Source organism: Colossoma macropomum, unplaced genomic scaffold (genome assembly GCF_904425465.1).
Source record: "Colossoma macropomum unplaced genomic scaffold, Colossoma_macropomum, whole genome shotgun sequence".
Taxonomy (NCBI): domain Eukaryota; kingdom Metazoa; phylum Chordata; class Actinopteri; order Characiformes; family Serrasalmidae; genus Colossoma; species Colossoma macropomum.
The window spans coordinates 39,491,272-39,634,599 of record NW_023494793.1 but is presented as its reverse complement, the minus strand read 5'-3'; the positions used below and the strand labels follow the sequence as shown (position 1 = coordinate 39,634,599).

At 40.2% G+C, this 143,328-nt stretch overlaps 4 protein-coding genes across 4 annotated transcripts; all 4 read left to right on the top strand.

Annotated features, from left to right (window-relative positions):
* The first annotated feature begins 1,101 nt into the window (after positions 1–1,101).
* Positions 1,102–20,482, top strand: mknk2b (MAPK interacting serine/threonine kinase 2b). The gene is made up of 14 exons (XM_036579522.1): positions 1,102–1,228; positions 2,577–2,757; positions 3,052–3,142; positions 3,544–3,645; positions 4,334–4,431; positions 7,857–7,936; positions 8,362–8,435; positions 9,047–9,151; positions 9,563–9,618; positions 9,821–9,916; positions 16,432–16,626; positions 16,778–16,942; positions 17,247–17,287; positions 17,424–20,482. Exons 2-14 carry the CDS (start codon positions 2,707–2,709, stop codon positions 17,698–17,700), a joined length of 1,431 nt encoding a protein of 476 aa, XP_036435415.1. The 5' UTR covers positions 1,102–1,228; positions 2,577–2,706; the 3' UTR covers positions 17,701–20,482.
* Positions 20,483–28,603: 8,121 nt separating this feature from the next.
* Positions 28,604–52,231, top strand: rexo1 (REX1, RNA exonuclease 1 homolog). Its single transcript, XM_036579521.1, is given in 17 exon segments — positions 28,604–28,910; positions 32,062–33,884; positions 36,330–36,431; positions 37,157–37,379; positions 37,684–37,841; positions 38,861–38,998; positions 40,549–40,672; positions 40,758–40,883; positions 41,281–41,418; positions 42,842–42,955; positions 44,060–44,133; positions 45,685–45,705; positions 45,707–45,796; positions 45,887–46,002; positions 47,636–47,774; positions 47,880–48,000; positions 49,940–52,231. Coding segments are annotated over 17 exon segments (3,741 nt in total). The 5' UTR covers positions 28,604–28,765; the 3' UTR covers positions 50,029–52,231.
* A 15,789-nt stretch (positions 52,232–68,020) lies between these two features.
* zgc:101100 (uncharacterized protein LOC445169 homolog) lies at positions 68,021–70,967 on the top strand. Its single transcript, XM_036578085.1, has 3 exons — positions 68,021–68,183; positions 69,570–69,745; positions 70,503–70,967. The coding sequence occupies exons 1-3, from the start codon at positions 68,021–68,023 to the stop codon at positions 70,965–70,967; spliced, it is 804 nt and encodes a 267-aa protein (XP_036433978.1).
* A 2,316-nt stretch (positions 70,968–73,283) lies between these two features.
* Positions 73,284–137,879, top strand: csnk1g2b (casein kinase 1, gamma 2b). Its single transcript, XM_036579520.1, has 11 exons — positions 73,284–73,444; positions 81,405–82,225; positions 105,167–105,236; positions 119,433–119,581; positions 123,176–123,410; positions 124,540–124,625; positions 126,618–126,702; positions 128,024–128,172; positions 128,662–128,742; positions 134,787–134,893; positions 136,723–137,879. The coding sequence occupies exons 2-11, from the start codon at positions 82,004–82,006 to the stop codon at positions 136,775–136,777; spliced, it is 1,239 nt and encodes a 412-aa protein (XP_036435413.1). The 5' UTR covers positions 73,284–73,444; positions 81,405–82,003; the 3' UTR covers positions 136,778–137,879.
* The last annotated feature ends 5,449 nt before the right edge of the window (positions 137,880–143,328 follow it).

Here is a 143,328-nt window from a genome sequence, read left to right as displayed (position 1 = left end):
TTACAGCAGTGGTGATAGGAACCAGGGGTCACTTATGTCTATAACATAAATATAACCATTTTATTTATTGTCCAAAACCACCAGTGAACTTACTCTAGCTGTTGTATATCATGATGATATGATAAAATAGTAGTAACACTGAAAAAATAGGATTTATTTGGGTTCTAGTTTGCTTTACAACACGTTCCTTGTACTTCTATGCTATGAGTGGATTAAAAATATATACATTTTAGCCCCAAAGCTAATGTCCAAACTATCATAAATAATTCCTCTGGCATCCAGCAATGTATTCATAACCAATTTGTATAATAACTTTGTTGAGGAACCTTTTCCAGGCATTAAACACTTTGGACGTCTGGTTCCTATCACCACCACTGTGAAAAATTCGGACTTGGTCAGTTTTTCCAGAGCGGAGCATTTCACACCAAACCACTCTGAAATCCTGTTTTCACATCTTAACCATTTAATTAGGCAGACATTTTGAGAAAGTGGTGGAATTGCCCTTTAAGAATGCACACTGACCATATTAACTATACAGAAGATGCTTTATGAAGTGATGTTCTTTATTTGTGATGGTATGTTTGCAGCTTAAAGCGCCGCTGAGTCATTTTTAACATGCTGATGTAGCTCTAACTACCAAGCCCTTGTCTCTGTATGCTGAAATCGTGTGTAAGATATGTGGGTGCCGTTTGAATGACCAGGCCACATAGTTTCTCTCTGCTTAGTCATTAGGCTTTCTGGTGGCGGTGGTTGGGATATTACAGCGCCTTGCATCATGCAGGATGTAGCCATATGCAGCCTGTAATAAAAGGCAGCTGCTACAGTTTCAGCGAGTTTAAACGGTTCGGATTGAGGTGGTTTTGAAATACTTTCGGTCGTTCATCATTTTAGAAGTCGTGGTATCCACCACTGTTTTCTTTCTGATCTTCTAGAAAAGACACAAAGCATATCAAATCCGCCCTGCACGGGATACGTCAGACCACCACGTGACACTCTCTCTCTCTCTCTCTCTCTCTCTCTCTCTCTGTTTACAGTGATAGGGGGCGGGGCTAACCGAAAAGGGGCCGGTGAGCTTATAAAAGGCTGAGGGTCTATGTGAGTTCCCTACCTTCCACCACATCAGCCCCAACAGCCCACGACCAACATCTGCTGCTTTCCGAAGCAGAGAGGGGTCAAACAACGGCGTCCAGACTGGAGCTTTAAAACGAAAAACACCGCCAACGACGGGGTGAGTCGAGCTTGTGGTGCTTACATTGCTTTACAGTCAAGATATGGGCTTTTTAGCATGTTAGCAAGCTTAGCTGTTTTGCTGCGAATGAGATTCAGAAACGAATGGTTAGCTGCTTATTCGAATTTTCCAGTCCACCTTAAATGGTGCAGCAGTTCCATTCTGGCGCCTGAGGCGCCAGAATGGAACTGCTGCACCATTTAAGGTGGACTGGGAAATTCAAATAGGATGGAATGGGAAATAAGCAAAAAAACGACTCAGGACTCATGTAAACAGTCTGTTTTGTGTTTGTGCTTGTCTGCTTAGCTGTCTAATTCGTATAGCTAACGGTAGTTCGCATTGAAGCACAGTGGCTAACGTGAACACGTTGTTGTTGGTTGTCTGGCTCTTGGTGCAGCCATCTGGCGACCTGTCTAAAATCAGTGTCTTTCATTCCTTCTCCACATTTCAGTCTCTTTCCTGCTCGAACACACCCAGTATAACCTCAGAGATGGTTTGGGAATGAGCTGATGAGTTCAATCAAATAGAGAATCACTGCTGTAGATGGTTTGCTGCTGCTGCTGTTTGTCATTGTTCTCCTACATCAGTAAACTCTATAGTCATCTGCCATATTAGTGCCTGTACGTTGGATGAAAATGAGTAATAATGTTATTTCATGGTCAAAGCTAATATGATGTGCTGTAGAGACTAAGTTAGCTCGGCCAAACGGGGTACATGCTGGGTTATTCTTGGCCGCAGTTTAACTTGGCTGGCATGTTGGGGCAGAGCCAGAAGCCTACTGCTTGTACGTGCTTTTATTCATGGCTCTGACTGCTCAGTTCTCAGTTGTTGTGGTGTAGCTATAAACCCCCTGCTGACGTAGAAGTGTTATGCACATGTGCCTAGTTGCAGGTTAGTCATTAGTGTATGTATATATGTGAGTATACATACGTACAAGGCAGTTATGTATGTATAAATGTATTATGTATGTTTGTATGTGCTGTGCAAACCTCTTAGGCACCTAAGCACATTATTTAAAACCATTTATCTCAGCTATAAGAAGGATGTTGCATGTAAAATCACTATGTTATTAGAATCAGGGCAAATAAACATAAATACAGTACAAAATAAGGATTTTCAAAAAGATTTAGTTGATATCTTGAGCTGGATTATGTGTATTAGACTTCTAGGGTAATAAGTAAGCATATAATAATTGTAAGAAGTATATAAATACAAATACTTACAGCCCTTTATTTGTTGTTTCTTTTCAATACCTAGCTTGACTAACCACTCCTTCATTAAATTTAATTAGGTGTGAAATTAATTGCTGGTGACTTCTGTTCTTCTAACTGTATTTTCTTCTTTACAGGTTTCCCGTTCGAAGCACACAGTCACCAGACGTCAATTAGCTAAGTGAAGTTAATCACTGAAGCTAAAAGACCACCGTTGTTGCCACCAGCCACCAATCCAAAAAAGGTCACTGATTCAGGAAAAGAAAAATGGTGCAAAACAAGATTGCCGCTGTAACCGGATTTCACCGCTCTTTCAAGGTGTGTTGTCACACACTTCCTCTGAAGTTGGTGATGCTGCAGGCTGTCATAGACTTGTTGCCCTGACAGACGTGCCACAATACATGCTGACTACAAGTGGAGTCACAGGGCATTTATACATCAGTCATTATTGACTACTGAGCGGATAGTAACCAACATAAACAATGGATAAACGTGTACACAAGTTGCAGATTCACCTGGGACCTCTGAGATGATTACTAAACATACAGTGACCTTGTGCACTGCTTTTGGCTTGGAGTTTGCCTAAAATGTTTACATTTCTTTTTTATGTAGGGCCAGAATCCTTTTGAATCAGAAGAATTCAGCAAAACTGGATCCCACCTTCTTGACCCTGCCTTCAATTTTGATTGTTCTAACCGCCCCGGTGAGTATTAGGTTTCATGGACGTCATGTATCTTAATTTTTGTCTTCAAGCTGGAGCCCTATTTTCATGACATTGTAAACCCATGTTTACGTAGTGCTCTGGCTCTTGTTGAGGTTGTTTTGCTTGAGGCTGATGAGCCGCTTCTAAAACCACCTACACGCAGTAACTATCATTTTGGGAAGGCTGTGGAGTTACAGCTGTGATGTGGGATAAACCCACACCGCTGCTGTTTACAGTAAAGCGTCAGAACCTCTTGACCTGCTTTTGGTCCACTTGCCTCATTGCCCGTGCTTTTTATAGTTAAGCCTGTGTCTTCCATCTGCCTGTGTTTATAGCTTGTCCCAAAGGATCAGCATCTTAATGTCTTTTTTTTCGTACTGTCTTTCTGTTCTAATTTGTAGACATGCCATCCAGCCAGCCAATCGACATACCCGACGCCAAGAAAAGAAATAAGAAGAAAAAGAGGTGCCGGGCAACAGACAGCTTCTCAGGGCGGTTTGAGGGTGAGTAATATGTGAAGGCCTGTATGTGCATCTCCACGGCAGTCATGGCAATATATCATCAGTACTGGTATACTGGGATATTGGTTTTGTTCAGAATTCCTAAAAATAAAATAAATAGTCTAAAAATGTGCTGTGCGTCAGGTTAATGTGTACAATTAGAAACTTTATTAATGTTAACTTATTATGGAAAATCAAATTGCCCTTGCTTTTTAGAAATGTGTTTAATGCATAATGTAAAACAACCTTTTAGAATTTGTTGTTTTTGTGATGTCATGAAAAGCTCATTTACATATATTCGCATATTCTGCCTACAGTGGTGTATCCGTTCTGCCACGCCCATTGACACTGATGTTATAAGGGGTGCTTCACCCTGGATTGCTTTTTGAATGGGGCTCAGTAACAAACATGGGCTCTTATAATTCTAAGCAATAAAGAGAGATAATGTAAAAATAAAAAATATGTCTAATTTTGGTACCTAAAACTGTGAAAATGTGATAAGTGGACCTCAGGTGAAAATGGGCCCAGTGATATTGAATTTTATTAATATTCTCTAGCACTACAATCTATAGCTGTGTTAAGGTAATAGATGGCAATATCAGCCGAGTTGTCTCATTATTCACAATCATAGTCATGCAGCACAGCTTTAGAGGTCTATAGTAATGTCACATTTGTTTTTCCTTCTTTTCAGATGTATATAAGCTGCAGGATGAGGTGCTGGGGGAGGGAGCCTATGCAAAAGTCCAAACTTGCATCAGCCAGATCACCCATAAAGAATATGCTGTAAAGGTAAGACTCACTTCCTCCCTTCTAAGTTGGGTTGTAAATCAGATTCTAATATCTTGATGAGATTATTGCTTAGAAGTACATTATTTGTAGTATCTTTCAACACAACAGCTCCCTGAACAATTAAAAGTGAGGTTCCAGTGTTTGTGCTGAATGAGACAAGCCTGTTTGCACACGTGCTGTTTCTTGGAACAGGTATTGAGAGCAAGAGTCAAAGACTTGTGACTGCACTTGTTTTGCGCCAGTGGCATGTGCATGGCTGTTATGATTGGTATGGATTGATGTTATGATGTTACATTTCAGAAGGATGTGGGTGGTGAGCTCAGTGTTTTGAGTTTGCGTGTGACCGAGTCAAAGTTGCATACAGTTGGGCATGTTTCAGATTTTTTTTACTTGTTTATTTGAGCCGGCATACCACATAACTAGATTTGATAAGTTAGCTATTGACTTTTTTAATACAGCAGTGTTTAAAGACGACAAATGGAACAGCATGTTTTTGTGATGTCATAACCGACTCATTTGCATATATACCTATTCAACCTACAGCAGTTTAGCTTAGTTCATTCGAGCTGAAATTGCAAGGAATGTTCCAGATCCAGTGCTTTTTGAATTGATGCAAAATATAGGGCAGCCAATCAGAGCAGAGCTTATTTACATATATCAGTCTTATAGGCACTGTAACGAAAACAGCCTGTTTAATTTTTAGGGATATAGAAATGTTGGAAAATGCATATTGGTGCATAAAATCACACATCATAAATGGACCTCAAATGAAAAACTAAAATCTGAGTAAAACATGGCATAAAGGCCCTTTAAGTTCAGTTAAAGATTATCTTAGATCCCCTATCGGCGCTAAGCTATGAATTGTTGTGGTGGTGTTGTTGTACAGACGTTCAATGCTGGCTCAGCAGAGAAACTTCCCCCTGTTGTTTTTGTTGGACCATCCTTAAAGGCAGCCAATCGGAGCGCTCAACTGTTGCAGCCTCCCCTACTCTTCACTATCATTGGCCAGCAGATCGTCCGGTGGCGGGAACACGGTGTTCTGGCATGTACAGACAAGTGCAGAAAGGGGGGTTGGCCTAAGGTTGTGACCCGTAACGTTTACGCATTTTCCCCTTTTTTTCGCTTCTTGCGCAGATGTAAGGTGTGGCTTGGACAGTAAACGTTATTTGCTTGAGGCAAGTTGCCTCGTGAACATGCTTTTGAGGAAGTTGAGCGTTGTGAAATGCTGTGGGTGTTTTGATTTTAGGGGCACGTGTGCGTGGGTACGGAATGTGCTGTAGCAGCACTATTTCTTTTCTGTTCGCCTATAGAACCCAGCTGACTGAAACGCTATACAGTTATTTATCACTCGTGAAAAATGTAGTGGAAAAGACTGAAGTGGTGAAGGATTTGTACTTTACTTGAGTAGTATTGAAATTGATGACTTGTACTTTTACTTTTAGAGAAGAAATCACATTTAATGCATTTTGTGTGTGTTTATTTAGACCTTTTGAAGAACTTGTTGCAGGTCTCAAGCAGTAATACATATAATGCAGTGGTTACGACAACGTCGCAAAATGTTTGCATGGCTGTTTTGTCATGGAGTTGGTTGGATATGGTTAAGATTAGGCAGATCAGCTTTTGCATAACAATAAAGTTCCTTTTATTGTTTAAAAATAGGATGTGCTTACTTTTAGCTGGTAAAACATTTTGTTTTTACTTTATTTTCCTAGTATTATTGCACTGTTCATATTTGCACAGTCTGTTGCTGCACTATTCATATTTGCACCAACAACAATTTACATATGTTGCTCTCACAGGACACACTACCTCATTGTACGCTCTCCACTCACTCAAGTTGATACTATAGACTAAATATTTGAGACCGTACTCCTATGTTTGATTGATTGTTATGACAGCACGCACACTATGTATAGTTTCTCCGCACTTTTGGAGCTGCACACACGTTTTCGCCACCAACTTGCAACACGCGGGCTTCTGTATTGTTGTTTATCTACAGAGGGGCTTTGCTCTCCCGAGGGGTGCTGGGCCGTTATCTGCAATAGGTCGTTTTGGGTGGGAAAGGGGCACGGTAGATTGAGACCAGATGTCTTGGACACCCCTCCCCCTCGCTGAAGGGTGGTGTCGAGAGGGTCGGTGTCGGTATCCCAGGCTGAACAAAAGGGAAGGCTGAATGAAAACAACCCCGCTAGCCAGCCTGCCTTAACCCCACCCCTCCCCCGCATACGTTCAGTGATTTTGGATACGGGCGTCGTGTTTACAAGCCTGGCTTAATTTACAGACTCACTGTCTGGCTCTATAGGGCCCTCCTGTCAAAGCTACTATGAAGATTTATGATGCTATCCCTCTCAGTGGACTGTAAAATTTGAACGCCCTCCATCTCAAACTTTACAGTCATACTTTCTACATCGCCTCCCCTTTCAGAATCATCTTAATCAGTTTATTCACAATAGATATGTATTAGGATTTTCTCAGAGCGTACAGCCTAAAGTTATGCATGCATGCATACAGACGCACTTTTATTCGTTTAGTTGATGCTGTTTTCTGAACTGTCTGAAGCCAAACTAGTACTGATCTGTGACATTAAAGACAAGAGCTGTATGTTTTTCCGTTTTTCTTTAAAGTTAGATTTTTGAAGATACAAGGTGTCTACATTGTGCAAAACGTACATGACTGTCCGTATGTACGTTTTGCACAATCCTTTTTTTGCTGCTCTGTCCGTGCAGTTTTCTTGATCTTGAAGTTGATGTATGCATTTACACAGAACTTTTTTCCGACCTGTAGCCGTTTTGCTGTGCTGGTATGAGTTTTCATGGAGAAAGGTTGCTTTTGAGAGCTTGCTGACTCAGCCGTGCTGTGGTTTGTTAGGGAATGCAGCGCTAGACCAGTCACTGGGCTCTAATCCTGGACCCACATTGTGCGCTGCTCTGCCCTAAAAAGCACCTCTAATCCAGCCAGCAGGAAAAGCCGCACGTCCAGCCCACAGCACGCGGTCAGGGGGTGAGGGGGGGCCCAGGAGAGCCATGCCATTCGGTGTCAACAGTCCATTTGGCTACCCATAGAGGACGGTGCTCTTCATAAACCCCCTCCCCTAGACTAAATTTAGCTTGTGCTGTTGTTGAGATTTTATTGCCGTGGGAGGTTGACATGAATGAACCACGTGAGGACCTTGTGTTTGTGCGACGTCTTGGGGCTCTTTAGACTGGAAAATAGGTTGAAGTATATTTAGATACGCAGGGCCTGCTTTTGCTGGTCTGAGAGAAGTGGGTTAAGCTCCTCTCCACCATAGTGGTCATTTGCAGACCCTTCCAAAGTAATTAGGGGGACTAGAGACTAAAAGTGCAAAGGCAATTATGCTGAGACTATTGTTGGTGGTCTTTGATCCTAACCTAAGATCCTTCCTCTTTCTCTCTCTCTCGTCTTAGATCATCGAGAAGAGGCCAGGACACAGCCGAGGTCGCGTATTCAGGGAGGTGGAGATGTTGTATCAGTGCCAGGGCCACAGGTAATAAATTCGTCAAAGTTGTCGCCAATTAAATTAAAAATATTCAATAATATAATGGATTTAATTCAGTTAGGCTTGTAGACTTCAGTAGAAGGACTAACCACAAATTTCAAAGCACAGCATCTTTTGGAAATTCATTCAAAAAGAAAGTTATTCAAAAATTGGCTTTGGCCTGTCATGGATGTTCTCTCCAGTAAAGTATGCGAGGGGGAAAAAGCTGGGAGAAATCAATCACTTGACTATGACGCTCGCCCTGACCCAGATAGATTCTAGCCCATGAAGACAAAGTGTCTGTGTAATGGTATAGGCAGCTACCCTATGCCTCTAGAAGCCATACTCATTCAATAGGAGACATCTCTGCTGCGTCTTTGTTTTGTCTACATCTGAAATTTAACACTTGGCTTCTGAACTCTGGCTTTCTTCAGAAACATTCTGGAGCTTGTGGAGTTTTTTGAGGAGGAGGAGAAGTTTTACCTGGTGTTCGAGAAGCTGAGAGGAGGTAAGTGGATCCTTTCAGCATTCTCTGGCCCTGTATTGCATTGTAACAAACTGCGTCACACTTGTTTATATCTGTTAGACATTTTTGACCCAGATTTTTCTGGTGCGAAGGGGGGAAAAAGTAAATCTGCATAATTTGGGGTATAAATAATGATTCAGTCACAGCCTTTAAAATTATGTGTTCAAGAATTATGAAATACTTGAAAGTTGCCAATATGTAATGGTAATGCAACTAATAAAACTAGAAAACTGGTGCTGTACGTCAGTGGATAAAACTGCTGTCGTCCACTTACTTGGCAGTCAAGGGTTCAATATCTCCACCCAGGCAAGCATTAGACTACACTATTGAGGTGCTCTGGGTAAAACTCCTAACGCTAACCTCTGTAACGTGATTCAATCGAAGGTTGCTATGTATAAGTGTCTGCCATATGCATAAATGTAAATGACGCTACGTAGCCTTGTGCGGATGAGGCCGCGCAGGTGGTCAGGTATTTCTGTACAGGCCTTACAAATCTGGTTACAGTAGTCTAGCTTGGAGCTTAATATAACTGGCCTTGTAAGTGGTGCTAACGTGCTTCTAATGTGTTTTGTTTTCTGCTTTTTCTCCCCCAGGCTCCGTCTTGACCCACATTCACAAAAGGAGACACTTCAGCGAACAGGAAGCTAGCATTGTGGTGCGGGACATCGCAAGCGCTCTGGACTTTTTGCACAACAAAGGTGAGAAGGGCTTTGAGAAAAGAAGTGTAGAGTCTTTCTGCTCCTCTCATGCCAAAGCTGGCCTCCTTATTGTTTTAGGAATTCTGTATAGGGGGAGGAGAGCTTGCTGGGGGTTGGTAAAGGGATATCGAAACGCTTCTTGATATTAGTTCGGCTTCTTACTGGAAAGATGCATCTCCAGAGTTCTAGGAAGAATAGTGAGGAGGCCAAGAGTCTCATGTTTTGTCTCCTGCCAGAAGGATAGTTGGATGATGGGCCGCTTGTCTATTCATAGCCGCTCCTGGCAGCAGACTGTGTTGGAAACAAACTTCTTTGCTCCCAGTGCCCCCTACGATCCCACCCGTAATCCCTTCTCATCCTGATGACCCTGGAGAATTAATGTATGACCCTGTATATGTTTGTGTCCTGCAGGCATGGCGCACAGAGACCTCAAGCCTGAAAACATCTTATGTGAACACGAGGACAGGGTAAGTCTTTGTGTGTCTCTTGTTTTTGTTTTTTGCATTTTATCTCTTCATAGAGAAGAATTACATAAACAGAAGATCAGAGTGCACTCCAGTGCTTGACATTGAGAGTTTGATAAATCATAAGCAAAGGTTCCACTCAAGCGTGTCTTCTTAACAAGAATATCAAGTAATTTGTGCTCTTCAAAACTTTTTTCCACCTCAGATTTCGCCTGTGAAGATCTGTGACTTTGACCTGGGCAGTGGGATCAAGCTAAACAATGACAGTTCTCCTATCTCCACACCAGAGCTCCTCACACCGGTAGGTGCACACACATGTGTGTGTATGAGTGCTTGAGTGTTGTCACGTATTTAACTCATTACTTTACAACTATTCACATTCCTAAGGCCTAGAATTAAGTGACTACATGAACAACAATGCAGAATGCTAATTATGTTGTAGGAATGAGCTGTGGAAGCCTGTGAATGTTTTAAGTTTGAACCCATGAGGGTTCCAGTTATGAGTTGTCTGTTATAGGTTATACATACATAATCTAAACCGCTTATCCTTCTGGGTCGCGGTGGGGTGCTGGAGCCTATCCCAGCTGTCATTGGGCGGAAGGCAGGATACACCCTGGACAGGTCGCCAGTCAATCGCAGGGCAGACAGACATACACAGTCACACACTCACTCACACCTAGGGGCAATTTAGCATGTCCAATCAGCCCGACTGCATGTTTTTGGACTGTGGGAGGAAACCGGAGTACCCAGAGGAAACCCACCCAGACACGGGGAGAACAGGGAAACTCCACACAGAAATGACCCTGGTCGCCCAGCCGGGAATCGAACCCAGGCCATTCTTGTTGTGAGGCGACAGCGCTACCCACTGCGCCACCGTGCTGCCCTATTATAGGTTATGAAATATATATTTTATTTGCATCCTGCAACACAACTGTTACCTGAACACATTAAACCCTAAAAAACCAATAACTTTGAAACACTGCTACCCAAATTATAGACTGAATGTAAATTATCCTTTTAACAAAAATGCATTTTACAGAACTTAATATAATGTATTAAGGACACTCTAATAGCATGTATGCTAGTTAATACACATTTTTTCTATTTCCTGGTACTACTAATACACATTTTGTGTATTTGCTATTAGACTCGCCGCCATTACTTTCAACCCTGTTATTCATTTAAGCCGCTATGAGCATAGAAATCTTGAAAAAATAAAATTGTTCTTGGGGAAAGACTATTGAAGTATTACTGTATATTAAGTGCAGTATTACAGTATCTTACAGTTTCTTAGATTCAATCTTGAAAATAAAGATTAATTGGTATGAGTTACAAGAACTAAATGGCACTCAGTCGCTGAATCACCTAAAAATAACACCAAGGAAATATTCTTAGTCCTATGGGTTGATTCATAAATAAAGCAGGATTAATAGGAAGGCTATGAGCGGTTAAGCCTGCTCTGTTGTTTCTGATGGCCACACAGATAAGCTGGCCATTTTTACAATGCCATTCCTTATCGAGGGCCCGGTCTGGTCATGCTATTGGACGATCCTGGGTGGTGTCAGCTTAATGGGTCACTCCCATTGGTAGAAAGAAGCAAATCAGTGAGGTCAAGGACCGGCTATGGGAAATTTTTGAACTAGGGAAAGCTCTGAGAGAGGCTGGGCTGTGCTAGTGTAAGTTATCAAAGCAGTTCACATCCCTTTCTGCTTTATCTGCATATCCTTCTGCTTTATCAGCCAACGGAGAGTGACTCATTGATAAGGTGTTATGTTTTGAACTTGAAAAAGGAACACTGTGCTGCCTTGAGAAATGCGAAGAGTTCAGCTGTTTGTCTGAGTTTTGTATAGGTTTAAAAGGCTGGTGCTGCCTCCCACATGGTTCTGAGTGCATTGAGACAGATGACAACAGGTGATGGCTGAGGGAAGGCGAGAGAGGAAGAGAGGTCGTGCAGACGGGGGTGGATGCTGTGTAAAGAAATGTTTGACTAGGGGCTTTTGGCGTAATTTGAGTTGGGCACGGCCCCTGCACCTCCAGACTATTTGTGGATAGAATGGCAAAGGGGTTTCTCATGTGTTTAGCCTATGCGGTGGAGGAAGGATGTCCCCCACTTTGTCCATTGTTGAGTGTCCGGGCCACAGGCTAGTTTTGTGTGGCTCCCAGAAGAAAGGCATCATATTATAGCTGGCTATAGGACTCACAATGGACACTGTGTCTTCTTAAAGGGGAAGTCCACAGATTTTTCAAAAATTTTGAATATATACTAAGAAATAAACAGTCATTCAGAGTGGTTTGAGGTGAAACTGAGGGGCATTGTAGAGAAACTTTGCAGTAGTAGTGATAGAAACTAGGGGTCAGAATGTCTACAGTGCAAATAGACCACTTTAATTTGTATCCAGAATTTTTTTGTAATGTTAATAACGATAATCTGAAAAAATAATTGTTCTTCGGGGAATATTCGGCCTCAGAATGTACCTCTCTGCTATGAATGGATTTTAAAGACATTTTAGGCTGAAACCTTCTCAAAACTATTGTAAAACAATACACTGCTTGATGGCTGAGACATTCATAAGTAGGCATTAAACTCTTCAGACGTCTGGTTTGTATCACCACCACTGTGAACAATTCTGACTCCTGTTTTCTCGAGAACAGAGCATTTTGCATCAAACCACCCTGAATGACTTTGTTTACTCCTTATCAATTTAGTTACGCAGGAATTTTGAAAAATCTGCAGACATCCCCTTTAAATGAGGACTGTGGGCCTGTCAGCAGCTGCAGGACAAAAACAAGACATGAAATATAAAGGTTGCTGCTTCTGCTGTTGTGTGCTGTGTCTGGATTTGTTTTCATAAGTAAGCCAATGCATATTTCTGTAGCAGTCATGTTGGCATTCAGACAAGGACGTACTTTATCAAACTTCCAGAAAAACACACAAAAATCCACCCAGGCTCAGAATTCTAGGAACACGTTGTGCAAACTGCACCTCTCAAGGCCCAAAGCAGAACCAGCAGTCAGACAGGGAATCAAAAAGTACTTCTGGCTTCTTGGAAGTGATTTTATTAGGAACTTCAGAACTCCGTTCCACTTTTCACCCCTCATGCCTCAGCCTGTCCCTTTCGCTCCTTCACTTTTTCACCGCACCCACCCCTTCCGAAGCCAGTTTCTTTGTTTTGCCTCTCTGGTGAAGAGTGGTAAAGAGGTGGGTGCGGAGAGAAGTCGACCCCCCCAGCGCCTAGCAACTGGCTTGTGATTGGCTGGCTCAGAGGGAGGGTAAGGTGGGGGAGGTTTGTGTGGGCATGGCTTGTGCTGAACTGTGGAACATGCGCTCTGCTTGTTTTGCTTAGGCAGAATCAATCTTATCAGATTCTCCGTGTCTCTCTCTGCACATCCAGATGCAAACGTTTAGTAGCCGCATGTTTTCTTTCCCCTCTACTCCCTTAAGACCGTACCATTTGCTTTACGCATGTGGGCTTGTGCTGTGAAGGAAATCTGAATCTTGCGCAGTGTAAATCTACACATTACATAAAAAGGCGAAAGATATTATGTACACATAAAAAATATGGAAGCAGTATGTACATTTGTATTAGAAGTGATAAGGTGCACCTGTGTTACTGATGAAAGAGAGTAGGGGTCCGTAAGAGCTTTGGTCTCGTCTACAGAGCTTCAAGGAACAGGTTTGATTTTCTGAGAAACGCAACCGCACAGCTTCCTGCATGCTGAGCACTGCATCGCCTCAGACTGTGCCTTTTACTTTTTCTCACACACATACACACACACACACACACACACACACACACACACACACACACACACACACACACCACAACTACACACAAACAAACAGCACAGGGGAATTCGGAGCTTTGCTTAAAGGTAACCTGCCAGCCCAGGAGGCTGATGCAAACCTCAGACATGAGCGAACACGAAACACTCGGTGCCAGCTGAGAAGCCACTTCCATGTCACATGGCCAGGAAAGCCCCGCATTTGCCCTGCCAGTAAGTCTGCATATGTCAGGTGACAGACTTGCGCTCTATCTGCCTATCTTTGCCGTGCAGCCCGACTGCCTGCGCGAGAGACACTGCCTGATGCAAGGCTTCACTAGTTTTACACCATCAGAGATGAAGTAGAGCCTGAAAGTGAAAATCTGCAGTGCAGGCTATCGTTCGCCCTCCCTCTGCCCCTTTTTTCACTCTTATCAAATGCAAGCAGAGATAGCCTCTGTGTCTCTGGGCTGTAGATTCCACAGCATGCACCAAGAAGCATGGTACAGAGTTGTTTGTTAATGACGGCGATGATGCTTGTTGAATACTCCTTACGGGAAATAAGACCTGGGAACTGAGGGACATGGGGAATTAAAAATAGGTTTGATAGAATTGAATATTAAGGGGTTTGAAACAATAAAGAACATAAAGGGGAAATAGAACCGAATGGATGCAGTTGAATCGATTGTTAAGGGAAGCAGATCAGAAGATCTTAAGGGAAATAGAACAATGTCAGTGGGAATAGACTTTTATCCTTTGTTTGATTGAGAAAATCTACTTCCATCTGCTGGTGCTGCTGGTGCAGAACACTTAATGGTGCGGTTTGTTCCATCAGCTGGAGCAGGTCGGAGGCTTTCTTTGTCAGGACGGTGTGGGGGTAGCTGTGAAGTTTTGACCCGAATGTGGTGGGTGTTGAGTGAAGGCTAGCAGAAGCAGGCTGTAGCAGAGGAGGAGGGGGCAGTTCGCAACAGCAGAGTCTTTGTCTGCAGCTCGCGGATTCCTGCACTGCGAAAGCGCATTACATAAGGACTCAGCGGGGCGGAGCGCGACGACAGCTGCCTTCAGGGAGACAAAAGAAACGAGCTGCCGAGCACAAACACGCCGCTAGCTTTGGCGCAGGGAAAAGGACGGTCCGCCTCAAAAGCAAAACCAAAACAAAATGCACATATGGCACGTTGAGCCTGCGGGGGTTCACAAAGAAGGGTAACTTTAGCCCAAACTCAGGACGGGCCCAGTAAGAATGTTCCTGATGTCACCTCCTGTTACAGAGACTTGACTTTGGGCTTAAGTTATTTGTGAAATACCCCCCACTGATATGCCCAAGAATACAACCTGCTTTTGTAGGATGTTGGCTTTATGGCTCAAGTTTGCTCAGTGTTACTGTAGGTTACAGCACTCATAAACCAGCAGTAGCTGTTAAGCTAATGAACTACTTTAAAAGCTTGCCCAAGGACTTTAACCTAGAAGTTCCCTTGGATCAACAGTCTCTTAAGGAAAAATGCCCCGAAAGTGGCAGTTTCATAACAGCAGCTTCAGCCTGCATTTCATAATTTCTGGTAGTTTATGTAGTGAAACGACTCTTTCTAATGAAAAACGCTGATAGAAAATCTCCTGTTAAAGGGAAATGGCCTCAAAGCTGTCCAGCTTGGAGGAATGTCTTTGTTCTCATGGCCTGCTGAACCCGCTCACTTTAGACTTTTCGGTTTGGGCTGTGTTTGTTGTGTTATACATGTTTGCGGGAGGGTGCGTATGTGTTTTGTTTATGTGCTGTGGGTGTGCGTTAGTGTTACGTAAGAAGCGCATTTTTTATTTTTTTTTCTTCCCTCTTCCTGGCCCACTCGATCCTCTTTTTCCCGTCCTGAGCGTTTGGCCTAGTTTCAGAGGCGGAGGTGGCTTGGGCTTGGCAGAAGACTGAGGTGAAAACATTCAGCTGAGCTTTCAAAACTTGTAGTGACTCACTTATCCTCAGTCACGTAATGACCGTTTCTGCACTTACTGCACCAGAACTGTTCAGAAATATTGAGAGCAGGAGAGATTAAAAGCAATATTTCTGCTAGCAGTGCGAAGGTCATGGCTGTATTTCGCGAAGAGCACACGTACGGTTTCAAGAAACTATATATCTTCTTTACTGTAAAGGCCCATATCCTACAGTTTTCTTATTTTATCCTTTCTACAAACTTATGTTTGTGTAGAATCATTCATAACAATTCATTTTACATGACCATTTTTTCCAAAATCTCTTTATGCCTTTGAATTAGACAAACTAGAAGTAGCATCTTCTCTGATTGGCTGATTGGCTTCACTGTATTGTGCCTCATTCAGAAAGCAGTCCAGGCCGAAACACTCTTTAGAACTTCAGTGTGAATGGGCGGAGCTAAACTGCTGTAGACTGAATAGGTATATGTAAATGAGTTGTTTTTCATGATGTCACAAAAACTGAATTCATAATGGGCTGCTTAGTTTTCATATATGAACTGGGGAGTGGACAGTACATTTTGATGCGCAGGCAATGTAAATGTCCTCATGATTGTGTAACGTTTGCGATTACATTAGTCACAAATCACAAATTAATGCAAATACAGGGCTAATTAGTTATTGGTTTTGCTTTATTAATGTCCACATGGCGTGATCCTGTTCGTGGCTTATCGCTAATCTCATTTCAGTGCAATTCTGCCATGTGACTCTCACACGGCCCGTCTAAGACCCACTCAGAGCTCTGCTCGAAGCACATGACATGCATCAGCCGACACAGGCTTAGAATCACACTGGCCTGCTTAGAAAACCGCACCTAGACAGTAGCTCCACACTGTTATACACCACCCCCATTCCCCTCGCCTTTGTATTGGCACAGCACTCCCTATCACACCCAGACATAACTGACAGTTCCTGGTTCTAGTCTTGTGATGCTGTTAACAGCCCAGGTGGCGACTGTTTGTTTTGTTCTCATTCAGTGACTCACTCTCTCACTTTCTCTTTCTGTTGCACTGAAAACAGTTTCCACCGAAATGCCGTGTGTCTGTAAATTCATCAGTCTATCTCTCTCTGTTTCTGCAGTGTGGTTCAGCTGAGTACATGGCGCCCGAAGTGGTGGAGGCGTTCAACGAGGAAGCCACCATCTACGATAAGCGCTGTGACCTGTGGAGCCTGGGGGTCATCCTGTACATCATGCTGAGTGGCTACCCTCCCTTCGTGGGCCGCTGTGGAAGCGACTGTGGTTGGGAGAACGGGGAGCCATGCCAAGCCTGCCAGGTACGACACCATCTACCAACCTCTAGCAGAAGCAGCACTGTGCATGTCAGCTGTCAGTAATAACTATTAGTACATAACTGTGTACCTGCATTGGAAACTGAGTAAGACTGCAAATAATAACCGAATTCTGCTTTTTCCTTCCTAATTTCAGAACATGCTGTTTGAGAGCATTCAGGAGGGCAAGTACGAGTTTCCCGAGAAGGAGTGGGCTCACATCTCCTCCGGTGCCAAAGACCTCATCTCCAAATTGCTGGTTCGGGATGCAAAGAACCGGCTCAGTGCCGCTCAGGTTCTGCAGCACCCATGGGTCCAAGGGGTAAGGAACTGGACTTGTTCTTGCTTTAACTTCCTAGGAAGTATTGTCAGGATAAGATATTGCATGGAAGTATTGACTATGATAATAATTACCTTCAATTTCTTCAAAAAAAAAAAAGCAATATTTTTCATGTACATATCTATTGATGCCGATACATTAACATTTTTAAAATGTAGAATTTGTAATCTCCCTGGATTAGCATGGTCATAAATGCATCATCCAATGCAACATCCATTAATGTAAGTGACTGACTGACTGAACCCAGATTTAAATGTGATATTTTTCCCCCCTCTCATTTCTTCAGGGTGCTCCTGACTCTATCCCCTCCTCCATCCTGCTTCAGAGGTGAGTTTTTGCTCATATTATTTATGCTACATTTTACAGATTAGCCAAGATTAATTATTGGGTTCAGAATTATTCTGTTTAAATGAATAGTGAGAGAACAGTTAATCTCATCCGCCTCTCTTTTCCTCATCCGTAGGAACAGTAGTGCCAAGGACCTGACGTTTTTCGCCGGGCAGGCGGTGGCCGTTAACCGCCAGCTTGCCCAGCAGGACGACCTTGAAGAGCAGAAGAAGGAGGAGGAGGCCCCTCAGGTGGTGACGGTGGGCGCTTGCTCCATGCGCCTCTCGCCTCCTTCCACCTCCAAACTGGCTAAACGGCGGCAGAGGAGCAGCCTCCTGAAGGGGGCACCAGTCTCAGCCGCAGAACTCAGCCAGCTCCTCGCTCCGCTGGTTATCATTGGGGACTGCGCCTGAGAGGAGGGGTTATCTGGTGATGGACAGTTGACATCTTCGTCTGTGTGAAGGAAAGAAAGTCTCTGCTGCAAGTGTCCCTCCCCTTCTCTCATAGAAAAGGGATACCTCATTCAAAAAAAAACAGTGGGAATGTGATCAAGCCTCCTGGCGCCCATTGGCTTTCATCGCTAGTCATCGATCTTGTTGATCTTTTTGGGTGAATTATTCCTGTATTAAACATCTCAAACCCAGTCGCTCTCCTTTATCTCCCCTCTGGGTCCCCCCCAGCACTTTACCCAGCAGCCTGGCATGAGGGGGCGCCACTGGGTTTAGGACAGGGCATACATAGGGTTGGGTCAAACCATCTGTTTTAATTTAAGGCAGAGTATTTTGAAGCCAGCCAGCTCAAACACCAAAGGACTACAACACCCACAATCCCCTTCTCTCCATCCAACCCTCCCCCAGCTTCCTATCTTGTGCTGCTTCCACATCACAACTGGATCCACTGTGAATAATTTCTCAATGAGAAGACATTGTTTCGTTTCAGGAATGTTTCTGCCTGTACGTGTGTGTGTATGTGAGCAGATGCCCCATCGTCAGTAGGTTCATGCACACTTATGCAACTCCTGATGAAGGTAAATCAGGTCAGGCGTGACTTCAGTGGAGCTCTCAGTGCCTCACCCCCTCACCATTAGTGTCATTGTTCAAAGCCTCTGAATTCCGTCATCAGCGGATAATCCTCTATCCAAACCAGACCATTAGGAGCCATATAATACAGGATTGGCCATCAGTACCAAAACAATAAATGCACTTCGCCTTTTTTCAGGGCTAGAGTGCTTGTAAACATTGGTCATTTCTGAAAGTGCACTTTCATAAGCGAGCCCCCCATTACTGGGTCATCTGCTTGAGGTTTTATGGTTTCAGCTCCTCAAACGTATCTTCTAGTTGGGATGTTTGGGGGAAAAAATCCAATTAAAATTCCAATTTGCGAATCCACCATAACATGACTGACACAGCAGTTAAACTATACAGTACAAAAGCCTTCATGCCATGCTGACACATTTGAACAGTGGTTAAGATCAGTATGAGCGAAAATGCCTTTCACTTTATTAAACGCACACCAGGAGGGGGTTATCATGTGGTTATGCAAGCACAGGTCTGTCAGTGTGACTATATGAACTCCAGCTGGTTACGGAATAAGGCTTTTATTATGAAATGTTCTCTCTCTCTTTGAAGGAGGGAGGGGCTTGACTACTTCAGTTTGGTACTGATGCCACAGTTCAATGGTACAGTTCTTAGAAAACCATTGCCTTGTGGCCACTGCCAAATAAGTCAGCATTTAACCCGTTAAGCGATCCTTTTATAAAGTAATTTAAAAGTAAGAAAAAAAAATGGAAAAGCATTCCAGGAAAAAAAATTCTATAAAAAAAAAGTCTTCCAAGGAAATGTAGCTGTGTACGTGTGTGAAAAGTTCTTTTTAAAGTTTACTTTTGTGTGTAACTCCAATTGAAACTGTGCCACACTGATGTTTTAAGCTTTGTTAAGCTTTCATTATTACTATTATAATAATAATTATTATTATTATTATTATTTTGTATCTTTAAGCAGGTGCTGTTCAAATGTTCAGGTGCAACGCCTGATGTTTTTTTTAAGGCTCTTTTAAGTATTCATGTTGATGTATTGTGTAAGTTGGGAGTGTGAAAGTGTGAAAGAGGGGAAAGAAGTACGATTTTCTCTTTTTTTTATTATTATTATAATTTTTTTTAAACAGTTGAAGTGAGAAAGAGGCCCACAAAGGCAATTTTCGTTTTTTTTTCCAGTGTATTTGTGTTGGAAATGTATTTTCTCAGAAAGAATTGGTGACCCAGAACAGAGGCAAGGTTGTCAGAAAGTGAGCACATCTTTTGAGTCTAGATTGTGAACTTTTTTTTTTTATTATTATTATTCTTATCTAGATTGTATTTGTTTTCAAGCATTAACGTCACCAATAAGAAGGCAAAAAATGAAACATCTGAGCATATAATCCTGTTGAGTGAATGTTAACTGAGCATTGCCCACTCTTTGTGGAGAGGGAAACATCAAATGAAAGGCAGTCCTCGTGTTAAAGGGAAATTCCACCAGTTTTCCAAAATGTATGCATAATTACACTGTTAAGATATAAACAGTCATTCAGAGTGGTTTGGTGTGAATTGCTGCATTCGGAGTCAGAATTGTTCACAGTGGTGGTGATAGGAACCAGACGTCCACTGAAAGCTCTAAAAGCTCCCTCACAAAGTTATTACATTGAATGGTTATAAATACATTGTTTAACAATAGTTTGACCTGAAATGTGCTTGCTGAGTGTTGTGAGGCAAAATAGTCCCAAAATTCATTTTTTTGAGATTTACCACTATTTATAGTGGCTATATTTGTATTGTAGACTTTGCGATCCCTGGTTCCTATCACCACCACTGTGAAGAAATCTAAGGCAGTATGTTTCGCTGTAAAGAACAATTTCACACCAAATCACTCTGAATGACCGTTTACATCTCAACAACAAAATTATGTGGAAATTTTGAAAAATCGGTGGAATTCCCCTTTAGGAGCTGATTAGCTGAGAATAGGACACTGATTGTAATTGTGTGTGTGTTTGTGTGTGTTTGTGTGTGTGTTGTTTGTTTTTTTTTATCTTTCTACAGTCGTGTCTTTTTTTGTGGAGGTTTATGTCTTATAATAAGACTTACTTGAATTGTATATGCAGCAGTTTTCTCACATTTTGCTCGGGAAACTACTTTGCTACAACAAACCAGTTTAAAAAAAAAAAGAGAGAGAGAGAGAGAAAGAAAAGCATTCATAAGCTGAAAAGGCAATCCTTTGGTTTGGAAAATGTCATTCTGACCACTTCTTGATTCAGTATTTCATTTGCCTTTTTTATTTTTAATTCTGTCTCGTTGCTTTTTTATCGATACCAAACTTTGGGTTCTCAAACATGCACAAAGTCTGTGGCGCTTGGGCTCGACTGTAAAGAGCCTGCAACCATTTTCCCCCATACATATGTTATGGACTGCCTTTGATTAGCCGGGGGACGACTCTGATCTCCCCACGTTTTTCATTTTCATTTCTGTTTTATTAGAAAGGGGATTCTGGGGAGGGTCATCATTTGCGTATTTGGAGAGTCACTGCACAGCTTGTGAAATATAGCTGTGATTGTAGACCTCGGAGTGGAACTTTATCTCCCAGATGTAGTTGAGATTAAAGGGGTTCAGGTGCATTTTTAGCTTTTTCTCCCTGTTTTTCATATTAATGTGACTTTTTTTATTTTATTATTTTTTTTATTTTTTGTGATCCTTTGGCCTGAAGGCTGAAGGCAGTCTTTTCTGTTCAGCACTGTCTGTTTTCCCCCCCAAACCTAAACTACTCATGGGAAGAAGAGTCAGACTGATTTGGGTTTTTCACGTAGCAGGAGTTTTTACAGTCGGTGGATTAAGTTCAGCAGAATTGACGACTGTTCAGTAGAAATGTCCTTTACCTCTTCTCCTGTTAGGCAGTTTTGATTCTGAAAACTGAAAGGTTTCACTTCTTGAAAATGACCCCCCTGCCTGGGGTTTCCCTCAGGACAATGACAAAAACGTTGATATAAAGAAGCACTTTACTGTACCATGTGGCTGACTTCAGTTCACTCGAAGCAAAATTTATGACTGTTGTTGCAGAATTTTGTATTGTTTTCTAATGAAAAAGAAACAATAAAACCCTTTGAACCACACACCGCTGTCTGACTCTGCCATTGTTGATAATGTAATATATGTACATATGAGTAACTCAAAATCTCTAAATATTTTATGCATTCACTGGCCACTTTACTGGAAACCCCTACCTTTGCAGATAGAGACTGTAGCTCATCTGATAATGCACAATTTTTCATCGTCTAGAGCAGGGGTGTCAAACTCAACCACTAAAAGGGCCATATCAAAAAATCTCAACAAATTCATGGACTGAAGAACGTCTGTTTTAATGTCATTTTTAATTAGTGTTGTGCAATAACCTGAACTGGTCAATTGTTTATTCAAAATATGCAAAAACTTAAACAGTAAAATATTAGCACTTGTAGTAAACCTTGAAATATTACATAAATATTCAAAATATTCAAAATATAAATGTCCCCAGGAGCTCCATTTGCTTGAACTGGACACCAGACATGCCTTCTGTGCTGCAAGTTCATTAAGACTTGGGCCCAATTTCTGAGCTGCTGAGCTGACGTTCAGGGTAAATGAAGCCAGCGTGTTTGGTGATATGACTGGTGTAGAATTGTGTAGAACTGAGGTGGAACCGCTGTCCCATAGACTGTTGTTGGAGTAGGAGAGCGCACATTATGTTGCAGTGCATGCTGGGGACTGTAGCGCAGCACATTGTGAAACGAGCTAAAATTAATAGAAAATTAAAATACCTTTGTGAGCCAGATAGGATTTGTCACGCGGGCCTGATCTGACCCACAGGCCTTGTGTTTGACACATGGGCTCTATAGTGTGTATATATAAATATTAGTGCCCACCACAAATATTGGCACCCCTGGTAAACATGGGCAAAACAGGCTGTAAACATTCTTATGGCTTATCTGTTTTGATCTTTCATTCAAAGTATTAACAAAAATCTAACCTTTATTTGAAGTTCAGTAACTGAAAAAAACTACATCTTATCAGGAAATAAATATTTTTCTCAAATCTATGTGTACCACAATTATTGGCACTACTTTATTTAATACTTTGCCCAGCCTCACTTGCAAAGATCTGAGCCTTCTCCTATAATGCTTGATGAGACTGGAGAACATTCCTCCATACAGAACCTCTTCAGATTCCCAGGTCCACACTGTGGACTCTCCTCTTCAGCTCATCCCACTATGGGGTTTAGGTCAAGGGACTTGGGTGGCCATGGCAAAACCTTAATTTTGTGGTCTGTAAACCATTTTTTGTGTTAATTTTGAGGCGTGCTTTGGATCATCGTCCTGCTGGAAGAGCTAAACTATGGCCCAGTTTAAGCTTCCTGGCTGAGGCAGTTAGGTTTTGATTTTACTGTGATACCGTGTATCTGAATAAATTGTCCAGGGCCTTTGGAAGAAAAACAGCCCCACCACATCATGGGTCCACCAGCATACTTCACAGTGGGGTTAGGGTACTTTTCTACATGGCTATCTGTGTGTCCACACAAAGTTTGCTCCCAAAAACCTCTATTTTGGTCATCTGACCATAAAACACGGTCCCACTGAGACTTCCAGTAAAGTTCGGCAAACTGTAGACGCTTGAGTTTGTTGGTCCTTGAGAGTAGAGGCTTTCGTCTGGCAAACCACCCACCCAGATAACTTATGGTCATATCGCTGGTGTTTAATTGTAGTTTGGGAGATGTTCAGACCCCAAGACTAATTTCTGCAATTCTCCATCTGTGATTCTAGGAGATTCTCGTGTGCGGAGTCAATATAAACCGACATCCTCTTTCCAGCAGATTGGTAACATCTCCAGTTGTTTTAAGCATCGTAATTATTGACCTAATGGTGGAAATGGGCATTTTCAACTGTTTAGCTATTTTCTTGTAGACATTTCCTGATTTGTGCAGCTCAACAACCTTTAGCACATCACTGCTGTTTTGTCTGGTCTTTCTTTGACTGAGAGAATTTGGCCTGTGTTTCATCCCACATATATTCCCCAGTGAAACAGCAAGTCATGGCCGACCATTTAAGTGTTCCTAATCGCTCAGATAAACTTAAAAACATATGAATGGAAATACACTTCAGTTAGATTTTACTCTTAAATTCTTATTCTTATATTTAGTCTCTTCAAAAAGACCTCCTGAAAAATGAATATCTTGTACTTAATGACCATTTTGACTGGAAATTAAATAAAAGAAGGTTGACCTCTGACTTTTGTGCAGTACTGGAGGACATAAAGTTTCCACTGAGTGGAAGTACAAGGTTGAAGGCAGTGAGTGTACATAAAGTATTTGCACTTGTTAAAAAATAACACTGAAAACGGATCCCGTCTCCACCTTCTGTGTTCATTCACTTCCGTGGAATGAACATGCACTTTTTTCATGCATTGCCATGTCAAACAATGCTGCTGCCGGGTAAACCATTTTATCTCTCTGTCCCAAGGCTGAGCAGTCTAGGAAGTGCTATTAGATGTTATCAATCCTCCATCAGTCAGTCACCTGAGCTGAAAGCACATGGTGTGTTTTTACTTGGGTAAACATGGGCTTTGGAACAGTGCAGAGCTGTACTTGGTGTTTAACTGGCAAAGCCAAATCTCACCCTTCCGGTTTATGTGATGCAACCACACTGTAATAGCATGGCCACCCTGGTGCCTTTGTAGTTTGTATTTTATTAGCAATATTTTGGTAAAAGGGGAATTCCACTTAATTTTCAGTGTTTCTGCGTAAACAAATGGTTAAAATGTCATTCAGAAGTCATTCGGAGAGGTTTGGTGTGAATTGTTCCGTTCTAGGGAAACTTACTGACTCAGAATTGTGATAGGAACCAGACGTCCACTGCTAAAAGCTCCCTCACAGAAAGTTTACTTGAAATGGTTATACTATCTGATGCCTGAGATATTATTTTAGTATAGTTATGAGACGGTTTTGGCCTAAAAATGATTTTTTGATACATTTATAGTGAAGGGGTACGTGCAAAATAGTCCTAAAGTAAAACTTATAGTAGTTTTCCACTATTTTACCATCATTTCATATAAAACTCAGAAGACGTGTAGGTTCACTGGTGATTTTGAATGCTAAATAAAATGGCTATATTTGTGTTGTAGACATGGCGACCCCTGGTTCCTATCACCACCACTGTAATTGTAGAGAGTCTGTACAATGGACCATTTCACATCAAACCACTCCGAATGACTTTGTTTACATCACAATAACTGAAATTTTTTTTAAAAATCAGTGGATGTCCCTTTAAAGACATGCTCCAAAATTTCAAGCAACTGCCCAATGGCTTCTATTATTAAGTGGTTTTTGAGTCTGTGAGGTTTCTGTGCTTTTTTAAGTACAGGCAAACTTACAAACTGTACAGTTCAGGTGTGCCAATCAGAGATTAGGCTGAAAAATACTGGAGTATTCCTTTAAATGGTAGGACAAGTAAGACTTGACAACACAGGAGCTGCTTTGAACATTTTGCTGCTCCATAGTGTAAATCGCTGCTGTCAGTTTTTGACATAATTTGAAAACACCTGTTCTCCTTTACACTGTGTGTAAATTTCATGAACAATGGACCAAAAGTAGGTTTTTTCCTTCCCCTGTAAAGTTACCATTTTGGAGATACAAGGTTTTCTTCTGACAACAGCGACATGTAACCTGTGATTTCAGTGATACATGATAAGGAGGAGAAGCCACAGGTTGAGCAGGATTTAATGTTGTGCAACAAGGCCACACTGTACAAAGCAGATAGTATTGTTTGGTGTCTGAGTCCAGGCCTGACTCAGCTCTGCTGTCCCTGCAGCACTGTGCAACTCTCCAATCATTGTGGATGTCTCCCTCTAGTGGTTACTTTGTTACTGCAAAGTAAGTCTATTAATGAGTGTCAAGAAGCTTTAAGGGTTTAAAGAACCTTCTAAACTAATTTAATCCTTCGCTCTAGAACCGTTAAATCATATAAAGGTTCTTTAAAAATTAAACCAATGAAACAGTTGGAGGGGCAGGACAGTCTGCACTAAAAACAGAAAGCAGCATTTTTTTTCTGACTGAATGCTTTAAACTGGGAAACGTTCTCCAACCAGACACAATTAAAAGCTCTCTTTTGGACCAAAGTACTGATATGGACACTGAGAAAATCTTATTCTTCTAACAAAACATTTTCATCCTTTTCTTTCTTTGAAAGGCCCACTTCTTCATCCTGCCCCGTTTCAACAGCCCTCGTCCACTTGGCCTCATCATTCACCCTCAGGGAGAATCCAGGCACCATCTTAAAGGGGAATTACACCAATTTTTCAAAATTTCTGCAGAATTAAATTGCTAAGATATAAACAAAGTCATTCAGAGTGGTTTGGTCTGAAATGCTCTGTTCTAGAGAAACTTACAGAGTCAGGATTGCTCACAGTGGTGGTGATAGGAACCAGACATCCACCTCTAAAAGCCCCCTCACAGAAAGTTATTACATGAAACGGTTATGAATATATGTAACCTGATGCCTGAGACATTGATTTATGATAGTTTTGCGAAGACGTAAGAGGTACATGCATGGTGCTGTGAGACAAACTAGTCTCCAGATTTAGCACTATTGTATTGTTTAGCACCATCTTCAGCATTACATATAAAAACTCAGACAGGTGTAGGTTCACTGGTGGTTTTGGATACTAAATAAAATGCTCATTTCTGCACTATAGTTGTTGCTCTTCAAGGTAATGCCAACCAGTCAGCTCTCACTAGCAGTAATGCTGACCAGTCAGCACACAATAGCTGTAATGCTAACCAACCAGCGCTCAGTAGCAGTAATACTGATGAATCAGCACTCAGTAGCTGTAAGATCTAGTGACACTAGTGGTTGATAGTGTCTAGTGGTTTCAGTACTAAAGAAGCTGTGTTCTTATAAACATCACCATAATCCAATACTGATAAAACTGCTGCATGAACAAAGAAAAGACAGGTTCTATGTCTGTGTAAAACCTAACTGTGAACCAATCAGGATAAGTTCATTAATTACTCCTCCGTGGTCGCATGTGTCCATTGGACACGCCCACATAATTAGCTGCTGACCTTTTCCAGGTGTGTAGAACTTTAGAAAAGGGAGTGAAGCACTCACTGGCTCTAATCTCACCCTAATTTCTCTTTGAGAGGCTCTGAAGCTGCTGGTAGTTTGTTGTTGGTTTGGTGTACTGCCTGACAATGATTCAGCAGAGCAGCAAACGATCACTTATGGCAGGCAAAATGAACCCCAATGAGCACAGCAGCTAATGCGGCCTACTGGGGTTGAACGGCTGTGGAGGTGGGTAGTAAGTTGGAACACTTACTCAGTTACATGTGGCTGAGTAATTCTGATGCATTTGTACTTATATTATCAAATGAATGTGTTTCTGGGGAAGGAACCTTCTTTTTAGTCTGTTTTTTTTTATTAAGGTTTTAACTTTGTGTGTCTGGGCCTTAGCATTTCCCTTTAGACCAAGAGGACCACTGAAGAGAACCTAACAAGCTTCAGTTTTGTGCTGATAGGTGCTGAAAGGTTTCTTTGCAGTTCCAGAAGCTACTCAGCACTGGATGAGTCAAAACTTGCTATGTAATTGTCACTGAGATGTGAAGTCAGAGTGGTTTGAAGTGAAATGGTTCATTATAGAGCATGGGTGCTCAGTCCTGGTCCTGGAGAGTTCAGATCCTTAACACCTGGCTCTCATGTTCAGATGCTCCCGAAGGCCTTCGTTAATTGGATTGGGTGTTTGATTAGAGATGGAACGAAGCTATGCATGGTGGTAGATCTCCAGTACCAGGATTAGGCACCCCCTGTTATAGAGGTACTTACTGACTCTTTATAGTGGTGGGAGGAATCAAGGGTTGTGATGACTACAGTGCAAAAGTAGCCATTTTATTTGCTATGCTAAACCACTGGAATTTTTATGTGCAATGCTGAAGATAAAATGGTAAATCTGATTCTTTGACTCTCTTGCCTTACAGTGCCTTGCATGTGTCTCTCTGCCTTGAATAGACTACATTTTAGCCCAAATCCTTCTGAGAACTGTTGTAATGCAGTGTTACCAGGCAACTTTTGGGAATTTCTTGTAATTTCCTGTGAGGGGAGCTAAACTCTAGTTTCCAACACCACTGCTGTGAATGACTTGATAAATAGCTCAAGCGGTGGATTTCACATCAAGCCACACTGAATGATTTTAACTGTAATTATGCAGGAATGTGGATAAAGCAGAAGAATTTCAAATGTACATTTGTTACTGGATCAGTATTATTCACACCTGTAATCGCTGCATTCAAACCAAGGTGGAGTTGAGCGTCTGTAGCTGAAACCTCCATTCCCTTCGGAGGTAAGGAGAGTGAGTCAAGGCGGTAACTTCCCAGAGGAAAGATTCAGATCTCCTGAGATCTCTAGTACTTCTAGACATGGTTAAACCAGGTTCTCTTGTTCCTGAAATGTGGCTCCTGATAAATAATAACCCTCAGATTTTGATCACATGTGTATGAACTCTTGTCATCTCACCCCAATCTTCTTTCCATACTAAGTTTTTGTACATAGCTCAATGTCACAGAGCACATTGTGACCCCCCACCTTATCAGAATGTCTTACAATGAAATGCTTGTTTAATCTCCTCCTTTCTCTTGAAGGGGCTTCAGGAGAGAGAACTCACATCAGCGATACTTCATTAATACAATAGTGAGATCTGCTTTATTTCTTAGTCTTATGAAAGACATTTTGTTATTCTGGGGAGTTTGAGGTTCAAACTTCAGCGTACTTGGACCTGCAGCTTGAACTACAGTGATGAGCGCCTTGTGAACACCAGACCAGGCCTGCGAGAAACAGCTCAGCTACCTTTGTGTGTGTGCAACTTTTCAAATAAAGGCTTATTTGTGTTGTCTGTGTGTTTCAACTGAAAGTTTGTCATATGAATGTGCATTTGAGTAAAAAAGGGGGTGTTGGGTTCATTGTGGGTTCATTGTAGGACACAAAGTGGATCTAAAATAAGCCACATTTTTCACATAGTACTCCAAGATCTCAAGCAGCTGAGAGCACCAGTTCACATAAGGATGTTTGTATTGCACAGGAATAGATGCATATGGATAACTCTAAGCAGTGCATTGGAGATCACTATGCATCAATAAACATCAGGAATGAATACTCTCTTGACATAAATATACTATAGCGTGGTCACGTTCCGCTCGAGCCCATGGCTCCAATCAGGCGAACAGCGCGGGCTACTTTGTGACGTCAACCCAGCGCGCGCTGCTTCCTCTCAATCCGGGGCCTTTTTGTGTGGCGGACCAGCTCTTTGTTGTTGTTGTCCGAGGGAGCGAAAAGGAGGAGACTGAGGGGAAACTGGCTCGTTTAAAAGCTGTAAAAGTGGCCGAGGCGAACCTATAAGCCCCCTCCGCCTCCCTGTGCTGAGAGCGCGGCGGTAATGAGAGCATGCTGCGGTCCACTGGCTTTTTCCGCGGGGTTGAGTGTCCGCTGCCCGGCTGTGACAGACCCTACTGCCACTTCAGACACTCACGACCACCGGCTGGACTCAGCGGCTTTAAGAGGACCAGAGAGACCCCGGCAGGCTCGAACGGTGACTGGAGCTTGCTTTGCACCTTTATTTTTGTTCAGCTTTGTATCCCAAAGTGTCCAGACACGCCTCTGAATTAGTCCATTGAGCTGATTTAAAGGGGAACTCCACCAGTTGTTCAGAATTCCTGCATAGTTCAATGGCTAAGATGTAAACAAAGTTACTCAGACTGGTTTGGTGTGAAATGCTTCGTTCTAGGAAACCCACACAGTCAGAATTGTTCACAGTGGTGCTGATAGTCCACCTCTAAAAAGCTCCCTCGCAGAAAGCCTTTACATGAAGTGGTTATGAATGTGCCGCCTGGTGCCTGAGACTTTGTTGTGATAACGTTTAGGCCTAAAACGGCTTGTTGACCCTTTTATTTTGGATCATTCATGGCGGAGGGGTACATGCAGGACGCTGGGAGGCAAAATAGTCCCCACAGAAAACTGCTATTGGAGTTATCACTAGTTTACCATCATCAACATTACATACAAAACTCAGAAGATGCCTGTAGGTTCACTGGTGGTTTTGGATAGTAAATAAAATGGGTTTATTTGTTTATGTAGACATTGTGACCCTTGGTTTTTGTCATCACCACTTTACACAATATGTATGAGTATGGCTTTGTTTACATTGCAACAACTGAATTATGCAAAAAATGTGAAAATTGGTGGAATTCCCCTTTGAAGTGCACCCCTTGGTTCTGTTGGTCACAGCCTGTGTATAGACTCAATAGAAAAGGATTGACTAATAGTGTGGAACACCTAAGGTCAACATGCCCAATGGCATAGAGGGGTATAAAGCCCCCCAACGTTGGACTGAGGAGCAGCGTCCAGTACCTTTGGGATGAGCTGGAGTGATCCCGAACTGATCATCCATCATCAGTACCTGATCTCACTAATGCTCTTGTGGCTGATTGTAGTCAAATCCTCACAGCAATTTTACGATGTGTAGTTTAAAGCCCTCTCGGAAGAGTAGAGGCTGTTACTGCAGCAGCGCCAACTTTTGGACATGTAGTGTATTTGGTTGACACTCTTACAATCTCTTAAAGGAAACTAACGTGGAACAGTGGGTGTTTAGACCAAGCTTTGGAGCTGTTTCATGTTGTGAGAGCTGTGCAGTTCACCTTCTCTGCACATGTTTGTGTTTTAGCTCCAGAAGGACCTGGCGCGGCTCAGGTGTAGGTGGATTTTTAGGATTGGAGCTGCTAAAACACTGTTCTAGTGTAGTCACAGTGGAGTGAGTTGATGATTGGTTCTGATCATTTGCAGTCTTTGGTGTTCAAACTGTGCGGTTACATTAGATGACATAATAAATACAGTGTTCATTCTGAACAGTGCATCCTGTCACACCTTTGCATTGCAGTAACATGAGCATGCATTGTTGTGATTAGTCCTGTTTGGATTGTATTTAGTATAGCAAAGTATTTGAGACATTGAATAAAAATTATCGCACTAATCTTTTTTGATGGTATTTCTTAGAGTATCAAGATATTGGATTTATGTCATATTGCCCACCACTAATGCCCAGTGTATATATCTATGCTGTATGTCAGCATATGTATATATATATATATATCTGCTACTGATATCACTTGGCAGCATCTCTGGCAACCCTACCCTAAGGTGATTGATTTATGTACAGTGTCATTTAACTGTAGGGGTTTATAAGTAGCTGTTCTGTTTGCAGGTAAAGAAGGTCACGAATGTTTTGCTTTTACCCCAAAACACGTGTCTACAATACATGTAAATTATACTGAGCACCACATTTACCAATCCTTTTTGTCAGTTACATTTTTAGGGATGTTAAAGATGAACCGATTAACCGTTAATGGCCAAATGCATTCAACTAATGTTTTTTCTTAAAGATAATTTGATAATTTCTAATAAACAATTAATATTTCAATAGGCAGCTTTTATATTCAACTTGGGCTGTTTTTGAATTGTACGTCTTTTAACTTGTTCCAGTAGCTGTACTTAGTGGTGCACGACTGCAGATTGTCCACTCTTGACTCCACTGGTCAGTTAAAGAGTAAAACGTCATGTTACTTCTGTTATGTGTAGCCTAAGCTATAGCATACACGTGCTTGTTAGTCGCCTCACAACAAAACTTTGAAACAATAACGAGCCGCAGACTTTGTTGATTGTTGTTTAAACTCTGCAGTTACACTTCAAGATATCCTCGGTCAGACCATTTGTTAACTTGGGCTAGTCTGTGGTAAATGCAGTCCTGTCTGCGATGCAAGGTTGCATTTTTTGATTAAGACCTGTTTATATAAAACACAGTGCTGTGTTTGATACTTTCGTGGGCTGTTTACGTTTGTTGGTTATGTATTAATCGCTGTCTAATAACGGTCAATTATCAGTTAAAAGAATTTGGCTGTCCCTTTTTTTAGCCACAGCATTCTTGTCCTTGAAGAACCACATTTTGGTTCCCTCAAGAACCATGTTTGAAAAGTAGATGAAGAACTGTTTAAAGAACCTTCACATAATGGAAAGGTTTTATACCAGGCTATACCTATTCCTAGAATCTTTACATGTGGAGGTTCTTTTAAGCTTTATGAAAGGTTCCTTATACTCACACATCTCCTTTACAAGAATGGTTCTCCAAATTCCCATCTCATCATTGAAGTTTTAAAAAAAAAGGGAACCAAAGCTGGTTCTCCTATGGCATCACAGGAGGAACTCTTTTGGGCACCTTTATTTTGAAGAGTGAATTGCTTGCTGTACAACGCTGTGCAATCCTCACCTTCAGATGCAGCTGCTGCCGCTGCATAATCATAAACTAATCAAATTAATCATTGCCCCACCCGTTTTTCCTGCTTTGTACTATAATACCTCTACTAAAAATGTTTGCTATCCGGTGTCAACCAGAGGAGGATGGGTTCCCCTTCTGAGTCTTGGTTCCACTCAAGGTTTCTTCCTCCTTCTCTTGGGAGTTTTTCCTTGCCACTGTCGCCACTGGCGACGCTCATGGGGGCTTGGACCCGGATTTTCTTTCTGTAAAGCTGCTTTGTGACAACACCTGTTGTAAAAAGCGCTATATAAATAAACTTTGCTTTGCTTGCTGTTCTATGTTCGCTTTTGTGAGCATCTCCATACAAAACAATGGAAAAACATATCAAATAATCATTGCTTGTGTCTAATTACATATTTCAATCTCTTCTCTGCAGACCAAGGTTATGATCCGTTCAGTCCTGAGGTGGTTAGACCAGGAGAGCAGTACAATGCAGAGGCATCAGATCCTTCAGCAGGTTCGGCTTTGGACCCAGGGGCCATGGAGCTGGAGCTGGTCAACCGGGCCATCGAGGCGGTGCGGAGCGAAATGGAGAAGGACAAGAAGAAGCTCTCTCAGATTGGGGACCAGGGATACGAGCCTTCCAACAGCTCCGGTAAAGCAGGTTACAAGAGACAAGTGGCTTCTGCTTCATCATCTCATAACGCTTATGATCCGGGGAGTTATCAGATGGGCCAAGCTTCAGACTACAACCCTACGCCACGATCCAGCAAATACACTCTGGATTCAGAGACCAGCAGCCATGCCAATTCAATGGAGTACGTACCTACAGCTGTCTCCAAACCTGGAGTGAAAAAAGCCCCTGCTGCAGCGTCCCGCGTCCCTGTTACGCTCCCTGTGTCTTCCTCCTCGAAGTGTAAATACACGCTGGACAATTCCAAACCCTCCACGGACATGGAGTATGATCCACTTTCAAACTTTTCTGCTAAACTGGCCAGTAAGAGCGGGAAAGAGGTGGACGGGAGAAAGAGAACGCATCCCGCAGGCTGGGAGAAGCAAAGCATGGACGAGGAATACGTTCCCACTGTAAAGAAGCCCAGACAGATCCTCCAAAGTGCGACAGATCCCCCAAAGTACACAGCCAGCTTCACCGAGTCTGATGAGGAAAGCTCTGGAACGGAGTACCGGCCCACGCCTGTGAGCCGTCTGAAGTGTCGGAAAAGCAGTGTGGGCTCCATGGAGGAGGACAGCAGGAGATCCGTAGCAGATGGCAGTGGTGCACACAAACAACCTCAGGAACCCGCAGCAGAAGCCTTTGAGTCTGATTTTGATTCTGAGGAGGCAAATGACAAGCCGCCTGATAAAAAAGTGATCGGACGCAGCGTCCAGGCGAAGAGTAGTAAATCAGAAAAGCCCAAGAAAGAGAGCAAAGAGTCTGGAAAGAAGAGCAGCAGCAGCAGCCATAAAGAGAAAAAAGGGAGCTCCACTGTGGAGAAACCCTTAAAGAAGACTATTCAGGAGAGTGTGAAAAAGGAGAAGAACCACGGGAAGACCACGGAGGAGAAGGTCCGATCCAAAGAGAGGGATTCAGACGGAGCGTGCAAAGAAGGGAAAGAGGGAAAGAGCAAGAAGGTGGAGAAGGTGAGGGCAGAGAAGGAGCGAGTCGGCGGGGATGCCAAGAGGGCCAAAACAGACAAGGTGGACCAAAGCAAGAAGGAGTCTAGCAAATACAAAGAACAGAAAAATGGAAAATTGGACAGTGGTGGACAACGAGACAAGGACAAAAAGAGAAACAGTAGCAGCAGCAGCAGCAGCAAAGACAAGAGCAAAAAAAGCAACTCCTCCTTGGAGGCCAAAGTGCCGAAGGCCAAGCCGCGTTCCCTGAGTCACGCTGACCTTTTCGGAGATGAGAGCCCTGAGGAGGAGGAGGAGGAAGAAGATGAGGAGGATGAGCGGATAGTGAGGAAGTCTGCCTCGGCTTTCAAACGAGGCGCTCTGATCACTAATAAGAGAAAAGCTTCAGAAGCTGCTGCCTTTTCATCAGAGGATGATGACGGGCCTGAAGATGAAGGGGAGGGAGGTGATGATGATGTTGATCATGGTGATGATGATGATGAGGATGTTGATGACACTTCCTTGGACTATGCCGCCCTGCAGGCGGATGTGGACTATGACTCTGATCCTATGGAGGAATGTCTGCGGATCTTTAACGAGTCCAAGGATGTTAAGACGGAAGACAAGGGCAGGCAAGCTAAACAGGTACCGCAGATGCTGCTCTGTCATGGTCCTTATTCTGTGATTCTCAAAGCAATCCTAAGGGTGTCTGGATGGTCTACAATTTTGCTCGATCATAACTCCCAGCACTTCAAGATAAAGCAAAAATGTGGACCATTTAGGGCCCCTGAGGACGATTTGAGAGCCGCACAAAAGCATAAAATACTTTTATATAACTATAGTTGTTAAAGGTGTAAAGAAACACATGTAAGTTTGACACGATTAGACCTGCTACTCATCTAAACCGCTTATCCTTCTGGGTCGAGACCTGCTTCTGATGATCGTTAATCTAATTAGCGTGGTAATATTTATTGTGCCTAACAAAGATGAGCTCAGGGTTCGAATTTAGGGGACTTAGAGGGTCCTGTGTTATTTCTTTGAATAAAATGTGAATTTTCTGCCTTCACACAAGGTGACCGTCTTTTTTCTATGTTCTCATCTTTGTTTAACATCAGTTTCCTAACCTGGATAAACCGTAAAGTCCTCCAGTCTGAGTTCATAACATAACCGCACAGTTAAAAACTGCCAAGAAACTGAGAAAGGTAGACTATTATACACCGATCAGGCATAACATCATGACCACCTCCTTGTTTCTATGTTTATTGTCCATTTTATCAGCTCCACTTACTATATAGGTGCACTTTGTAGTTCTCCCTTTTACCCTGTTCTTCAGTGGTCAGGACCCCCATGGACCCTCACAGAGCAGGTCCTATTTGGGTGGTGGATCATTCTCAGTGCTACAGTAGCACTGATGTGGTGGTGGTGGTGTGTTAGCGTGTGTTGTGCTGGTCTGAGTGGATCAGACGCAGCAGTGCTGCTGGAGTTTTTAAACACCTCAGTGTCACTGCTGGACTGAGAATAGTCCACCAACCAAAAATATCCAGCCAACAGCGTCCTGTGGGCAGCGTCCTGTGACCACTGATGAAGGACTAGAGGATGACCAACACAAACTGTGCAGCAGCAGATGAGCTATCGTCTCTGACTTTACATCTACAAGGTGGACTGACAAGGTAGGAGTGTCTAATAGAGTGGACAGTGAGCGGAGACAGTGTTTAAATGCGCCAGCAGCACTGCTGTGTCTGATCCACTCGTACCAGCACAACACACACTAACACACCACCACCACATCAGTGTTACTGCAGTGCTGAGAATGATCCAGCACCCAAATAGTACCTGCGCTGTGAGGGTCCATGGGGGTCCTGACCACTGAAGAACAGGGTAAAAGGGAGAACTACAAAGTGCACCTATATAGTAAGTGGAGCTGATAAAATGGACAATAAACATAGAAACGAGGTGGTCATAATGTTATGATCGGTGTAAATGCTTGCTGTGAACCACAGAAAGGGTTAACAGCTAACTAACTCTTTACAAACTGTCTGTTTTCAAGTTGAACGATATGAGGTGAAAAAGACGAGGCTTAACATTGGCTGAGGTAACAGTCAGCATTTGTCTGTTTAAGACTCCACTGTCTTTCTCAGTGTAAATTTCAGGCCACATATGATCTGCTGTGGCCTTTTGTGGTCTCATCCTGGGTCTAATTTAAAGCGGTAATGGCAGAATAATAAGTGGTGCACTAGAGTGTGCAGAGAAATTTAACAGTTTTCTGAGTCGCCAGTGCCAAATGCCTAAATCAGTGTGCTCACCTTCGTTAAAAACATGGAAAACACTGTGTGACATGGGTGTCCATTCATTGGTATTGATTTCTCTATTTAGTGTTGAAGGTTTTTTAAGCAACATAAATTGTATCCTAAACTACAGATTCAACTTAAATACGTTATAGCTGGTTTAGTTGAATACATCACAAATATAAATTCATGCCAGACTTTTATGTCACCTCACTTTCTACGTAGCCACTAAAGCTGAAAGCAAAGATGCCTAAGAAATCGCATGTGTGGAAGCACTTTAAATGGTCAGATGGTAGGAAATATGAGGGTGGTATACCACAGAAGCACGGCAAGTTTGATGAATCAGCTCAAATATGTAATTATCCTCATGTACACAATTCCACACCAGTCATATCACCTGCTGTAAATATTTTGAACTGCAGTACCAAGCATACTTAGAGTTATGGTTAATTATGAAACATAAATATTGTCGTTAGTGGTAGTTTTAAGAAAGTGTGCACATACTTGTTCGGGAATACCAGTGAGTGTTCAGAGCCTGTAAAACACTCTTATTTTCAGTTTTTCTGTATTTTATCAGAAATGTTACACCCTTATTAGTTATAGTCTGTGATAGTGGCTCAGTCAACTGCACACACACTAATGCTAAGCTTCTCAGCACTATTTCAGTGTAGGGCTCTTCCCTGTGGCTGTACTGCTCTTCAGTATTGAAACTGAAATATGAAACGCTGTGGGGGAATTTTGCTGGACTTTGTGGTGTCACAGTGGTTACAGTTTCATTCTTACTGTGTTCTTGTTTGTGTTTCAGCCTCCTAAGGAGGAGCAGGAAGATCAAGACGCACACAGCACTTTAACCACACTCTTCCCTGGCCAGAAGAAGAGAGTTTCACATTTTAAGGCCAAAGGAAACGTGAGTATTCTGTTCTTACTGTTGATTCGTGCACCAAAGTAAAAACAGTTTCCCATGACCATGTTTTCATAAACTTGTTCACGAGAGGCTGTGCGGTACTGCGATTTTATCACGGTAGCGGTGTTCTTAGGCACGACGCGAAGCGGAGTCTACATAAAATATGATAAATATGATAAAATACATGACTTTTCAGAAAATATTTTGTTATTACTAATAATATTCAAACAAGTATTCTGCCAAGAAATGTAGTTCCTTTAGAGTATGGTATCGTTGCCAAGCAACCATGGACCGTTAAATGAGGAGAACATTCGGTGGGCCGTCACTGTGTATTGCAGTCATTTCTTCATTTTTTAAACTTTTTGTCATATTACAATGAACATATGATAACACAGCACTGCTTAATACAAAACCTTTGCTTTCTAAGCACTTTTTGATTACCAAATTACAACCGTGAGTCTTATTTAGCACCAATCCAGCATCTTTCATAGCTGGAAAGGTAAGAAATTCTAACCTCTACAGCCCAATAGACATCAGCTACGAACACGACTCAGACAATTAGATTTTAGGACCGGAACTTTCTGTTTTATAAACCTCATTAACCGCCTCTCAATGTACTCTCAATGTGTTTTTCCATGTCACCACAGTATATCGGTGCTTATTCCAAATGTATGAAGACATGAATCTGGTTATTGATCTGTTACTGATTGTTGATGGACGTTGCTCAGGAGGAGACATCACTGAACATGTTGCCGAAGCCGCAGCGGAGGCTGACCGCGCAGGAAGTGTGTTACCAGCGCATGCAGGTCGCTCAACAGCAGGCGGCGCAGCTCGCCGCAGCCGTGAAAACTGTGTCCGCGTCCTCTGGCTCCACCCCCAGCTCTGCCTTTTCAGGAGAGAAGAGGAGAGTGATGCATCGGCCCAACCCCTCCTTAATCTCTGCAAAATCTGGTAAAGTACAGAAGAATCTTTAAAATGCATTTTATTATGCACACCAGCTCTTCAGATTAATAGCAGTAATGGTGAAAATAATAAACATATATGTAATAAATAATAAAAATAATAAGTAGTCATTTGCAAGTGGTTTCCTTTTACATTCACTAACAAAGAGTTCAGTTCATTTCATTGAAATAGAACAATGTGTGAAAACACCCACACAGTGGAATTATATGCAAATAAAACAAAGTACAATATGAGTTATTCAGATAAAATGTGTATGTTGTGGCTCATGTATTGATTCTTATGTTTTGTGTAGGTTTAGCAGACGCACAGCGGGCTGGCCGTGGGGTACTGTCACCCACCAGGACGGTACCGGATCAGCTGTCAGTCAAAGCCCACACATCCGCCGGCATGCTGTCCAAAACTGTGTCCACTTCTGCACAGAGGAGAGTGGCTCACACCCCTACCCTCAAGGTCTCAATAACACTGTACATTTCACCACATCATTCTGAAATGGGCCTTTGTTTATGAGGCTCTTGAGAGTTAGAGTGCTTGTTTAGTTTTAAAGGGTCCATATCCCACTTTTTCTTTTGTCCCCAAGAGCCTCTTTGGGTGGGTTTATGTACCAATAATAGTCATAATTCATTTTAACGTGACAGCTTTCCAACCTTCCCTTTATCTACTGGAGTAAAACAGGCTGTTTTTGTTATTGTGGACTTCAAGACTGATATGTAAATGGCCTATGTTCTGATTTTGCAGGCCTGTATTGTACCTCATTCAAAAAACACTCCTTATAACACCTGTGTGAGTGGGCGGGGCTAAACTGCTATAGGCTAAATAGGTAGATATAGAGAAATATGTTGGTTTGCATGACATCACAAAATAGTGTGTGTGTGGTGTTTTACTGCACGGATGGGTCAAAATGCGGAGGTGAAATTTCCTTGTTGTGGGACTAATAAGGGTCATTTAATCTTAATTTGAGACCATATTGCTGATATTAAGAAGAGCTAGATCTCTTCTGAATGTCTCTCATGCCATCTTTTGTGGAAACCATTGGCTGAATCTCAAATGGCTTCTTATCCCCTATGTAATGCTTTATATAAGTTACGAAAGTCTGGCTTCTACACCCAAATAGCGCACCATTCGCCCAGTATGAAATTCTCCACACGTGGTTGAATCCCAAATGGCTGCTTGTTAGACAAATGCACTATTTATAAGCACAGGAGCCACTATTATAATTCCTCTGTATTGCACTATGTAGGGAGTACAGATTGTTTTGATATTTAGCCATTTTTAAAGATCACAACTAGGCATCTGGGTGCAACCTATCATAGAGAATAAAATAAGGTGTTTAATTATATAAAATTAAATTGAATCCACACCTCAGAATCAAAAATCATATCAACCCTAAAAATATGTGTATAGTGCTTTCAAGTGCAGTATAATGAGTGTCCCACTAATATTCACCCTCTCCTTTTACTCTCTCCATGAAGAGCTCTTCTATGAAGCGGCCAGTAATTCCCACAGAGTTTGGAGCCAAAGTGCCCACTAATGTCCGTCAGCGCTACCTCACCGTTTTCATTGACGAATGTCTTAAGTTCTGTCCCTCAGAAGAGGCCGCTTTCCAGATGGTAAGATTTGTTCCATTTTATGAGTCAGAATATTTGACTATCTCACACGAGTGATATGATTTAGAGTTTTGAAGTGATACCCCATTGGTTTTGAGAGTTGTTTTATACTCTTGGTTTCTTCCTCTGCCATACACATCTGGAAATTTGGCGATCTAAGAAAACAAACATTGCTTTGAGTGGTAAAATTGGTAAGGCTTAAAAAAGAATCAATAGTCATGTGAGGATATTCATTCCAGTGGCTTCCAGTCTACTTAAGGGAATGGCAGCCTCAGCGGCTTAGGTCAGTTTTTAGTTTATTAATTAATACATGATAATGTGCTTTATATAATTTGAGGAGATCTCCAGGTACAATAAGTCGCAAGTATCTGACACCCTCTTTGGGTCAGTGAAATGAGATGTAGATCTAGCGCTTCGGTTTTACTCACATTCACCTTAACTTGAACATATGTCAGATGTTTCTAAACATGCCATTACACAGCAAACTGACTTCAAGGCATCTGTAAGATACAGGATGACATCATTGGCGGAGAGCGATGTTCCTCCCCTGCCAAATTAATGCCCAAGATGTTCTTATTTTCTCTTATTAGCTGGGTGGGAGTCTCAAAAACACAAGGGGAGATGGGGGGAGACAGGGGCACCCTTGTCTTGCTGCTTTTTCTAGCTAAAATGGCTGTGATAGGCACTCATTTACTAGAATATAAAAGCTGTATCCACTTTATTAATATTAGGCCGAGTCCATATTTTTGTAAGACTCTGAAGAGGAAGGGTCGATATATTTTTTTTTGGCGTCTAATGCCAATGTCATGCATGGTGTGGGAAGAGACCAAGCATTTGTGACATGATGTTAAGCAGCTGTCATACGTTATCTGGTAGATGTCAGTCAGCAAGGAACCGAGTTTGATCCAGCTGTATGAAGATAGTTATAACTGACTGGAATCTGCTGGCCAAGATAGAGGTTAATATTCTGCAGGCAGTATTCAAAAGAGTAATGCGTCTATGAGGTCCACAGTTTGTGGGGTCTTTGTGATAATTCCCTCTCCCTAAGACTTGGGTAATTAGCCAGCTTTATAAAATTATGCAAAATTCAGTGGTGTTTTTTTTTTTACATCTTTATTTATGTGTTTTGTGTGTAACCCGTCTATGGGGCTTTTATTATGTTTTGCTGTAGCATTCTCAGTGTCTTCCTTTGAAATGTGTTGATCTATTTTCTCTGATAGGGCATTGTCCAGTTTGGGAAGTTTAATACGCTTTAAGTAGAAATCTATTTTGTCTGAATCTAAACATGCATCTGTGCATCAATAAAGCTCTTTATAAAATGCTTCACGGATTTCCTTTGTTTTTTGTTTTGTTTATGCAAAAAAAATGGGTCCTTCTTGTTACTCTTGAGTTGTTGTGTTTTATCCCATGCAAGTCTATTTTTTTTCTCCTGTTCAGTAAAGCCCAAAAATGTTTTTTTTTTTTATATCATTATTGCTAAATTCCAGTAACACTGTAGAATGTGTTTACAGTTGGGTATCTAATGTTATCTCATTGTGTGGTGTTTCAACCAGGGTCTGGACGAGGAGAAGCTAGTGTATGACAGAAGCAGCAGTAAAAACATCTACCTGAATGTTGCAGTGAACACACTGAAGAAGCTCCGCAGCAAGAGTGTTGCCACTTCCTCTCCCACCACCAGTAAGTCTACAAGACTAAAAGTACAATTCACAGGTTGTGTTAAAGAATGTGTCTAAGTGAAGTTTACTTTGCTGCTCTTCCACAGAGAAGGCCGGTGCGTCAGTAAATAAGAAGGTTCAGTCTCATGAGGGTGTTCTGGGCGGCCGGCTGGCAGCTACGACCAGCTATACCATTAACCGCTTGGGCAAACAGCAGGACATGAACCTCAAAGGTAAAACAAGTGTGATGGGGGTGTACATTAATTTCATTTTGGCCAAATACTGATGATTCTGTTGAAAGATCTGTTATTTTTCAGTTAAACTAAATCACTGCAGTCATAGTTCAGAAAATTTAGCTAGGTTTTTTTTTCCATAGATGTCTGTCCAAGGAGACTTACAGAATTTTGCAAAGACAAATTTAAGACAAATCCATAGAGATACTGCAAGGACCCATAACTCTTTAACAAGACCTTTTTTCCTCCCACGCTTCATTTATTCAAACGAATAAAAAGTTTAAATACTTGCTACAGAGCAGCTTATTCAAATGTAATTCAAATATCAGTGTAGTTTTGTCTGAATAGGTCTAGAGTCCTCTGTGTGTGAGTGTCTGTGGTTGTGGCTGCTCTCCAGGTGCAGTTCTGTACCGGAAACTGAAACCGTACATTTTGACTGAGGAGCAGCTGCAGGAACACGGTTACCCCAGACCTCATCCAGAGCGTTTGGGTCATGCAGTCATCTACAACCTCCCTGAGAAGAAAAACAACGACCGTAAGAACATTCACTACTGCATGTTTATTGGTTCTTAGTGCTGTGCAGAAGTTCACTTGCATAATGAAGGAGAACATCCAAGAAAAATAAGTGAAAAATCAGAACTGTTGTTCAAAACATGACTGAAAGCTACAGAGTAGCTTAGGGTCTCCTAACCACCACCTGCAAGACCTGGTAGACACCAAAACTGCCCCAGCAGATAAACAGCACTGAAAGCTTTCATCTTTGAGAGAGAGGAGAAAATCAAGCTGCTTCAGATCTGAAAACGTCCACAGGTGTTTCTGTCCATCCTTCCGCTGTGAGAAGATGACTCAGCTCTGTGGGTCTGAAAGGATGTGTAGCTGATAAGAAGAACCTCACTGAGAAAAGGAAATAGACAAAAAAGAAAAACATTCCCAGTGGGTGGCGCTGTCGCCTCACAGCAAGAAGGGCCTGGGTTCGATTCCCGGCCGGGTGACCAGGGTCGTTTCTGTGTGGAGTTTGCTTGTTCTCCCCGTGTCTGCGTGGGTTTCCTCTGGGTACTCCGGTTTCCTCCCACAGTCCAAAGACATGCAGTCAGGCTGATTGGACATGCTAAATTGCCCCTAGGTGTGAGTGTGTGTGAATGTGTATGTCTGTCTGTCTGCCCTGTGATGGACTGGCGACCTGTCCAGGGTGTATCCTGCCTTCCGCCCGATGACAGCTGGGATAGGCTTCAGCACCCCACCGCGACCCAGAAGGATAAGCGGTTTAGATGATGGATGGATGGATGGAAAAACATTCCACTAGAAAATGTTTTTATGGACTAAAATTTCGTATTTGGGATTATTTAGAGTGAGAAGCAGAAAATGTTAAACTAACTACCAAGACTGAACATTGGAGGTGTGGAAAAATATCCCTACACATTTCTTTGACAGACTGAAAGCACGGCTCTCATACCGAATGGAAGCTGTAATAAAGGCAGAGTGGACACACTGAATACGGAAACATTTGATATTACTTCTAGTTCGGAAAGGTGGTCTCTGATGTTTGCACAGTACTGTATTGATGGAATGTCAGTCAGTGACAATGATGGTCTAAAGCGTCCAGCACAGATTAGATTTAAACTCCAGCCCCTGCAGTAGAGTAAAACACCGTCTTTTCCCTCGTACTCAGCAGCCATGGGTCATCCAGTAATGCCTTTCAGGGAATCGCCTCATTCCACCACTAGATGGCAGAGTACTCAAAATGACTGCATTGCTTGGCTGTTGCTGTATATCTTGAATATGTTGTTAATATCAGACCCAGCACACTTTTTCTTGATGTGAACCTGCATTAGTCTGTTTATTACAGTAATTCTATCTGTGGGGCAGCGACTGACTGACTGGCCTTCTGTCACTGCTTTGCTGAGTTGTTAGTGTTCCTTTAAATCGGCTTTGCTGATGGTAGTTCTTTGTTCTTTCAGCCTTCTCTAAGGTGTGCTGCAGGTGTGGAGCCGAATACAAAGTCAACGCCCTCGGCAGCTGCGTTCGCAAAGAGGAGTGCAGCCACCACTGGGGCAGATTACGCAGATACAGAGGTGGGTGCGTGTTTCGGTGAAATAAGAGGGAGAAAAAGTAGGAAAATGTATTGAACGGAGAAAAAAGTTGGAAATGAACTAGTAACTCCTTCCTTTTTCTCACTTTAGATTGATCCCATTAATGTGCATGAGTACTCTGTTAACTATTCAAGGTGCCAGTATTGAAATGCTGAAATCATTATTATTTTATTTTACTTAGTCTGTGTTTTTAAGGCCGTAAGCCTCTTGAAGCTGTGTGTTTTTTATTTGGGTATCCGTCACGTTTCAGAGAAGGATGACAGAAAAATGATACAAGCAGCAATTCATTGAAATGCAACAGGTGTTGAGGACGTGGCTGAGAAGGCATAGATAGCGTGGCTGTATCGCTAACTAGACTAGCTCCTGTAGCTGATGTCAGCTAGGTCCAGAAACAATGGAAATTATATTTTTCTGAGAAATAAAATGTTAACATGGTGCATGTTAAACTGCTACTGAGGAGAAAATACCCTGTGTATTCCTCGTCAGCATCCAACATGACACTGCTTAGCTCTGTTAGCTCATTAGCTCGTCTGAAGAGGCAGCCTCTGCTACTCTACCAACACGAAAATGTCTGCAAGAAGTCTGCAGCCCTACAATATTTTCAGCCAAAGTTGTTTGTTTTTATTTATTCCTTTCTTTCTTTCTTTCTTTCTTTCTTTCTTTCTTTCACATTATTTTTCCTTCCATGCAGTAAACCGGATATCTGTTCGTGAACTCTTACACATATCAAATATCAAAATTAGTCGGAATGCACATCCCTTACCTGAAATTTTAAGTGCCACATTGGTCCAAGAAATTTTTCAAACTTTTTTCCAATCCATTCTCTTGTTTTTAATCACTGTCTTCAGGTCACATAGGAATTCTGGAAATCCACATTTCATTATTATTGAAAGTGTTAAAATTACACGTTATGATTTAAAAAAAAAATCAAATGGGCACTCTTAGATGTTCATCGATGTTGTATAACTACATACAGTTGTATCACTTTGGACCAATCAGAACACGTTCTATGGCATTTTTCCTCATGCTGAATTTAGTTGTTGGACACTTTTAGAGAAATAGTCTATATTTTTGTGTGTCCCACAGTGCCGGGAGGGTGGGAGACTCAGTACAGCTGCTGTTCCGGTGCTGTGGGCTCTCCTGGGTGTCAGGTGGCTAAAGTAAGTCTGCTGTTGCTTTTGCTTTCTGGTCTAAACCACCATACGGTCTTCATCTGCCTGAGACGTTATTCATCGCTGACACCTGTTTCTCTCTGTATCATCCTTCTCTCTCTCTCTCTGTGCCATCTGTCTCATTAATCTGTTGCAGTGCAATGTTATAAGCAAGATGCTCATCATAGCAATGCCAGAGTGAGATTATGGAACAGTTGATGTGCTGAGTAAGAATTTATGTTGATCAATAAACCAGTCACACTTTTTCACAAATGTACACATCTGTTTACATAGAATATTGAATTTAAACATGTATTTTCGCTTAAATAGTTTGCAGTGAAGTGTTTCCAGGCTCCTTTGTGGTTTGTGTGATCAGCCACAGTTGCTCAGTAACTTGCAGTAAAAACACATTAATGAATCAGTTAATGAGTATGGACACTTATACAGTGTCAGTGTTCACCACTCAAACAAACAACATCAGCTGTAGACACTAGAATAACGTTTTCATATTTAATTATTAATAATTTAATTATTATGGTCCATTATTTCATTAACCATTTACCGTTGAGTGTTTTTACTGTATGATACGCAGCAGTTGGTAAACAAAGGATCTTTGTTTTTAACTGTAAAAAGCTGCTGCTTTTTTACAGCCTTTAGCAAAAGAATTGAGAGTCTGTGAAGTTTTCAGTGACCCCTAACTTTACCTCGCCTCCTTTTGTTCGTTGTGTAGCAACAAAATTCTTGCAGTGCACATTGGTCCACATTCAGTTGATGAAATAACCTATGATGTTCACTAGAAATCACGAGTGCACTGTGGGAAATTTTAGTGCAGTGGGGCCGTATTACAGAAACGTACGAACTCTGAAATCTTGTCTGTAAGAATAATTATCTGCCAAATAATTAGAAATTTTCACAGATATTTTTGGAGCTGTTGTACTAGTGCCCTCAAGACTGTTGACTGAAAAAATGTCCAATTTTACAACAAAATGGATATTATGAGAAAACTTTAGGACAAACCGTGTTGGAGGGAGTGTTTTGCTGTCTGGTGCTCCATTGAGATGTGAATGGCCAGGATGTGGTGTAAATCGGGGATTCCTGACCTTTTCCACCTACCTGTTTAGTTCTAGAAAGCACGAATGCCAACTTATTGGCTCAAAAATGTAATTTTTGAGAAATTTTTCAACACGCCTATGTTTGTATGTGTTTTGTATCAGTGACCATTAAATATAAACATAATGGTAGCAAATTAAATGGAGTGTTTCTACAAGACAGATGTTTTTGGTGTTTTTATTATAGTGTTGCGATTGGATGACAAACTTGACAAATCTGCCTTTTATTAATGTTTATCATGCTATCATGTGTATTAATGTTATTTATTTATTTATTTTTTATTGTTACGTCAGCTCTTTTTTTTTCCCACTGATTTTTATGCCATCACTAGCCCACTACTGACCATTGGTCCCTTCTCAGTTTTGTCCCAAGACCACTAAAGTGTGCTTTGCTGCCCCCTTGTGGTCTGTGGTTAACAAATCCTGGTGTAAATGTTGTTCTCCTCTGCAGCAACACGTTCAGGACGCCCGTAAAGGAGTCTTTAGATGGTTACGTGAAAACCTTCAGCAAGTCCTTACCAGCCGACGGCAACGGAGGCGTCTACGCTTTGGACTGTGAGATGGTGAGACAGTAGTCAGTTGAATACACAAACACTGCACTGGGATATCATTTTGATAAGTTTGATAAAGAAGTTTGATTTGTCTTTCGCTAGTGCTACACAAAGCAAGGCTTGGAGCTGACCAGAGTGACGGTCATCAACTCGGACCTTAAAGTGGTTTATGACACATTTGTGAAACCTGAGAGTAAAGTGGTGGACTACAACACACGGTAGGAGTTCAGTAACACACATGCATCACACAGTTAGCCCTGCAGTGCACTGTAAATTAGTACTGTCATAGTTATTAACATCAATAATGTTTAGGCAATTAACTCGTTTTCCTATTATGACCTTTCTGTAACTGTCTGTAGTAGTGCAGACTGAAGCCCAGCTGCAGTGCCGTGTAAACTGACTATAAAGCTGTGATTGTACAGCTTTTAAAGAGATACCTTTAGCCCTTTCAGTAGGTAAATTAATGAGCAGCAAACTAACAAAAGCATCACCAAAGTGGAAAGCTCAGAGAATCTCCTCTGTAACTGGAATCATGGCTGTATGAACAAGAGTGAAAGTAGGCAATATGACAGTATTTATTGAATAAAATATTGTTTAAAATGGTCAATTTATGTTGCAGTATGCTTTTTTGAGCATATCATGGATATAAAAAATACTGCATTTTTCATTACAAATAGAGCATAATTAATTATGTTGCACTGGATTTAGTGCAGTATGTGAAATAATCATTGTCTTCAGTTTTATTGTTATTTTTTTTAATGTGGCACTACTGGGGCTTTTTTTCTGTTATCAGACCTCAAGAAAACTAAATATTGTGATTCATTTTGTGTATAATTAAATTGCCTTGAAGTGTAATATTTTTGCCCTATTGCCCACTCCTGAGTGAGAGGTCTACAATCACGGACGAGTTGAATCATAGACTGTATATACACTTGTAAAAAAGATGGTGCTTCAGGTGTTCTTTAGTAGTGAAAATGGTTCTATATAGAACAGGGAGGAGTGAGGACACCGGGAGCAGTGTGTGGAGACAGAGTTTTCTTTTTATTACAACACAAATCACCCAGCTTTTCAGTCAGCTTACAAAATTGAAGAGCGTGTTTGCAGGGAATTCAGTCTTGAGCCTTTCTTTCTTTCTCCTGTGTCTCCACTGATCTCCTCTCTCTGGCCTCTGCCACCTACTGAGAAAAGACATGGCTATAAGTAGGCCGGCAGAAACAACAAACAGGTGAATCTTATCAGTTACTTAGCCCGCTGGTTTGGTGTGACTGGTTCTCTGTCTTGCATGTGATGCTTGACCGTTCCCCCCTCCTTTACACATTACATTCAAGCACCATCTTTTTCAAGAGTGTATGATGTATATTATATATCGCTGTTGTCGGAGGTAAACCTCCTATCTCCAAAATGGTAGCCTTACAGGAGAAGGAAAAAACCTACTTCACTTTTAATGTAAGTCAATGGAACCAGACTTTTTTTCCAAGTCATTTTAGGTCATTTCTTTTAGTCCATTCATCATGAAATTTACACACAATGTAAAGTGTAATAACAGGCATTTTCAAATTATGTCAAAAACTGATAAACGTCAAAAATGGAGATGCAAGGTTTTCTTCCGATAACAGCGATATTTGGAACATAGTGTTGCTCTCACTGATGAAAGTGGGAGACTGTGTTCACTCTGAGGAAATCATGTGATTTTCCTGTTCAGGTTATGTGAACTCTGCTTGGAATGGAACTGAATTCAGTTTAATTGCTGAAAGTCATAAATACATTCTGATGAGGCTTTGTCCACTCACCGAGTCCACTCATGTATGTCTGATAACATGTCTATGGCTATCCATGTGTCCATGTGTTTAGGTTCTCGGGTGTGACGGAAGAGGATTTAGAGAACGCTACGATGAGGCTGCGAGACGTCCAAGCTGTTTTACTGAACATGTTCAGCGCTGAGTCCATCCTGATCGGCCACAGTCTGGAGAGTGACCTCTTAGCCCTTAAGGTATGACGCATGTACACCCTCAGCTAGCTGGAAAACCTTCCTTGAATTTCCTGTCGTTTTTGTTTTGGTGTGTTAACGCTAACTCTGTACTGTGCTCTTCTGTAGCTGCTGCACAGCACGGTTGTAGACACGGCTGTAGTTTTCCCTCACCGCCTCGGGCTGCCCTACAAGCGAGCTCTCCGCAACCTCATGGCTGACTACCTCAAACGCATCATCCAGGACAACGGTGAGGACAGCAGGCCATTCCCAAACTCTTTTATTTCACTGTAGGCGGACTATACACCGATCAGGCATAACATTATGACCACCTCCTTGTTTCTGCGCTCATTGTCCATTTTATCAGCTCCACTTACTATATAGGTGCACTTTGTAGTTCTACAGTTACAGACTGTAGTCCATCTGTTTCTCTGCATACTTTGTTAGCCCCCTTTTACCCTGTTCTTCAGTGGCCAGGACCCCCATGGACCCTCACAGAGCAGGTACTATTTGGGTGGTGGATCATTCTCAGCACTGACGTGGTGGTGGTGGGTTAGTATGTGTTGCGCTGGTCTGAGTGGATCAGACACAGCAGTGCTGCTGGAGTTTTTAAACACCTCAGTGTCCCTGCTGGTCTGAGAATAGTCCACCAACCAAAAATATCCAGCCAACAGCGTCCTGTGACCACTGATGAAGGACTAGAGGATGACCAACACAAACTGTGCAGCAGCAGATGAGCTATCGTCTCTGCTGTGTCTGATCCACTCGTGATCCAATTGTAGAACTACAAAGTGCACCTATATAGTAAGTGGAGCTGATAAAATGGACAATGAGTGTAGAAACAAGGAGGTGGTCATAATGTTATGCCTGATCAGTGTAAGTTTTAGCATGTGACAGAGCAAGAGGTGACCGGTCATTTCCTATTGGAGTACAGGATTTGTAGTTGCGATTTAGCTACAGACAACACAGCAGCAGGGGGGCAAGCGACTGGTCTTAATGCAGATGTAGGATGAGGTGACAGTCTAAATGATTGATTGAAACAAATTGGAGGTTCCTACTTGCATTCTGTTCCTACTTGGGATGCACAATAATCAACCAAATAATCAACCAAAATAGCAGGTTTTTGCTCAAACTACAAAATCGTCAGTCAGCCAATGTATTGCTTTTATTTTGGCTGATCTGCAATTTTATGACGTAAACATACACTGTATGTAAATGCTGCTGCTATACCTGCTCCATAATTTCTCTTTAAGTCTTTGTGCTAAATGGCCAGTTGTGCTTTACTTTTGATATGGCACTTTATTTGATGTTTGTTTCATGTTATTGAAATAGACAGCTGATTTAAAATTGAAGTTTGGTCCATTAAAGGGCAATAGTTGTTTAAATTAGTTTAAACAGCTAACATAGTTGATTTGTTTATAGATTTAAACAAATCTATAAGTTTGACTTATAGAAAGTGAAGGAAATGTGCTAATGTTTTATGTGTTCATTTACCCACACAGTGTGAGCTTCAGATAAAGAAAAGGTTGATCATAATCAGGTTTATATATATATACATACACACACACACACACACGGCTGTCCAATGAAAAACAAGTATCTCAAAAATAGTAATTTTACAGGAGAAGGCCAAACTACCCTTACTTTTCAATGTAAGTTAAGGTAAAGAGATGTTATTCCAAGTGATTATGGAGCATTTCTATTGGTCAAAAATTAAATTGACAAAAATGGGTTTGTGTGTATATGTGTGTGTGTGTGTGTGTATGTATGTATGTGTGTATGTATATATATATATATATATATATATATATATATATATATATATATATATATATATATACACACACATACACACACACACACACACACACACACACACACACACACATATATATATATATATATATATATATATATATATATATATATATATATACACACAAACCCATTTTTGTCAATTTAATTGACAAAATGCTGCAGAGAGACTTTTGGTGAACTGTTTGGTGAAAGTGAAAGAGGCATCTTGAATTAAACTGATAACTAGGTTTACAGATTGCTTGAAAGGAAAAAAATTAGAGGGCTAAAAATGATCAAAGCAGTGCTCAGTTTTAGCTGTTATAGCGACGCCTGTATATGTACATTTTTTTTAAATGTGTGGTTCTCATGTGTATTTTTTCCCCTCTCTCTAGTGGAGGGACATGACTCCAGCGAGGACGCCTCCGCCTGCATGGAGCTCATGATATGGAAGATCAAAGAGGATGCCAAAGTCAAGAGATGACCTCTGACCTCCCTGAGCCTCTGCTCTCTCCCCTCCCTTCATATTCTGTATGACCTATAGAGAAGGAGGCAGGCAGAATAGGACAGAGAGTGAGAGAGAAAGCAAAGGAAGAGTAAAGCCAGGGTGAAGGGTCATCCGCTGCTGCGTTGGGTCTAAATTTGCACTGGAGTCCCATATGAACAAAGGAGGAGAAAGAGGGGAAGATGCCACTACTGCCTGAAAAAAGTGGGCAGACCTGGCTGTTAACCCGATGCAAGTCCTTCCGGACGTTCATCTTCTACAGCTCAGTCTGAAAGCCTGCTTTATTCCCAACAGCGCCCTCTTCAGGCAGCTGTAAAACAAGATTGCTGAAGAGGTAAACCTCGAGGTCGAATATTATGCTTTTTCAAATTTAGAGACTATGTGCTATTTATTTTACGTTCGTGTTACTCCGTACCTTTGACGAAATACACCATCTATGCACATCAGTTGTAATAGTGCCATTATGTAGACTAGAGGTCTTCAGGTCTGGACGCTGAATCCAGATTCTAGTCATGGATTTTGTAATCACAGCTAGCCATATTACTACCCTCTTGGCAAAAAGGGTTCTGCGTAGTCCAAAAAAAAGATTATTTGACTTCTAACAGTAGAGGAAGATTTGGTGCTACATGGAACCATTTTTAAAAGGTTCTTTAAAGAGCCATATATGACAGGTTTTCCATCAGAGGGAAGAACCAATTAACCATATAAAGAACCATGTTAGCATTCAGTGGTTCTTTGAGCTGTGATGGTTCTGTTTATAGCCATTGCAAAATTACTACAGAAAACTTTGAGTGTAATCAATTACATCAACAATTGCATAATCAACTACTGCCCCTAAATACAATATCCAGCATCGGAAACTAGATCTGAAGACCAGGTCTAAAGACTTACGATGTAGTTTTTTTTTACAATCCAGAAACAGAAATCCAGCATTCGGTCCTGAATTTTGTTATAATTGTTAGATATGAAACTAGATGGCCAGTCAGTTACCTCTGCAAATGCATCATCGAAGAACTAAGAGTGATTACAAAAACCAAAACTGGGACTGGATTCATGGTCTGGATTTGAAGACCTATGACATAGACCAGAGATCTTGAAATCCAGACCTTGAATCAAGTTTTCAGTCCTGGATTTTGTAAACACTGGTAAGTATGACTGTAGGTGGGTATCGATTACAGCCACAGTTCAGTTAAATCACTGCTAGTTAATTAAAGTGATATAACTGATTGGCCAAGTAGTGTCATACCTTCCACTGATTACAAGATCTGGACCTTGAATCCAGGTTCCGTTCCTGGATTTGGTAATCACTGTTAGATATGACACCCAATCAGTTGCGTCAAATAAAATGAAATAAAATATCTACCAATGATTACAAAATCAAGTCGATGTGTTGACGTAACTGATTGAGCACCTACTGTCATACCTACAAGTGATGACAAAATCCAAGACCGGAAAACTGGATTCAAGGGGTGGATTAGAAGACCTGTAGGTTAGAAAAAAAAAATAAGACAATGTTGCTGCTTTAGAAAAGCTATATGTTGCACTGCTGGAAAGCCTGAGGTGTTACAGCAGGAAAGATGGAATTAGCTATTTGTTACAGTATTAAACCCACAGTTATACTTACTTGATCATGTTTAGCGCTGATCGGTCGCCACCTTGAGGAACAGCGTATAGGAACAGCGTCTACTGACTCCTAGCTAGTTACACAGCTGTAAAAGTTTTCCCAGATGTTTGTTCAGAAGCCCATGCCTTTCATAACTGTGATGATAAATGCACTTGGTGGACGTAGTCTGTCTGTACTACAGTTAACAGTGAACCTGTCGACTGAAGGAGAGTTTCACAGTGACGCTTTTTGTTCAGACTATTGATATGAAATGACAGAGTTCAGCTGGTCCAGAGACACCTGATTTGCTTTTTTTCCCCTTCTTTTTCTTTTTTTTTCTCCTTTTTTTTTAGAAAATCACAGCCTGTGAATCGCATGGATCTGAGCTGGCTGGCTAATACACTCACTCAGACTAGGCCTAACCTACACAGCTGCCTGCTAATCCTATCACAGTCACTGTACGCCCGCTGTAACGGCTGACATTACACTGTTTCTGTCCTCTGTTTATTTACATTATGTTCTATTATAAAATGGTATAACTCTGAAGCCATGGGCTGTAAATATGCTGTATCAAAGCTGTTTTGTATCTATTTTTGTTTTCTATTAAATGATTTAAATCAAATGGTATTGTTTGTTTATTTTAGCTCTATTTGCCATTTAGTACCACAGAATACTAAATTACTTCTTAATGCGTCGTTTCTAGCTTCTGAATGTTTGTTTGGCATATGAGACACAAGAGCCTTCACCAAATGGGAATTCCATCTTTTTTTCCATTTAATTAACTGAATTATAACTTAAATTAAATGATTTTATTATAAGTTATAATTTAGATCTACACAAGGTAATTCAGAGTGGTTTGATGTGATGTGAAAAACTCTGATTTCTTTCCAGTGGTGATGTCTGCAACACAAATATACAACACAAACAAAGCCACAAGTCTTCTGAGGTTTTAAATGTAATGATGATAAATTTTTAAAAAATTGATCACTATTTTTTCTTTGGTGACTATTTTGTCTTACAGCGCCCTCCATGTATCTCTACACCATGAATGGAAATGGAAATGGAAAAAAAAAAAAAAGATCAAAGTAGAGCTTGTAAATATGACGATATTTATTGTTATTGTGAGAAATGACATCACAAAATGTCACAATGTCCGACCAACTGCTTGTTTGATTAAAAAGAGAGCCTCATTAGATCTGCTTAATTAGACAAATCTTTGGATCCATATTTTTTGATAGTATCTTTAAATGTGGCAGTACTTTGTCTGTTCCAACTAATTGGATATCAGAAAAAATACTGTGAAAACTTTTTGCAGTATTGTGATACAACATTTTTGCCATATCGCCCACCTCTAGATCAAAACCACTGTAAAACAATGTCTCAGGCACCACAAAGCATATTAGTCTACGTCTGGTCTTCAGATGTCTGGTTCCTATCACCACCACTGTAAACAGCTCTGACTCGGTTTCTCTAGAACGGAGCATTTTGCACCAAACCACACTGTCTTAAAAATGTAATTATCAGTGTAATTTCACTTTAAATCTGAGGCATTTAAAGTTATTTGTCAATAGAAAATGGATAAAACTTCACTGAGTAGCTAAAACCCTGAATTTGGAACATACTTTTGTCCATGTTTATAGATAACAGTGAGTCATACAGTGTCAGAAACCACATAATCAAGTCTATTAGAGATACCGAACAACTTTACATGGTTTGAGGCAACTTTGTGATGATTTAGGGATGCAGTTAGCTCCATGCTAATTTAAACTTCCATTACTTAGTAGCTATGTTAGCCTTGTAGTTCAAAATTAAAACAAATTAAAAAACTAAACATATCCATGCTGATTTACTACATCTGTATTAATTGAATAATTATTAATTTTTTTCACCAAACTATCTCTTTAAATGTAATATCTCTGCTGTCTGTGCTGTTCCTGGCCTCGTCCAGCAGATGCGGGGTCCGTCTTTTACTCAGCAGCTGTTTTATTGGAAAACAAAACTGAACAAAAAGGGCCAAGGAGAGCGAGAGGAGCCCCCATTGTGTCCTGGGCCCCCGTGTTTACCCACCAGGCCCCGAGCCGTCACTTCCCATCCGGGCGGTTCGCTGCAGACAGCAGGTATTAAAAACCCCGCGCTGCAGGATCAATATCACGCACAATGCTGCTGCGGCCCGTGCAGAGGCTGATTTAGAGATTTGGGCATGTGGGATGGAGCAGCTTAGAGAGTTGTTCATTATCAACTTCGATCAGAGCGCCCCCTCTGATCACCTTTGACTGGGGGGTGCTCAAGGGGGGGTCCACATGCTGGGATGAGACCACATTGACCCTCTAGTCTTGGAGCTGATTCACTGAATCACTCTGTCTCCCAAAGTGTGCACTGGGTTTGTCTGCCATATATATCTAAGATTGTTTCACAGAAAATCAACACAGTTTTCCCTTAAATCTTAATGCAGTTGATCAGCCAAGGCATGTTTGGTGTCTGAAGTTTGCTTCTTAGTTTTGGAGCTATGAAGCTAATGTAGCTAAAAAAAAGTGCTATAATCACAGAAACACAGCCTCAAGTGGCTTATTGTTTTTGTGAAATGGCGACAGCGAAAACTATGATAAAAGACACAAATTTCAAAAATTTATTTATACTATAACGAAGAAAGATCTCAAACAATTCTTTCAGCAAGAAATGTGGTTTATTTACAGTATGATATGGACATACAGACAAAAGGACTTTTCAGGAACTTTCCACCATCACTTTATAATTTCTGTCATATAGTAATGAAAATACTACAATATAATATAATATAATATAATATAATATAGCCATTCTTAATGCAGCCTTATGATTTTAGCTTGCAACCACCACAATGATAAGACTAATTTCCATTAGCATCATGATGCAGTTTGGTATGTTGTGTTAGCATCAAGCTAACAGTGCCACACATTCAACTTCAGCGTATTTTTCTACTTTATTGCAGTTTTACAGAGGATTATTTGGTAAATGCTTCAATTCAAAGCCCAACAACGAATATTAATAGAGGTGCAGTTCAGCCTTGTAGCTATCTCGTCGTCTGTTAGCCAGCTAGCCTAGTTGCTAAGAAAAGAACTTTTCAGCCCCTCAGTTTAAACAAAACTGGGTTCTTACTTCATCTATCGGTACACTCAGTTGTTCATGTGAGTAGCATAACAGCGCAATGTTTTCTAGTGAGTTGAATTGTTGAACTGAGGTGGCCATAATTGCACGTACATCAAGTATTTTACAACGGCTTTCAATGTGGCTCAGCCAGAGAACTTGTAGAGAGAATTACCGCTCTATAATGTCTTCCAGGTTTCACAAACACTAGAGGGCACTCCTGAGCGAGTCCAAAATGAATGGGTTAACATGGCACATTTATAAACTAAAATCATAAGACTAAAATCATAAGATTATTTAAGATAAAATAATGCATTCATATCCTAAACAGAACAGCATAAAACATTTTAACACAGCTGTTATATCTTTAAATCCCCTTTTAAACTCGAGTTATAGGAGTTTAATACGGCTGCCTCATGTACATCCATACGTCAGTGAGTGTAAACAGTCAATGAGCTGCTCCACTCGCCAATCAATCAGCACTCAGTAGCAGTAATGCTAGTGTTGTACTACCCAAAACCTGTTTGCTGTAGAGATAAGGAAACATACAGGTGAGTTTTCTTTGCTTTTTTAAGGAGAATACATCCTTCTACTTTCTAAAATTAAAGGCAAGTTCTGGGAAAGTGATTAGAAACCATTTTAACTTTTTCTTTTTAGCCGTTTAGCTCCATTCACCCCCATTCATTGGGCGCTCGCCCTCTGCTGTTTTGCAGTCATGGTTTTGATATAATGGAGGAAATAGGAAGTGGTCAGGCTCCTCATAAACTGGCTCTGGCTCAGCTTAGATTTTAGAAACTATTTTATAACCCCAATTAGCATTGTGCTAACTGCAGGCCTAAATCAATGCATACTCGCCTTAAACCGTGTGGAGCTAATCTCTAACGGACTTGCTTATGTGGTTTCTGACACTGTATGACTCACTATATATATATACTTATCTATAAACATAGACAAAAGCCACCTAGCTAAAAGCAGTATGTATGTTGTAGCCTGAATTTGATCTATACTTTTGTCAATTTTAATGGATAACAGTGTCATATACACATACTTTACCCTTTTAACCTCTTCAGGCTAATTAATTAGATTTGTTATAAGGTTAATTGTTGTGTTAATTAGATTTTTTGCTGCTTGAAACATGTTACACCTATTGGTTGAATCTATAATTGAACCAATAAGAGCTGACTGAAAGAGCTAGTATTTGGCTTATTTATAGGCCATACTTTATAAGTTATGTAGTTGAAGAACACACATCACGTCACAGCTGGCTCATCCTGGCCTGGCCTTAATCTGACCTCGGGTCAGTCATTAACTCTGTCCCAGCCCAGTGCAAACTTGAGCCCAATTAGGAGACTGATCCTCAGTTCATTTCCAATATTGATCTGTCACTCAAGCAGACAGACCCTGCGGCAGCCCCATGGACTGGAATGGAAGCCCCTGTTTAGACTTGCACTTGCTTTAGGGACAACTTTAATCAGCGTTTGGGCATTTGGTGGAAAGTCCCATATGCTTTCATGCAAAGAAGGAGTGTCCAGTGTAAAGTTAGTGGTGTAAAGTTTGTCAAGTTGAGGATAACAAAGTTTTTTCTTACAATCATTACATACTTAACACAATATGACACGATATAACACAGTTTATTAGAAATACCCACACTCTGGACATTTTATCAGAAACACCTACCATAGGTGCACCTTAGATTTACAGCTACAGATTGTAGCCACACCTGTCAGTTATACTGACGTGGTAGTGTGTGTGGTTCTGGTACAAGTGTAGGTTGGAAGTGGACCGCCATCCAGAAATATCCAGACCAGAGTGGCTCTGTGGTCAAAAACTGAGGACTAGAGGATGGCTAACACAAACTGTGCATCAGCAGATGAGCTATAGTCTTTAGCACCACACACTACAATGTCAGTATCACTGCTGTGCTGAGAATTGACCACCACCCATATAACATCTGGACAACTGTGGTGGTCCTATGGTGGTCCCTTTCCATTGATGGAGAGGTTGAGGGGGTAAATTGCAAGAGAAGAGCTACAGTTTGTAAACGTACAGAGCGGACCTATATGGTAGATGTTTCTGATAAAGTGGCCAATCACTGTAGATCCAAGCTAGGTGTTTCTAATAAACTGGCTAATTAATGTTTTATTTAATTCAGTTGTATTATCATATTATAAATTACAAAATTATTTTTCAGTTGTCTCAAGGTGCCGTTAAAAAGCTTTATTCTTTCAGTTATAATAACTAAAATACACTTGAACCCATATTTTGACAATTTGTGATATGTGGAGATTTATTTATTTTTAGGGCTGATTTATGTTTTGCTCTGCAGTTAAGACTTCTTGCATAATTATTTACTTCTTTACACCAGACTTACCTCATTTGTTTGTTTGTTTGTTTGTTTTTTTGTTTTAAAGACTGGTCACTCTGCAAGGGCCAAAGTTTTACTTATTGATTTCATGCTTTGGTGGTCTGTGGGTTGTTTTACAAAACAGAAAATTTCTCAGTTAGCCTGATAAGCCAAAAGTCAAGCCTGAGCAACAGAAGAAGAGGTAAGGAACATTTCTAGTTTAGTTTAGTTTACCACTGTATTTCTTTTGTCAGGGACATTAATTTCAAGTGAAAAAATAAATAGAATTTAATATATAATATAAATTTAATATAATACAATACAAATACAGGGACAAATTATATTAGATCAGGGGGTCGCAACCCAAATGTTAAGAAGAGCCGTTTTGTCCTTTTAACAAAAATCAAACCATTTTAGGAGCCACAATATTTTACATCCATTTTACCATCTTGGCTGTAAATATGTCTCAGTATGTGCTGATGTACTAGCATAGGATAAAAATATAAACGAAAACACAGACTTACTTTGCTCTGCTTTACGCTTTAGCTCGGTTATAGCTGCTTTTCTCGCATCTCTGGCAGGAAACTTTTACTCAAAAGTAGAACAATTTCTAGTAAAATGTCTCTTAGCATTTGATTTGTTACGAAGCCTCATGACTTTTTAGTGTTTGACAGTTTCTTGTTGAAGATTAATCGTATCAGGAAACCAGCTGGAGTAATTATAAATGCAAATAAGTCCTTTTGTCTCTAAATTATCGATGTCATCATAAATCTTTCGTTAGCTACTAGCCAGGCAAGATGGTGTCTGCATTGCTATGGTGCCCAGCAGTCTGCGCTGATCTTCAGGGTTAAAGGGTGAGTTAGCAGTTCTACATTAACTCCAGCGTTTAAGACCATTTATTGTTAAACTGTGTTGAACGATCAGCAGAGCTTTATTTTACTGCAGAGGAGGATTATTTTATTTTTACCAACAAATCTAATTCTCCTGTGGAGCCACAATAGAGCAGTAAAAGAGCCAAACGGTGCCACACCCAGGATTAGACGATCCTCATTTTGACAACTTGGCTTAAATTATCCAGCTAAATTGATATTTTTGTAAAAGTATCCAGCTAAAGTTATCTAAGCACGCAATCCTTACTTTAGGCTTAGACCAGTTAAACTAAGCTGAAGTAACAGTCCACACTTTGGTCTTAATTTATTCAGCAGCAGTAATCTAAAGTGATGGTCCTATGTTGGGTTTAATTAATCCAGATAAACTAAATCCTCATTTGGGGCTGAAATTATCCGGTTAAACCAATCTAATCCTCACCTTGGGCTGAAATTATCCAGCTAAACTGATAAATATCTTCCAGTTCTGATCGTGTTGTGAATGCTGGGTAATGATTCTTCAGGATGAACTGTTGGGGAGCTGGACGACTGTCTGGTTCTCTGCTGGTGGACTGGTGTCGTGTCTGCATTCAGGGACTCTTTACAAAAGTTTAAAAAAAGGAAAGTGTGAGTGTTTGTTGAGTCTGTGTTTCTGAGTGTTGCTCTGATCTCTTGCTGAGGCTTAAACTCTGCGGCCGCCCTGCTGGCCCGGATCCCTCACTGTGCTGGGTCAAAGGCCAGCCGGCCCCATCGATCCCCCCAACGAAGAAGTATTTAGCCCCCCACCCCGCTCCAGCAGCCCTGGAGCCTCCGGATTGTGCCGCGGCAGGATCGATCCAGCGCGTGTTGGGGCCTCCTGCTTTAAGCGGCTCCTCTACAGATAACTGACAGCTACAAAGCTCTCCCCTTGACAGGCACTTGTCAATACAAATTTCAGCTATTGATGAGTAATTAAAGAAAGAAAGAGAGAGCACGATCTGCCCTCGAACTCAAACATCTGTTGAACAGGGGCAGTAAACAAAAACCACTATGGGACGTCTCAAAAGGCCAATTGAACCCCTCTTGACCCTTCTCAACAGCCCCCTGTAGTTTTTAGCCAATTCAAAGAACGTTAAAATCCATTCAGACACAGGACAGGTCCTTGTCGATGAAAGGTTTTCTCCTGTTGCCAAGGCCATTGTGTGGAACCAAAGGAACTGTCCACTGTAAAACCACCATCGTTTAGGCTCATTCAGTGAATCTGCACTAATTCTTGCCTCTGTAATGTTGTATATCATACATTTCAGCCATAAAATCTGATTTACACAATTTTCCACTCTTTCTCCAAATGTCAACCAGCCAAGACATGTTTGGTGTCTTAAATTTGCTTTGCATTGGAGCTACGAGGCTAATAACGCTAACAAGTAATGGAAGCTAACATAATGCTAACTTCAGGCCTAAATCATCACATATTTGCCTCAAACCATGTTGAGCCAACACTTTATGATGCATTGTTATCTATAAACATGAACAAAAGTATGTTACATAGCTAAAGACAGTAGTAGCAGCCAACTTGAAGCTTAAATGGCTGTACTTTTATCCATTTTTATAGGTAAAAAAATATAGATGAGTGTGTTATACAGTGTCAGAGTAAGCAAGACTATCTGAGATTACTTAAATGGCCATTCCAGGCTAAAGCTAGCATTTAATATGTCATTACCCTACACATTGGTTTGACAGAATTCATGATTTCACATTGTGTTTTTGTCTCAGAATGCATTATAAACACGCATCACACAACCATTGGGAATTCTCATCACACTCAAATTCTGACTGCTAGTCCTGATGTCGGTGGGATTGGTTGGCACATTGATTTTAGGGATGCTAGCATGTTTTAGCCAGCTGTTGTAGCGAATGTGTTATATGCTAGTCTCTGATCAAGAGGCTAATAAATACATCTGCGGTGCTAGCTAGCCTTAGTACTAACCTTGGTTCTTAAACTTCTTTCTTTGTTAAATGAATGGTTCAGTTGAAGAATTGGTCAGTTGAAGAATTAGCCATTAGCAGTTGTTTTTTAAAAGTTCCTCTTACCTTCAAGATACATCGTGGTGAGTGAGTGATGATTTAGGCAGGCACTTAGCATAATGCTAATTGGCCTCCTATATGCTTTCATTACATGTTAGCTACATTAGCATCCAAAGCAAAGCTAAAGAACCAAACTTCAAACACTAAATATGTCCTGGTTGATCAGCTACATTTGGGCTAAGATCAGGGAAAACTACATCACTTTAATGTTCCATTAAACAATTCCTTTAAGTGCTTGACTGGGAATCTTTTCAGTTCACGGCATGATCGTGAGGCACAAGGCACTTGGGAATAAGTGTTTAGATGTTAGCATGGTGGTTTGATCTCGTGGTGTCACAGGGTTTCTGGGCGCAGGGGCTGGTTGGCACAGTGTTAGGTTCTGGGTCAGCTCTCACAAAAAATGATACATAAACATGGTTGGCCTCTTGACCAGCATTCAGCCATTTTGTGAAGAGCTGTGAATGATGTGATGTGTTAAATTGGGCATAACCTTTTTATTCTTCTGTGATAAAACTCCAAATATATATATATATATATATATATATATATATATATATATATATATAGATAGATAGATAGATAGATAGATAGAGCAAGAATGGCCTGGGTTCGATTCCCGACTGGGCGACCAGGGTTGTTTCTGTGTGGAGTTTGCCTGTTCTCCCCGTGTCTGGATGGGTTTCCTCCCACAGTCCAAAAACCTGCAGTCAGGCCAATTGGACATGCTAAAATTGCCCCTAGGTGTGAGTGATTGTGTATGTCTGTCTGTCTGCCCTGCGATGGACTGGCGACCTGTCCAGGGTGTATCCTGCCTTCCGCCCAATGACAGCTGGGATAGGCTCCAGCCCCCCTAACGCGACCCAGAAGGATAAGCAGTTTAGATGATGTATGTATGTATATATATGTATATATAGTATATATATATGTATATATATATATATATATATATTAGTGATTGGAAATGGTAATGAGCTATATTTTGATATGAGGTTGATAGCCACCAATAAGTTATGCTAGCTAGCTAACATGAAGTAAATAGAGAGTCCTGATGTGGGTGGGGTTACCAGGCACACTGATTTGGGGTTGGTTGGCACGTTTTAGCCAGCTGTTATACACTGCATGCATTTTATATAGCATAGTAATTAACACAACTAATGCATTACTGTACTGTATGACTGTTCATATTTAATTTACATTCAACAATGTGTAGTTAGTTGTTCTTATCTTTAAGCTTTAGGCCATTTTATGTTAAGTGAATCTATCTCAAGATGAAAATAACATAAATTTGAACCCAAGTTATTTATGTACTAAACTATTTGACAGATTTAACTTTTATTTTATTTTATTTATTTTAACAAAGTTTAACAAGACAACTTAAATTCACTAAACAGAAGTAAAATGATTGTTTATAATATAATATGATATTTTAAATCTTATCGTTGTTCTTATTATTCTCAGTCAGTGTTTAATTGATTTAATGTTATTTAATTGCAAGCTTATTTGATTGGGATTGGCTGTTTTTATTTGTAGTTTGGTTTAAAAGAAAAGCTCGTGTTATTTCAAATTTTTTTGGTTTATTCATGGAAAATGTAGCTTTTTAAGATTGTGCCAACTTTCCCCATAACACGTGCCACATGTTGGGGCTGACTGGCAGAAATGCACAAAAATGAATTTAGTCATGAATGCACTAATTCTGGGAAATTTTCCGACATTGAAAGTGTCTGTTTTTAGATATGCTCAGCTTACATTTGCTGCCATCTAAATCCGTGTATGCTATCTAAGTATGATATGTCTGAGATATGGCAGCAAGTGAAAACTGTGCCAACCAGCACTGAGTTCCCTTACAACATGGATTGTGCAGATGGTTTTATTTGCTGCGTGTTGTGGCTCTAATTCTGCTTTTCTCCTCATGAGTATTTGGCCGTGTGATGAGTCTCATCAGGACCGTCCTGAGCCTTTAAAAGCTCTAATCCCTGCCTGTGTAAGTGGATCCCTGAGCCCAGGGATGTCTCCTTTAAGCTCTTTAAACTATAGGAGAGACTTAAACTCATAATGCCTGAGGAGCTTTTTCTAAACTCTGCACTAAGACAAATTAAGGGGGGCTACATCCAGTTAGACACATGTAAATAAACACAAGAATGTTTGAAAGCCATGAGAATGTCTTAAAGAGTGAGGTTTGGGTCTAAACAGACACCTCCCCTCTGTGGTCACCTTCAAATGGCTGTGTGGGCTGGAAAAGACTGGTCACTGAGGGGGTCAGTGCAGAGGAGCCCAGCTTAAAACTGCATTTGTCAACATCAGAGAAGAGAAGAGAAGAGAAGAGAAGACAAAACAAGAGAAAACAGAAGAAGGGAGAAGAGAAGAGAAGAGAAGAGAAGAGAAGAAGAGAAGAGAAGAGAGAAGAGAAGAAAGAAGAGAAGAAAATAAAAAATAAGAAGCAAGAGAAACAAAGAGAAGAATGGAAAAGAGAAAAGAAGAAGGAAAAGAAGAGAAGAGCAGAAAAGAGAAGAGAAGAGAAGAAAAAAGAAGAGAAGACAAGAGAAGAAGGAAAAGAAGAGAAGACAAGAGAAGAAGGAAAAGAAGAGAAGAGAAGAGGAAAGAGAAAAGGAAAGAAAAGAAGGTAGAAGAGAAGAGAAAAGAAGGGAAAAGAGAAAAGAGAAGAGGACAAAAGAATGGAGAAGAGAAGGAGAGAGGAGAAGAAAGTAGAAGAGAAGAGAAAAGAAGAGAAGAAGGAAGAGAAGAGAAACAGAAGAGAAGAGAAGAAGAGAATAGGAAGAGAAGAGAAGAGAAGAGAAGAGAAGAGAAGAGAAGAAAGGAGAAGAAGAGAAGAGAAGAGAAGAGAGGAGAAGAAAGAAGAAGAGGAGAAGAGAGGAGGAGGAGGGGAGTGCAGTGGTTTCAGGGAGGGGGTCACTCACACAAGCGACGTCTTTGTGCGGCTCTAATCCTCCCAGCCAACACAGCTTTGGCCAGGTTTCATCATGAAAGTGCCATGAAATAACTACTTTTTTTCTTAGCAGCAAATCTCCGCTAATCCCGCAGGCTGAGGAGACAAAGGCTTCTGAGCCGGGAGCTTTAAATGGGGTTCAAGGCCTGTGCCACCGAAGCTCTTCTAAATGACTTATTTTAAGCAGACACTAATATAGCTTGACAGGCAAGAGCATCGCAAAGAAGAAGGAGGGGGTAAAAAAAGGTCCGAATACAGGGAAAAACCAAAATCCACACGGCTTGGAAACAGGTAGCCGAGGGGGCGTTTAAGTGTGCAAATATTAGAATTAATTTCAGAAAAGAAGGAATTTCAGCATGAAAGGGAACACCTAGGGAATGTTTTCTGTCATTTACACCCACATTATAAGGAATCTTACCGTTCTGTGGAAGAACGGCTGGAATAAACTCTCACTGGCTGACTTTCAGTACCTGAAATGTATTCTTTACCTAAAGACCACCTTTCTGTCATATCTATCTATCTATCTATCTATCTATCTATCTATCTATCTATCTATCTATCTATCTATCTATCTATCTATATGTTGCTGCTGTTGGAACAAAACCTTGTATCTCCATTTTTGGTGTTCTGGTTTTGGTGTTTTTCTGTTTTTGACATAATTTGAAAATGTCTGTTGTCCTTAACATTGTGTGTAAATTTCATGATGCATGGATCAAAAGAAACAACCAAAGATGACATAGAAAAAAATCTGGGTTCATTGACTTACATTAAAAGTGAATTATGTTTTTTCCTTCTCCTGTAAAGTTACCATTTTGGAGATACGAGGTTTTGTTCCGACAGCAGCGATAATGGAGGTTATACTGTGGATGGTTCTAGATAGAGCCTTTTTAAGTAGGGTTCTATGTAGCACTAAAAAGGGGTCCTCTGTTGTTATAAGTTTGATATAGCAACAATAGCATAACCCGTTAGAACCATTTTCAAAAAGGTGCTATATGTATACACACACACATCATATATATATATATATATTATATATATATATATATATATATATATATATACGCATATAAAGAAACATATTTTAAATGAAATCATGGGCCTCTGTGTACATCTATTATTCATAAGTGGATTTAGTAAGATTAGAATTCCATCACTGGCGAGAGAAAAACTCCAGCTTCTCCAAAGCCAAAGCGAAGGTAAAGGCCAATACGTGGCGTGGCTTTCTTTCTGCCAGTGTCCTGCCCATGCTGCCCGTACTTGGCCGCTGCGCTTGGTTCCCGTGCTGCCCTCTGGGTTTGTGTGTGGGGGGTGAACCCCCACAGGACCGTGGATCACCGCTGATACTCGTGGGAAACGTAATCTAGCTCCCCTGCATGCTCCATCTCTCTGGCCTTAAGCAGCGCAGTTTGACCAGGCTTTAGGGGAATTTACATCTCTAAAACCCTGCAGCCCCTAACCGCCACAGCTTTACTGCCGATGATCTGATTTGAGGCTATTGAGTGTTTATCTAGCAAATGCCACGCTGCAAAGGTGAGCAGGGACAGGGTGTTTAAAGCAAATGGTAAATAAAAAAAAAAACAAAAATGACAAGACTGGTCATTTTCCTTTCACCATAAAGAGAAATACTCATTGACCGGGCTCATTTTTAACTGTTTATCAGTGTTTTTGTCTCACTTTAAGACCTAAACTGAATGAGTGGAGGTGTTAAACGGGAATTCTGATGATTTTTTAAAATGTCTACATAATTAATTGACTAACATTACAGCATTAGATGTGTACATTATATGTCCAAACATTTGTAGACACCTTCTTATCCAGTGTTTCTTCTGAAATGAAGGGTATTAATAGGGAATAACAGCCTCTACTCTTCTGGGAAGGCTTTACCCTAATGTCGGAACATTGCTGTGAGGATTTGATTGAGCATTAGTGAGGTCAGCTACTGATGTTGGATGATCAGTTCTGGATCACAAACTCATCCCGAAGTTATTGGATGGAGCTCCATCACTCCAGAGAATGGAGCCCTAGAGCGTCCTATTCTACTGGTCAGTTGTACGAACTGTGAATGAACACCTGTGTCAGCAATGGGTGCACTTTGACCTCTTACACACTTCTATAACCTAAGAATAGCTCAGCCAGTTTGCATTGAAGTCCCTGTAGTTACTGAATAATAAGCCTTAGTGTGTAATAAGCCTGAGATTTCAAGGGGTTGAAGGAGCTGACTTCACTCATTAGAAGGGCTGGATATATACAGTCATATGCAAACGTTTGAACACCCCTGGTCACATTACATGACCTGTTTTCTTTCTAAGTGAAAATAAGTTAACACATTTCACCTTTTTATAAAAATGTTGATATAATTGAACGATTTAGATGTAAACAGCATCATTCAGAGTGGTTTGGTGTGAATTGTTCTTTGTAGAGAAACTTACAGACTTTCTTTACAGTGGTGGTGGTAGGAACCAGGGGTCACCATGACTACAACACAGATATAGACATAAAACTTTAATTTATTATCCACAACCACCAGTGAATCTACATGCATCTTTCATGATAGTGAAATACTAGTAAATAAGAAAGACAAGTGTTTTCTTTGTAGATTATATTGCCTTATAATGTTTATAATTGTTTCAAAACAAAACAATGTCTCAGACATCAGGCAGTGAATTCATAACTATTTCATGTAGTAACTTTCTGTGAGGGAGTTTTTAGAGGTGGACGTCTGGTTCCTATCACCACCACTGTGAACAGTTCTGACTCAATAAGTTTCTCCAGAACGGAGCATTTCACACCAAACCACTCTGAATGACTTTGTTTACATCTTAACAGTGTAATTATGCAGAAAATACAAGAAATTGGTTGATTTCTGTGTAAAATACACAATTTTCCTGAGAATTTCAGTGCACAGTTTCTATTTATTTGTTGACTTTAATATACTGGGGAAAAACTAAAACAAGAAATGTAATATGTACCATAACGTTTGCACAGGCTACATTTTATGTTTTATTTTTTTTTCACTCACTATGTGAAATGCAGCAAATAGACAGTAACTGGACATTAAACTGTGCAAAAGTGTGTTCTCTGTAAGCTTTTGCACATAATTGTATATGTATGTTTTAGAGACAATAGCAATAGCATCTTAAAATGACGTCAGTGGCAGTTACACATGCAAAATGTCAAGAGGATTTGTTTTCACCCCAAGCGATTTCTCAAAAATTCTGCATGATTCATAAATTGAGGTGCAAACAAAGTCATTCAGAGTGGTTTGGTGTGAAAAGGTTCATTGCTGGTGATAGGAACCAGGGTCACAATATCTACAACACAAATACAGTCATTTTATTTACTATCTACAACCACCAGTCAACCTACATGTGTCTTTTGAGTTGGTAAATGAAATATTGATGATGATAAAAAAGTGGAAAATTAAAAAAAAAATAGGTTTTCTTTAGGGACTATTTTGCCTCACAGTGCCCTGCATGTACCTCTCCACCAGAAATGGATTAAAAAAATAAATTTTAGGCCAAGATCTTCTTGATCTTATCGCAAAACATTGTCTCAGGCATCAGGCAGCAGATAAATAACCTTCTGTGAAGGAGCTTTTAGAGACATTAAACTCTTCAGAGCTCCTATCACCAGCCTGATTCTGTAAGTTTCACAAATTTAATTGTGCCGAATTTTTGAATCGAAGGTGGAATTCCCCTTTCACCCCAAGCTAAGCTAAACTGGCAACTCCTAGAGTGCGATTCATTCTCAGTCTGTACTTTATGGGCAAAATATGGGACCTGTTAGCAAAACAAACCAGGCAGTCGCACACAAACCCCTGGAGTTAAAGCTGCCAAAGCCCTATTCTAATGTGGCCAGCCCCACAGATCAGCGCCCCGCATTGTTTTAATTGTTTTAACTTAGGGGGGTGTGTGTGTGTGGGTGGGTGGAGGGGGGGCTGAAATGCTCGCTTATGAAGGGGAGATCCTTTGCTTAAATCTCTCAAGTTCAATAGTTTCAAAAAAAGGAAAAAAAAAGCCTGAGCCCCCCAGACCCCCTTCTTCTCCCTCATCCCACTTAATCCGGGCTAATACCTTTCTTTCTATTGGCTAATAGCTGGGAGACGCTGGAGGTAATGCTTCTTAAATAGGCCCTGCTGGACTGGGCTTGGGGCAGTGAGACCTTACAGGCCTGAGAAACACTGGACTGAAAGACACTGTGCAGGATTTTCCTTGCTCTCCAGCTTTCCAGGTAAACTCTTGCTTACAGGCCTTTGCAAATGCAACTATTTGATTTTAATTACGATTTATTTCATTTGAGTTTTGCCAGATGTTCTTTTTAATGCTGATTCATGACTAGTATAAAGTTAGTGGGCTCTTTAGGAATTGTCTGTTCAGTAATAATGTTGCATGGCTCCGTTTTGGTAATTTTTTGCACTATAATGCCAGGAAGCTTTGTGCCCAACAGTGTCTGCAACGTGTGCATCTTAAAGGAGAATTCCACCCAGTTTTCAACATTTCTGTGTATTTAAAGTGTTAAGATGTAACCAAAGTCATTCAGAGTGGTTTGGTGTGAAAAGCTCTGCTCTAGAAAAACCTACAGTCAGAATTCACAGTGGTGGTGATTCACAGTGGTGGTGATAGGAACCAGACGTCTGAAGAGTTACAGTGTCTCTAAGTGCTATGTCACAGAAAGCATTACATGAAATGGCCTCCAGTATGTCTGAGACACTATCATTTTGGACAGCAAATAAAATGGCTATAGTGCAATACAGACATAACTCCTGGTTCCTATCACCACCACTGTAAAGAAATCTCTAGGTTCCTCTACAATGAGCCAGTTCACATCAAGACACTCTCAGTCAGTTTACATCTCAGTCACTGAATTATGCAGAAATCGTGAAAAATCAGTGGAATTCCCCTTTAAAAGCAGCAGAATTCACTCTTTAGAGAGGGTGTCTGGATACTTCTGGGCCTAAACTGAATAATCTATGTATTGATTTCTAAGCTAAAGTAATTATTAATGGGTCTCCTTCACAGCAAACAGACATGAACTCGCTGTATCTGTGTGGACCGACCGGCAGCAGTGGTCTTTACCCGTTTCCCCGCCTGAACTCGCTGTTTTATGACGCTCACCAGCAGGTGGCAGCACAACACCGGCCTCCAGCTGCAGCGCCCATCCAGAGCCTCACTGTGGCGGAGCGCCTTGCGGGTAAAAGCGCCACTTATTTACGCAGAAATTCCAGTAAATCAGTGGTTCTCTAATCCTGCGTCTGGAGTACTGCCTGTTAAGGTTTTCTTAATTAGCTGAAGCTCTAAATACCTCTCTAAATTATACCATACGACCATGTCTGGATCAGTGAAACGTCCTTGCTCCTCTGCTTTCCTTGAGGTTCCTGATCTGGTAGCCATGTGGAGACACATGCTGATCAGCTCTGCTGGCACATTTGTCTAGGAGATGTTCTACAGATCAGACAAAATCAAGGCAAGCACAGTGTAGAAGGACGTGTCATTCAACCAGTATCCAACCAGCCTATTATTACACACTTAAAAAGATCTTCAAGGGTTCTTCAGTAAAGGCAATGGTTCTATTTAGAACCATTTTTGCATGATGAAATGGTTCTTCAGATTGATGGACAAAGTGTTGTTTATGCTTCTATATAGCACCAATAAGGTTCATCTATTTTTACGATGTCAAGCTTGTAACAGTAGCAGAACTTTTTTTGGTGCTATACAGAACCATTTTTAAAAAGGTTCTATACAGAACCATACACAACACACTCCCCATCAATCTGAAGAACCATTTCATCATGTAAGAACCATTTAAGCATGCAATGATACTATGTAAGTAGTTGGGAGCCAAAATCGTACCCTGGAAAGAAACCACAGTCTTACTAAAGCCCTCAAAGAGGTACTCAGCTGCTACACTAACCTTACATACACACTTAAAAAAGATGGTTCTTCAATGGTTCTTTAGTAAAGAAAATAGTTCCCTATAGAACCATGAGCACTTAAAGAACCCTCTGCATGATGAAAGTGTTCTTTAGATTGCAGATAACTGATTGCAGAGTGGTGTCGATGGTTCTATATAGAAGCTTTTTGAAATGGTTCTATATAGCATCAAAAAGGGTTCTGCTATGAGGTCAATCTGTAACATCAGAAGAACCCTTTTTTGGTGCTATACAGAACCATTTTCGGAAAGATGCTATATAGAACCATATACAAACGCATCTCCATCAATCTGAAGAACCATTTCACCATACAAGGAACCATTTAATCATGCAAAAGATTCTTTGAGTGTTCATGGTTCCATGTAGAACTGGCAAATGGGATGAAGTGATACTTTATAGCAAGCAAATATGATTATAAAACTTTGTTTGGGCCTCACATTTTGAGGAGCTAGGAACATGATACACATCTTAAACAGCTAGCCTCACTTGAGCTGACAAAACAATGAAGGGATGAAGTGAAGGGAGCTGGTGAACCTGACGTACTTAACAGTAACAGTAGACCTAAACAGTAGAACATCATTTCTATGCTGTTTGACATTCTACATGAAACTCCTTTGGAAAGTTTGAGCAATATGTCTGCATTCCAGAGCTCATCCTTGAGGCACGCTATGGGAACCAACAGAAACAGAGACGGAGCCGCACGGCCTTCACCGTGTCACAGCTGCAGGCGCTGGAGAAAGCCTTCCAGCAAACCCAGTACCCAGACGTGGGCATGAGAGAGAGACTGGCCGTCTGCATCAACCTCCCAGAGGCTCGCATCCAGGTGTGGAAGCTGCACAATAACACTGCTGAAACACTTAGACATGTTAGTTTAAGTGCTTCCTATAACCACCAGTGTGAATAATTCTGACTCTGTAGTTTCTGTACATTCTTAAAAATGATGGTTCATCAAGGGTTCCTTAGTAAAGAAAATGGACCATGAAAATTTAAACAACCCATTGCTCAATTAAAGCTGCTGAAGATGGTTTTATATATACATACATGTAGTATATATATATGTACATGCATATATTTATATATATACATATATATATACATATGTATATATATATATATATAATATATATATATATATATATATATATATATATATATATATATATATATACCATTCTATATACCGTTTTGCACCAATAAGGGTTCTGCTATTGTTGCTATATCAAACTTGCAACAACAGAGGAACCCTTTTTGGTGCTATATAGAACCCTGGTCAAAAAGGCTTAATATAGAACCGTCTACATCACATTCTCCATCAATTTGAAGAACCTTTCATGATGCAAAAGAAAACTTTATCATGCAAAGGGTTCTTTGAGTGTTCATGGTTTTATATAGAGCCATTTTTTCTACAAAAGAACCATTGAAAAACCATCTTTTTAAGAGTGTAGAACAGAGTATCTCACATCAAACCACTCTGAATGACCATGTTCACCTCTCCATGAGTTAATTATGCAGAAATTTTGAAAAATTATTTTCCTTTAATGCTGTTAATAATGCTGTTCCAATTTTATCTGCTTCTTCAGGTGTGGTTCAAGAACAGGCGTGCCAAGTTTCGCAAAGGCCAGCGTTTTGCCCCTCTCCCAAAAGGACGAGGCCCAGAGGACGCCCGTGACAGCAAACAAGCGAAAGAAGAACCGACGGATGAGGAGAAAGGCTCCATTTCCCAAACGCAACATTCATCCAGCAGGGACATCAGTCCCAGTCCCACCAGCGCTTCCCAAGAGGAGCCGGCTCATTTCCATCCTCCGTCCCGTCTGCATTCCCCAACGGCTCTCCCACCGTTTATATTTGGAGAGCGGCAGCAGCATCCAGTGCCTTGCGCTCTGGGCCTTCTGTCATCGGCTCTACCTTTCCCTCCTGCGTTCTTACCCATCATACAGCCACACAGTAATGCTGCAGATATGGTGCCAATGGGCAAATGCAGCGGCCTTGGGCTACAGAGTGCCTGTCACACTAAATCCATGGCTTATCCACGTGTGGACTTGTAGCTGCACCACCCAGCCCCCCAAAAAAGATAGAAAAAACATACCCTGCTGTGCCAGTTGTCAGTGGGGGGGCAGTAAGGATGGGAACAGGTGCTCCTGTGTGCCACATTATTGCACTCAAATGGACTGAATAGTGTGGGAGAGAGTTGGGATTAGGGCTTTTGTGTTTTTGACTGCCGTTTAATGACCTCTTGATGAGTTTACACAACCGCACACCTCACTGGTAAGAGGCCCTAGAGGTTGTCATAGTTGACAACACTGCAGATAAATACATGGTGCTGCCCTGCTGTTTTTTCTGAGCACTTTTTAAGAAAATATACACTTCCTATAGCATATCAGTGTAGGGTAAACTTTTTTAAAAGCACTCAAATTAAATGCTTGAGAACTGTTGGGAAGCTTGCCTTTGTTCAGACTTGTTTTAAAGAACCTGATCTGAATCACTATGCCTAAACAAAGCTCTGTATATGACTACTCTGGAAAGCCTGCTAAAAAGCATGCAAAGCATGCAGATAGATCTCCAGATTGCATTAGAACCTGTTTAATACCATGTCAATGTAATGAGAGTACACATATTTCTTTGTTTGTTGATGCAATAAAGAAAATATATCCTGACATGAGTGCAAACATGAAAAAGGATTTCTATACAATATCACCTTTTGCATAACTGTATTGTTGCACTGTTTAAAAGGGAATTACACTGTTATTTTTCCACAATTAATCTGTAAAATTAAATGGTTAAGATGTAAACAAAGCCATTCAGTGTGAAATGCTCTGTTTTAGAGAAACTTGCCAAGTCAGAATTGATCGTAGTTGTGGTGAAGGGAACCCGACGTCTGAAAAGTTTAATGTCATTAAAAAATGGTAACGAAGAAGTCGCCTGATATCTGAGACTGTTTTACGATAGTTTTAAGAAAAGGTGTTTTTTAAAATTCGTTCACGGTAGAGAGGTCAACACAGGCAAAGCAAAAAAGTGCTTTTTGCCAATTTACTAATATTTGACTTTATCAACAAAAACTGAGGAAACATGTTTATATTCACTGGTCATTTAGGAAAGCACATAAAATGGCTATGTTTGTATTGTAGATATGGTGACCCCTGGTTCCCATCACCACCACTGTAAAGAAATCAGAGTGTGTGAGTTTCTTTATAATTAACCGTTTCAGATAAAAACACTCTGAATTACTTTGTTTACAGCCCAATGACTGATTTGTGCAGATATTTTTTACTCTCCGTTAATCATCATTAGTATGCATTCCTAGCCATGATCCAGTCATCCAGATGACAAAAGTATAGTAAATAAGCTAATCCATTATTCCTTTATTCCATTATTCTTTTAAATTCAGACTTAGGCACATCCACAGAAATGTTCATGTACTAATATTCATTATTATTATTAAAGTATGTGCATTAAGTTGAAAAAAGAAAATACTTGATGAATGAAAAATATGCAATTAAAAAGTCACACAACTATAGTGATGTTGCCTTCATGCAAAGATTAGGTTAAACTCAAAACATAGTTATCATATCATAACTGGTAAATCACTACTTTCTGCATGAGATGCTAAGTCATTATTTTGAGATACTATCTCATTACTTTTACATACTTTTTCTTTTTTTTGAGACACTGTCTCATTAATTTGAGATGCTAAGTCATTATTTTGAGATACTATCTAATTAATTTGAGAAGCTTTGTGACTGAGACTTTCTTATTTTTTTGAGGTACATATATATATATATATATATATATATATATATATATATATATATAATAAATTTTTTTGAGGTATACATGTATACATTATGTATATATATATCTCAAAAAAAGAAGAAAGTCTCAGAATCACAAGAACGTTTCTCGAAATAATCAAAAAGCTCCTCAAATTAATTAGGTAGTATATATCTATCTATCTTCTCTCTCTCTCTACATATATATATATACATATATATATATATATATATATATATATATATATGTATATATATATATATATATATATGTATATATATGTGTGTGTGTGTGTGTGACTGCGTGTGTAATGGTTTAATAAGACAGTATCTCAGTGACTTCGAATCTCAAAATAGTGTCTTAGTATCTCAAAATAATGGCATAGCAATTCACTTAATAATGAAAAAATAATAACTGGGTGCTAGATTTTTCCGTTTTAAGTGGCGGGAATGGTCTTCCGTAGTAATGAACGTCAGGACACGCAAAAAATATATCTTTATTTCTCTTGGGTGTGCGCAATACTGGGGCTCGCTGTATTCTCCAATCCAGATGCGTCATTTCGAACGCGCAGCGGCAGTAGTGGGAGTGTCGGCCTACGCTTCTTCCCTCACCGAACTCTGGAGGCTTAAAGAGACAACGGCAGGCAGAAAGCCCGGCTAGCTGTTTGGGGGGGATTGGAAAATAAAAAGAAGAGCGCCTGAAACCAGACATAAAGGAATATGCGGCATGCAGTCATAGAGATACAGACGGAGAGGTAAAGTCCTGATTAAGTACATCTGTTTCCTTTCGAAAGCGTTTAGTCAAAAGTACGACAAGCGCTTCAGTCGAAATGTTAGCTAGAGCTAAATTAGCTAGTTAGCTTTAGCCGCTAGGAGCACTTTAGGAAAAACGGATTTTAGTTGGATTTTGCTGAAATAGAGGCTGCGCCGTTTGTCACGCTTTCAGTCGACGGGAGGTCACGACGAAACCTCTAATCCCTCCCTGACATTTTGTTCGTCAGGGATTAAAAACGCGAATTTATTCCTGAAGTTCGGGCTCCGGCAGCGGCTCGCGTCGCTAGCTGGCTAGCTTAGTTAGCTCACTGGAATCAGTTAACGTTAGCAGCGCTCGCTGGTCAGTAGCTGTGAATATTTGATGCTGGGATTCACTTGTTTTAAGTTGTTCAGGTGGACGAGAGGACAGCAGGCTGTGTCTGTGACACGGTAAGAGCCCTAACGATAGCTACAGCCTCTAATGTCGAGCGCGGCTCTTATCATTAATGAATATTTTTCTTATCTAAGTTAGCTTAGCCAGCTACTCTCTCCAGTTTTCAGCTGCCAGCTTACAACAATTCTCATTAACATTGCTGCAGAAAGACTCATAACCTATCTAACCTACACTCTTAAAAAGATGGTTCTGTAGTACAGGGAATGGTTCTGTTTAGAACCATGAGTTCTGTAGCTATAGATACATTTGCATGCTTAAATAGTTCTTTGCATGGTTAAATTGTCCTCCAGACTGATGGAAAATGTGTTATGTGTGGTTCTGTATAGCACCAAGAAGGGTTCACGTCAAGCTTGTTACAACAGAACAAGAACCATTTTGTGGTGCTATATAGAACCATTTTCCAAGAGGTTCTATGTATCCGTATAGAACACATTCTTAGTCAGCCTGCAGAACCATTTGCATTTAAGCATGCAAATGGGTCTATAACAGAACTTAAGGGTCATTTCTTTGCTAAAGAGCCCCTGAAAAACCATCTTTGTTAAGAGTGCAGCTCATAAGAAACCTGGAAACTGCTGCCTGTCTTAATTTTAAAGTGTTTACAGTGTTTTGCTCACAGCATTTGTTGTAGTCGAGTCTGGAGAAAGTTGCTGAAAAGAGAGCGCCAGCTTGGTAAACTGTATGTAAATGAATTCTGATACATGCTGGTCTATACTGAGGGTAGCCAAACTGTATAAATTTACTATGCCTGCTTGTCCTGCTCAGTTAAACTGTTGTCTAAATAAGTGCATAGTGGCTAGTAAAGCTGTTAGGCCCCAGTTAACCTGCCAGCTTCACATTTAAAGGCTCCTAAAAATGACTCGCAGCCTTAACATCCCTTTTTTGTTTCAAACAGACCAACATGAATGACCTTATTTGTCTCCTCGTGGTTGCAATGTGAGCTTTAAAGTGCTTAGAAGTTGCTCAAGCAGCGCCTGTCTGTCTTGTTAGGTGGATCAGTTGGTTAGACGTCCAGGTTGGCTGAATGAAAAGCTTCTCAGAACCTCCACGGTTATGTCTTGGCCAGATGCTGTGCCTGGGGTCATTGTATTTGAGTGTTAAGTGTGTGTTAAAGATTTTGTCAGCTTTTTTTTACAGGATAGGCGTGGGCAGCTGGTTAGCTAACACCATTTTGCTTTGCTTCCTGGTAGATTAGTGTGGCTCTGGCCAGCTGACGGCTTAGTCCACACAGACTAGAGGATTGAACCTAACTAGACCTACAAGGCTTACATAACACAGGAGGTGCTGGTTTGACAAATGAGGGCCTTTTCTTATAGCTAGCTACGCTGGTGTTGCTGAAATGATGTCTCTGTCTACTTGACATCCTGTTAGCTCCAGCCCTGAAGGTTCCTCTAATAGCTGGTTCACACTGTTTCAGTGTTAGCCAGCACTAGACTGTTCTCCAAATGCCATTGCACAGGAGTTAGATTAGATTTAGATTAGATTCAGCTTTATTGTCATTATGAAGAGTACAGGTACAGAGCCAATGAAATGCAGTTAGCATCTAACCAGAAGTGCAAAGTACAGTATTATTTACATATAAAGTGCAGAAGGATGGTGTGGTGGTTAAAAATATATAGATATGCAAGTGTAAATATAATACACGTGTGTATATATACAGAGTGAGTGTATAGCAAGTTATTGGAATCCTTTGTTAATACATTGATTACCAGCCTGAAGTAGTATTGTGTGTGTTATGTAGCATTATGTACATATATATGTGTTACTTTTGCTGCAGTTATTTTTACATCGTGTTTTTATTGCTGGCTAATATTATTTACAGATAACATGATCATTCTCACCATAATATTCTGCTCTTGTAATAGTGGTGTTCATGTTGCCAGCAGTTTAAGTATTTTAAAGCCGTTTTGTGTGGTTAACCTCAGTGTGTCATGCACCGGGTACTTTTTGTTTGCAAGAGCTATTTGAAATACATATAACCTACCAAAATAGTACATTCCCTTTCTGTGAAAGTGCTTCAGTCTGGCTAATGTTTACAATACTGTGTAAGTTTTGCTTTAGTGCAATTTTAATAGAAGGAAGTAAATAAGACGTCACATCAAAACAAACTCTAAGACCTTCTTTTAGCATAGATTAGCAGCAATCAGGAAGCATGGGTTTCATTAGCCTTCAAACGAATGTGTTATTTGAGATCTTGATGATGTGATATTTGTCTCTACTGCCCAGACCTTTTCTTACAGCTAGCTGTCACAGTCCTGTTTTTTTTTTTTATTGTGATGATACAGTAATAGTTAAATCCCTGTCACTGTTTTGGAGCATTCCTGTAGTACATAAAAGAAATAGTTTGCCTTTAATTCATTTTTTTTAAAAATAGCAAACGGTATCTATTTTAAGTTTGTGTAGGCGGAGTCTGTCCTTTAGCCATATGCAATTTCAGGCTCCTTGCTCTTGTGAATTGCTGGACTATCTTATATAATCCTCTCTTTATGACTCACTTGTGAGTGAGTGGCCTGTAAGACAGTTAAGATATGTGCAGTTCAGCCTTTGTCATTTTTAATGATTGATCTCCTGCTGAGAAGAGTCAAGCCACCGAGCTCCTTTCCCCCCCGCCTTCCTTCACATTCAGCCTGCCCTTTATTTAAAATCCTACTCTCCCCTCCAGCCACACGGCGCTGATTGAACCGGAGCAATGGGCTACAGCGTTTAAAGTGTGTCAGTCTACTTGATGGATAATGAAATGAGTTTTTTGCCTTACAGCAGTGAAATAATCATCTGGAAATTTGTCTTGTTTATCCGAGCGTGACCGTTTGTTGTTCACTAATACGTTTGAAATTTGGGATATTGAATCGACTCCAAATCCCAAAATATGGCTTTAGAAACACACTTTCTTTACCAGGCTGCCAGTTCCTGTGTTCTCTGATATCTGTTTACAGCGAGATGCAGGGGTTGATCCCGGCGGTCATTGATCGGTTTAAGTGCATTTTCTAACGAAGCCAAAGCAACGTTGCTAATAGTTCCTGCATTACCTGTTTCTGCTTCCCTTCCACTGACATCATCTCTGACTGTTTTGGAGTGCGCACTCATGCTGCCTTTACATGTTGGTGCTGAAAAAAGGAATTCTGCCTCAGCAGAATTCCTGTAAACAGCGATAGTACATGATGTAAACAATGCCATGGTAATAGCATCACTGGAAGAGCAGTGGCATCCCTGCTTGTGTGTGGGGCAACGATTATAGCCACTGTTTTATCCTTTAACATGTTTTCAACACACACTAGTGTTTCTAATGCGGGTTGTATTAAGGTTTGGGTTTAGTTGTACATGAATGGGGCATGTCTGGACTACAAGTGTTTATCTTAGTGTTCCCCAAAAAATTAAAAGTCCCAATTATTTCACCGGCGATGGCAGAATTTTCAGACACTGCGGCGTTGAAAAACATGGAATATCTGATTTGCTGCTGGCTGTATACCGTCATAATATAAACAAAGAATTAGGCTTACTGGAGCTGTATGATAAGCGACACTCCTATAGTTCATGCACTTCTGCCTTTTTCGTGCATTTCTTATTTCCCATGTCTCTTGAAAACCACTGTTACTTATCAAATCGAGGCCTCTGGTGCATTCTGTGTTGTATACATCCACTGTTTTTAGGACTTACTGTGCAGTATTTTGTGTTGAAATGTGTATTTCTCTGGGCTAAACAATGTATGTGGTGTGCATTTTAAATCTTTGAGTAATTGAGACATTTTTAACTCCTAAAATAATAAAAATGTAATTGAGTCTTAATTCGAGTCGAAAATCGTATCAAACCTATAAATGTGTGTGTGTGTGTGTGAGGCTGGCTTCACATGGTGAAACTTACATGCAACTAGATACCTCCAGCATAATTTCTCTGCAACTTTACAGTGACACTAGGCAATTCAAGAACAGAGTTGCACATAATACAGTGCATTCAATTATTAAACTAGTTAGGCAAATTAGCAGCTTGTATTTTTAATTTGTACACTATTTATCTTTCTTGCTGTAAAATGAATCCGCAAAGTGTAATTTACGTTTTTTGCATTTTTGTCTTTTCCAGCTGTCGTTGTCACCTTAAAATAAGACATCATCGTTTGAAATGTTGTTCAGCTTGATCACACTGGGCCTCGTTCACCAACCATTCTTAAAAAAAAAATTTCTTCTTAAAACCCACTTATGTAGTTTTGACAAAGATTTTGTCATTTACTTACGGTTTCTTATTTGGGATTTGTTTTTGGGTAAGAACAGAATCTATACACACTCAAAGAGCCCAAAGGTGTGAACAGTTCTGCGCTGTAAGAACACGTCATGAATCTGACGTGGACCTTTTCTGAGGACCTTTTTCAAGAACACATTTAAGAAAAACTAAAAGATATTGGTGAATGAGGCTCACTGTTGTCTTTTTGATTGGCTGTTTCGCATAATTTCTTCCTCAAAGCTGATACACATGCAACTGTTGCGGCTTAGTTTCAAACAAGTTGCTGGATGCTTTACATTGTGCAACTTAGTGCAATTTAGTTTTATTTAGGTGTCAAGCAACTAAAGTTGCAAGGAGGTTTCACCGTGTAAAGCCAGCCGAACAGGTAGTTATTTTTTTAATCTCTAAATGCATTTCATTTGTTATCTTCTTTCAGAGACGGCACAAAACTTTTTTTTTCTTTTCTGATACCAATATTGAAATCTGTACCAATCTGAGCAGATTTTTTTTCTCCTTTACAGACTACTCATGTTTAAAATTAGCTATTTTTAATTGGACCACTTAAGATGAGCATCTAAAAGTAGTCTGTCATTCTGACACTACTCAGTCGCTCTATGATGCTGTGATTGAGTGATATTTCAAGTTAAGTTTGTTACAGGATTGGGTTGAATACATTCTTTTTTTTCCCTCTGATATTGATCCAATACTGATACCCGTTGATACCATTTTGCCGTCTCTATTTAGAAATGCTCACTGCGTCACAGTCAGTTCTAGTTACAAACAGTGCTGCTTATTAAACAGGTTCTACTGCAGCTCTTAGGTGTTTGCATTGTGCGCACGCTGACTAATCTCAGAACTTCCTGTTGAGGGTTTTGTTGGGCGTTTGGTCTACTTATAGACGTCCAGCTAACATGGCAAAATCAAAGCCATGTGTGCTCTGTGTTTTGTGATGGTCGACATATTCTAGTCACGGTTAAAGGGCCTGTTTTCCATGTTTTTCTCCTGTTTGGATTTTTCCTCTTGAGGTTTTATGTATCACATACATTCCCATAGTTCATTTTTACGTGGCCACTCTCATTTTTACTTTTCCAACCTCTCTTTGTCCCTCAGAATTAAGCTGACTGTATTTGTTACTGTGCCTTTAAGAGTTAGATTCCTAAATGTTTTGATTGGCTGTCCTGCATTGTGCCTCATTCAAGACGTTGTCCAGGCTGAAACACTCCTTATAACTTCAGCATGAATAGGTGGGGCTAAACTGCTGTAAGCTGATATGAAGAATTTCATTGCAAAATACATTACAGGCCACTTCTGTGAATGTTATCTTTGTCGGTGATGGGACACATATAAGAAATCAATGCTATATTATGACTAATGCCTCCTTTATTAAATAAAAATTTTTTTTTTTTACATTATTTGACAGCTATCATCCTTTTCAAAAACCTAATGTATGTCATGTAAACACCATGCTCCGATCTAGAGAGCTGGATTTTAGCTCAGTAATCAGATTTCTCAGTGCATGTAAACTCTTACTCTGATTTCTATCAGATTTCTCAGTCTGCCTGTGCGCAAGAACGGCTGTACCAGCAGCGTTGGCGCGAAATGGCAGCAAAACACTTTTGGAGCGATGCTGAAACCAAACACAAAATAAAGCATTTAAATATTCTTCATCTTCTAGATGATGTCTGTTCATTTTTTAGAGTAAAGTTGCGAGATGGTTTAAAAAAAAAATCTGCGTCTGACTCATGTAGACCCGGAGTTTTCCCATTATCTGATTACTCAAGTGCATGTAAACGTGTTGATCGGGTTACTGACAAAATCTGATTTTCTGCGGTTATCGGATTATTAAGTGCATGTAAACACGTTTAGTGTTTTGCAATTAAGCTCTTCATATGTAAATGCATTGTTTTTGTGACATCGATTGATGGAAAACAGGTAGTTTTGCTGCTTTGTTTCCATATCTGGACTGTACGGACCATGGACTGTGTTTACAAACTACATGAAAAAAAAAAGTGTGGACATTTGATTTTCCATGATATGGGACCATAATAAAGTCATACTCACTGTTTTGCTGAAAGTAATTGCAGTTCTATTTTTGTGTCCATGCACAGACCTGTGCTACAACACTGGTATGGGGGAAGCGTGTATGGCGGCATGTGAACTATAGGAACTGTAGAGGGGTTGTGGAAACTGACACGAGCAATGCTTGGCTTGTAACCTGCAACCATTTTGTTCCATGCTTTAAAATCCCATGACCGGTGTGCGTCTCCCCAGGTTCAGTTTGTGTGGTCCAAGCCTAATAAATGCGTCCTCAGACTGCCTCCCATTCAGTCCTCTGTTTGTTCAGTGGACCTTCTTGCCTTCATGTATATATTATTATTGTGTTCTCCAGTATTGATCAGTGTTACTGGATCCTCCTCCATCAGCTGTAGTTCGATCTTGGATAAGCGTCTGTCTGACTGTCTAGGTGATTTTCTCAGTATCACGGCGTTCGTGTAAAGCTTTTGTATTTATCTTCAGAGCACTTATTGGACTGATTTTTGAAATGGATGCTCTTAAACTAATGAAATAGGAGTGTTCATTGATGTTCTCTGCACGACACATGACCTAATTCCTCTCCTCTGCTAATTAGGGCTGCACATTGATGTCAGAATCATATCGGTATCAGTAGATAATGGCTTAAAAACAAATGTTTGATGTTTTCGTTTATTCTTTTGTTTAGAACAGAGTATTGAGGCAATTCTGGGCTACTGCACTGAAGAGGATGTTTCATTTGTTTTAATGCATTTGAAATTAAGGATGCACATTGATATCAAATGTCATTGGTTTTGGCAGACATTTGCTCAAAAAATGTGTGGTATCGTATGTTCTTGCACTTTAGAAGAGCATAATATTTAGGTCTCGCTGGGTTACTCTGCTAACATATCTGCTTTGTATTCATTTTACCTTATTTATAGCTCTATACAAATAAATATTATCTTCTGTTTCTGTCATTCTGATATAAATTATTCTTCCAGTTTCTACATTGTTGAAATATTGCTGTATCCACATCGGCAGACATACATGGAAAATATAGGGCATTGGCTCTTAGTTCCCATATCTGTGCATCCTGAATTGTAGCAGAAATTAATGTTTACATGTCTGTGTAATTCTAATACAGTATCTAGTCCCAATTTCTACGTTTTATAACGTTTTTGTGTCAGCATTAGTAACAGAGATGTACGTGAAAAATACCGGATACAGTTCCCATATCAGTGCATCCTTTCTGCTAACTGTCTGCATTGTTTTTTAATTTCTTACAGGTATCTCAAGAAGATGTGCTACTTCACTGCTTAAGCCTGTCACCTCAGCCTCCAGCGTCGGACTGCAATATTTGGGCATAAAGAATGTTTGAGGCATTTCCAAAGACCGACTTGGAGGAAGCCATGAGGAGCCCATGGGGACGTTTTGTTGTGGCTTCCTGGATCCAGTAGCAGGAACTGTGTATATGTGTGCGTGTTGGTGACTGAGGGTGTGTGTGGGTGTGTGTGTGTGTTAGTGCGTTTGTTTGTGTGCAAATGTATGTTTTCTGTGTGTTTGTGCATGTATGTGTGCACATGCTTGCACAGGCTGCCTCCTTTGGGCAGTGACAGGCTACGCTGAGGGCACCGCAACATCAGAGGAGGGAAACCCCGATTCTGAAGGATTAAACCAAGGCGTGCACGCTGATTTGGATGGTAAAACGGCAGGCTTTCTGCTGCCGTAAGAACTGCGTTTGTATATAGATATTTATATACAAAATCCCCCTCTCTCCTCTGTCGCATTGCCTCAGACCCCACTGTTTCCCTGGGGCTTGTTTTGACGCCTCTCAGCTTTGAATGGCCGGTGAGTAACCGTGGAGAGGCCAGGGTATCACAAGCTTATGGATTTTGATAAGAGAGGTGGGAAGGGAGACACAGAGGAAGGGAAGAGGATGTCCAAAACAGCCAATAGCAGGACTGGGACCCGGGGCACTGGGCCCAACTCTGGGGTCCTTATGGTTGGCCCCAACTTCCGAGTAGGGAAAAAGATCGGCTGTGGTAACTTCGGCGAGCTGCGGCTGGGGAAGAACCTCTACACCAACGAATATGTGGCCATCAAACTGGTAAGGCTGGGGGAAAGAAGCTGGGTATCTTATGCTTGTCTTTTCTTTATGTAGTCAGATAATACTTTGAAAAAATACTTAACACAACAATAAGGACATTGACATTGTGGGGACTATGATGGTGCCCCCTGTCAAGGTCATCCACCATGACTTCACCTGTTCTAGATTGCCACTAGGTAGAACTCATAGCCTCCCAGGTTATTTAAGACCTTATTTCACAGAATGATTTTAGTTTTCTTTTTGAGACTTTTTATTTGTCCAAACTAAAATCTGTGTAGTACAGTTCGAGCTTTGTGGCTTCAATTTTTAACCTACAAAAATCAAATCAAACCTTGAACTCAGAATTGAAAATCTGAAAATACACACATCGTTACACCCATAGTAGACATGGTACTTGGCTTGTGCTGTAACCATCTGTCTATTTTGTGACCGTGTATAAATAGCGGCTTCTCTTCTTGCTCTCCTTTGAGATTTTTTTTTTTTTATTGCTGCTGGTGATCAGCTTCTTTCGTTTTATCCAGAACTGTTTTCTACTTTGAAGAGGTCATTTGTGTTTGAGTTGGTTAGTCCCGTACTGTTTATTTGAGCCATTGTAGATTGTAATGATCTGATGACTCAGAGCCTTAAATATCTTTGTTGTTGAATGTGCATTGTTGAATGTGCATAGGCTTACAACAGCTAAACACACTTGTACAGGGAAATTCATTCGAAAGAGGCCCCGAATATTCTGTTGTGACTCTCGTTAGGATGAAGTAATCTGAACCAAAAAAATGCGCTACATATCTTGATGTATGTGTAATCGATTGCATTACATGCGATGCTGGAAGTGATCTCCGTTTTCTGCCAGACACATGAAGGGGTACGGGGGTCTACACCCATTCCAAACGGATGTTTCGTTCAGATTGCTTCGTCCCAGCGAGACCTCTTTCGAGTGAATCTCACTGTACATAGTCATTTATTTTTTTCTGTTTCAGCTTCCCCCTTTAAGTGTGCTGCGTGAGCTGATACAAAGGGAATGAGCCTTTATTTGTAACAGGGGAGCAGGTATGCTTTAAGAGGGCAGGTTTTTCAGGAAATACTTACAGTAATGCGTCAAGCCAGTGTGACTGAGGGATTTTAATGGGCAATAGGTAATAAACAGCGTTCGCTCTCACTCCTACCTCTTACCTCCTACCTTTGTGAATGTGGCCTAACGCAATGTGGAGGGAGGTGTGAACGTGGTGGTAATGATTTGCTTCCTCTGCGAAGCTGAATTTCTTGCTGGGTTGATTGCAGTAGCTGCAGATGACCTCGCTGTCAGGCTCTCGGGTACTTTTTTCTCTTTTCGTAGAAGAGACTAAGCTTTGTGATGGTATGTGTCATATTTAGGTGCGTTAAACTTAGAATCAAAAATTGATTAAATTGAACATTGGAACTTTGAAAAAAAAAAAACTTTGAAAGAAAGGGGGTCTCCATGATTTTAAGTTTTTTCATTTGTCAAATAAAATGACACTTTTAATTCAGAATGGCTGAACAATGCGCTACGTCATCATGAGGACATACTTTCTGGTGTCAGGGTTCCCAGTATTTTATAAGGTCTTCGAATCTTTTTTATTTTAAATAAAAAAGAATAATTAAATACTTTACTTTTTTTTTTCCTACTGTTAGGGATATTAAATTCTAAGATGATGCCTAAACACCATGGTGGAATGATTTGTGTTTATTAAACTAATTTAAAATATTCCTCAAACCAAAATTATCCAGCCTACAGTGGTCTTTTGGTCAGAAACTGACCACTAATTAAAGGCTAAAGGATGGTAAAGTCAAATGCACTGAAAAGACATACGTTATGCATACATCTCAAATCCTAGCTTATATCCACTTTGATTAGTAATTAATCTGTGTAAATAACAGACATGGCATATTTGAGTTTGTGTATGTTGTTCGGTAGCAATGGTGTTATTTTTACTTTCTTGAGGACGTAAGACGATACTAAAATGCACTGAATTTGACTTTGAAAAAAATCGCACAGCAACTTTGTACAGTGTATGTGAGAAAAAACTGGATATGATTGTGCTTGTCGGGACTCGAGGCTGTGGGACAGTTTTTGTAGAAAATCAGTCACATTTAGCATTTTAAAAACAAATTGAATTTAGTTTTTAAATTTATTTTTAAAAAAAGGTTCTTATGCTGCCTCTAATTGCCTCCTGTAATCTTTGATTGAAGATTTTTGATTATCATATAGCAATCTCAATGTCAAATGTAAAAAATAAAATCGTCTTTCGCTTATTGTCTGTTGAATACTGAAAGTCGAATTGAACTTTCATTACAGCATTAAAGGGCCCATATCTTCTATTTTTAAAAGTTAATTTTTATTTATTGTGCTTTATTTTTTCCCTTGAGGTCCACTTATAGCGTTTGTGTGATGCTTTGTGCCAAAAACAGTCATTCATTTTCACATGGTCATTTTCTCTCTTTAGCCCCAGGTTTGGAGGTGTTTTTTGTTACCGTGCCTCTAAGGCTACGTTTACACAGAAGATAAAAGTGTCCCAAATCCGATCTTTTTCTTCGAATGTGACACAGATGTGTCATCTGTGTGGCAGTGTGAACAGCAAAAAACGCATTGAATCTGACATTTTCAATTCCGATTTGAGACACTTTCATATGTGGTACTGAAATCCGATACCTATCCAATCTGCGGCAATGCGACTCAGTCTGAACAGCCAGATCGGAATTCATGCGACTTTTACGTCTGTACAACTCGACATTCGTCATAATTTCGCGCTGCTGAGACTCATAAACATTTAGTCTGATGTTTCTGTACCAAAACATTAGAAGAGACTCATCAAACCGCTCCGTGTTCAGAGAGGTTTCGAACGAAACCGCCGAACGCGGCCGGAGGAGACCAGGGCTGCAGCGTCAGAGAACAGTTAAAAGAGTTTGAGGACTCGAGCCAAAGGAGTGGCCGTGGCCAAATAACGCGCCCTTTTTCGGCAAACTTGAACACACTGTGGGTGATGAGTCCAGCTGTCAACCACTGGAACTTTATACTCGCTCATGCGATGCAGGCGAAGACGGAACTGAAAGCTGCGGGAGCGACTGGCGTTCGCTGGCCGTCATGACTGTTTACCTCTGGACAAGCCGCCACGTGAAGCACTGTTCTTTTGCGCATGTGGGGCGGTTTAGGAGCTGATCTGTTCAGACTGATGTCACATACAGCTCACATTTAAAAGATATTGTGAACAGCCAAACAAAAAAATCGGATTTGGTGAGTAAATCAGATTTGGGCCACTTTTACCTGCTGTGTAAACGTAGCCTAAGTTTGAGTGTATGTACACGAGCTCAGTTCTGATCCCTGTGTTGTGCCTCATTCACAAAGCACTCAGAGCTGAAACACTCCTTATAACTTCAGCATGAGTGGGTGGAGCTGAACGGCTGTAGGCTGAGTAAGAGGATATATGAAAATGAGCGTCACAGGAAGAGTAAATTCAAAACAGGCTTTTTTGCAGCCTAGTTTTTTATATGTAAACTATATGGACTGGAGAGTGAACTGTTAACATTGCCAAAGTTTCTAAATTAACATACAACTTCAAAAGCAGTGAGGGAAGTTTTTCCATGATATGGGCCCTTTAAAAATCATGTGAGAATATGAGCGTCATTACACTTCAGCTTAAATGTTAAGCCACGCTTTATTATTAATTTAGTTCTAAGAGAAAGTGAGTATTTGATAAAGCGTCTATTTCATTTAAAGTAATCTGTTGACAGTGTTCGATCGTGCTGAGACAACACAGCCTGACAGTCTCGCAGGGCTTAAACTTGTCCTCTGAAACATGAGCAGGAATGACAAGCGGCTTTAAGGAAATAGGTGTCAGAAATCCATTTTTATCTCCGTGAAGCTCGTCTCCACTGAGCTGAGTGACTTAACTGGCCGTAGCTCCAGGCTGTAAGATTTCGTATTGTTCCTGTCTGGTAAACTTCAGTCACAAACACTGCGGTCAGGCACTGTGTGGGAGGAGCTGATGTTTCTGTTAACTCAAAGTTAATATTGTTTACAAAGATGCTTAATATTTGATTGACTGATAATGTTTTATTGGAGTCATACAACGTTATCAGGCGTAGGTTTTGTATTCTGGGAAATGACAGTTATGTAACTTGGCAACAGAGAGCGATTCTCACATCACATTCACTCGCGCTCTAGGGATGGGCATTTCAGTAAAAGTTTTCCTCCTTCCTTTTTATTCTGTTTACAGTAGCACAGAAGTCTGGGGTCTGTCTCACTTGCTTTCTTGTTTGCTTTCCTATTGAAAATTTGATTGTATTAGATATTTTGTGTTTATACACACATTAAGGGTGTAACGATAATCCTATTGAAAAACTGGAAACAGTGATTGTCCAGAATGCATGTGGAACTGTATGGCCAGTGTGCCCCATGGTAACTTTCGTGGCAGCCACTGTTAGTGATCAAAACTAGGCATCGAGGAGCAGCCTGTCAACATAAAGTGTGTGAGGAAGGGTGGGGCTCATGCTGTTCATGTTCCCATACTCAAATGAGCTTTTTTTTGTTGCTGATAAATTGCTTATAAAGATTTTTGTTGCTTATAAATTGTAGGGATTATGATTTTGGGACATTGTGACAGCTGCTGAAAAAAGTCCACTGGAGAACTTTTATTTATCCAATTTAAACAGATCCATAAAGCTCTGTAGACAATTTTAGCACAAAATATCGAAACTCAAGTCTTGACCTGGAAGTGTGCGTTATAGCACTAATAATCATACCACCCACAGAATGACTAACTCATCTCTAACTCTGACTCATCAGGGACTGTGATTGGTCAGGATGCTCACAGCACGCAGGGAAAAACAGTGTGATTAGTTAGGGTGCTCATTTCGTCATCACAGTGAAGGTGGGCAGTATGACAAATATCTCATTTTTCTGTGGTTTTATCAGTTTTCAAATGGGGAAAAAATATAAATACAGTTTTTATTCACTGTTTTGCGTACTTTGCTGAACTAAGGCAAGTTAACCAGGCCTAATTATGCGCTCTTTGTAATGAAAAATGCAAGTCATCAATGTTCAAGCACTGACATCCTCAATACATTCAGATGCAGTTACATTAAATGACAATTTATAGAAAGTCTGTTCCTCATGAGTCACGTCTCCATAATGCACATTGTTACAGTTTTGTGTTAATACATATGTTGTTGTATTTCTTATAATTAATCCTGTTTAATTGGATTTAGTGCAGCACAGTATTTGAAGCGTTGATTAAAAATCATGGTATTCATACTTTTTTATAGTATTTTTAAATGTAGCACTACACATGCATCCATGTGGTTCAGACTTCTCAAACCTCTGAAAAGTATTGTAAGACATACAGTGCATTGAAAATGAGTGTATTTTTGCCGTATTGCCTGCCGCTGTATTGCAGCCTTCTGCAGTATTAGTACTGGAAAGGCCAAATTTACAGTGGCCACTAAGAAACAGTGTATCCTGCAGCCCCTGCTGGGCTTCCTGAGTTCAGTGTTGGTTTATAGCTGCTGGTGGATCACCGCGTACAGCAGCTGTTCACATGTTTGTGTCGTGCTCCGTTTAGACAAAAACAGTCCTCATAAGCCCAGGAGCGCCGAGCGCTAAATGCTAACCCTGGCGAGATGGCAGTGTGCTGCTGATGGTTTGAATTCTGACAGATCCACCTCTGCTGTTTGGTCTCGTGGGTTGTTATGCAAGCTTGGCTGCACCTGGAGAGCAAAGGTGAGCACCAGTGTCACTCTCCAGCTGAGAGAGAGAGAGAGAGAGAGAGAGAGAGGGAGGGCAAGAGGGGTGAGTGAGATGGAGGAGAAAAAAAAAAGAGCGAGAGAGAGTGTGAGGGAGGGCGAATGTGAGAGAGAGAGAGAGGTTGGTTGACTGCTGAAAGGTTGTCTTTGTTAGGCAGTTCTTGTGGACACAGTGCTTCAGTCTTTGGTTCAGTGAGAAGCCCACTGGAGACCCGAGTGTCGTGGAAGACTGGAAACATTGTGTATAAACACACACGCGTTTGAACAGGGGATCCCTGTTGTGTGATGTTTCCAAACAGCTACTTTGTAGTGTCACTGTCATGTACTGATTTTCACAAGTTATTAAGTAATCAGAGTTTTTCAGAAAGTCTGAGCAGTAGACTCGGGTGATTTGAAAGATAATAGTAATAGTAATAATAATAGTAATAATAATAGTAGTAATAATAATAATAATAATAATAATAATAATAACAGGCACGTGCATGAGTACTTAAGTACTCGGTTATCTGTCGAATTGCCAGTATTTAAATACTAAAATCACTATTTGGGTTTTTGTTACCTTCCATCACTGAAAGACAGAGAATATCAGAATAAAAAACCTAATGAGCATCCTAAGTTTACTGGTTAATGTCAGCTTATTAACTCGTCTGAAATACCCAGTGTAGGCATGTTAGTTACATACGAATCGCTGCTGTTGGAAGAAAATCTCCAATTTTGTCGTTTTACTGTTTTTGACATAATTTGAAAATGCCTGTTGCTCTTTACATTGTGTGTAGATTTCATGAAGAATGGACCAACAGAACTGGGCCTAAATGACTTGGGGGGAGGGGGGGGGTCTGGTTCCATAGACTTACATTAAAAGTAAAGTAGGTTTTTCTCTTTCTCCTGTAAAGTTACCATTTTGGTTCTGACAACAGCGAAATATTAATAATGCTAAGACTTTTTGTTTACATCTATTTATTCGTACGAATTTTATTTACAGATAAGATTTTGTTCTTTGAGTGATGCGTTTTGTTTTCCCTGTAAGACTGTTTCGGGCTGTTCGTCTGCAAACTGCTGCATGAATGAAAATGGATGGTCTGGCCTGAAGTCATGTTGTGTGTTGCCATTTGCTTTATAGTTCAGTATTTATCTGCCATCTTTATTAGTGATGTGAAGGTTGGAGGTTTAGATACATTTCCGAGCCTTTTGGCTCAGGCAGGTCACACCTCAGTCTGCCAGAGAGACGTATTTAGAGGTGTGAAAAACATGCTATAGCAGGGGCAATAACAGTGAGCAGAAGTGTTTTATGACTGACAGGAGCGACCATAACCACTGACAAAACACGTTGACACCAAAGACGCAAGCTGAACTCAAATAATGTCTTCTACTCAAGTAACGTCTGCTGAAATGACCAGAATGCACTTCCCTAATGCATAACAATTTATTCTGTCATGATATCTTCAGTAAGGTTTAAGCTGGCTCAATGACCGCGAAGTGCACCGAAAATGAGAGCGTGTAAGTGAAGTGCTTCGCTGACACTGGATTTGCTTATGTCAGCATAGGCTGTGGTAGCTGCCAGTCTTTCCTGCTCCTCACACAACTTAAAATATTTCTCACTACTCATCTGTTAAGTACATATTAGATGAAGGAGTAGCGCGACTGCAACTACGCATTATTTCTAAATAAGAGAAAACAACCAGAGCTGCCTTCAGTTAACAACCAAATTGGAGTGAAGTCTGTCTGTGCGTCTGTCTGTGCGTCTGTCTGTGCGTCTGTCTGTGCGTCTGTCTGTGCATCTGTCTGTGCGTACATGTCTAGCTATACTTGTGAGGACTATATGCCCTAACAGTGATGGGTCAGTGGGACATTTCTGCTTAAGTAAGGACATTTTGCTGGTCTTGTTTTGTTTTCACCACAAATTACATTTTTTTTTTTTCCTTTAAAGCTAAAAGGGCAGAAAAAAATCCTTTTGGCTACTGAGGTTAAGGTTAGAGTTAGGTGTAGATGTAGTATTGCTTGGCTACAGTAATACAAACATCAATAGAAACTTATGGAAGTCCTCACAAGGAATGTAAGATGAGATTTTGTGTGTGTATAAAAAATGCTAAACAGAAATATACTTGGTCGGGTGTTCATACTGTTGTTTGCAATACTTGGCAAACCCATGGCCAAATTATATATTTTGAATTTTTAAGTGAAAAGACATAAAACACCATCTCTGCAGCAAACCTATTAATATAAAAAAAATGAACATTTCCTGAAAATATTAATGCACAGTTACTTTTTTTGATTAACTTAACTTTGGGGTTGGCACAAATTTTGGACACTCTACCAAGACAATATGTAGAAACACCTTATTTTGCTGAAGTCAGTGCTTGTAAGCTTTTTGTTGCAGCCAGCTTAGAGTCTTTCTGTTCTTGTTTTAGGAATTTTCACCCACTCCTCTTTACAGAACGTTACTAGTTCTGTAATATTCCTGGGGTATTTAAGATCCCACAGTTTTTGAATGATGTTTAAGTCAGATTACTATGAGAGCCGTTCCAAAAGCTCCAGCCTGCACTTATGGAGTGGTTCATGAAGGATTTTGAGGTCTGATTTGGACCATTGTCCTGTTGTAGAAGCCAGCCTCTTTTCAACTTCAGTTTTTTTGACTGATTGTGTCACATTAGCTTCCAGAATTTGCTGATATGTTGTGGACTCTGTTCTTCCATCTATTTGTGCAGTGTTTACTGTGCCATTGGCTGCCTCACAACCTCGAATCATAATAGATCCACCCCGGTGCTTAATAGTTGACTTGGTGTTCTTTTTATTTTCCTTCTCTTTGGTGACACAACTGAATATCTGGGTACAAAGACTGAAGTATAACCTTTGTGGGGGAAACGCTGGATCCTCCACTTGCACTCCTCCATTATTCTGCTCATGTTGGATGTGATTGTCTCCCTGGAATATGATTCCCCTCTCCTTTCCCTGCGTGAGAAAGAGAGAAAGTCAGTGTTATCCCTCCCAAATCCTCCACACCTGCTCTAGTCTTTCTTTCCTCACTCTCCCTTTCTCTCTTTCCTGTGCTGTTACATTCATTCCCTCCATTACTGTGAGAATGAGTGGAAGGATGGATGGACTGGTGAATAATAGGCGTGTGTTTAGATGAGTAGATTTGGCTTGCAGTGGTGCCAATCAGCAAGTATTGATCAGATACTCTTATAGAGCTGTCACAGTTGATGAGATGAAATTGATTTAATGTGTAACTTCTCTGAACAGGCAGTGATTAGTTAGACATTTGAATGATGCATATTGAACATTCTCCTACTGATGAAACAGAGCCTAATGCACACGTCAGTTTTTGGGCATTTTTTTGCCTGTAGTGTTTATATATATATATATATATATATGTATGTATGTATGTGAATCACACACACACACACACACATTTTAATAGACACTTCTTAAACGCTTCCTAGTTATTTTTCTCTAATGAAGTATTTTGGATTGTTTATTGCTCAAGAAAAGTCAAATGTTTTATTGTTTGGCCGTTTAAAAACTCCTGAAAACTAGATTTAATCATCAGAATAATCACTAGACCACTCAATTACTCATAATTGGTAGCGACAGGCATGTGATTGACAGTGATCGTTGGCAACTACTGTTGTCAGTTTCAAATAGCGTTCAGTCTCTTGCTGAAAATCCGTGATATTGACCTTCCCTGTTCATCTACACAGGAAAGTGAAAATGGATCACTAGATGCTTTCAGCTAGGAGGGTGTGGAGGATATTGTTGCATGTAAACTGATAGAATTGTTGTTTGTACTTCGTACGTTACAAGTGTTGTTGTATCGTCTTACTTGCTTTTGATTTTAAGTCTACATTCTTGGTGTTTGCCATCTCTTATGGCTGAATCTTTCATGCTGTTCACAGCACAATTTAATTACATCATGTTGAAAAGGTCCGGGCAGAATTACATGTTCACTTCCTTCTAGTGGACAAGGAACTTAAAGGGGAATTTCCCAGATTTTTGAAAGTTTTTGGATAATTAATTGATCAAAATGTAAACAAACTTTTACATTTTAGAGAAATGTGCCGCATCAGAGAGTACAAAGGTGGTGATAGGAACCAGACGTCCAGATAGTTTAATGCTTCTGTTTCGCATGTTTTTTTATTTTTTATTTTTTATACATAAAATGCTTCTGAATATGCTGCCTGAGACAACGTTTTACGATAAGGTTTGATGATGGGTTTTGGCCAAAATGTGGTCTTTTTTTTTGGATCATGTTCATGGCAGAGAGGTACATGCAAAATATACCTGTCAAAATAGTCCAAAGAAAACTTTTTTTTTTTCAGATTTACCACTATTTTACCATCAACATTTACATATAAAAATTGTGTATGTTCACTGCAGGACATTGTAATCCCTGGTTTATCATCACCACAGTAAAGAAATCAGCATTGAAAAGTTTTTCTGCAGTGATCCATTCCACATCAAATCTCTCTGAATGATTGTTTACATTTCAGTGATCAAATAATGCAGAAATGTAGAAAAATCGGTGGAATTCTCCTGTAAATGGATGTTTTGGTCAAAAATGCCCGTCAGTGAATGAAAGAGAGCTATTCCTTTAGTTCAGGCTACCGGGAGCAGGCTGCTGTGAGCAGCTCCAGTTTTGTGAATTACTGTGTTGTGCCAGTAAAGGCTGGTAGCAGATCGTGTTGCCTGTCTGCCTGCGTTTGAAGCGCCGCGATCAGGCCTCTGCAGCTGCCGCCTCCATCTGGGAGCCTGAAATCTGATCTGAAACGCTGGCAGAGAGGGCCAGCACACATGGCCTAGCATTTCTGAGGTGAGCCCTGCGAGTTGGGTTCATGATGGAACCAGGGCTGGACTAAATATCATTTCATAGCATTTGCTGGCCAATCCATGCTCTGCTGAAAATGCATCCTGTCAGACTAACTGTTGTTACAAGCTTTACAGAAAGTTGGCAAAAGTCCTGTTCAATCAGTGAAAATGTTGCACACGACTCAGGCTTTGTTGAAATGCATACATTTTAGAGTTTGTTATTAAAGATAAATTCCACCGATTTAAAGAAAAAATGCTGCATAATGTAGCCATTTTATTTATTATCAAAAACAACCGGTGGGCCTACACCTGTCTTCTGAGTTTTTATATCGCTGCTGTCAGAACAAAACTTTACAGGTGAAGGAAAAAAAATTAACTTTGAATGGAAGTTGGTGGAACTAGATTTCTTTCCAAGCACTTTTGGAGCGTTTCTCTTGGGCTGTTCATCATGAAAATTTGCCACATTGTAAAGGTCAGCTAGCCTTTTCAAATTCTGTAAGAAAAAATGAGCAGGACAAAAGAAGACATACGAGGTTTTGTTCCAAGAGCAGAGATATATAATGACTCCCTACAAAATGAGGTACCCTTCCTCTTTAGGGTGAGTTGGGGTGTTTGCCAATGTTCTGTAAAGCTTATCCAACCTGGCAACAGAAGATCGCTTGTGTGGGTGGAGCTTGAATAGGACAGTTGCGATATACCTTGCGATATACTAAAACATTGTGAACCTTTGATGTGATGATGGCAATGTCAAAAGTTCATTTTAGTTCATTAGAATTGCCATAGATTGGCTACTCTAGAGCAACTAGACCAGGGGGCGGCAACATGTGGCTCCGGAGCTGCACGTGGCTCTTTTACTGTCCTGTTGTGGCTCCACAGCAGAATTAGATTTGTAGGTAAAAATAAAATAATCCTCCTTTACAGTAAAATAAAGCTCTGCTGATCGTTCAACACAGTTTTAACAATAAATGCTTTTAAACGCTGGAGTTAATGAAGACTATATCTGCTAATTCACCCTTTAACCCTGAAGGTTTGTGTGCAGACTGCTGGTCACAGCAACGCAGACAAAAGTCTCGCCTAGTTAGCAGCTAACAAAACAGCAAAGAGAAAGATTTAAGACGAACACAGATAATTTAGAGATGAATGGACTTTTTTGCATTTATAAGCACTCCGGCTAGTTTTCTGATACATTTAGTCTGCAAGAAGAAACTATCAAACAGTAAAAAGTTGTGAAGATGAAGTCAGCTTCTTCAAATTTTTCCCTTCGCCCTTAAATGGTGCAGCAGTTACATTGTGGTGCATCAGACACCATTTAAGGAGGAATGGGAAATTGAAGCTTGCGAATGAAAAGCGACTTCAGCCTTGGAAAAAATTGAACGTTGAGAGACATTTTACAAGAAACTGTTCTACTTTTGAGGAAAAGTTTCCTGCTGGAGATGTGAGAAAAGCGGCTATAGCTGAGCTAAAGCTTAAAGCAGAGCAAAGTAAGTCTGTGTTTTTGTTTATATTTTTTTGCCTATACTAGTACATTAGCACGTAGTGAGACATGTTTACAGCCAAGATGTTAAAATGAACATAAAATGTTGGTGGTTTGATTTTTGTTGAAAGGACAAAATGGTTCTTCTTAACATTTGGGTTGCGACTCCTGAGCTAGGCTGTTAGAATTTGCTCAAGTCAAACTGAAATTACTTATGTCTGTTGCATCATGTGAATGTCATTATTTGTTAAAACCTTTACAGAGCACTGTGAGTGTCTATGATTGGTCGGATCCTCACAGCAGACAAAGTGGTACTTTTGAAAAGCTTTCTTGTGATTATCAGTATTGCAAAGACCAATATTACAATAATTAATTAACAAAGGTATATTATAGAGCCCATGAGTGGAATCCCAGCTGAGCTAGAGGGCTTGGCAGTAAGTCCATATACTGTTGTAACTGTTAGAAATTAGTAATTGTCTAGCATATACAGTTGTCTGCAAAAGTTTGGGCACCCCTGATCAGATGTTGATTTTTAAGCAAAAATAAATTAACGCATCTTCTACAGAGAACACATTTCAGCACGTTTTAATGCACAGCTACTGTTCAGTAGTTTAGAGGGGGGGAAATGAAATGAGGCCTGTGTAAATACGTAGAAATTGTGCACTTTCACTTTGAAAATCAGCAGTATTCAAATTTTCACACAAGGCTGTGTAATCATCACGTAAGTTAAACATGATCTATTCTGCTCCTTGATGTTGTGTTGAATTGCATCATATGCCAAGCTTCAATACCGAAACCACAACATAGTGTCAGTACTTTGTTCTGAGAAGTTGGTGCTTTGATACAGCAGTTTCTTCACTGTTTAACATGCATTGCGTTCGTTTCATCATTGTCTGAAGCTCGGCAGGTGTTAAAACTGAGGAATATTCACACGATGCTGCCCAGCCCTAGTGGATCATGTGCTGTTCGTGGCCATGAGGCCTTGAGAATGCAGTTGGCTGCAGCCTCGTTGGGTGGGAAAAATGCCAGTGTCCCTTTTCTCCCCTACTGCTAAGTGATGGACAAGCCAAATGGGCCGTATCTGTATGGTTATATGCCCACTGAGTCCAGTGATTCATTGTTCTCCAGTGACGGTGCAGTGGCTCTTGGCCTTGCCACCATAAAAAAAATAATGTGGTTATGGGCACCAGAGGAACTTGTTTAGGCCGTTTTAGTAGCTATGCTTCACTGATTTAGTAGTAGTGAATAATAATAATAATAATAATAATAATACATTTTATTTACCCTTCATTTATTTAATTTTTTAAGTTTCCTGAAAAGAGCGAAGCTGTAAAACAGGCAGAGGCATCACATTTAGGTGCTAAGACTTGTGTGTAATTTTTTGCTTTGCTTTTTTCCTAACAGTAAAAAATGACTAACTTGTGCTTGATGAACATTTTGACTAGAAGTTTAATAAATGAAGGTTCACTGACTTTTGGTCTTATGACGGTAGCATTGTAAAGCTATTTATAGCAGCTTTTTTACAGTGTGCAGTGTTGCTTAAGGGGAAAACACCGGCGTTTAATTTCCTTACTGCATAATTATCTTTTAATGGTACCACCAGATGCTCAAAATGCTCAAATAAGAGTCCCTTAGAAATACCTCAAGTCAACTGGAGGTAGGCTGTTCAAGTTAGCCTGACACTACTGGCTGCTAAAATGAGCTTAAGCCATACAGTGTGTAGTTGGTACCATAAATCAGATACAAAATCAAATGCAAAATAAAGAGCCCCGAAAAATTAGGCAGTGATCTTTATTCACTAAAATGTAGTCATCTTTAAAAATGTTAGCCCATTATGAAGCTACATATGAAACGGACTATTGCTGTCATTGGTTGCAGGGCCGAAGTTACTTTAGCATAAAGCTATTTTGGCCTCTTCTGCCCTTCTGAAACAAAATTCTCAGAGAAACCATGATGCATAAGAATAAAGATGATGCTAGTGCTGTAGACCACAAAATGCAGGGTTGCCATTTTAAACAAAACATGCTGATGGTCACATTCAAAAAGGCCTGTATCGTGTTCTGTTTGGTTCTGCTGGCCTGTGCAACCTGCGCTCCCTCTGCTCCGCTCAGCAATAGTGATGAATCACCTGGCTGTAGAAAAGCATCATCGAAATGCGTCTGAACTCAACCTGCACGAACGGCACTGTGTGTTCTTGTTACCTTAACGCAGGTCCTTCTCACCTTTTCGTATTACAAAACCGCTGAGTGACCTGCTTGGTTTACCTCACATACCACTGAAGAGAGTCAGCAGAGCCCAAAAGCACTGATTTATGATGAGATATTAGAATAATAATGGATCAGATGTGCCTTTAATTCACTCCTAATTCATTAAACCTCATGCAGGTTTCTCCTGTTCACCAAAATCAGGCCATTGCTGGTTTTAACCTGGCTTTTTTAGTTTTTCGTCATTTGGCTTGTTGGAACAGATTATTAAGAGTTTATTAAATTTTGAGACATTGCAGCACGAAACCCAGGCAGTATTATCCCTCAGTATTAGCAGAAAATAAACGAAGCGCTTGTCAGTACAGTACGAAACAATATCACTGCCTGGCGAGGATTAATCTCCCTAACCCCGCACACAAGAACCTCTTTGCATGATGCTTGTTTCATAATGATCTGGTGAGTATCTGCCTTATGAATTCTTGGATAATTTCCATTATGTAACTGATTCACTCTGTATCATCAAAGCTTAAAGATATTGAAGCTTTAATCTGAACAACTTTTGTCACGCAAGATAACTTTGCTGTCATATATAATGGATATGCATTGTAACTAATTGTGGTATGATGTGAAATGTGAAGTGTTTTCCGTATTGGAATACCGGCAGCTGGAATGGTAAAGCGACGGGTGCTCAAGTACACATACCTATGCATACAGTATGTACTATGTTAAATGTACAGAACATGTTAGTTGAGTCAGAACACAATCATTTCTTAGGCCTATATATATATATATATATGTGTGTGTGTGTGTGTGTGTGTGTGTGTGTGTGTATGTGTGTATATATATGTATATATATATATATATATATATATATATATATATATATATATATATATAATACACACACACATTTTATAAGCCGATTATCCTTCTGGGTCGTGGAGGGAGCTGGAGCAGGATACACCCTGGACGGGTCGCCAGTCCATCACAGGGCAGACACACACACACACACACACACACACATATATATATATATATATATATATATATATATATATATATATATATATATATATATATATACATATAAAGATTACATTCACACACACACTCACACCTTAGGGCGATTTAGTATGTCCAATTAGCCTGACTGCATGTCTTTGGCCTGCGGGAGGAAACCGGAGCACCCGGAAGAAACCCACACAGACACGAGAGAACATGCAAACTCCACACAGAAAGGACCCCGGTCGCCCGGCCGGGAATCGAACCCAGGCCTTTCTTGCTGTGAGGCGACAGCACTACCCACTACACCCACCGTGCCGCCCTGAATAAAAACAGTGTGTGTATTTACGGTGTTCTAGAAGATTCTTTTTATTATTATTTATTTAATTTTTTGTTATTTTTTTTTGCACTTTCAATTTTTTGTCATTTTAAAAACGATGGTGTCTGTTTGCTAGCGGGGACTTTGCTTTCTGCTTCTGTTCTTTTGCTGTATTCTGCATATCGAGCAGGATGTTGTGTAAAACCTCTAGTGGAGAAGTTCTTGTTGTACCTCCTCTTAATACTTGGCATTAAGAGTGGTTATAAATCTCCTGTCAAAAATTCCTCCTAGAAACTGTAAAATAGTTCCACATGGCATTGGAAAGTGAAGTGAACCAACATTTTTCTAGAATTTTTAATCATTATTTCTTGTGTGAAGTCTTAGATTTTGGCACTTTTTTGTAGAACTTTTTAATCAATTATTTATTTATTTATTTTTGGTCATTTATTTGGCCCAGAATCTGAAAGTTTACTGAAAGTTGACCATTTTCAGTGTCCAGAATTTCAGTGCATCCCCAATTTTGAAAAAAAATGCTCACTTCTTTGGAATGCTTACGGTTTCAATGCAATCATTACCATGAATGTTTACAACATACATGAGAAGTGGCCTGTTGCGGTCTGTGCTGTGACATACAGGCCAGTATTACGACAGTAGTAGATGATATCTTGAGGAAGCTGTTTGTCTTGTCGTTTTGTTCCACACTGGAAAAAAAAGCTGCAACTTAAAGTAACCTAATTTTGAAATTCACTGAATTTAACATTTTTAGATTATCCAGGTTATTTTTTATGCTTAAAAAGTTGCAGCATTTTTTACAGTGCTTATTTGTTGCTGTGTAGCACAGCAAGATCACTTTGAACAGTGTTCATTCTCGTTCTGATACGCAGTCGCATTGGCACAAAATGGGTCATTAATCCCTGGAAACTGACTGAACTGCATCACCTGTGATGGAATTATCCCACCAAGGACTGTATCCTAATATTCGGAAGAGCTTTGAGGAATGCTCTGTCCTGAACAGGGACTGATATAGTGCAGCGTGATCTCAGCTGTATTATGTTAATGCGCAATTCTTATGCTAATGAGCGCTAAAGATTCGCAGTGAGGCATGACTTGTAAAATGTTAGCAGCTTTATTATTCTCATGACATTATTACAAAAACTGTCAGCTACGCAGTGAACCGTATTTTTTGGAGCAGAGAGGCATGTTATTTTCAGGTTTTGCGAACCTGACCTTTTGAAAGGTACGGTACTGTGCAAAAATCTTTCATCCATGAATACCATTTTAAAAATGTTTGTCTGGGCAGTATGTTTTTTCCCCTTTTCTGTGTAAATAAACTGAACAATAATCTATAGTGTTTGATCATTTGAAAATACCTGTTTCTCTTTTACATTGTGTGTAAATTTCATGGTGAATGGACCAAAAGAAACGGCCCAAAATGAATTGGAAAAAAGTCTGGTTCCATTGACTTACATTAAAAGTGAAGTAGGGTTTTTCCTTCCCCTGTAAAGTTACCATTATAGAGATACAAGGTTTTGTTCTGATACAAAAAAAACAATGTATTGGTATTTTTGGTTAGGTTGGAAAAATACAGTTAGAGGTTGGAGGCAAAAATGTAACACTTCAAGACGTTTTCACGAGACTCAGTGTTATTAAAATTTTAAATAATTTTTTATATATTGTTTTCTGTCATATTGTCATGTAATTCATTACAGTGATAATAAATATTGTCATATTGCTCAATTAGAACGCAGGTTTGGTTCCTGATTTCTTTCTGCGTTCCAGCCATCGCATGGATTTATTAAATTCCATCAGCAGCACCTGATTTAATTTAATGAAGGATTGATTAGATGAACTAAGTATGGGATGGTAACTGCAAATACTGGACTTCCTTGAGGAGAGTTTTGGAAATGTTTAAGCAAACACACTCGCATAGAACTAATCATAATTTATTTGTGTGTATTTAAGAAGTGATCATTTAAATTAATAAAATCGAAACCAAAATGCGGCACCCACTGGGCCAAAAAAATCCATAAAATTTAAAAATAAATGAAGAATCTTTACATAATATAAAGCCTATTAAAATGTCCACGGTATGTTGGCTGCAGGGTGTGCCATGAAGTCCAGCATCCAGAGAATGTTTGCTTATCCAAGGCAATAACTTTCATTATTATTTTTAGATTATAATTTGCACTTTTTGCTGTGATTTGTGAAATTTTTCGTTATTTGAAAAATGAAGGCTACTGTTGTGTATATGCTGTTGTGTACTGCCCCTCTGTGTATATAATGGGGTGTTGTGTTTTTAAGTGGAATATTAAGTGGGTATTGATGCTCAGCAGAAAGAATGATTATAAACTGCTTGTCTGATGTCCCTCGTAGAAGCTGTGGAGTAGTTCTACACGGCTGACGTTTACGGTGTTGACCTGCTGCCGCTCAAACTATTTGAACACGCCTGTGAAGACTGGGGTGGGAAACCGACCACGGCTGAAGTTAACTTTGTATTTGCGACTGTAACTGCCGCACCATTTAAGCTGGTATATAAAATTTTCAGTGATTTGTGAAGAACTACATTTTGACACTTTTCACCTTTTTCGAAAACCGCAAGTACTATTTTTGACAGTGTTCGGCTGAAAATTGTCATTGGCTAAAATGTTTGTGCATCTCTAATCAGTAAAGTTGTGCTCCTTCTCTATTGGTGTAGACAATAAATTGCCCAGCTTTAGTCTGTGTACGGTGTTTGTGTGCAATGGCAGGTGTGTATCGGCGAATGTGTGACAGCAGCTGAACGAGCGAGAAGAGCTGAAATCAGCAGAAGTCTGTTGGATGCTGAAGAGCTCTCCAACACTGCAGCTGGTCCAGATGACAGACGTGGCAGCTTGGGAGAGATCAGAGGTCACTGGGACAGGGCAGGGGAGCACATGCTTCTTTACTGCTGTAAAAGTTAGGGAGTGTAGCTCCCTGATCTTTCCTACATCCCTTCACACTTGTCCAAGAAAGGCTCATTCGTGTGTGATTGACCACTGCATTGCATCACAGTCCAGCAGATGAAGTTGATTGCTGTGACAGCTTGCATTTAAATTGAATGACCTGTGAAGGAGCGATTGTGTATGTGTGTATCGTTTAAAAGTGCATGTAGAGTGTTGGGAGATGGGTGGTGACGAAGTCTGGCTGCTTCCACAAATACATTTTTGCTTATTGAAGGCGCTTTAAACCGCTGTGAGCCTGTATTCCTTCACAGTAAGCATTTTAGGATGCACTGTGGTGGCTTATTTGTAAGCCATCTGTTTTTTTTTTTTTTCCAAAATTATTTATATATGTCTCCTTTGCTATCAGCATTAGCCTCTGTGCTTGTGGGCTGGTAACATTTTCTGCTGTCCAGCATGACTCTGCTAGTCTGGAGGTTTCCATTCTCAGAACATTGTGCCCACTTTTGTGTTTTTATAGCTCTAATAGACTTGATCCCGCTCAGCCTGTTGTGACGAAGCCCTTCATTTACAGTTCTGAACACTTTCTGTTTAGGGTAGTAACACTTGTGCTAGCAGTAGGACTGTAACAATACACATATTTAGTATCGATGCCATGAAATATTTTGGCTAAATATGATCAAAAGTGGAAAGAGGAAAAAAGGCTGGAAATTTTGCTAAAAAAAAAAATCAGAAGATTTTTTGTTGAAAGGCTAAAATATGTTGTGTGCGAGCTGCTGCAAGTCGCTCTGTAAAGCTTGAAATAATTAAAATTTTAATAGATCAGGATCAGATTTCTTGAGGTTTCGGACCACATCATGTGTCTTGACGTCACGTGCACAGGCTCAAAAAGGTGGTCCAGCTTGATGTTTAGATCTCAAATGTGAAGCCAGCATTTTACTGATGAAGATTTGATGACAGTAGTAGATGATTCACTCATATTTGCTGGAAGGCACATCCGTCACCAAGTTTGGACTCTTTCAGTACTTCTTCAACACATTTGGAATCATCAGATTCATCTGCTCGTGGGCTCTGAAGCACAGCTGAATGTTCTTATGTATGTTGAAGTCTCCAAATCCCCAAATTCTGCATAGTGCAGCTTTAACTAATAATCTGAGTTATGAATGAAAATAAGAAATGATGATTGAAAACACTCCTTTGCTGGTCAGTGTGGATGCATTCACATTGGTTTAGCAGCCGATCATCAGCAATGAAACACTGAAACACTCAAACACAGGTGGCTGCAGCTTAGTTTTCTGTTCTGTTCAGGCTTTAGCTTACATGATTTTTAGCCATAACTTCAGTGCATAATACTGAAGTATTAGATTTGAATCCTTTTAATGTATAATATTATTTAGCAAGATGTTTAAAATTAAATTAAGTCCTCTAGTTCTCTTGGTTCTCTTACCCAACATAGTGGTTATCACCTTTGAAGCATCATCAGCATTATTACATTCATTCAAAAGTATAAATAAAACTGCAAATTATATCTAAGAAGAATGCTTTCTTTCAGTTTTCATTTTGGTGCATCACTATTTTTTAGCTATAATATATTAATGAAGATCTGATACAATTGAAATGAATGAAAACTTTATTTTTTGTTTTGTAGAGTTCTCACATATTTCTGAATTGCTGCTGCACGAAAGCCTTGAACAAAACAAGTCTGAAAAATCACCTGCAGAAAAATGTACAAGCAATTCCAAAAAGCCCAGTCATTTGAGCAGGTGTGCATAGCATAAGCCCCGCCCCTTCCTCGCCCACTTTACTGCGATAGGTTGCATCCATATGCCTAGTTTTGATCACTGGCAGTGGTTTCCCTGGTAAAAGAACAAGGTGCATATCTGTGATAGATTATTAAGAACTAGTGATTTAGTGATTAATAACACTGTTTGTTTCTTTTAACATTCCACAAAGCTGATTCTTGACTGTGGAAACCAGAATGTAATTACCTCACCATTTAAGGTGGAACTGAAAATAAACTGGCAAATATGAAGCCAACATCATTCTTCACTGGCGCTTTCAAACAGCTTAAGCAGCAGCAGAGCAACAGTGAAAATGCCAGCTGTGTAGAACTACTTCTTAGTTTCTGTGAGGTACATTAGAGAAGAGACTTGTAATCATTGTTCATGTTGAGACTAAAGAGGAAGAACAACACCCAACAACTTCTCCATTGCAGATTTGATTCCACTTGATACGCGGAATACAGCAAAACAACAGGAGCAGAAAGTCCTGTTAGCATGCCGATTGTATCTGTAGCCTGAGTGTTTGATGGGGAAAATTTACTAATGACTGCCAAAGTGCAAATTGTTAAAAAAAATAAAAAAGGAAATCATGGCCTTAGTCGATGAACCATAATATTAATTTTAGTAAGTTTATTTTATGTAAACTGTTTTAATTTGTTAACTTTTTTCAGTTTTTGGTTTCACTTTTCAGGGTAATTACACTGTTGTGCCAATAGTCATAGCATAGCAGTGTGTAAATTGATTTAAGTGGTGTTACCTCAGGGGACGCCTTGGGAACACCCACACCTGTATAAGTTGTGAGGTGTTATCTTGAGAGTGAACACTTGCCAGCATGCTCATAGCAAGGCGATATGAATTATTATGAGTTTGAGCAAGGCATGATAGTGGGTGCCAGACGAATGGGACGTTCCATTTCCGAATTTGTGTGGGCATTTAACGTTCCTTGGTCCGCAGTGTGACGTGTGTACCAGGAATACATCATAGAAAGCATTACCGCCCACAGTGGATGTCCAAGGATGCCTAATGACCGTGACCGGCAGCATCTGCCTAGAATTGTCTGTGCGACTCTGGCAGAAATCACATCCACATTCAATGCAGGAGGCCCCACACCCATATCCCTCAGGTCAGTGCAGAGTTCTTTAGCTTCCATGGGATATGGGAGCAGAAGACCCACCAGAGTGCCTCTGTTAACAGCACAACATTGGACACAGCGTGGAGCCTCGCTCGTGAGGTTGCTGACTGGACCCTAGAGAACTGGCAACATGTGGCGATGAATCACAGTAATAATTGTTTCGGGCTGATGGTAGGGTTTGTGTGTGGCGCAGACCCTATGAAGCCATGGTCCCCAGTTGTCAACAAGGTACTGTGAAGGCTGGTGGTGGTTCCATACTGCTGTGGGGTGTCTTCTCATGGAATGGGTTGGGTCCACTAGTTCGCCTAAACGCGTCATTGACCGGTGACAGTCACTGCTTGGTGACTATTTGCATCCCTTCATGGACTTCATGTACCCCCACAAAGATGGGGTGTTCCAGCAGGATAATGCACTGTGCCATTGGGCCCAAGTAGTCCAGAATTGGTTTGAGGAGCATTCTGGAGAGTTCCAGTGAATGGTGTGGCCTGCATGTTCGCCCAACATGAGCCCAATCGAGCATTTATGGGACATTTCAAGACATTGAGAACTCCAGGGTCTGGCTTGTGAGTCTGGAGATCCACTGTTCAGTGGTCACGTTTCCTTGGGCGTTTTCCTGCCAGCAGATGTTGCTGGAGCCTGAATGCGGCACTCCCAGTGCATGCTGGGTGTCGCACTGGTGCCAGATGGACGCTCCTCTGTAACCTGAGAGCCTGTAGAGCTGATGGAAGCATTGCTCAGGGTTTTCCCTGACACATACCATTAACCACTGGAAAGCTTTCTAAGCGTTCACTCTCCCATTTTCATTTTTATTTTTTAAGCAAGGGGGAGGGTGATTACTACTGATTGGCAATTAGAGCAGTGGTGCAGTGTTGTTTTGAGTCATTTCCCGTTCAGTTCCTTTCTCCCTGCATGTTTGACATTAATGGCCTTGTATTGATGTAATTAGTGAGCTTGAAATAGTGTTCATCGGTTCTTGCAGATTTTTTTTTATTTTGAATGCTGTAGTTCTGAATTATCATTGCTGCATCATTTAAACCGTGATAGAACAAGTTCTAAAGCAGTTTTCCTTGTCATACTTGATTTAATTTGTTTTCTAATGTATTAAATGCGAACATTATCAAAGTTGCTTTCATGAAGCAAATGAAAACAAACGAGTGGCTAAACCCAGGCTGACTGCTTGAGCAACTTCCTGGTAGATGTGTTTACAAAAATGCAACACTGTTCCGTCATTTCTCTTTTAACAGCGGGGGGGTTTTTCTAAGCTGCCTCAGATGAAGATTTAAGTTCTTAACATGATGGCTCGGCTAGTGGAATGTTATGTCACACATCTCTTATACAGACAGTAATCTCTACTACACGCTACTGGCTTTTGGAAGAAGAGTGATTTTTCTTTTCTTCTGATTTATATTTCAGTATGTCTCTCACTGCGTCCCAAAGCCAGTGGTTTATTTTGCTTAGTCAACAGTGTGAGATTGTCACGTTACTGGTTTGCAGTGAGTGTTTTGGGTCTTTTTTTCCCCCCCTGATGTTGTTTCTTATGTTTTTCTCTTTCAGGAGCCGATTAAGTCCAGGGCACCACAGCTACACTTGGAATACAGATTTTATAAACAGTTGGGAAACTCAGGTAAGCGTAATCATCACAGATTCTCTGTTCTTTGCTTTTGTCAACCGCTGGAGGAGAGTTGTGTGTACAGAGTCTTTTCCTACTCCTCGTCCTGTGTGGCTTTTTTTCGCCTGCTCTGTGTGCTGTGAGAACCACGGGGGCGGCGAGCTCTGACGGTTTTGATGTGGCGCTTCACCTCTTAGCTGAGAGACGGTGGAGGAAGGGCTTGACTAGTGGGTTGCAGTTCAGCAGAGGTCAGGGTTAGAGGTGACCTTGAGTAAACGCCTTCATACATGCAGTGGTAAGTCCCCTGTAGGTTATCTAGAGAGGCTCAAATTGTTCACAAACTGTCCGGTGAAGCACTAGGTTCAGGTTTTGGGGTGAAGTTAAGGTGTAGAATTAGGCTTCGTTTTAATAGGAGCTATTAAAGGGGGCCCTGATATGGGAATCGTGGGCCAATGCCGAATCCGATATTTTTCTTGTACATATCTGCCGATACCAGTGTGATACATCAATGTTTATAAAATTTAGAAACTGGGACAACAACTACCTGGGACACCATTAGAGAATAAAATTAATAAAATGCATGTATTTTAGTGCAGTAGCCCAGTGTCAAATAAATATTGTGCTCTTCCAGAGTGCAATAAATACATCATGAAATATCCGTTTGAAATATCAGTCAGTTTATAAATATATGTCCAATGCTAAGTCACTTTTTTCAGTCTGTTAACAGTTGATGCCGATATGGTTCTTATTATTATCAGTGATGTACCAAAACGAAAATTCAGGACACACACAGGCGTAAACTGAAAATCAAAAGAAAGTGTTCTTTTATATGTAATTTGGCGTTTATTTATGCTTTTGAAATATCATCATGCGGATGATACTTTAAAGGCAATAATCACTATATTGAGTAAGAGAACTGAAAGGACTAGAGGACCAATTTAATTTTAAACCTCTTGCTAGATAATATTAAATAATAAAAGTTATAAAATTACGAAAATTTAATACTTAATGGTTTTCCAAAGGTGTCTAAAACTGAATTTCAGAGCTCCCCCAGTGTAATGGCTTAAAACACCTCATTTTTTGATGTCCAAAGCATGTGGATAAGCATTTTCCAGCTAACAGTATGAAGTGTCTCCAGCAGGGGCATCAGCACGCAAGCCGCTTTATTATTCGTTGTTTAGAGAGGAAACAGCTATTTGTTATTTGGAGAGTGAACCCACACCAGCAGGATCTTACCAATGCATGTTAGATCCTAAAGTTTAACAAGATAATTAGTAATAGATATTGAGTTTTATGTCTTATTTGTGATTTGCTGTACAGGATTTAAAACAATCAGTTAATGATTGATATATACGTTTAGTTGTACGTTAAACACAAGGTGAGCATCTACGAAGCTTGTACAGTGGACTAGCAGTGGAATGCATCAAATTTTTAAAACAATTTTCATCAAGAATTGCCGACGTACCTGCTTCTGTAATCAATAATATTTACCTGTGATTTTAGAAATAAATGATCCTAAAATGCATCAGAGATTTCCAAGCAAAGTCCATTATTCCAGATAAGTCCGAAGGCCTATTTCCATTATAATCTCTCTCAAAACTTTTTGCGAGCTGCTGTAGAAAGGGTTTTATAGCTTTTCTTCTTTTTGCCCAGCTTTTATGATTGTAAGCAGTCTTTGCAGACACAGAATGGTGGCTTATTTCTTAAGAAATATGTCTCAGTACATTTGTTACTTTGATCAGAATGATCTCTGCTTTGTGAGTGAGCTGATGAAGGATGGATCTTGAAGCTGTGTGGTCGGTAAAGCAGGTGGAACAGCTGGCCTGGCTGAATCAAATTGCCGTACATGTTTCAGGGCCAGGAGGCTGATCTTTGATCCTTTTTAAGCCCTTAAATGAAAAGGATGAACAGCTTGGTCAAAGCCCGAATGCTCGCGTCTATTTGATCAGTGAACTGGAAGGATGACTTTTAAGAATTGCTGCTTCTCTCACTTGCTCACTCTTTCACTCACACCATACGCAGTTGTTTGTATACAACTTCTATTGTACAGAAGTTTTGTATTTTTGTACCCATGTAAGGGATCATATATGCATTATAAAGCTTTAAGTACCTGTATATAATAACACATTCTGTATGTATTGTGAATGTGTGTACTTATATGTATTGAATAGTATGTCTCATACATACAGTATATGTCAGTATATGCTCAGTGAATTTCCTAAGCCTAGCCCTAAACTTCTTGGGCTGTCCTGAGCTTTGGCAGTAATCAACACTGAATATTCAGAGCTTTGCCCTGTGTAGGGGGATCCGCATTACCCATGTTGAAAGCACAGGTCAGAGGTTAAAGCTGACCTTGAATAACCACCTTCATACATGCAGTAATAAGTCCCTGGTAGATTATCTAAAGAGGCTCAAATTGTTAACGAACTTATCTGGTGAAATGCTAGGTTTGGGTTTGGGTTGAAGTTAAGGTGTAGATTTAGGCTTAGTTTTAATCAAATCTATTAAGGGATGCACTGATGTGGGACGTGGGCCAATGCTGAATCTGATCATTTTCACGTGCATATCTGCCGATGCCAAGTAATCCATAAACGTTTATAAAATTTTAGAAACTGGGACATCATCTGCCTGGGTTACTCTTATAGCGAACAATGGGCTTATGTCTATAGAGTAAAAAGCAGTAAAATAAATACATTGCAGGTATTTTAGTGCAGTAGCCCTGTGCCAAATAAGTATTCTTCATTATTAAATATCAGTTTGAAATATTGGTCAGCTATAAACGTATGACCAATGCTAAACTTTTTTTTAGTTGGTTACCTGTTGATACCAGTATAGTTCTGACATTATCAGTGATGAACTGAAATGAAAATTCAAGAGACACTTGTGTGAGGGCTCACAGCACGTCTTCACTTCATCTACCAGGCCCGCTAGCCTCTATTAGCGGTGGGATAGAGGGTATCAGCAAAATACATGCACGCGTTAACCATCGCTTCATGGACGTGGTCTGACTCGAGGTACGAAGGCCATGCTTCGCAGCCCTAGTAAGGGTTCAGTACGGCGGAGCACTGTTTGGAGCCGCCCTGGGAATGCATGCTGTCTAGGACTGCATTAGCATGTTGTTCACTGCTGTGAGTGAACGGGACGTCAGGCGCCCGAGCTGAGATGGTATGTACTTCCACATTTTGACAGTGCAATTAAAAAGTACTGATATAGTTCAAGAATGTGCTGACGAAATGTATTGTGGTGTTGTCATGTTCAAGTAGTCACCAAGTAGTTCAGGTTTTTTAAAGAGAAGAAATGTTTATGCAGGGCTATTTTAGGTTCATTCACACAAGTACTTATGTTGAGCCTGAATACAGGTTGAGTGTTGTCTTTTGTGGGAAAGAGCAGAGGGCTGGGTGTTTAGCTGTTAGCGCTGGAGAGGCTGCAGTTTGGTGCTGTTTTTAGCAAATTAAACTAAAGCTAGACTGAGAGTTATGAACCCTAACCCAGAGTTGTCTAAGTTTCTCTCAAGAACCCCGAACATTACAGTGTTTTACAGTTCGCCTTTATTGATTAGCTTACATTTAGCCAAAAAATATCTAAATCCCAAAATTAAAAGCCGAATAATCGCTATAATCTTCCACCAAATTTATTCCTAAATTTCTTGGAGTCAGTATTGTTCACAGTGCTGGTGACAGGAACCAGATGTCTGTGAAGTTGTCTCTAAAGCCTCTAAAAGGCTCAAGCATGAAGTTAGTACTTAAAACGGTTATGAATATGCTGCCTAATGCCTGAGACATTATTTTGTGATCATATTTGTTTTTTGACCATAATTTTGACCTTTTTTTTCCCCCATTTTTTCCAAATCCATTTATGGCAGAGAGGTACATGCAAGGTGTTGTAAAGCAAAACAGCCCGCCAAAGAAAACATTCTTTTTAATTTAACCATCAGTGTTACTTGTAAAAAAAAGAACACAAGTTGGCTGGTTGTTTTGGATAGTAAATCAAGTGGCTGTATTTGTGCTGTAGACCTCATGACCTCTGGTTCCCATCACCACCACTGTAGAGTGTCCATTTTAAATTTCCCCTACAGTCCACCAAATCTGACTTTGTTTACATCTCATTGACTGAATTATTCTTTCTGATTTAAAAACATGAATCATGTAACTTTTGTAAAAATGCTTACTAAAATCAGGATACCTCTGATTCTGTAGGTTCGTCCTGTGTTTCTTAGTTTTCCTACAGAAAGGATTTGTGCCCTGATAATGACTGAAAATAAACACACACACCCCACACACACACACTCTCAGCCCCCAGTCAGAACAGGCCCACCCTACAGCGCAGCGATCTCATTGACAGGGCGAGCGAGGCTGAAGGAGACTGCCAGCTCTCTGGTGCCAGAGCAGCAGCTCTCCGAGCATTAAGAGCGAGCGAGAGTGCAGGGCTGTCCTGCAGTATTTATAGACACAGCTCCTCTTAGCCAGGCTGCCATTATCGAATATCCACCTCAAAGGCACGTCACTAGAGCTCCTCCTGAGGAGCGTGCCTCAGAAGCAGATGCCTTGGGAAGGGGAAGCCTGTTGTTTTCAGTTTGTTATGATTTGGTTGTAATGGGGCTTTTTCTACAGTGCAGAACCTAGTAGGCGAGCATCTATTACCTATACATACATACATATACATACATCATCTTACCCGCTTATCCTTCTGGGTCGCGGTGGGGTGCTGGAGCCTATCCCAGCTGTCATTGGGCGGAAGGCAGGATACACCCTGGACAGGTCGCCAGTCCATCGCAGGGCTATCATTTGTCACTGAATCTATTACCTCGTAGGCAAAATAAAGAACATCAGCTTGATAAACATCTTTTATTCTTCTCAGGCTTTCATGACGTCACAAAAATAGTGAGTTCAGGAATGGGCAGTTTTTGCAGCTTAGTTTTTTTTGTATGTGGACTGTTGAGTGACCGGTATGCTTTAAAACGTTTAGTGGTGTTCATATGCAACAAGCACTTTCATTTAAAAAAAGTGAAGAAAATTTGTTTTTTCAAAATATGGGCCCTTTAACGACGGAAGATTCAGTGACATTCAAGGGAAAAATATACACTGAACAAAACATATTAGCTTTGGAACATATTTGTTGACCACAGTTTGCAAAAATGTTATTTTCTCGCAAACAAAACCAAGTTAGACCTGGAGTTCCTTCTCTGGGCATGACAGCAACTACAAAATGATGCACAACCTCAGAGGCCTATGACAAAATGCACCGCATCACTTTTCAACAACGTTATTAGTTAAATTCACTTTGTATTTGGATAAAGTCAAGAAAATCTTTATCACTCTGCCTTGTTTGATTGCCACTCCAACACTCCTCTATGCCCGACTGCTGCCAGTCTCTATCAAAATCAATGGGAAATAAAAGGAAACTTTCTCTGCCTTAATGTAAGTGCAGCATAAACTCAGCCTCGGCTGTGGTTAGAGCTGAGGGTCATGGAGGTGGCTAACAGGTAGGGTGGGGTGGGGGGTTGTGGATTTGGAACCAAACCAGCTCTGCTCTCTTTAATGAGGAGCTCGAGCAGAGCTAATCTACAGAGCATTAATTCTCCCCTGGTCGACACTGATCCAACAGGAAGAGCACAGGCCAAGGTCGCTCTAGGATACCGAGCAATGTAGGTTCAGAAAACATCCCCGAACACTCAGCCCTAATGTCTTGAGCGCCAGATACCCACCCCCGGTGGCACGTCACCGGAGCGCCTCCTGAGGAAGAGGGCTTAGAATTCACCAAAGAGCTCTTGGGTGTTTTGAAATGGGGGGAAAGGATACATAAAAGCTTGTCTTGTTTACTGTTTTGATCTTAAGTCAGTATTTAAAGTTAGTGTTTTTATAATTTACAAATTTAAAATATCCGATTTGACTGTAATGCCTGTCCTTAAGTTCCGTCTTTCTGCACTTGAGCCAGGTAACTGAGGACTGTGAAAGTAATACAAATAAATTAAGAATGCTGAGGCCTTCGAGGTGGGGCGAGTAAGTAGTTGTTTTTGCGCATTTTGCAACCTAGGATATGAAAAAGTTGCTATATAAATAAAAAAAATTATCGTCTTTCTTTTTCATGGCAAGATGGCGCTGCTGATGGCAGCCTTGATGAAAGCTTTGCATGTTTTGTGTTTGTTTTTATTTGTTAATGTCATCTATTGTGCATCCTCTGCAATATTTTGCATATCTTTGTATTATTCTGTATATAGTAGTTTTGTATAGTATATTTTATCGTGTATGTCTATCTGACCTGCATACATATAGGCAATCATATCCGCATATGTACAGATATACACACACACATCCCCTGAACTCCTTTTCCTGTTCCTGTTTTTATTATTATTCCTTATTCTATACTCTCATTTATTGTATTTTATTTTACTTTTCCCTTACTTTAATACTTATCAAGTCGTTGTTAGTCTCTGTGCTGTCTGGTCTGTTACATGTCATACACGTGTTCACTCACCAAGACAAATTCCTTGTATGTGGAACGTACTTGGCGAAATGGTGTGGTGTGGATGATCAGGTAGTGTGAGAAGAGAAATGAGTGAATCTTTAGCCCTCCGATCAAACTCTGAAGCGATCGGTGGTTCAGTGTTATCAAACATCTGACATTTACGGCTCAAAACGTTCCAGGTACAGCAGTGTGAGCAGGTCAGAGATTTACTCAGTGAGTGATTCAAGCAAGAACCAGTCAGAGAGCTAGAAGAGTGAAGAAAAAGAGGAAAAGATTTGCATGCACACCACCTGAAGAAGAAAAAACCCCCTCTCTAAAAGCTCCCTCACAGAGTTATTACATGAAATGGTTATGAATACACTGCCTGTTGTCTGAGACGCTGTTTTACGATAGTTCTGAGAAAATTTTGGACTAAAGAAAGTATTTTCTTTTTTAAATCCTTTTAATGGTAGAGTGACATGCAGGGTGGTGTTGTAAGGTAAAGTAGTCCCAAAAGAAAACTTGTATTCAAATTTACTACTATATATATATATATGACAAAACATATAGGTTCACTGGCTGGTGGTTTTGGATACTAGATAAAATGGCTATATTTGTGTTGTTGACATTGACACCTGGTTGCTATCACCACCACCGTAAAGAAATCTGAGTTGGTTTGTTCCTCTCCAGTGACCCATTTCAAATCAAGCCACTCTGAATGACTTTGCTTACATCTCAACCACTGAATTACACAGACGTTTTGAAAAAAATGGTGGAATTCCCCTTCAAGATTAAAAAAAAAAATTCTCTTCAAATAGTTAACACTGTTGTTTGTCAAGCTGAACAAGTTACATGACCACTGACTCTAGTGCAGTTACAGTGTCCTTGGGGAATCTCTCCCTGACCACAGTCTCTTTATAGTACTTTATAGGATCCCTGCCTTCTTTTGCTCTTTGAACAGTCATACAGTTTTTATGCCCCAGCCTCAATTATTTAAAGCGAGAGTCCTTTCTTTACAGTCTTCTGAACAAGGTTTCATTCTCTACACAGCTATCAGCTCTGTGGTACAGTGGAAATAGGCTACATTTAAATGTTTAATGGTTGTTTAGTTCTCCCGATCAAGGGCTTGTGGGCACTTGTGGTTTTGTATGGGGTGGGGTTGCTGGTTGGAAACTCTGCACACACAGCGTCTCTGTGCTGTAGGTGGGCGGCAGATTTTAGTGGGTTGCTTTCTCAATCCCTGACGTTTGCAAAGTTATGAGATCTTGAGAGTTATGAGCGGCGCGATCAAGAAAATCCTCTGCAGCATGAGCCGCGTGGCCGACAGTGGTTAACCTGAGGGGACCCCTCGTTTTTATCTGTTTATCTCTATCTGTCTATCTCTGCCTGTCTAACTCTCTCAATCTCCCTATCTCAGTCTCTCTGTTTCTGTCTGCCTGTCTCTGCCTCTTTCTGCCTCTCGCTTTGTAACTTGATATTTCTGCCTCTCTCTCCTTCTTCTTCCTCTGTCTCTCTCTATCTCTGTGTCCATTGGTGTGGAGCTCTAGAGTGAAGCAGTGAGGCAAGTTGTGTTTTTTGTTTGTTTGTTTGTTTGTTTTTTTTTAATTATTTTTAAATATGGCAGGCAGCAAGTGTGGGTTGGTGCTCTCCAAAAAGGAAACAGCTACAGCCTACAAAATTACTGTTCAGATTGTCTGGCCAGATTTTATTCTGTGATCTATCGAAGTATTCAGGCTGGAATTTGCAGTGGTTTTTTCATCCCTCGTTCCTTCCATAGAGTTCTGTTCATTTTCACCACCTCCCAAGCCCTATTATTTCCTTTGCCTAACAGCCACCAAAATGCATGTACTCACTCAGGGCAGATCCACAAGCTTCTATCCACAGCCACTCCTCTGTGTGTCGTTTTCTCATCCCTCATTCCTCCTGTAGAGTCCCATTCATTTTCGCCCCAACACTAATTTTCTTTTTTACCGGAAGCCACCAAACTACATGCACTCACTCAGGGCACGTCCCCAAGATCTAATCCACAGCCATACTAACCTGAACTCCTCTATGTTTCGTTTTTTTTCATCCCTCGTTCATCACATAAAATCCTTTTCGTTTTCAACAACGTGTAGCTAACACTTGCCAACTCCCCACAGACAACTGAAAACACATCCCATGCACCATGGCAACTGCCTAGCAGCAATTCAGCAATGGCATAGCAACTGCCTAGCAACACCTTAGCAACTACCTGGGATATCATAGTAACCGCTGCGCAACCATTCTGCGTTTCCTTCAGGAATTGCAGTTTTCTAGTTTGAGCACTAGCAGTACTGAACTTAAGTGTCTCAAATAGATCTTCACACCTCTTTACTTTGCCATACCGATATATTTCTTCCTTAAAAGCTATTAAGCTTTGAAGTGAGCTCTATTTAATAGAAGCACTTCACTTAAGAGAAGCATCAAAAAGTAGTCTGTTATGCTGAAACTGCTCAAACACTGTGCTGCACCACAGGAAGACCTACACAGCTAACAACAGCACATAATTAGAGATGGCATCAATCTGATATCTGTATCAGGCCAGTATTAGCAGAAAATGCTGGAAGGGATAAAAAGAACGAATGTGATCTAGGGCTGCTACCACGGCTGGGTGATTTAATTAAAATAATTGAAAATGGAAAAGCATCTCAAGTAATTTGTACCTTCACCCATTTTTATAAAAGCATGCACTTCAGTTCGTCAGTCCAGTGGGATTTTGTTTATGAAGGTAAATTGTCATTCTGTAGTTGACGCAGTGGTCATATGCCCATATAAGGACGCATCCAGGTCTAAAAGAAATTTTTGAAAGCAGTTTTTGAAAATTGCCTGTGTCACATCTGATACGTTTTGTCCTATAAACCTTTTTCTCTCTAATATCACTGGGTCCTTTGTTAGAGTCAAAATATGAACATGGCTGCATGTAAGCTAATGCTACTGCGCACTGAACTGATGTCATCAGACTGGCAGCCTCCTTAAAAACCCATGCAAACCAGCACGCTTTGTCAGTACGGTAACTTAGCCCTACAATCTGACCTACACTCAGGCTACACAGCTCAACATGACCAGACTGAAAGGTGTTATCTCTTTTTAATAATCTTCTGGCTGCTATGAAGAAGGCTGACAAACCACAAAGAGATATGACTGCAATTGAGCAGTCCTACCGAGCGTGCATGTGTCATTAGTGCAGTGTAGTAACTCAGTGTTTTATTGTGTGTTTAATGTTAATTCAGTACAGATTCAGCCTAATGTTTCTTCTTGCTCTCTGATGAGACGATTCAGGCTATCAAAATCCTCATTCTTTTAATGCTGGTAACATTTTCTAATAAGGACATTTGCTGGCTTCTTCCTGTTCCACCTTAAACAGTGCAGTAGTTACATTCTGGTGCCTGAGGCTTTATAATAACTGCTGAACTTTCAGGTGGAACAGGAAAAAATCGAACAAGAAGCTACAGAATTAGAAGGTGACTACAGCTTTGTAGTCTTAACGCTTGCTGGATTATTTTTACCTGGAGCCTTTATGTACTGCCTCTATTAGAGTGATAATGTCTGTTTCCGTCCTGATGCTGTTCTTGCTAGCTAGCTTGCTCTCCACTATTTATATCCAACAATCAATGAGCACATGCTGGCTAGCGAGCCATCTGTCCACAGCAGAAAGAAACTTAGTTAAGACTAATACAGTTAAGCTCATGTTTGTGGGTATAAAGTGATTTTTAAGTGACCCTAAAGAAGTGGCTATACAGAATCTGAAACTCGCTCACAAGAAATGACCAAAAAGTTGTTTTCAGTTTAAGACGCTGTAGTTAAATATGCTTTTTCCTCTGCTCTCCTGCTCCACCCATCACTAACACAAACAGTCTCAGCGACCTGGTCAGGATTGCCAGATTGGGCAGAATCCTCCAGGGCAGCATTTTGTGCTACTTGCTATGACAGTAGTTGTTTATTAGAGATGTTTTTCCATTACTTTGTAATATTTACATTTTCCTCAGAGGTTCACTGATAACGTGGGTTTATGTATCAAAAACAGAATTTATTTTTACATGACCGTTTTCCAGCCCGTCATTATGCTTTAGAATCAAGCAGGTTGCAGACTGACATGTAAATGAGCCTTGTTCTTATTGGTTGCTTAATGCCTGGGCTGAGACACTCCTTAAAACTTTGACATGAGCGGAGCTAAACCACTGTAGGCTGATAAAGCAGTTTTGTTTTCATGACTGCACAGAAACACTGATTTTTAAATGGACTGTTTTTTTACAGCTTAATTTCCATACTTGAACTTGAATGGATAGAATTTGTTTTGTCACTATATCAATGTTTACGTGCTACAAAGAATGCGAGGACATTTTTTTCCCCTTAATATGGGCCCTTTTAGGTTAATCATTGAAATGAAGCACCTTTTGAGCTTTCTTTCTTGTAGAATATTCAGTTCGTTGGGATAATATTCATAGAGTATTTGAAAATGAAAATATATGATAGTTGAAGCATTAATGTGATCCAATCCTATAACAAATCTGTCCTGAATTAGTGCTGACTTACACTGTGCTTTGTTATACGTTGACAGTGAAGGTTTCAGCATCGGTGCCCAAAAGGAAAAGCAGTATTGTGCCAATATTTATTAGCATTGATAAAGTAAACCCTTGTGCTTTTGGGTCTTTGGTAGCTTTGGCTAAAAAATGTATAGCTTTGTCGCTATTACAACTCAAAAGGATCCAGTTCTCCAGGAGTTCCGTTCAGAGTGTTTTGTTTATTATCAACAGGATGTCAGACTTTAAGGGAAGTTTTCATTGTGTTAAAAAAGGTTGTGTTGTCCTTTGTCGTCATCAGTGAAGAGTTGTTGCAACAGCAAAACATTAAACTAAAATTAAGAATGAGAAATGTGTTTAAACTGACTTGATATCATTAAATAGACCATATGGATACTGTTTCTCCAGAATATCCTGTCTTCTGCTTGGGTCTTTAGGTCTCCTAATGGCTTCTTCATGATTCCTCTGATTGTATTCATTCATCTGTAGCTGGTCATCGTCTTTTACCTTCAACGGTTCCAAGAATCACCTTTTTCAGTGAACTAGTTCTTCTCATTATACCTCCAAAATAAGAGCTTCAATTTGATCTGGGCTTCGAGTGAAAGATGAGGCTTGATTTGGTCAAGTGTCTATTTGTTTGTTTTCTTTGTCATCAAAGATACTCGCACTCGTACTTCACCAACATCAAAGTTCAAAGCCATAAATATTTTTACATCCATAAACAGCTGCAGAAAAGACAGCAGCCTGGACGATTCAGACGCGTCATTACATTTGAAGAACCTTTCAAGCTCCTTGTGTTGAAATGAGCTCACACCGCAGCTCACTGTTGTTTATGTAAAACCAAGATTGGAGTTTCAGATTGTGGATCGGGGTGCGGACGCACGTATAAAGATGGAAGAAACAATGATAAATTCCACTTGTTGGGTTTTATGGCTGCTATTGATAAGTATTCATAAGTATTCATGAACTGATGAGTGGTCCCAGTTCTGCTCATGCTGTTTGTAAAAGGAAGTGATGAGATGCTTCAGCGAGGCTGTTATTTCTTCCTGAGTCCGTGTGCTGTTACAGGTTTTGATGAGTCAGTTTCCTGGTTGCTGTTGCCGTGGGCAAGTCCGTCATCGGCGTTGTTACTGAGCGAACGCAGTAGGTTAAAGTGCAGGCAGGTGTGTGTGCGCGTATGTGCATGCGTGTGCGTTCGCCTCCTCCCCGTGGGAATGACACGGGGCTGATCAGGTAAATCCCTTCATAATCCCCCGCAGAGCAGAGCTGAGCTGTGTGTGACTGCCACAGGTCTCTCGCTCTCTTTCTCTCGCTCTCTTTCTCTCGCTCTCTCTCTTGCGCTCTCTCTCTCGCGCTCTCTCTCTCGCTCCCTCTCCCTCTCCCTGCTCTCTGGCAGCGGAGATGAGGAACGATATGACAAAGACTTCATCTGGTGATGGAGAGTGATGCTGGGGTTGAGTGGAGTTGAGAAATATTTGTTTCCTGCGCCAGTATTGATATTTTTTATTTTATTCATTTAGATATTTTTTGGTACCTGTCTACTTCACACTGCACGTATAGACAAGTGAGGACATATTTGCTAGTGAAACCAATTTAAATCTAGTCAATATATCTAATATTTCTAATTATGAGATTGTTTGTTTGTCTGTTTGTAAGAGTGTTATACAACTATTCAACCTTTTTATTGTCATCTTGACTGATGAAAGTTTGCTTCTCAAGCAGTATTTCTTCTAGTATTTTCTTCTGAAAATGAGTAAAATGTCTTCAAATAATACTAATAGTTATATAACAGGCTCATAATGAGAAGTATTACATTTATTGACTAGATTTAAGGAGACATACGGGATATATTTCTCATGTACATGTTAACACTGCTGTTGCTGATACATAAACGTCTATAAACTGTAGAAATTTGAAATAAATCTACCTGTATTACAGAGATTAATTTCTGTAGGGTTATCAGTGCAGTAAAATGAATGAAATGCAGCTATTTATGCACAGTTCTATCAGTTTCAGATCAAATTTAACCGCTGGTCCGATGCCAGTATTGTTTATTTGTTGTTGTTACTGCCAATATCTAGATTTAGAATCATTTCCTTATCGATTTGGCATTTCTGAAATATGATTCAGTTCTCTAAACACTTCTTAAACAAACTAGACTGACAGTCTTAAATAACATAAATATTCTTGCACAGGGGAGGTGGAGCTTCCCAGCATTTAGAGCGTCAATATCAGTCATATGAATGACTGACTGTTTTTATGCTCTGTCATATTCAATACATTTCAGCCCATTCATCATAAAAAGTGCAATTGTTTAGAATCAGAATCAAGTTTTATTGGCCAGGTATGCTTACGCATACAAGGAATTTGGTTTTGGTTACAGGAGCTCACAGTGCACAGTATCAGACAGACATTTACATGTAGTGAATAAAATAAAATAAATATAAAATAAAATAGAATAGAAAAAAATAAAATAAAATACAGTACAAAAAAATAAAATAAACATGCATTCCTACCATCGCTCACTCATACACACACACACACAGTCATACCTGTAACCTTTACATTGTGCAAAGTATGGGTCTAAAGGGTGTATAGTGGCAAAGAAAGGGATCAATGAGGTAACAGTCAGGTAAGTGGGGTAATATGGCAGGTAAGCAAGATGCTAGAATAGACACTGGTCTGAGATGGTAGTTTCAGAGGATGGAGTTGAGTTTGATACTATATACCAGTATTTTAGAAGTGCAGTTTAGAAGCTGGAATATTTTAATGTGTAATATTTTAACTGGTCAAGAGAGCGATGGCTTGTGGGAAGAAGCTCCTTTGTAGCCTGGATGTCCTGATCCTCATCTGGCTGAAAAAAAAGGCTCTAAAAAAGAGACAGTGTTGTGTTGTAAAATGTTTTTGGCTCAGATGATACTAGGAAAATGCCCTGTTGTTGTGGAAGTATGTATATGTGTACATGTTGCACATTTTTTTTATTATTATTTTGTATTCTGTACCATTTTAAGTGATTTCAAGTTCGCTTTTTGAAACGGCCTGGCTTTCAGTTTCAGGTTTTTAGATCTCTCCCCATTCAAGTACCAAAGCCTGATCTTTTATTCCTGTAAATAACTGCCTGCAGTCATTACCAAGATTGCTGCTGAGTACTCGAGACTTGCCTATAAGCGCTATGTTAGTATAAAGGGAATGTAAGGTACAGTTATGTTTTGTTTGTTTCCTACAGAGGGAATTCCTCAGGTCTTTTACTTTGGGCCATGCGGGAAATACAATGCCATGGTTCTGGAGCTGCTGGGCCCCAGTCTGGAAGACCTGTTTGACCTCTGCGACCGCGCCTTCTCCCTCAAGACCGTCCTCATGATAGCCATACAGCTGGTGAGTCATGCTTCTGTTAGGAAGAGGAGTTGACCTATTCATGCTCTGCCCACAAGTGCATTCTTTTGTTGCAAGTGTTGCCTGGCTGAACAAGCTCTATGAAACGTTTGCAGAAATCTCTTTCAATCTAATGAGTTTAGAGTCACTACATGTTGTTGGGTTATCTAGCTGAGATGAAGATGATGATAGTTGATTGCAGGACAAAAAGAAACAATGTCTGAACTTCTCACACCATAAAACATACAAAGATTTGTAAATAAATCATACAAATGATACACAAACGTACGCATTTTGACAAGAACTCATTTGCACAGTATAATTCTTCTTTAGGGTTGTCATGTCAGATAACACATAATACTGTACAGGTGCTATACCTTGTATCTTGTCACTGTTGCTAAAACCCTGCAGGTGGATGAAGACCAAGTAATGTAGGCCAGATTGACCAGAAAAGGCATGAAGACATGTGTGCACTTCTCCAGAAAATCAGAGAGGAGAAGATTAGCTGGACTGGTGGACAGAGTCCATGTAACCTGCACACCTCTCAAATTCAGAGCATTCCAGTGAATGGGATGTTACAAAAACTAATACAAACTACCAAAACTGCCAAAGCTCTTAAAAAATAAGCTCAGTTAAGCTGGAGTAGGTTTCTTATTTACCAGCATCTTAATTGAATTTTCTCTTCCACCTTAAATGGAGCAGCAGTTATGTTGAAGCACCTTATATGTAGAATGGATTTCAAAAAAGAAGCTGGTGAATAAGAAGCCAAGATCATGTCAGAGAAAAAATTGTAGATATCCTGTTTAATTCAGTAAATCCATTCTTAAATAGGAAGTACCTTAGATTTTCGCTTGGAAATGTTCAGTGAGCAGGTAATGAGTGGCAGAGCAGAGCTATAATCAGCCACCAGAGCTGCTAAACCTTTAAACACGTCTCACTGGCTGGTCTAGGGCTGCGGCCCAAACACACCTTCTACACTAATGAGTGCACTTCTAATAGTACTGCATTGCTTCCTACATACTATTTAGCGTGCTAGTATGCAAGTTGGGACACAGAAGATGTAGCACAGTGGGGAAACTTTAGATTTTAGCTTTTGTTTGTTCTCACTACAGCAACACATCAAATAAAATAGTAGCTTAGCAAGCTGCAGCCTCATTCATCACAGCACAGGTTCTTACCAGCACGCTGAAGCTCTTTAGATAATAAACACTCAAATCTGAGGGAGCAAACATATATTTTTGTGTGTGGAGCCGTTATCTAAGCTACCTTTACTTGTTTATACTCTCCTTGTTAGAACTGTAAGCTAACTATAAGCTTAGTGAACAAGCTAAAACGGGTTCACACACCACATTACAGGTCCAGTTCTCTCTCTGATGCTTCATGGGTCATTCTACAGAGATGTCCATTTTTGTGTCCCTAGTGTTTACAGATATATTACACTTGAAAAACATGTTAGGGTTACAATTTATGTATATTTTAAAATAAAAAATACATTATTTTAACAATTACACCTTTTTGAGCCATCAATTTAGCAATATTGGTTTTTGGGTTAATGAGTTTTAAATCAATCATATAGAATTCCAAGCACCACAGAAGAGCTTGTCCTCAGTCATGTGTGAAGGCTGAGGCCATATTTTGAAGTAAACACGTTTTTTTGCAGTTTTTAACTACAGTAATCTATACATGACTATGAAATATATGATTTAAATGACAAAAAAAAACCAAATACTAAATAAATATATATAAAATATATAATGAACGTTGTGGTCCCCAGGAGTCATGTCACTGGTGTTACCATGTAACAAAAAATCTCTTATTTTGAAATAAAAAACACACTGATGACGTCACTTGACTTCCTTTTACCTATTTTCTGAGGATCTATGAAGAAAAGCACATGGTGAGTCCACTGTGTCTTTTCAGTCATCAGAAAGTTTCTCATTTAGCTCTTTTCACATGAAGCCATTAGTTGAAGTCACTGGTGTGACCTACTTTATTCTTAGGTAATTGTGAAAAAATAAAATATAATTGGATTAAATGACACATTTTAGTGTAGATTCCATGATTGACATGTGGTTTGATGCTCTGTAGCTGCCATTTTGTAAAATGTATTGTTCATTAAAATGTCTCTGATGTTACCTTTCTTATGTGTAACACCAATGAGGATCAGTAACACCAGTGACACCTATGGGATAGATAGAACAGTGGACGTTTCTGTAGAATGACCCTCATCACACGAGTTTAGAGGATATAGACTTAAATCTGAGGGAGAGAAGCTGTGTTTTTGTGTATGGAGCTGGTGTCTAAGCTACTCTTGTCCCACTACCACAGTAGCACCAGAGGCTAACATTAGCATTGTGAGCAGAGTAAAACAAATTCTCACACCACATAATATCCACAAGCTTAGAGGATAAAGACTCAAACTGAATGAGTGAAGTAGATTGACTGGAGTTGGTTAGGCAGAAAGACCTGCTCTGTAGTATTAATAGCCTGCTAAGCTACTGGTAGCAAAGTCAACTGTGCTGCCATTGTTGTTCAGTGTGTGGTTTAACATTTTGTGGGTGATAAATTGAAAATCTTGCTAGTATATTTTCTGATTATTAATGTTATATTGGGAGTCTGTTTCTGCTATGCGGCAACTGTTCAACTATAGAAGGCTGTATTTGCCATTTACCAAAAGTAAAAAGCACAGCGTGGTGAGAAGGGGTTTAGAAATTGGGGGCAACAGGAAATTTACAGTTTGCATAATTGTGCATATTCATTGTGCATATTTATAAATCTGCGCTCCTAATTAGGGGTTATAAAATAATAATTGCACCGTATTATTTAATGGTTTAAATGATTTAGTGTACTTTAAGACGAGTTAAAAATCCTGGCTTGAGTAAGAATTTTGTGACTGGTTGAATCACAAGTGCGTTTGGGGACAATTTTGGGGGCTGTTACCACATTGAAACTATCATGAAAGCATGTAGTTCTTGTGAATTTGTTTGCATTCTTCTTCACAGCAGGTAAACGAAGAAAACTGAGCTCCTTTATTTGAAAGGCTTCCAAAGTTAAAACAAGCACAGGAATTCTCCATATTTTACTCTTTTCTCTGTAAACTTTGTTCAGAATGGTTGTTTTGGTTTCTATTGTTTGTCCTCCAAAATCAAACTGGTGCTTTGCTCAGTTAATTTTGACGTCACATGAAAGCAATCCATTATATTGAATTTCAGACGCTGTTTAGAGTAGTATTCCCCCAGTCTTTGTATACACCCCATTGTTGTGTCTCACTAAGGCTGCAGTAAATAAATAGTCAAAGACCTAAATCGGTGTTCTGCACAGTCTCAGGTTGCCACAGCTTTTACACTCTTCTAAGAATTTTATGAATGGTTCGGTCACAGAAGTGCTTGGGAAAGATTCAACTCCCCTGCCAGTTATCAAACTGTTGTTGAGTGCGCTCAGGTTTGTTGAAGCAAGGAGGACTGGAGCTTAACTGAGATCCACCGTAACTGGTGTTAAAGAGGACTGATCTAAGTATTTTAAATGGGTTGATGATTGGGAGAGACATTGTTGTGGCATATTCTAAGATCTTATCCTCTTGTTTTTCCTGTTGCCCAGATAACACGGATGGAGTACGTTCACACCAGGAGCTTGATCTATCGAGACGTCAAGCCGGAGAACTTCCTGGTGGGCCGGCCGGGCAGTAAGAGGCAGCACACCATTCACATTATTGACTTCGGGCTTGCCAAAGAGTACATCGACCCAGAGACCAAAAAACACATCCCGTACCGGGAACACAAAAGCCTGACTGGCACGGCCCGCTACATGAGCATCAACACTCACCTGGGCAAAGGTGAGGACCTCTCTCACCTGACCTTTCTCTGTTTTATCTAAAGCCTCTATGTTCCTACCCTCCTGGGATCCTGCAATGGTGCCACATATTTATGCACATTAAGGCTGGACAGTAGGACGATGCAAATGGATATTGTTGATTTGACAAGCATCCCAGTAGACAACCCAGTGTTTGTTACTAGGCCTTTAAGACTGACACACTGGTCATTTCATTAAGTACACCTCCTTGTAGCTACACCCTCTGTCCATTGCATCAGCTTCATTTACCATATAGGTGCAATTTGTGGTTCTATAATTCTAGTCTGTAGTCCATCTGTTTCTCTACACACTTTTTAGCCCCCCTTTGCCTTGTTCTTCAATGGTCTGGACCACCACAGAGCAGGTATTATTTGGGTGGTGGGTCCTTAGCAGCACTGCAGTGACACTGATGTGATGGTGGTCTGTTAGTGTGTGTTGTGCTGGTCTGAGTGGATCAGACACAGCAGTGCTGCTGGAGTTTTTAAACACCTCAGTGTCACTGCTAGACTGAGAACCTAAAATATCCAGCCAACAGCGTCCTGTGGGCAGCGTCCTGTGACCACTGATGAAGGACTAGAGGATGACCAACACAAACTGTGCAGCAGCAGATGAGCTATCGTCTCTGACTTTACATCTACAAGGTGGACTGACAAGGTAGGAGTGTCTAATAGAATGGACAGTGAGTGGACACAGTGTTTAAAAACTCCAGCACCACTGCCCTGTCTGATCCACTTTCGCACACATACAAGCGCAGCAGACTCTAACCAGTCACAGCAGTGCTGAAAATGACCCACCACCCAAATAAAACCTGCTCTGTGGTGGTCTTCTGGGCGTCCTGACCATTATGCAGAAAATCAGATGGGCTACGGTCTGTAATTGTCAAATCATTTATTTCACAGAAATTTGATTTTATGTGATTATGGGCCCTTTAAATACATTCTATTCAGATACTTATGATGATCTTAATAAGCTGGTTCCAGTACTTTTTTGGAACTAAACTCAGATAGGAAGGTTAAGCAAACTCCTGGGACACATAAGACCAAGTTTGTCTATTGTTTGTAAAGCTAAAAGAATAATTTTTTGTTTGTTTGTTTTTTTTTCTTCACCCACAGAGCAAAGCAGGAGAGATGACCTAGAAGCGCTTGGACACATGTTCATGTACTTTCTGCGAGGCAGTCTGCCCTGGCAGGGCCTGAAGGTAAACACACTCTCATGCTCTTATCTGAGTGACCTCAGCCTTACGCACACATGAGGACACGCTTATATACGTACACTACTGTCCATGCCCTTGATAGGCTAAACAGTGCTTATCTCCTGACTCAGCTGACTCTGTGCTGCAGCTGCCTTGGCTCTACTCTGGGCACTAATCCTTCACATCTGGTATTGAGCATGTTAGCATTGCAGTGTTTCTTCTGCAGCGTTGAGATTGCATTGCAGTTTTTATTAATATATTTATTTAATTTAATGTACAGTGCATTGAGTAATATCATAATATTTACAGAACCTGATATTGCTTTTCAGTCTTAGCAGTATTTTCATAAAATAAGCCAACACGCCCTCTAGAACACACATCCGAACCTTTTAAAGCACAATTACTTTTTATTTGCTGAATATAACATATTAGGGAAAAAATAAACCATACATGGCCTGTCAAAGTTATAGCACGTTATATTTTATGCAAATTAAAAAACAAAGCAAATCATGAGATTGTGTTTTAAATTTGCAGGAGAATTTTCTCTTAGAAATAAACAGTTTTTTGTTACTAGGCCTTTAAGACTGATGCACTGGACGGTCACTTCATTAAGAACTTCTCTTATTTAAGTCTCTTGCCTGAAGATGTTACCTTTTTTCTTACCTAGAAAATCCAAAAAAACATGTAATTTGACCAGCATTATATTCACAATATGTCCATAAATTAGCAGAATATCTCAGGTGGTTTGTTTTTGTCTCTTTTAGTTCATTTTTCTGTGCTTGACCAATGGTGAACTGTATCTTTTCAAAGAACGTTAAATAATAGTTATTAATAATAAAACAATGATTATTTTATATTAAAGACAGCTTAGCTTGTGTAAGCTCTGCCTACTTTGCTCCGGTGCCACACTGACCTGATTATTAAAAAAATAATAATTATTACATTTTAGTGTAATTTTTTTTTTTTTTATAACTTGGTACAGGCCTATTTTTTATTACAGTTTATTCATCCATTATTAAGAGTGTTCTTACATCATCTGTATGGGTTTGGTGTGGATATAGCAAGCGCACCTTAACATGAACAAAGAATAATTGCTTTCCTTTCCAACTACTTTCTTTTGGAAGGTGCTACAGATCTTTAAAAACTACGACAGCTCAATTCAAGAATAGCTTTTTCTCTGTTATGAGAAGTTTCCTGAGTTGTGTCATAGTCTGTCTGTAGGATGTCCAGCATTTGTAAGAATGCATTGATGCCATTATTGTGTAATTTCCCATGCTTTGTTTATACATTATATTATATATTATATATTGTATTGTAAGCTGTTTATTTTATGCATGTGTGACATTGTTTGCTTGTGTATTGTGCTGCTGCAGAGTTGACTTGCATCTTGACGCACCCGTTAACAATTATTATCAAGATGTCATCTTGCAATAAAAGAAAAAAAATGTATATACGACGTGGGGAAATGAGAGCAGATTACTATCGGGATGCTACATTTGAAGTGTAAGAGTACCATGTCCTGATTGAACGATGATGATCCGATCACCACAATAATATTACAGTGATCAGATCTTGATTTTAGGTGTAAACAGGCCCAAATAGATACAGTCAATGGCTGTTTTTATAAATACATAAGTGGTCCACTGTTCCTTTTCTGTTTTAAATGCTTTTGGGCATTTAAAGTTGCGACACCAAGTAAAAGCGCCTTTGCAGCTATAGAGCACCTTTAGTGCATCAGCCACATGAGCTACTTTTCAAATTGGATCACAAGTCAGCAAGAATGAAGCAGCAGAAGAAACCAAAATCCTTGGTCCTGACTGTATAATCTAAAGGAGTAAATAAGCTTAGCTTGAGGCGTGATGTCAGCCTGGATTTAGGTTCCCTCATCTGCGTTGCGTGCGGGTTTTCCGAAAGCGCTCTGTGTAATGTGGGAATTTGTTCGGTGCTGTGTGGGAAGGAGATTATTTTTTTATTTATTTATTTTTTTCTATCCTGCAGGCAGACACGCTGAAGGAGCGCTATCAAAAGATCGGAGACACCAAGCGGGCGACGCCAATCGAAGTGCTCTGCGAAAGTTTCCCAGGTTGGTTCAAACCTGTCGTTGCAGTACTGTTTGGCTGCACTTCACTCTGTGTTATTAATTTATTTTTTACCTCAAGTTAAATTAAACGTAAATGCTCGCTGTCATTCAAGCACCCATTTGCTGACTAAGAGTAGATCTAATTTTTCAAATATCTGTATAATTCAACAGTTGAGATGTAAATAGTCATGCAGAGTGGTTTGGTGTGAAATGGTTCATTGTAGAAAAGACTGAAAAATGGTTTTAGACCAAAATCTGATTTGAAAACTATCATAAAATTGGGTCTCAGGCATCAGGCAGCATATTCATAACTATATCATTTAATAACTTTCTGTGAGGGAGCTTTCAGAGGCATTAAACTCTTCAGGCATCTGGTTCCCATTACTATCACTGTGGACAATTGTGACTTCTCTTAAACGGAGCATTTCACACCAAACCACCATAAACAACTCCGAATACATCTCAACCATTTAATTACTCAGACATTTTTTTAATTGGCAGAATTCCCCTTTAAAGCTATGAGGAAGTGTAATGTGTCTACTCTTAGACACCAAATATGATGCGAATAAACAACACAGAAATAACAGTCTGATGCCATTTTTTTGTATCAAAACTATACAGGCTGGATCTTTTTTTGGTGGTAAAAGGGGCTGAAATATCTATCAAACATTCTTTGCTTTTCACAAAACGGGTAACTTGGCGTTTTACAAAAAGGGAAAGGAGAAAGGAGAGGTTCTCCGACTCATTCAGGAGCCTAAGCTTTATAAACTCTTTCGCACACAGCTGGGATCTCTCTAACTCTGTTTGAGCTGCTTTTGGTGTTGCAGCTTCAGAAGAGATGAAGCACAAAACAAACGAGCAGAGAGCTTTCAAGTGACTTGCTCCTCACAGTACAGTCAAACGGTGACACTGAGAAGTTTTGGAAAAGTGAGAAGCTTCATTAGTTCATTCAGAAGTAAAAACATGGAAGGCTTTCACTTATAACTCAGGTGTTTGTTGCCGAGTTTGAGTTTCTTTGGAGATTCTAATCCTCATGACATTTGAGAAAAGGTTCTTGCTGCTGGTACACCGCCACTGCGTCTTGGTTATCGCCGTGCCAACGTCAGACCTGACTGTGATTTGGTTAGAGTTACATTATTGTTAGAATGATTCACATGAGTAAATCGTGTTCTGAGGTGTTGAATTCTAAGATGCTGGAAAAAGTCAGCATACATATTGAAGTCATTCTGAGTGGAATTATTTCTGCTTTGTTGAGGTCTTTAAAAAAGATGATTAACCTATGATTATATGATTAACCTAAACTGCCTCTCCTCCCTTCACGTAGAAGAGTTAGCGACATACCTGCGCTACGTCCGGAGATTGGACTTCTTCGAAAAGCCCGACTACGACTACTTGAGGAAGCTCTTCACTGACCTCTTCGACAGAAACGGCTACGTTTTTGATTACGAGTATGATTGGGTCGGCAAACCTCTTGTGAGTACAGGTTTTGCACTTTTTCTTTTTCTCTCTTTCCTTTATTTCTTTTTTTCTTTCTTTCTTTCTATTTCATTTTTTGACTTTGTTTCTTTTTTTCTGTTTATTTCTCTGGCTCTTTCTTTACTTCTTTTTTTTCTTATTTTACTTTTCATTTCTCTCTCACTCTTTATTCTTTCTTTAGTTTTTTTTCCGTTACATCTTCAGTACCCTATTTTCCTCATTTTATTTCTTTCTTCTCTCTTTATTTCTTTGTTTCTTTGTTTCTCTCTCTCTCTCTCTCTCTCTCTCTCTCTTCTCTCTCTCTCTCTCTCTCTCTCTCTCTCACTCTCTCACCCCACCACTTCCTCACCTCACAGAACTCTTCTGAATGACATCACAGAGAAAACGTTTCACTCTTCTTTTTATTGAGCCCTTTTCAATGTCCACTTTTCAGCATCCACCCCTATTTGCGGGTCAGAAGTGTGATTGTTTGTTTATCTCTGTTAGCCCACGCCCATCGGCCCCATCCCCAGCGATACACCCCAGCCCAGCAGCCGGGACAAAGCACAGCAGCAGACCAAAGCCCAGGTGAGCACCCCTCAAACCTAGCCTACTGAACAGCTGCCACACCTGAAGATTGACCCTACATACAGAGAGGGGGATGATGAGGATCAGTGGGCTTATAGTGACTCACTCAACCTTTCCCCTCAGACATGTGAACTTGAAAACTTACATGAACTGAGAGTCTAATTTTTATCACCGGCATCCAGTGACAGCAGCAGTGGTTAGATGTTCCAGCTTTTACATGATTGTAGTCTTTCGATCTCATACCACTGTTACATCTACACTCACATCTACATTACAGTGTACTTTGGTGATAAACCGGTTGACTGGTAACAGGAAATAGCTTTGGTTTCATCAAGAGAGACATCAGTGCAACTTGAACGGCATTTAAAAGCCGTATTTGAATGAGCCAGTCAAAGCAACACGTGAAAAAGTGAGCAGCTCCAGGTTGAAAATGCGGTTAGTTTGAACACTCACACTAGGAAAGTGTGTTAACAGCTTATAAGAAATTAGTGGCGTCAATAACTCACCATGTCAACGCCTTATTAATGTGTTAACTTTGACACAACTTGTATACAGTGCTCAAAAGTAGTCTTGAGGCACTCTAAATAAAATGTATATCTTTTTGTTTATTAAGTTCCAAGATAAATTAATCATTTATTCATTTATAATCATCAGAAAAGTGAACAACCAGCAGTAACAACTACATTTTCTAACTGAAATGCTACATCTGCTGGTAATGAATTAATTTCAGTGGAGAAAGTTGAACTCTTTCAGAATGTTAATGAGATTTAGAGATTTAGAGTCAGGTGTGTTGGATGGTACGTTGGAGATATTTGGGTTAAACATGTCTGCATTTGGATTAAAGTGCCACTGTTTGTTTTGCAGTAAAATGTGGGGGGTTTTAAAGTTTTCTAGCTTGCTATTACTCAGTTGGACCCAAATTATTGACTGATAAGTCATAATATTCATACATATGAATACAATAATGCACAATTTACTTCATATATATATATACAAATTAAATCAAGAAAAAAATCAATAAAAAAACTAATGATAGAAGTGCTCCAAAACTACTTTTGAGCACTGTACATGCACACTTCTTTCACGCCTTCTACAAAACACACACACACACACAAAGTGATCATTGGTATCACTTTCTGTGGTTATTTGAGCATGTTATGTTGCCACAATGAGCCTCATATCTTAAGGCTCATCAACTGTGGTCCTCTTACTTTAGCTACAAGCATCGTTACTGACAGCATTTAAAGTTCCATATTATTTGGCCAAATGCCATAAGAGCTTGAATAGAATAAATCCTGATGCAGGATTTAAAGCTGCTCTCCAAGTGATATCATTCTTGGTCAGGACTCAAGTGAATATTCTTGATGGTAAGTTCAAACAAAGAGGGAAAAGGTCTTTGTATGTACTTATTGCCAAAGTAGATTTCAAAGTAGCAACCCGACAGCACATGGAAACACTAAATAGCATGAGCTATTCTCGCACATTTCTGCATGATTGGTGGTAGTGTATGTATGTTTTTGTTTTTCTTTCCAATTTTAAGTAAAATTTTTCTTTTAACTTACTTCACACGATCAGTCTTGCTTCTGCATGTTAAATGTCGCCTTGTGTTTCTTGTTTTTTATTTGTTTTTTATTGTTTTTGTTTTTGTTTTTTTTACTCACTCATACCTCACACCCACCCCTTCACACCGCTCCTTTAACCTCCCCCTTCTACGGTGTGTGTGGCTGATTTGGTCACTCAGTCACCTGAGCCCAAACGGAGCGAGTCCCAGCCCACTCCCGTGACCAATAAGGAGACACTGGGGTCGCATCTCACAGCTGATAGGCTGGGTGGCTCTGTACAGGTACAGCTTGAGCATGGCGATGCATGACGGCTGTGTGGTTTTGTTAGGGCTGCACGATATATCGTTTGTTAATCATTATTGCAGTACTAGCCTTTGCAATACTGATGGTACAGAAGGCGTCCAGCCGTGCCCCCCCAACCATCACCAATTGCTGATACTATCAACAATTTGAGGTGCCTGGTGGCAGGCAAGTAGGAAAGGTACACTGTATGACGATGGCTAGTATGAGCATACCACCTGAGCTAAAATTTTGATTGAGAGCCTACTTTTAACCCTAATCCTAATTTCCAAAACATTCGATTTTCCAGCACCTTTGTGATTTGTCCTCACCAATCATAAGTCTGATGTGAGTTGTCCCGCGAACACATTAATAATAATAATAATAATAAGAAGAAGAAAAAAAATAATAATATAAATAATCTTTATTTATATAGCACTTTTCAAGCTGTTGGCAGCTCAAAGTGCTTTACAGACAGGTGATCAAGCTTAACAGTAATACAAGAAATTATGAATACTAATTTAAAATCATATTTAAAAAAATCATGAATATCAGGAGACGTAGAGCTTCAATCAAATGCTAATAGATACGTTTTTAGATGCTTCTTAAAAGTTATGCCTGTTTCACTCTTTTCTCCTGTTGTGTTTAGTTCTGCTTCAGTGCTGTAGCAGGCAGAGTGTTGGACTGAGAGCTGTCAATCACACAATCACATGGTGCTAATCACAATATTAGGATTATGCATATGAAGTTCTCACAAGTCTCACAAATGTTCAGAGGCATTGTTTTATTATATTTCTGTTTCTTTGTCATTCAGACTTTGCTGGATGTTTAATAACACTTCATTTTAGTATCATACAAACCTTTTAAAATTTTTTATAAAAGTCTATAATAATACTACTACTACTACTACTAATAATAATAATAATAATAATCTTTTTATGTAGCACATTTCTACGGAGCCCCGCTGGTGACATCCTGTATAAATAAAAATAATGCGTGGCCACGACTTAGTAAAGCGTGGGAACGAGATCACGGCTTACTAAGTCGTGGCCACGACTTAAGCATCTCATTCCCACACCTTACTAAGTCGTGGCCACGCGTTAGGATCTCGTTCCCACGCATTAATAAGGCATGGCCACGACTAATTTTTATTTATACAGGATGTCACCAGCGGGGCTCCGTACATTTCAAGCTGTTGGCAGCTCAAAGTGTTTTACAGACAGGTGATAAAGCTTAACAGTAATACAAGAAATTATGCGTACAAATTTAAAATAAAATAATAAATATCAGGAGACTTGGAGTTTCAATTAAATGCTAAGTTAAAGAGATGTTTTAGATGCTTCTTAAAAGTGTAAACTGAACTTGACTGTCTAATAACGGGTGAATTGAGATTCACAGTTTAGAATCAGAATAACAGAAAAGAGTCTCCACGTTTTCTGTATTTTACAGAAGGTGTTTGCAGAAGGTCAGTATTTGCAGATCTAAGATCACATGCTGGAACATAGACAGACGTTGTGATGTAAGCGGTGGCTTTAGGTCATTAAGAGCCTTAAAAATAGTAGCACAACTTTAAAATATATCCTGTAAGATACAGGTAGCCAGTGCAATGTATTGTTTTCTTAAGAAGCCCGGTAAAAAGAGCATTACAGTGATCAATTCTGCTTGTAACAGAAGCAGGAGCAAATTTCTCTGGGTTTTTGTCTCAAGGATCACTATAAGTGTTTTTGTGATTTAGTTGTAGAAAGTTTGCGACATTCACTCAGAGGTATCTGACACAGCTGATAATCCTGTCTACAGGCTCTTGTTGATCATAAAGAATGGAAATTTATTATTGTGTGTCGACAGCATAGCAATGGAAATTGACATTGTTTCCTAATGACATCACCTAGAAGTAACATGTAGAAAGAGAAAAGGCCCTAAAACTGAACCTTGTGGGTCTCCACAGGAAATGTTACATTTTTTGATGAATTATTTCCCAGTGAAACCATGAACGGCTTCACCAAGGCAGTTTTAAAAGCGTCTAGAAAAGCACCTGTTGATAGAGAACAATTTACAATAGTTTAAACTTAACTTTAAACATAATTAAAAACTATCTTTAGAAAAAGGGTAGGGACAGGATCAAGGTCACATGTAGATAAACTTAATTTGTTTATAACAGTTGTAAACTCCTGTTAAATGATAGCAGAGAAAGATGTCATTGCTGATGTAGGTGGTTTATCAGGAAGGTTATAAGAGCTTGTTTCAGTCGGCTGAGCTGTGCTCTGTCTTATCAAGTCTATTTTATTTTGAAAATGACTTGCAATTTTGAATATGCATGTTCCACCTTGTTCTCTTGATCAACTGGCCACGCCAGCATTCCCTGGATGCACATCTAGCAGTAAAGTGAATAAGAACCTTACCTTCTTTAGGACATTGCTGTAAAAAGCCAGATAATATTTTTAGTGAGCTTTAAGCTTGTTTCACTCTTCTCCTTTCTTACGCTGTTGTGTTTAGTTCTGCTTCAGTGGTGTAGCAGGTGGAGAGTGTTGGACTGAGAGCTGTCAATCACGCAATCACACGGCGCTAATCACAATATTAGGATTACGTATATAAAGTTCTCAAGTCTCACAAATGTTCTAAAGTATTGTTTAATTATTTCTGTTTCTTTTTCATTCAGACTTTGCTGGATGTTTAATATAACAAACCTTCATACAAACCTTTTTTTTTAATTTTAAAAAGCCTATAAATCATAACAAAAAGTCTAAGGTTTGTCCTATTAAGTCAGCTTATTAGCTACTATTATTGTAACCCATTATTGTTATTTGGCTTCATAACAATAATATTCTGCAGTCTATATTAAATTGTCTTGTTTTTAACAACTCTGGTTTAACCACAATAAGTCCAAATGAATTAAGCCCATGCTCATATTTCGCAAGTATGACCGTGGTTTAAAAAAACAAAAACCAAAACACTGCTTAGCACTGCGATAGAACGTTCTGAAATCAGTCAACACAGGACCCATATGGCATATGGACTACTCATTGAAAGTGAATACAGATCAGGAAGCAGTTGATTGATTATATGTTAAAGATGCAGCCGGTGCATTTTGCTGCTTTTAAGTGGATGGCCATTGTGATAGCATCCTGAACCTGATGATCCTGAATCATCAGTCGGCTAAAAACTACTGCACTACACAAGTTTGTAGATCTGACAACAGTTTTTCCACAAAACATGCTGTGAACACCTTGACCAACCTCCGATTGTTGATTAGGGGTTGATGCATTAAAAAAATCACCATACCTGAAGATGATTTCACAATACACAGTAATCGTTGGACAGATAAATAGAAGCGACTAAAACCTTATTTTGATTAAATATGCAGTTGTTTACTAGTCTTGTTATGACAGTGAACATGGTATACTCAGAAAAGTGTATTGTGAAGCAATTTATTATGATAATGATGTCATATTGCCCCCCCCATCTGTGGTTCACCTTTAAGTGATCCAGGAAACATTAAGATAACCTGATAAATAATTCTGGTCACCATAAGGGTCCATTAGTGTGCCTTTAATGTAATGCAAGACATATCACATTCACAATAAGTAACAAAGGAATATTGTGCAGCCCTATTGTGTGTTTGTGTGACTGTGTCTTCTTGCTTCTTGTCTGCTTGCACACTAACTCACCTGCAGCTCTCTGCTCAGCTGCTAACAGCTTCTAATGCGCTGCAGGGCGTGTCAGGAAACATACTCAGTTATGGAAACATGTCCTTATCCTTTAGTGTTGGTGTGGCATTTCTTCCAAACAGACTGTAGCATGATGGGGTAGGATAGTTAAATGAGGACTTTCTCTTCATGATCTCTAATTTCCATTTTCTCTTTTTGTGTTATTACTTAAGACATTGTTAGATGGGTTTTGTGAAGTCTTCTGCCATCTAGTGTCAGTCTCTATCACTGCAACTCATGTTTAAAATACGTTTTTAGTGTCTAGCCAACATGATACAGTGGTTACTCTATTCTCACAGCAGCAGTCTTTAGGATCTTATTAAACAGTACATTGTACTCTTATATTAGCTTATACATATAGATGTCACCAGGTGAACCTGGTACATGCTGGTGTGGACATTTTTTGAATGTTTTGCCTGATCTGTATCATTCCTAAAATCAACTGGTGTTTTCCCGATGCTTGTTTGGCTCCATACTGACTGTGTATGTAACTGTGCAGGTAATGAGCTCGACCAATGGAGAGCTGAACACAGATGACCCGACAGCCGGACACTCCAATGCTCCAATCACAGCCGCCACCGAGGTGGAGGTGGCAGATGACACAAAGTAAGGCAGCACCCCCTGCTGGAACTGATCAGAAGGAGCCATTTGCTCCAATAATAATAATAATAATAATAATAATAATAATAATAATAATGGATTTTTATATTGAGCTCCTCCTCAAGACACATTACAATGTTGCACAAAGTGAATAAGCTAAAAAGCACACCTAGAGACAAAAATAAAACGGGTAAAGTGACAAGAGGGAGGAAAACAGTACACGACAGAAGAAAAATAACACGCATGATCCAGTCCTGGGTACGTTGTAGGCTTGGGTTTTGAGATGAGATTTTAATATGGACATTGTATTATATTGTGGAGGAAAGAAGTTCCAGATATGTGGGACAGTTCTAGAGAATGGTCGTTTACCAACTCTATAGAAGTGGGCTTAAAAGTGGTAAGTAGTTCAGGATGACCTTAAGTAACAGGAGGGTTTGTAAGGCAGAAGAAGAGGCAGTGTTGCTATGAGGTGTATATATATATTTATAAATATTATTCTGCTCCTGGGGTCCCATAGCACTGCACAGTTTCAACTATTCCTTGCTCCAACACATCTGATTCAACCCTGATTATGAAACCCTTCTTGAGCTGGGCATAATTGACACTGTGGGGAAAAGCCCCCAGGGTTAAGAAATGCTGTGATAGACTACATCAACCCTGAGGGCATTTTGAGTCTTGGCCCCTTCAGGGTTGCTTCTCCATGCCTGCTGATACTGTTGATGTCTTGCTTATTGAAAGTTTGGGTGTTGATTTCTGGAACAATGTCCGAATCAATTATTTTTATTTGAACTCTGGATATTGTGACCAACCTCTCATGTGCAACATTCATAAATGTTTAGACATTGTTTACACTGTTGTAAACTGCTGTTTCCCAATCTTGGTCCTGAAGTAATCCTGCCCTGCACAATTTCCCTGCTCTGCTTTTGCTGCTGTAACACCATGGAGGTGTAGTGTAGGGCTCACAGAGAGTCTGTAGTATTAGCACCATTACTTTCAGTGAGATTTTCTTAGCGACACATGTCCCCTGAGGAATAACGCTCATGAGGACCCTGTTCCAACACCAAAATTTGAGCTAGGGACAGTGAACATAACTGACATCGCTAAGAATGCAAAAATCGACTTGCTAAGGTCAACCTGAAATCGGAATAGACATTTTATTTTATTTTTTCTAAAACGTCTTTTGGTTTCTTTCTGGTTATGTCAATGTGCACCAGCGCATTCTGCTCAGAAATATCATGATATGGAAGGAAAATGTGTTGTGATAGCAGTCTGTTGGCATCATCTTTGACAACAGCCAAGCTTGGGCAGGAGAACTACAATCTATGTCAAGGCCAAGGAAAAACCAGCTTTTTTGAGGTTTATCTGCCCTCCATAACCATCACCTGCAAAAATAAATATAAAAGAGTATATAATGAAGAAATTAAAACATAATTAGTATAATAAATCAAAGAAATAGAGACTGAAATGTCTTTAATGTCAGAAAAAGAAGGTAATTGTAAATGAAAGTCATGCTTCTTGGCACAAGATGAGTTTTGTATTGTTTGGCGACTTCAGCTCAGGAAAGGCTTGTTAATCAGCTGATTAGCTTTATCAGGTGTTTTGGGCCAGGTGAAATAGTAAAATATGCAGAGCAGGAGTGTTCCAGGACCAGAACTGAGAAATGCTAGTTTACTCTAATGATTCTGGGTCAGCACATCATACGGTTATGCAGGCCCAGATCCTGAGAAATTCCTATAAAGTAGGTTTTGACCCATAATTGCTAAACATTTAGTGTGTGTGCGTAATTGAAAGAGAGAGTTCTTTTAATGATGTGTGTGTTCTGCCTTTTTCTTCAGGTGCTGCTGTTTCTTCAAACGGAGAAAGAGGAAAGCTCTCCAGAGACACAAGTGAAGAGCGCTCACTGAAGAGAACTTGAAACATTCTGATCACTGTCGAGTTTTAAATGGAAGCAATTACACTGCTCACTCATCCTTTCTCTTCTCTTCTCTTCTCTTCTCTTCTCTTCTCTTGTTTCATCTTCTCTTCTCTTCTCTTCTCTTCTCTTCTCTTCTCCCCACATCCTGTCACTCGAAGTCCTGCACCAACGCTCCTGTTCTGTTGGAGTGATAAAGGAATGTTGTTGACTTCACAACAGACTCTCTTCCTTTAAAATAAGAAAATAAACATAAGAAAATGGTGTAAAGAAAAAAGCTCTCACATAGGAGGATGATGGAGAACTCTGTATAAAAACAATAATGATAAATGAACACTGTGACGTGAATTTGAAAACAAAAAAAGCTGTTTGAAACAGTTGTTGTATTCTAGATTCCATGCAGAACATTTTGTTGTTCATGCCGTTGATGCGAGGACGATACGATGATGGATTGGATGATTCGAGTTTTCCTTAGCTATAGTTCTTATTTGTTTCAAATCGAAAGGCAAGAACTGCAAAGCAAGAAAGCAAAAAGATGTTTCATCTCAAGCAAGCATGGAAGATTTTTTTCTCTTCTTTTTGTTATTGGTAATGAAATTTTTGGTTGTTTTCAGGACTGAATACCTGGATTGAAAGCAAACCTTTACATTTTATGTTGTAGTGACCTGGAATTCTTTTTGTTTGTTTGTTTTTTTTTCTTTTTTTTTAATTTCTCTCTCTTTTGTTTGTTTTTTTTGTTTGTTTGTTTTTGTTGTTCTGTTGACGTGGGCTCTGTAGCACAGTGACTGGTCTCAGGTACTGTGGACGATGGAGAGACAAACAGATACTAAGCTCTCTGCTTATTATTGCACTTTTGGGGGGCAAAAAGAAGACAAAAACAAGTAGAAAATGAAAAAAATAAATAAATAAAGGCTGCCCTAGAATAACTCCCATGCAAACGTGAGATCTGTACAAGGGCCGAAATTTAAAGGCAAGAAGAAAAAGAAAAAAGTCCTCCTCTTTTATGTTTCACATCAGAATTATTTACCAGGAAATCATAGTTTGTGCCTTTCCAAGTAAAATGTTTAAAGTTAAAGCAAATGTGTCCTGCAGTGGAGTTTTATCTGAACGACGGATGTGTTTTGATGTGTTAAGCTTTAGTGCATGCCTCTCTCTACCTCTACCACTTTCTCCCCAGCTTAAAAAGTGATAGATCAACAAAAAACCCCAATTCACACAATCTCCCCCACATGAACACTGTATAACTTAAACAGTACTAGCAGCTATTTTGAAGTCTGACTTTCGGGGCATTCATGGGCTGGAGGTTGAGGAACCAGCCCTGTGACCAGAAGGTTGCCAGTTCGATCCCCTGAGCTGACAGTATGTGACTGAAGTGCCCTTGATCAAGACACCTAACCCCCAACTGCTCCCCGGATGCCGTGGCTAGGGCAGCCCACCACTCCGGGCAAGTGTGCTCACTGCCCCCTAGTGTGTGTGTGTGCGTTCACTAGTGTGTATGTGGTGTTTTACTGCATGAATGGGTAAAATGCGGAGGTGAAAGTTCCCCATTGTGGGATTAATTAGAATCACTTAATCTTTTGACCATGTTTAATGGTTTAATGGTAACTGTTGTCCGCTGTCAGAAACAACATAAGCCTATTAACGATGACTGAACAACTCTGCAGTTTGAAGTTTGCAATGATTCAAGCATGCAGTTAGCGCAGTGCTAATTGGTGGGGTCCTAGTCTCACAAGGCCTGGTGTGATCTTATAATGAGAACATCTGGTCCCATAAGACTAGTAACCCACCAGTTAGCATCATGCTAACACTTAGCCCAAAGGTACTTCACCAGTTAGCATCGTGCTAACACCTGCCCCAAATGTATACACTGTGTAACTACAAACGGCAGTAGCTGATGGTGGGAGGTTTGGAAAAAATAAACATAAGGAAATTTTCATGATACACAATTTTTACATTTTTCTGACATCTCGTATGTTGGAACATGCAAGAAAGAGCCAGTAGTGCCTCATTTTAAACATTTCTTTACATTTTTGGTGAAACATACAGTTGCTCATCGTTCTTTCAGTGCTGACGATATACGCAGAAGCATGCTGTGATGTAGTTTATCACAATAATGATAACATTTGTCATAATTTTCACACCATACAGCTATAATAAGTGTATGGTATGGTACATACATATGTATGTATGATATATGTATGTATGTATGTATGATATATGCATAGACACACAGGGTTTTCTACCTCTTTATTCAAAGTATTTTTTTCTATGATTGGATGAGGTGGAAACGTTGGTTTATGAAGGAGAAATGCTACAAACAGTGATGGAAACTATTTTTTCTGTCAGTGTTGATGTAGCGTGAACAGAAGTCATGTGTCTGGCATTGCATCCTCAGAAGCCAGTCACATCATTAAAATGTGTAAAAATATTTGAATGGAAACCCCACAAAGAATCACAAGCTGTTGTGAGATATGTATAGATACATGTATGTATTTATGTATGTATGTATACACCGATCAGGCATAACATTATGACCACCTCCTTGTTTCTACACTCATTGTCCATTTTATCAGCTCCACTTTCTATATAGGTGCACTTTGTAGTTCTACAGTTACAGACTGTAGTCCATCTGTTTCTCTGCACACTTTGTTAGCCCCCTTTTACCCTGTTCTTCAGTGGTCAGGACCCCCATGGATCCTCACAGTGCAGGTACTATTTGTGTGGTGGATCATTCTCAGCACTGCAGTAACACTGATGCGGTGGTGGTGTGTTAGTGTGTGTTGTGCTGGTCTGTGTGGATCAGACACAGCAGTGCTGCTGGAGTTTTTAAACACCTCAGTGTCACTGCTGGACTGAGTATAGTCCACCAACCAAAAATATCCAGCCAACAGCGTCCTGTGGGCAGCGTCCTGTGACCACTGATGAAGGACTAGAGGATGACCAACACAAACTGTGCAGCAGCAGACGAGCTATCGTGTCTGACTTTACATCTACAAGGTGGACTGACAAGGTAGGAGTGTCTAATTGAGTGGACACTGTTTAAAAACTCCAGCAGCACTGCTGTGTCTGATCCACTTGTACCAGCACCACATCAGTGTTACTGCAGTGCTGAGGATGATCCACCACCCAAATAGTACCTGCTTTGTGGTAGTCCCTTGGGGGTCCTGACCATTGAAGAGAAGGATACAAAGGGGATAGCAAAGCATGCACAGTAAAAGATAGACTACAGTCTGTCAAATTGTCAGAGAGTGTAGGTAAAAGGTAAGTGTATCTACTAAAGTGTGTTTCTCTACACACTAACTGAGTACTTTATTAGGAACACTGCTCACACTGGGCAGGGCCTCTCTTTGCTTTTAAAGCAGTTTTAAGTCTGCGTGGCATGGATTCCACAAGGTGGAGACATTCTTTGAGATTCTGGTCCATGTTGACATGATTTCATCATGCAGTTCCTGCAGATTTTAAGAGGCACTTTCAACACTTTCAAGCTGCGAATTTCCTGTTCTGTCACATCTTAAAGGGATTGGGTTCAGATCTGGTGACTTGGAAAACCACTGAAAAACACTGAACTCATTGCCCTGTTCAGGAAACCAGTTTCCTTTGCAACATGGTGCATTATCATGCTGGAAGTAGCCATTAGAAGATGGTAAATTGTGGCCATGAAGAGATGCACATGGTCAGCAACAATACTCAAATGGGCTGTGGCATTCAAGGAATAATTGACAGGTATTAATGTGCCCGAAATGTGCCAAAAAACATTTCCCACACCATTACACCACCTCCATCAGCCTGGACTGTTGACACAAGGCAGGTTGGGTCCATGGATTCATGCCGTTGGTTCCAAATTCTGAACCCCATCGTCTGTGTACCTCAGCAGAAATCGACATTCGTCAGACCAGGTTACCATTTTTTTTCCAGTCTTCAACTGTCCAGTTTTGGTTAGCCTGTGTCCACTGCAGCCTCAGCTTTCTGTTTTAGGCTGCCAGACGTTGTCTTCTGCTTTTGTAGCCCATGTTGTCCATTCTGAGCTGCTTTTCTGCTCAACACAGTGTACAGAGTGGTTATCTGAGTTACTGTAGCCTGTCTGCCAGTTGTTGTAGCTGTCATTTTCTGTTGACCTCTCTCATCAACAGAGTGCTACCATTTGCAGAACTGCCGCTCAATGGATGTTTTTTCTTTATCGCACCATTCTGAGTAACTCTAGAGACGCTGTGTGTAAAAATCCCAGGAGATCAGCTGTCAGAAATACTTAAACCAGCCCGTCTGCCACCAACAATCATGCCACAGTCAAGATCACTGAGATCGCATTTTTTCTCCATTCTGATGGTCACTGTAAACGTTACCAGAAACTGCTGGCCCATTTCTGCATGATTTTATGCACTGCACTGCTGCATCACGATTGGCTGATTAGATAATTGCATGAATACGTAGGTGTGCAGGTGTTCCTAATAAAGTGCTCAGTGACCGTATATTCGTAAAGGGCGAATATAGAACCTTTTTGGAAAACGATTCTATATAGCACCAAAACATGTTCTTCTATTGTTACAATCTTGACAGTGTAACAACAGAAGAACCCTTTTTTGGTGCTACATAGAACCTTTTCCAAAAAGGTTCTATATAGAACCATCTACAACACATTCTTTACCAATCTGAAGAGCCATTTCACCACGCAAAGAACCATTTAAGCATGCCCAACTTCTAATACTACATAGAGCCATTGCCTTTACTAAAGACGCCCTGAAGAACCATCTTTTTTAAGTGTAATGCAAAGAAAACAAAACACCTGAAATACTTAACTCTGTTAAGAAGCAGGCCTGTCCTCTGCTGCCCAGCCTCAGGAGTTGTAATGTGAGGTGCATCTCTAGTTGCCTCAGCCCTGAGCAGAAGATGTTCAGAACAGTAAAAAGCCAAAAAGATTGTACTGAACCTTTACATATTACTTGCAGGCCTCTGTCTGTGGCTGGGCTGAGGCAGCTGCAGAACTTCTACCTGCTTCAGAATTAATGTTTATTTTTATTTTTAACTTTTTCTTAAAGCCAGCTTTTTATCCTGGCTAAACATTAGTATGATTTTGTGTTTTTAAGTTTTATAAAAGGCCATTCCACCATTTTTTTTCATAATTTCTGCATAATTAAAAGGTTAAGATGTAAACCAAAACATTCTGAGTGGCTTGATGTGAAATGTGAAATTGTTTGCAGTGGTAAGAAGGGCCTGGATTCGGTTCCCTGGCTGGGCAACCAGGGTTCTTTCTGTGTGGAGTTTGCATGTTCTCCCCATGTCTGTGTGTGTTTCCACCCACAGTCCAAAGACATACAGTCAGGCCAATTGGACATGCTAAATTGCCCCTAGGTGTGACTGTGTGTGTGGATGTACATGTATGTCTGTCTTGCGATGGACTGGCAACCTGTCCGGCCTTCCGCCCAATGACCAGTGGGATAGGTTTCAGCACCCACCGTGACCAAAAAGGAAAAGCAGTTTAGAAAATGTGTGTATGTGTGTGTGTTCACAGTGGTGGTTATAGGAAGCAGACGTCTAAAGAGTTCATCAACGTTCATCCCTCTGGGTCGTGGGGGGCGGAGCCTATCCCAGCGGTCATTGGGCGGAAGGCAGGAAACACCCTGGACAGGTCGTCAATCCATCGCAGGGCAGACAGACAGACATATGCAGTCACACACACATTCACACGTAGGAGCGATTTAGCATGTCTTTGGACTGTGGGAGGAAACCCACGTAGATACAGGGAGAACCCTGGTCACCCGGCTGGGAATCGAACCCAGGCCCTTTTTGCTGTGAGGCGACGTGCTGCCGTCTAAAGAGTTCAATGCCTCCAAAGGCTCTATCAGAGTACACAACATGGCTGATGCCAGAGACATTGCTGTAAGACAGTTTTGAGATGGCCTGAAACAATTTTTGAAACACATTCAGGGTGGAGAGGCACATGCAGCGTGTTCTGAGACAAACCACCCCTTTTTTTAGATTAATCACCTAAATAACCATCATCAACAATACATATTAAAGCTCAGGAGACGTGTGGGTCCTCTGGTACTTTTGGATAGTAACTAAAACGGCTAATTTGTGTTGCAGTCATGACGACCCCTGGTTCCTATCACCACCACTGCAAAGAAATCTGAGTCAGCAAGTTTCTCTACAATGAACCATTTCACACCAAACCAAAACTTTAATACTGTGTAAGGTTAGAATCTGGGCTGAAGGCTGGTCACTGAAAAAGGCCACATTCTGCTTAAAGCCATCAAGTTTGTGCTGACAGGAGAATTAAAGGCCCGAATAGTGAACCCTGCGGTTTGCAGGGCTGCTTTTGGACCGTCTCGTTTAGTAAGCTTAGAGCTGGTGCTGTGGTTTTAATGCAGCCCTCAGGAAGGTAAAGGGATTATGAGGCTGTTGTTTTGAGGTGTTTTTGCTGCTTAGCTATTAAATCTAAACTTATTTTGAATTTGGTCTGTGGACTGTGTTGCATAACAGTTTTGTATTTTGCTGAATTCATCGCAGTGGTTTTACATTGAACCTCTGCCCG

Excerpts from the sequence above, each read along its gene's own strand:
- mknk2b (XM_036579522.1), top strand. The coding sequence starts at position 2,707 with ATGGTGCAAAACAAGATTGCCGCTGTAACCGGATTTCACCGCTCTTTC. Across the intron at positions 3,143-3,543 it reads TGATTGTTCTAACCGCCCCG|ACATGCCATCCAGCCAGCCA; the intron begins GTGAGTATTAGG and ends TCTAATTTGTAG. Across the intron at positions 17,288-17,423 it reads TCCTCCATCCTGCTTCAGAG|GAACAGTAGTGCCAAGGACC; the intron begins GTGAGTTTTTGC and ends CCTCATCCGTAG.
- zgc:101100 (XM_036578085.1), top strand. The coding sequence starts at position 68,021 with ATGAACTCGCTGTATCTGTGTGGACCGACCGGCAGCAGTGGTCTTTAC. Across the intron at positions 68,184-69,569 it reads TGTGGCGGAGCGCCTTGCGG|AGCTCATCCTTGAGGCACGC; the intron begins GTAAAAGCGCCA and ends TCTGCATTCCAG. Across the intron at positions 69,746-70,502 it reads TCCCAGAGGCTCGCATCCAG|GTGTGGTTCAAGAACAGGCG; the intron begins GTGTGGAAGCTG and ends CTGCTTCTTCAG.
- csnk1g2b (XM_036579520.1), top strand. The coding sequence starts at position 82,004 with ATGGATTTTGATAAGAGAGGTGGGAAGGGAGACACAGAGGAAGGGAAG. Across the intron at positions 123,411-124,539 it reads CAACACTCACCTGGGCAAAG|AGCAAAGCAGGAGAGATGAC; the intron begins GTGAGGACCTCT and ends CTTCACCCACAG. Across the intron at positions 124,626-126,617 it reads TGCCCTGGCAGGGCCTGAAG|GCAGACACGCTGAAGGAGCG; the intron begins GTAAACACACTC and ends TCTATCCTGCAG.